Below are 144,179 nucleotides of genomic sequence, written 5' to 3' on the forward strand. Positions count from 1 at the left end.
AGACTGATAGGCCACGTTCAGCTGTTAGGTTTAATGATGGAATTTCGCCTAAAAGGAAAATTTCAAATTTATAAGCTAGTAGCAATTTATTCTTTAGTCGCCTTTTACGAAATCCATGGGATAGAGATGGAGTGGTCCTATTCCTTTTTAAATCGGTACCGGGAATCACACGGCATATTCGCATCCTGATCAACAATAAACACAAACCTGATAAACAATAAAAGAAAAGAACATAGCGCCGAATTGAAATCCTCTGTTTTCAAATTGATTAAAAAAAGAGGTAGATATTGAGATATTGAATAATTCTTTCACCGTCGGTACATTCTGTGATAGTCCAAACAATACTGTCCCTGAAGTAAACATCCAAATAGCATTAAATCTTAAATAGAAGTAAAAGTAAGTAAATAAGTATTTATTTGGCCCATAAAGTTGGAAGCAGTCTTAGAGTGCACAATTTAAAGAATGTGTAGAGGTATAACCTCAATCTTAACTAAAATTATAAATGTGAAAATATGTTCGTTTATTTGTTTTCCCTTCACGCGTCTTTTGTGTTTATTCTTCTCTTTGTGTTTATAATTCGAACTTGTTGAAATCATGCGAGTCCGGAGATGAACATAAGGTACTTTTTATCCTGGTAAAAATTACAGTAACCCATGGAATTTGCAAGACTTGCAACTACCTATTATTTTGTAGTTGGCGCTAAATTAGAACGGGCGAAGCTGCGGGGAGGGGCTAGTTCTGTATAAATGAAGGTAGAAATGTATTCTCTTTGAAAAACTCTCATTTGTCCCGTCCAGACATACGTTTTTTGATTAGATCTTTCTAGTGTTAAACACTTATATCGTATAATTATAAAAATGTAGCCTTTATAATGTAATCTTCCGATTTGAAAACTGAATGGAGAAATCAAAAATCACAAAAGTGGTCGTACTATAAATAAAATAAAGGACTTTATTCGGTTGAAATCACAAAACCAATGCTTAATGAATACCAATTACCTACAATTTAAGAGGAAATTAAGTGACATGACAATCCGACAGTGATAAAACGACACAACAAAGGTATTTCAGAAAAAAAACAGCGCAAAAATACTCATCACGTCTAAAACAATTTTCCGTCGGACACAAAACGTTTCAATGTTTTAAAAGGCTTAAAATATTGTTTTCATTCGCTAACCTTTCGAGCGTTTATAAAGTACCTAAATCATTTTTATGCCTGCATTAAATTGATTTAGGCTTCACTGAACCATCGGATCGTGTTCCTAGATATGTTTTATTTTGTTCTATTTTGATAACATAACAAACATTCATGTTTTTTTTTTAGATATTTAAAGATTGTTTTTGAATTGTTCTGTGTTTTGTATCTATCTTCAGATATAATTTTATATTTACTTGGTCACTTTCGCATTCATATTAAAGTTTGAATACAGATTTTGCTTTCACAGGAGTTAAGACGCATATCAAAAACATCTATAACACTATTATTTTATTATTGTAGAAGCAACGAGAATATACAAAATATTGTTAATTAATATCATATTTGTATCCCTCAGGTAAAATTAAAATATTTAGCATACAATAAAAAAACAATATTGCAGAGGATTTTCCCGCTTCGTGTCTTTTAGCGCCTCACACGGCGATTCCGCGCAACTTTCACTTTAAATTAAATTATTTATGAGTTCCTTTCGTGGCGCGAATAAAATAAATATTTTTCTTTTGTCTCTGGAATTTAATATTTTTCATTATGACGTGTTTTATGGGACCTTTTATTGAATTTTGTTGCTGCGTTATTTTTGATTAAGCTACGCTCTCGCCGTTTTGCCGGAATTTTTAAATGCTCCCAGGGGTTCTGTGTTGGTGGGATTTACTTTTTTTTATCAAAGCTATGAGTGGTATACCACCTTTCTTGTTTTTTTATCAGCTAATAAAAAAAAAATCTCTTCAAGAAGGTGCGCAAAAATGTAGCAGGCATGGAATTGTAAAAAAATTGATAAAATGTGTTTGTGTTGTAAATGGGGGCACAATTTAAACATTACCTAAAATATAACACATATCTATCTCATCTTCATCCCATTTGGGGTAGACAGAGCTACGTAACTGTATCTAAAGCATGAATAATAATAATTCTTAAAGGAGAAAATTTAAACTGGTTTTATCATTTATTACAACCATGAGTATACGCCCACGTATCCACCCACATAAAAAGAAAATTACTGCGTGAAATTAGAGAAATTATTTTTTAATGCATCCTTAGAACACATAAGGAACCTACTTACACGCGAAATTCGAATGTCTAACCTAAACTAACCTAATTTTGGGCGGTGGGTTGATATGTCAGTCAATCAGTTATTTTGTTTCTTTAAAATATTTCCACTAAAAAATAATGAAAGTCCAGTCTCCAATTAATAAAACGGTTTGTGATTTTTGCCGGACATCCTCTCCCCACCATGGCGGTGTAACAAGGGCGGATATTGAGGGCTGTTCCTCGATTTCGAGCGGAAATTATCGCATTCTACGACAATACCTACATTCAACATTCCTTCTCTGTCGCGTGGGTTTTAGATCAACCAATATTGCACACCATGGTTTGTATGATCATTTCATTTTATTCGACTCCGCTCGCATCAAACGAAAAATCCCGTTATCTCATGCTCCCGTGGGAATTTATAAAAAATAATTCTTAGCGTCCGTCACCAAGTTGCTCTCTATTTTCTTGCCAAATTTCATCTATGTTGGATAAGTAGTTTTCGAGATGTCATTATCAGTGAGTAAATGAATGAGTTTTTGCGCTTTTATATCTATGTATATAGAAAGATTAGCTTTTGCAGTGGGTTTAGTGGGAAATTCCAGAAAAATAAATAGCTTATGATACTCCCGAAAGCCTTATCTATATTTGTGCCGAATTTCGTGAAAACCAGTCCTGTAATTTCTGTAGAAGTGAAATATTCTAAATGAAGCTTATAAAACCTTACGACACTGTCCTATTTACCGTATAAAAAAAAAAACATGTAGGTTTTCAACCAAACATAATATTTCTCATCGTCTCCCCGAGGTGTCGTTTCTAAGTGACAAATTCCCGATGAAAATCCAGGATTATTTCTGGATGGGGGGTGGAAAGTTCGAGGGGAGGGGGGCACGATCCATCAATCTCTGGAGCTCGGTATGCCGTCGATAAATGTAGTATCTTATCTGGATCTAGATAGACTTGCGTTGTGGCAATAATTGATTGTCTAGAAATTGACCGATGTTGTAAGTTTGATTTGTGTTCTAAATTAATTGAAATATTTTTGTGATAGAAATTTGTAAATATATCATCATGACTGATGACATGGTGGGTAGGACATAGAGGCGCACGATATGTTTTCTCTTTGCTTCCAGACAACAGAAGGAAGTCTGGGGAAGAGATGGGATGATCATATGATTTTTCCATAGGTGTCGGGAACTTCATAGCACGATAAAAAATAAAACTACGATCGAATTGAAAACCTCCTCGTTTTTTGAAGACGTTTAAAAACTTAGGATTTTTGCTTTGAGGCTGTCACCAGCCAGCTACTATTTATCTTCATTCCATCATTAAACCATCCAGCCATTGCCTGTCTTCCTCGTAAAATTTATTAAAATATTTTACTTCCTGTTCATTTAAACCATTGCGAAAGAGTACTTACATATTTCCATCTTTGTACATATACATATATATGTTCATATATTTGTAATGAAATCTGAATTATCATGAATTCTGACGAGTTCTGAGATGCATCGCAATTCACTTAGCGCTCGAGTCAATAAATTAAACGCTGAAATACTTTAAGTGCACTTCGCGATCCGCTGCGCTATTTGGGAGGTACTTTTTGCTTTTAGCGTCATTAAACCTCTCATTATTTAGACGTGTTGTCATTAGTTGTATGCACAAGCAAAAACCTTAGCGACAAAGGCTGTAATTGGGAATATAAAAATTTATCTGTGTCTGAGTGTCTGTAATCATGTAAGAAGTAGGCACTATGCCTTGATTCCGTAGGGGTAGACAGAGAATATATCTTTCTTCTTGCCAAGAACCTTACGTACTTCCTTTCGCTTTATTCTCATTCATAATAAGATAAGTCCGCCATTGCAAGTGATTTGTTTCTTTTATAAATATGTACTTACTGTTTTCTTGTTACTGTGTAAATTTCTATGCAATAAAGATATTACAAACAAACATAATTCTCTTCATGCAAACTGGACGATTTAAGGTACTAATCATGTTCTGCTTCTATTTTAAACCTCTCTTCTCGCAAACAACGTGGAATTGTGTATGCGATCACATCTCAAGTCCCTTTTATAATACTCGACTCGATTCCTTATCGAGTTACCGCCGACGCCACTGAAATCGATACTCTGTCGTGTTAATAACTGTCAGTTGCTGGTAACATTGTAACGTAATAAGATAATCTATGGTGAGGAACTTCAAGCAGTACAGTCTGAGATTAAATTAGACAATTTTGTTTATATATAAATACAATTTGGGAACGTCCTTGGTGAAAGGTTAGGTAAAGAGTAGCCCTTGACCGAAGTGCCTGCTTGATTGGTATTAATATAATAAAAAAAAAAAAATAAAAATAAAAAAACGTTTATTTTCTCTTCACAAATAAATACATAAGGAAGGAAGCGCTATAGATAACTTAACTAAGTTCTGAAGTCAGAGACTTGAACGAACTTGTACACTTTGTGAAGAGACTAGTCCCTGAAATAGGTCTCCTAAGAAACCTGTCCTACAGGTGACTAGGCCCCTCCCTTGGAGTACTTGTTGTAGTCACTGGTGCTTGAATATGTATCGTTTACGGATACACTTATGAATTTGTATGAACGTATATATATACATCATATACATGTATAAATATATGTATCTATACATCCACATATACACATAACTACATACTCGTAGCATTTATTATCTATACTTTTATCTTATGTTAACTATTATTAAATAATATAAGTATTGTATGATTAGGTACTAATATGGATTTGATTAATTGAAACTATTAATTTAATTATTTGAAACCGCCGAGCTTGTATGAAGAGAGTTATGAATGTGGACGAAGCGAAAGAAGTATGCAGAGATCGTGGCAAGTGGAAAGAGGTAGTCTCTGCCTACCCCTCCGGGAAAGAGGCGTGATTTTATGTATGTATGTATGTATGTATGGATTTGATTGAGTAGGTACTAACATATTTGGGCTGTTTAATTTGTATTGTATGTGTGGTTGTGAGAAGGATGTGTTGTTTATGTGTACGAAAGTGGTTTTTTATTTGGAGGAAGATTTAGTGGTGAGGAATTGCATTGGTGGTTGTGCTAAATAATTTGTTCAAGTAGCTTTTCTGTGTCTGTATAATTTAATGTTTTTAGGTAGGTTATAATTGTTTTTTTACAGCTATATTTGTGTAGTGGGTATATATTTAAATGTTTGTTTATTTTGTTGTAAATGTACGGTCCAAGGTAAAAGAAGAAAGAAGTTGCAGTAGCTGTGTTGAGAGGGGGTATTACGCAAACTGTTCTGTTCCGTCGCCTGTCTATGAATTTATTTGGGTCATATTGGATGTAAGAGTGTTGTGTAAGGGTGATGCGTAATATATATGATTGTCTGACTGTGAGTACGTCCCAATGTTTATATAGTTCATCAGTTGGGTGACGAAAGGGGAGGCTCGCTGCTACCTTAAGAATGCATCTTTGGGCTCTTTCGACTTCTAGAAGGTGTGTTTTGGCTACTCCCCCCCATGTGGTAATACAGTAGTTGATGAGCGATTGGCATAGGGCGTTGTACACCATCAGTATCACTTTACGGTCGGATATATGTCTAATAGTTTTAAATATATAGACTAGTTTGCGCAGTCTAGTTGTTAGGGTTTCCGTATGTTGTTTAAACGATAGGGTTTGGTCTATAATGACTCCTAGGTATTTTAAGTGTTCAACTTTTTCTAATTGGGGGCATGTACAATTTTGGAACATTTGGTTACAATCGTGAGCGGTTAAGGTGAAGGTTGGTGGCGGTTGTAGATTAGTTTTGAATGAGAATGTAACGTATTTGGTTTTGCTTGTGTTAAGAGTCAGTCGGTTGCTAGTAAGCCAGTTGTTTGCTAAGTGAAGTCCATTTTGGGCTATGTCGAACGTTTCGTCCCAATTATTTCCTTTAAAGAAGAGTGCAGTGTCATCTGCAAAGGCAAAAATTCTACCACTGTCAAGTTGGATTCGGCACAAACTATCAATATAGACCAGGAAGAGGGTAGGAGAGATGCAGCTGCCCTGTGGTACACCACATGTTACTTCTGACTCTTCACTGGTCCAGTTTCCTATTCTGGTTCTTTGTTTTCTGCGGGTCAAGAAGTCCCGGAACAGTGAAAGGGTAATTCCCCTAATTCCTATTCTTTCTAGTTTGCCTAGTAAGCGTGGTATGGGGACAGTGTCGAATGCCTTCTTTAGATCGAGGAATATTACAAGACATTTCTCTTTATTATCTAGGGAGGAGATGATGGCATTGGTTAATTCCTGAACTGCGTCACTAGTTGACCTACCGGCTCGGAATCCATACTGGAATGGGGATAGTAGTTTATTGGATTCTAAAAATTGGATCAGGCGGTTATTCATTATCCGTTCCAGGATTTTTGATAAAGCTGGGAGTATTGAGATGGGTCTATAATTATCGACTCTGCTCTTTTCGCCGCTTTTGTAGATAGGTTTTATGAGAGCTGTCTTGAAGGCTGAGGGGAAAATGCCATGCGTAACTGATAGGTTGCATATGTGTGTGATTGGTTTAACCAGTAGAACAGCGTATCGCTTAATTATCCAACTTGGGATTTGGTCTAAACCAACCGCACTTTTTTCTTTTAGCCCTATGATGAGCTGTAGGACCTCTTCCTCCAAGACGGGAGCCATCATTAAGCTATGGGCTGGGGAAGGTGTGGGATGTCTGGTTTGGTGAGATATGTCTTGTTCCCGGCACACTAGAGGGCTTTGGTCTGACAGTTGTTGTCCAATTGTAGCAAAAAATGAGTTTATATTATTGATACTATCCTTGGGGCAGTTTTCATTCAGTAGATTTTGTGAGTGGTCTTGGGAACGATTAATACCATTAATGTCCTTAATAACTTGCCAGAGATGTTTTGAGTTTTTTTTGGCATTGTCTATTTGCGATTTTTCGTAGGTTCTTTTGACTTTTTTTAATATGAGCGTACAGAAGTTTCTGTAGCGCTTATAGGTTAGCGTAATCACGTCATTACCGGGGTCTTTTTTGTGTTTTTTGTGCAGGTTGTCTCTATTTTTAATGCAACGTAAAAGGCCTTTGGTTATCCAAGGTTTTTGAATTACCTTCCTTTTTGGAGTCTTAGCTTGTTTGGTGCAGTTATTAATAACGGTAAACACTGATTCTATAAAGATGTCAGTAGCTGTATTAGGGTCGTCACTGGCCAAGACGGGGTCAAATACGAGTTGTTGCATTTTTGAATCGAGATCGATGAGGTCAATTTTATGTTTATTTGTGTTGGTAATTGGGAGGGATTGTTTTAGGTTTAAGCTCAGAGCAACAGTATAATGGTCAGTTAATGTCGAGGCAACAACGAGGCATGTGGCGTCAAGTTTAGATTTCAGTTAATACATACATAAACTCACGTCTACATACCTTTCGGTGTAGAAAAAGCTAACAGTCTTGAAAAAACTAATAAGTTAGCGTCAATGTGGATAAATTCAAAGAAATATGCAGGCAGCGTGGCAAGTGGAAAGATGTCTCTGTCTATCCATACGGGAATGAGGTTTTAATTTTTTGTATGCATAGATAAAAGAAGAGGGTTCCATAGAAAAATTTAAATTGAAGAGCTTCTGCTACTTTGAAAAAAAAAATGGTTAATAACAGTTTTTATAAGACTACATAGTTGGTGATATAATTTCGCTATATTGGTCTGGTTTCCTATCATTGTCTGTTTGTCAACAGTTTAGATTGGATTCGTATAAAGCTGAAATTTGGTGTAAATAGGAAACAAAGTAGTAACCTTAAAGTAAACCTTGAGTCGCCTCTTTAATCGAAGATACACTCAGGAGGATCCTATTCTCCATCAGAAACCACACCACTAAAACAATACCTATTAAATTTAAACGTTAACTTGAACAGTACTTAAAGGCTTTAGGAATGGGTGTTATTTAAAGAACCCTAATTAAGAGGCGGCCCTCAATACACGGAGTATAAACATGTCGGGCGGGGTTAGCGTCAATGTGTTCAACTCGTGTTAAGGAGGGAGCCGTCACTTTAACTGTTGTAAGACAACCCGGTGTGTGGCCACGAGAACAGCGAATTAGCTGAGATAGTTTTTTTTTTTGTTGAAAATATTGCTTTAGGGATTCTTCTTTTAGACGATGGGGTAGCAGCCTGTCACTGCATGGATCTCAATTTTATCATGAAGCCAAACAGCTGAATTTGGCCTATAATATTACATATAGATATAGATGTGGCTATATGTATGTATGTGAAATTTAAAAAAATCCGAATCAAGTTGGTGGTCCGATGACATTATAAACTATTTGACGGCCATGGATGCCTTTTGATGTGTAATGTATGTGTAAATTTTGTGACGCATTCGATTTTTAAACCTTTGAAGTACCATGCAAAGGCAAAAATTATAAGCCTCGGCGTAATATCTGTCAGATAGAATAAGCTCATATACTCGTACACTCCACGTATCCATATCGATAAATTTTTAATGACTCTATTTGACGTCACCTAGCTAATCTACCTGATCTCGAATCGTGGTAATTCCCAGGGAAGTATGATCGTATTTTTATACTTTATTGCTTCCAATGAAAAATAAACTTTTAAATTATTACTCATTTTTGCCTGTCTGCCCGTTTATAGATTTTATTTCATGCATTTGACATCTTTGGTAAGGGTAAAAATGGTATTAATAAGAGTAGTTTACGGTTTCGTGGCCGACCCGTGGGGTAAAACATTCGAAGTTTACAAATGCGTCAGTCCTCTCTTGATTAATTTTGTCTTCCACTGTACCGTAATAGTGTCCCATTGGACAAGGCGCCCTGACAATTATTAACTTGTTCTTAATATATAGAATGAATGGGAATATTAAATGTAATGTTATGTACTACCTCAAAACATGTTATATCCTTTTTGATGTTCCTCAAGTTGTACGGAGTTTTGCAGGTGGATTTTATTAGATTTTTGTCATATTAGTATAGGAAAAAAGAGATAGACTAGTCTATCTCTAGTGTATGTCGTAAGAAGTAACTAAGCAAATAAGAACTTCCATTTGGTGTCAAAATAATTGACCAAACTATTGCTCTTTATAACACCAAACTTGTAATGTTTTGAAAACTTACATTCCGAATCTTCATACAAAAAGGTATTTTGAATGCCAATTTTGTATGGTTATGGTTCAAAATTAATTTTAAACTCTTTGAAAAGTTGTTCAGATCATAAAATAAGGTTATTTATAAAATTTGGATGATTTTTAAATAGCCATAGAGCATTCCATTCCAGTTTTATGTACGGTAAAGAAACTAGTAGAGAAATTGACTTTGTCAAAGGCCTGGTGTTTAACTTTGAGCTAAAACTGCATGCCACTTAATGTACACGCGAAAATACTAGTACTTACAGTAATTTGCAAGAGCATTAGAGAGAACGAACTTACATTGTCAGGTTATGCAAAAGGTTAAGCTCTCAATATAAAGAAAAGGTTCCAAAACAAACATATAAAAATAACTACTATTTATAACTTGTTAAGACTGAATCGGTTTAATATGGATTGACAGATAGCTTGCCCATTGCCTATGAGAAAAATCCTAATTTTATTAGAATACATATTGCGTAGAAAAAGTAGCAGCTGCATCAATGAGAAATGCCCTAATCTTTAAAACCACACGATTTATTATAGATATATATTTGTAAAACAAATGAAAACTGTGTAAAGAAACGATTCATTCCTGAGTAGCTATTACATACTGTTACAGAGAAATATCAGACCATTTTAATATCATTAGTTGTACTGTAAATTCACAACAAAAGTACGAAATTCCCTTGATCTATTCACATCCGTCAATCTATTCGGACACGGGTAGGAATAGGGTTCGGCTTAACATAACAAATCGACAACTTAGGAAGACCGAAAAACTACCGAGACGCTGCGCTGGCGTATGGAAATTTTGTATATCCGCTACTAATGGCCCGGCCGCATTGGGAATTTGTATGTAATCTGGGTGTTATAATCTTTATTAGTTTAAGAAATAAAATTTGCTTTTGTTTTAAGAATATAATAAGGTTGTTTTTTTTTTTAAATTAAGGTTTCTATGATACGTTTGGATTATGTGTGGGCATGATGAAAATTGAGTAAAGGTCGAGTATTTTGAAACAAGAATTTTGTCATTTGCCTAAATGAATATGTAAAATAGGATGGACTTTATTTATTATGTTCTACCTTTTAACGCACAGTCAGAAACACAAAACTAATTAGGCTGAAATTTGATATACTCAATTATGCCATCTTTGGAAAGCTAATTTGGATGTTGAAAAAATTCATAATGATTTTTTAAACAATCATAAGGCCGCAGTTAGGTATTTGGTATAAATTTAAATTTAATTTTAAACGCATTTAGATATAAAGAAAAATTTACACGTGTTTAAAAGGAAAAGCTCAGACTAAAACAAATAAAAACCTGACTGATATTGGTCATAGAAGCACCTCCTTAGAGGTCCCAATCAAAACTATCGCCAGTGGAATGATAATTAAAAAATATAAAGTCGCTCTACTTCAAAAGTAAGAAATTTTAAAAGAAAATGACAGTTGGTTTTTAATTTTAAATGAAGTTTAACAAATTGAATCACCAACTAACTTCCATGGCCTGTGAAAGAAAACACGAAACTTAATTAAAACCTAATTACAATACGCAGCGCAGCCTCCACACGCAACTTGCACTACAGTCTCAATTTAATTAAACAACTTGAAGAAATATGAAATAAAAATTTTAGCGCTCGAATTCACTAATGAAAGTTTTAAATGACCGACCAAAAGCAAAAAAACATCGTGACCTCGTTATTTAGAAAACAATTTCAATTTTGCCGATGAAAAAGCTGTATAAAAATTTACGCGCCTCTATAGTTATTAACATAAGATGCAAAATCGTGGCGATTAAATATTTTGGTTGAGCAGGCGGTGGGTGGTATGTAAGAACTTTTTTAAACTTTTTAAATCCGGACCAAAACAATGGTTGGCGAAATTCATAAAAGGCCCCGAAAGCGTCTACAACAAGGAACAATGGCGTGATTTGAACAATTAATCTTTGGGAGGAATCGAACTTCAGCTGAAGTTGTGACGACGGCCCGGAGCTTTCAGAGCGATACTAAAATGCCGACATTGTGATCATGTAGGACAAACGACAGGCTTTTATCATGATAAGTTGCAAATTTTTTTTTTATTTATCAAGGAATATCTGTCAAAAAGAAATACAACGTTTTATAAATAACATGAACTGAAAGTATTCATGATACATTATATAAGTAGTGAGATTTATCAGTTTTTTATACTTTACTTGTTCTTCTCATATTTAAGAACATAGTCTTTATCGGTTGAGCCGTTTTTATTTCCTGGTAATTTAAACGCATATTTATTTCTAGGATTTCCTCTTTTTTCATTGATCTTTCCTTATTTTTTGTTTGGTTTATCCTAAGAGCTTATCATTTTCCCCTTTTCTATTTTTAAAACAAAATTAATATCTCTATCTAGTGATGCAGGGAAAATGAGAAGTAGGACGGTAACATTTGAATAAAAAAGAAAATACACTTCATTCATTTATTTGTGTGTGTTCAGGTAAACCATTACATTTTTCGCAAAATCTATTACAACATCAGCCTAATACAAAACTAATATCTGAAATAATCTAGATTAGTGAATATCTGGGGCGCCAGGCGTCCATTTACTTGAGTTCCACTCTAGGTTTGGATCAGAGCAAAGAGAAGATATGATTAATTAATTGGCGGATGAATAAGTTTATAAGGGATGGTTACATAATATTTACATAATATATAAGCATAAAAAAGCGACTTTCTCACAAACTAGTAGGCCTTTGATACAATCTGTTAGGATCTTCGGAGATACACTTTCTCATTATTTTTGTAAGAGTGATGTTTTGAAGTTAGTTCACATTTTTATCAAAAAATAAAAAAAATATATATTTTTGAATAAATAATATATAAATAATTATTTTTATTTTAAGTGGTTTGAACATGAAATCTGCATCGTAGATATAATAAAAGATAGCTAATGTACTTCAAAACAGAAGAACACTTTCTCCTCCATAAATTTATTATTGGAGATAACCTCAATTTGTAAGTTGTAGAAAAGTTTCAAGGTTTATCTCTGAATATCTTCATCAAATTCTAGCTTCCTTTCCGTAGAAATTTCTAGAAACACATTTGTCATGAAATTTTTTTCAATCTCTGAACCGTATGTAATATAAACCGGTCCCAGTGATTTTTGAGTTTTGTAACAAAAAATTAGTTTAAATATAAATTTTCTCTAAAATATTAGTATAAATATTGGCTTGTTTCTATTATCTTCCCACAGTCTACTGTAATTGGAACGCAGTGGACACAAGTTGGACACATCCGCCCGAGGAATGTTTAATCTGTACGTTCGCTCCTTTATTTTTCTCTTAGTTATTTTATTACATTTGGCCTTGTATTTAATTTTGGGAGTGCAATATTTTTGGCTAAAAATTATAAAATCATCTTAGTTAATATTTAAAATGTTTAACACACTTAGGTACTATAATAATTTCTATATATTAATTTCTTTGTCTTTTCGATACTATGTATTAGTATGTATGTATGTATGTAACTGTTTGTTTCCCTAATAAAGATAAAAATAAAATAATATAAAATAAAATATAAGAGGGCACTGACTGACTGACACGCACAGCTTAAATCGTTGAAGATAGACATTTGAAATTCGACATTAAGGTTAAGTATCTACGCGGCCTAGGGGTGCACTATAAAGGTTAACCCAAAATTGTCGGGGAAACAAAAATAGCGGAATATCTCGCGGGCGGAGTCACGGTCATATACTAGTAAAGCAATACTACAGTAAAAAAACAAGAAGAAGTTAGTAAATAGAAACATCTCAATTTAGTGACGTGACATCTAGCACAGATGCGGGCATGATCACATTTGGCCAACTTTTGATGTATCCCACAAGTTTGTCAACACGGACTTTTATAAATTTGACGACGGTCGGCCCGCGGACGTGTTGCAGTCTACTCGTTAATTTCGGCCAGAATCGGAAAATTTAAGTTTCTTTTAAAATATACATTGTGTTATTCAGACTTCACGTCGCGAAAGATTATATGCGTAGCCCGGAAAAAGTGGAAAGAGAAAAGTAGGAAAGCGGACCCACGACTACGGAGCTAAAATGAGAAGACAAGACAGATGAGATGGATGAGAGAGAGAGAGAGGTGGATATTAAAGACAGCTGTGACAAAAATCAAAGTTAACGATAAGCATGAAGAGTATGTCAAGAATTTAGAAAGCAGACTTTTGGGAGTCAAATATTCCGTCCATCCCTCTAGCCCCATTGAGTTGTCGCATGATGGGATAGCTGTGGTCATTTAGTTCAGAGTCACTTGTTCCATGAGGTTACTGAGACATAAATGTCCAATTGTCTTATAACGGTATAATTGGGATTGTTTTCAGCAAAACTGTAGTTTATAACAAAATAATCATTCCGCCGTGTAGTTCCCTGCACCAATAAAAGAAACAATAGGACCACTCGCGTCTCGTTCCCATGGATGTCGTACCAGGCGAATAAGGTACATACATACATACATATGGTCACGTCTATATCCCTTGCGGGGTAGACAGAGCCAACAGTCTTGAAAAGACTGAATGGCCACGTTCAGCTATTTGGCTCAACGATAGAACCGAGATTCAAATAGTGACAGGTTAAGCGAATAAGGTATATGCTTATAAACTTGTGATTCTGTTTTTAAGCTAGCAACATGTCACAATTTGAATCTCGATTCTATCATCAAGCATCCCGCAAGGGATATAGACTATTATATGAATAAATGAATGATTTTAAATATGCTTAGCCTCATATGTCAAAATGTTAAGTAATTTAATTTCCACTAAAACTCAAAGGGCCAACTTTCTAGACTTATCGATCGCAATACGCATTTGGGAGTTTCACAAAACGACGTATTTACAAGTACTGTCTACAACTGTCATTCCTGCGGTGGAACAAATAGTAACAAAGTTTACAGACCCTTCTTCGTTTACCCTTGTAAACCAAGGTTGTATGGTATATCTAGAGGTATTGAATTACTACGTAAGTGGCATGTTTTTTTTTTCAATTTTGCTCTACCACGGATATTTTTCTCTTGTCACTAATAAATCTACTAGTTTGGGTTAGTATAGTTCTGATTTTTCAAAGAATTTTTAGTATACCAAGTTGGACCAAGCCAAACACATCCGAGAAAATTGCATTCAAATAGTTTTTGAGTTTTGCGAGTACAAACATACAGACAGAAATTCTAAAAATCTCATTTTAGCTTCTGTTGGTCTTATGTATGTAGATCCCCATATCGAAGTTTTGCCAATAATTTTCAAGTACAGACATCGGTCAGTTTATTTTAATAAATGTATGGATATCTTGATCAAATTAAGGACGTCATGTCAAAGGGTCAGTCGGGTCAATAGTACCCGAAACCGCCGAGCTTGCATGAAAAGAGTTATGAATGTGCATGAAGCGAAGGAAGTATGCAGAGATAATGACAAGTGGGAAGATGAAGTCTCTGCTTACCCCTCCGGGAAAGAGGCATGGCTTTATGTATGTATGTATGGATATGTGGATACTATCTTCTTCCTACTGGCTATAGTCCTGGTTACATCCTCACCACTCTGGGGAGTATCCTGGGGTTCATCCTTGACCATGGATACTGGTTACACATTCATTGCCCGAATGTGTAGGTTTCCTCACGATGTTGTTGTTAATACTTAATGGGCTAAATAGCTTTGGGTCCATGTAAAATATAACACGGGAACCCTAAAATTGTTTAAAGCGATAAATAAAGATTTAGCCTTTAGACATTTCTACGAAGTACTCAGCCATTGTTATTTTTCGAATTAAATGACATTAGGCTTTAAAGATTGAGATTAAAAATATTCAAAGCGTGTAATTGTTTGGATTTGTTTAATGTGATTTTTAACTTTATTATTAAATTTTTAGTTACAGTTTGTTATTGAAGGTTGATATACGATGGTTAATGGAATGAAATATAATCAGGACTTGGCGAGAAGTCGTTTCTCTCGGGTGCTATCAATATTCCAACTATCAAACTTAATTTTACTGTTCTTATTTTCCACTGAACAAAATTAAGTATGCAAAAGAAAAAAATAAATCAATTCGTACGCATATATATATGTAATCACATCTATATCCCTTGCGGGGTAGACAGAGCCAACAGTCTTAAAAATACTTATAGGCCACTTTTCCCTGTTAAATTAATTTCTTTCATATTAATAGTTTAAGGGTACTTAATAAGCGGACTGAACTGCGGGGAAAAAGCAAGAACACATTCACACTAATAATAAAGATAAAAAATATTATTTTTGTATGTTTATTGCGACGTCGTGCATGCAGTCTCCTCTGCGCCTCTTTACAGCCTGGGAGCCCTATATAAATGCGTGTGCGCACCGGGCTTTCGCCTTTGGCCTACAACAGCGCTCACCAAGTCGCGTACCTCGCTATCCCCTGGAGGCTTATTTCTGCATCTCGTGTCTGTAACTAAAACCACGCCCTTTTGAATGTTGTTAAACTAGCCCGTTAATAAAGGTTGTGGTTATTCTATGGATCATTAAATTTTCTCTCAACTCCTTGACCAGCGACGTTTTACCTAAACACCACATTGTAATGAATACTTACAAAAACTACTGAACCGATTTTAATCAAATTTGATACAAAGATAAAAAGACCTTTAAGTATTTCTAATGGATGTTATTACACAGGCTATTTTTTTCTAGAAATCCCCAGGGGAACTCAGCCCCGCGCAAAAGCAAGTTGCTTTTTTAATAATATTTGTACTAAGTGTTAGTATGCTTTTCATATGTATGAAGAAAGATGTCATGTTTCTCTGCAGGCATTATTTAAAACGTTCTCCCATTTTTCATATAAATTCAAAGTATTAATTTACCCCAAATCAGATAACGTTCATTAACGAACTATCCTTTGTATTTATAAACATTGAGGCGCGAACAATACGCGGTGACGTCGCTCCGGGCTTTAATTAAATTATTATTAAGTTTAGAAAGGTCTATTCCCTTTGGTGCTACCGTTTATGGTTGTGTGCCTTCGGGTTTCTGCCTACCCCTTCGGGAAAGGGCCGTGATTTTATGTATGTATGTATGTGTCTCTTGTGACTACTGGTTATGTCTACCTCAATGGGGATAAAGGAGTTATATGATTATGAATGTACTAGCTTTCGCTCAGAGCTACGCCTGCGTTAAGGTTTTAATTGGTACCAAGTTTCATCAAAATCGGTTGTTTAACTGCAATAATTCAGCATACAAACTTTACTTGCCATCTACAATATTAATTAATAGCATTGAGATTATGTTGCTAAAAATATTTTGACTAGCTTTTGAGTCTTGTCTTGTGACGGCCTCTGTGGCGCAGCGGTAATAAGTTTGTCTGTGACATCAGAGGTCCTGAGTTCGAGTCCCGGTCAGGGCATGATAAGAAACGAACTTTCTCTGATTGGTCTGGGTCTTGGATGTTTATATATATAAGTAATTATTAAAAAATATAGTATCTTTGAGTTAGTGCCTCGTAACACAAGTTTCAAACTTACTTCGAGGCTAACTCAATCTGTATAATTTGTCCCGTATATGTTTATATATTTATTTTACGATATGTTCTGCCTAAACCGTAAGAGATATAAAATAGATATTTGTATAGGTATAGAGCTAGAAGTTATAAGATTATTAGTGAGTATTATAATTGATATTTTACGATATACATATACTTAAAAGTATGAGTTATTGGGTGTTACGAGAACTTTATTTCAAGGGTCGTCGGGTCCAACTAGAATAAGCCTAAAGAAATCCTTTCATAATGAACGGCGCTAGCTGGTGCTTCAGATAACAGAATTACTTATATTTGTTGCGAAATCTTATAATCACTTGTTATTGCAAGCAAAAGGTATATTTCAAACATTGATTTCGCTATAACTTTGTCTTATGATATAGTGTCACTCCAGAGTGATGAGGATGCAACTGTGACTAAAGCCCGGAGTAACGTCTATTTCCCTTGCGGAGTAGACAGAACCAACAGTATCGAAAGGCCACGGGATACCTTACCCCGCAGTCGCTTTTTACGACATCTATGGTAAAGATATGGAGAGATTTTATTCTAAAGTGCTTGAAATCACACGGCATTTTATCACTCGTGTAAGATGAAAATTCTCTTATTTTTGTTTCCGCTGAAATTTGAGGAAATTATCTCTTAACACGTCTGGACCACATTATGAAACCTTCTTCATGTTATTGTGGTGCTGGAGTTACTTGTAAGTGGAGCGTCCTCCGTTCAGTTATTTTCTCTCTTCTTTCAGTCTATTCGGCTTCAGTCCCGATAGCATCCTCACCTCTCTGCAGTGGAGCCCGGGGTAAGCCTTGGACTATGGATTCTAGATTGGGTGAGTCAGCTTTTGACAAAGCGACTCCCATCTGACCTGCGCAACGTTTGCAGGTACGAGTAAACCTAACCCGTATTGGATCAATGGTTTACACATTCAGCTGCTAAATGTGCAGGTTTCCTCACGATGTTTTCCCTTCATTAAATATTTTTTTCTATTTTCTACAAAAGTTATTTAATTATTTAAATAATTGTTTTTTATGTTTTTTCCTCTTCATCGTCACTTATCATCAGTTGAGATGGAAGGCAAATATCTAGTACAATAATCAAAATAAAAGCTGAAAGGATGCAAAAAATTTAATCTCGGTTAGGGTTTGCGTTGCTTAGTAAGTCGATCATTCAGTCAGTGTACTCTTTTATATATTTAGAAGATAATTAATTCTTTAACCCCTTTGAACAAACCGATTCTTATGAGACTAAAACTAAGTCTTATTAGATATATGGTCTTACAAGTTGGATGGTTTAATAATACAATTACCATTTATACCTTAGGGTATAACAATAAAACTATAATAATTACCGATACTGGTATATACGATTGTAGGCGACATCGGGCCCCCAATAAACTTTAAATTTTGAAACATTTGGCCCTACGTGAAGTCCAGATGTTGCTTTGTGGTCCAAATAGAAGTTATTGTTATGAAACTCAATATTTGTGTGGGCTACGTTTCCGTGAGAAGTTTAAGAAAACACATATCATAAACATTAGTATAAATAAATAATTATAACTGCACTAACGAAGTACTTTCACATCGTAAGATTAAATTGAAATGGAAAAAAGTGGTCGTGAGTCGAATCATCGTTCTGGATCAAGACTACTTTTTAAATTGCAAAAGATGAAATAGTTAATAAACTACAATACTTACTACAATATTTTGCCGTGTGGTTCCCGGCACCAATATAAAAAAGAATGAAACAATTTCATCTATTTCCCATGGATGTAATAAAAGGCGACTAAGGGATAGGCTTAAACACTTTGGATTCTTCTTTTAGGCGATGAGCTAGCAATCTGTCACTATTTGAATCTCAATTCTATTGTAAGCCTAACAGCTGAACATGGCCTATCAGTTTTTCAAGACTGCCGGCTCTGTATACCCCTCAAGGACGTAATTATATGAATGAATGAATATATAGTGATACTACAATATAAAAATAGACTGCAACTGGGCATGTGACCTGTCCTTCACAGTACTTCGAACTATGCGTACTTACAAGCGAAATCTCAAGAAAATATATTTTAATATAAGCGTATAGATATACTGAATGAAGTCACTTTTAAGTTTAAATAGCTACAGAAGTTTATTAGCAAGAGTTCATCAATTATTTATGTAAAATTACAAAAAACTATGTTATAATAAGTGAAAGTAGAGAGTGCAGTGAGTATTTAGTTTGTTTCTTGTAGATAAAATCTTAGACACAATTAACATAAGTACATGACAAGATAAAGTCTTAGATAAAATATTAAGTACGCGACACAGCTAGGAGAGAATGAGCAGTAGGTAACTCTATAGGTAGTTCTATTTTTAAACTACTTGACACAATATACAATGGGCAGTGTGAACGTTATTGATATTAAAACCATGAAGGTTTTACAAACGCCGTGTAACGCCGTACAAGTGCCGTGTGTTTCCCGGCACCAAAAAGAAAAAAAATAGAACCACTCCATCACTCTCCCATGGATGTCGTAAAAGGCGACTAAGGGCTAGGCTTATAAACTTGAGATTCTTCTTTTAGGCAACGGGTTAGCAACCTGTCACTATTTGAATCTCAATTCTATCTTAAAGCCATAAAGCTGAGCGTGGTCAATCAGTCTTTTTTCAGACAGTTGGCTCTGTCTAGCCTATAAGGGATATAGACGTGACTATATGTATGTATATGTAAAACCATGTTTAATACTGTTAATTATGTATGTCTCCAACAAATGTATTGTCATAGTGAATAAAGCTTTTATCTATCTAAAGGTATAACAAACTATGTGAAATATTTTGCAGAAAATCATTCCTCTTATAACTTGTACCACACCCTAAGCGTGGCAAGTTGCGAACTAACTACGGGTTGGCAGCTGCACTCGCGTCAATATATTTGGATTTCGCCGCCGCTGCTCCCAAAACAATAATCGTATCGTATAATTTTAATAATACGTATAATTGGGACACGGGTTTCTGTTGGCACGGGGGAATGTTTTAGTGTTATACAAGCGTGGGACAATAAAGTCGTTTCTGTGTTGCAGTTTTTTAATTAATTAAAATGCCGTGTGGTTCCCGGCTCCAATAGAAAAAAAAAATAGGACCACTCCATCTCTCTCCCATGGATTTCGTAAAAGGCGACTAAGGGGTAGGCTTATAAGTTTGGGATTCTTCTTTTAGGCGATGGGCTAGCAACCTGTCACTATTTGAATCTCAATTCTATATAAAAGCCAACTAGCTTAACGTGGCCTATCAGTCTTTAAAAGACTGTTGGCTCTGTCTATCCCGCAAGGGATATAGACGTGATTATATGTATGTATGTAAAATGCTTGTTATCGTCGAAGAGTGAGGAACATCTAGCCTGTTCCCCAAGGTGGGTGTTAGTATGCAAATGAAATAGAATCTTGCGAATAGATAATTTTCATACATATGTACATACATATTATCACGTTTTTATCCCTTGCGGGGTAGACAGAGCTTACAGCCTTGAAAAGAACGTAAGGCCACGTTCAGATGAATGGCTTAATGATGGAATTTTAATTCAAATAGTGATAGATTGCAAGCCAATCGCCTACAAGAATCCCAAGTTTATTAGCCATTCCCTTAGTCGACTTTTCCGACATCCATGGGTAAGATATATAGTGGTCTATTTTAAAGTACTGGAAACTATACGCAAGATTATTTATGTTTTTGAATAACTTATATTGATCGAACAGCCGAGGGTATTAAATGGGATTTTTTATTTTATACGAGTGATAAGATGCCGTGTGGTTTTTGTTAAAGGCGACAAAGGGATAAGGTAAACTTGGGATTCCTCTTGTAGGCGATGGGCCAGCAACCTGTCACTATTTAAATCTCAATTCCATCATAAAAACATACAGCTTCAGTTTTTTCGATACTGTACCGTGTGATACTGGCTCTGTCTACTCCGCAATAGATAAAGTGGTTACTAAGATAAAGCGGAATCAATGATTGAAATATACCTTTTGCTTACAATAACAAGCGATTATAATATTTCGCAACAAACATAAGTAAATCTGTTATCTGAAGCACCAGCTAGCGCCGTTCATTATGAAAGTATTTCTTCAGGATAACACTACTTGGACCCGACGGCCCTTGAAACAAATTAAAGTTCTCTAAAAATACTTGGAGTAAAGTATATTTAGAGTATTTTTAGGTGAGTTCGACTTTACGTCACTTACATCGTCACTTACATAAAACGAAATAGGGTTATTTTGTTACGTATTTTTGAACAATTAAAAAGTCAATGTTAATTAGGAGAATATAGGTCAAAACTAAGGGTAGATTTTATTTCAAAAGTCCCACGGGAACGGGTAAGCTGAGATATTTCAGTAAGTCGCAGATCAACAGCATACTATATTAGCCAATATTACAATTTTTTGGATAACAAACCTACATATATACATCGTAAACGCCGAAAATGGGAATAAACTACATACGGCTTTGTGGACCAGATCGTACCAGTCTACCGGCTTATTTACATAGCGCTTTGTTCCAAGTCGGGAAACGGCGGAACGTGACTTTGAAAAACGACTAGACGAATATTTTGCCGGCGTTTTGGACTCCAAAGCCCGGTTTTTGGGCTTCTGTCGGCTCCTGTTCGTGTATTGTTAGTTTTTGTTGGAACATTCTGTTGTGTTTCCTGTATGTATTGAGGCTTTTTTGGTTGATGATAATGATTCCAGGTAAGCGTCAATAGAAAAAGGATATAAGAATAGTACCTGAATAGTGTTACTTCAAATCTGTTGCGAATTCTTGAAAAATGTAGGTCACACTTTTTACAACGACAATAGAACAACAACGTTAATAAATTTGGGATTCTTCTTTTAGGCGATGGGCTAGCAATCTGTCACTGTTTGAATTTCCATTTTAAAGGCATACAGCTGATTGTCGCCTTTCAGTCTTTTATATATTTTATGTATGTATGTAACTCAAAACTATAAATATGAAATACTCAACCCTAAGAATAACATTATATAGGTACGATTATGAACAGTATAATTTCTCACCTATGTTGGCGTGTTACTAGTTGCAACCTTCGTCGCTGTGTTTCGATGCCTGGGTTCCACATTTCCATATTTTTCAATCAAATTCAAATTTTATTCCTTTAAAATACATACATACATACATATGGTCACGTCTATATCTCTTGCGGGGCAGACAGAGCCAACAGTCCTGAAAAGACTGAATGGCCATGCTCAGCTATTTGGCTTAATGATAGAATCGAGATTCAAACAGTGGCAGGTTGCTAACCCATCGTCTATAAAAGAATCCCAAGTTTGTAAGCCTATCCCTTAGTCGAATTTTATGCCCTTTTTTATCCATGGGAAAGAGATGGAAATAAAAAAGAACCTTAAAAATGTTTAATTTATTCCTCTTTTACGCCCATACAGAACGCCAACATCATTCTAACGAAATTCCAACACGTACGAACTACTCTTTATTCGTACAATGATATCTATTACCTGGTATCGACTCAAGTCTCTCAAAGTATCTTCCGAGGGTATCCGCGTAACAAGATTCCTGTTTTGATGTATACCCCTAGTTCCAAATTAACTTGATATCTCCGATCTGACGGCTGCGATTTATACGAAAACGTCGGCCTAATTGCGTCCAGATATCTATATAACTTCGTTGGAGATATTAACTTTCAGGTCGGAAGTAATGAACAGTTTCGTGGGACCTTGGTCTTTATCCGGGTAATCTTATTATTTATCTATTGGAAATATCCTATCTTAATCACAAAATACAATATAAATCTTTGGTTACTGACATAGATAGATGGATAAGGTACAGTAGAGTTGAAAATTCTGGGCTGAAGCGGTATGAAGCTGATATTTTATATGTATTGACGTTTTTTGGAAATTTAAGTAATGAAGTGTCGTGTGGTTCCAGGCACCAATAAAACAAAGAATAAGACCACTCTAGCTTTTTCCTATGGATGTCGTAAAAGGCGACATAGGCAAAGGCTTATAAACTTGGGATTCTCCTTTTAGTAATCTCAATTCGATTATTAAGCCTAACAGAGAAAAAAATAATTTTCTTCAGGCCTAATGTTGTATTTGTAAAAGGGGGTTTATAGTATAATTAGTGTAATTCGGCATTACAGGGATGTTTCGTGTAACTGACGTTAGTCTCGACTTGGATTAACTCTATTACTCGCCTCTCGCTAATTCAATGAGGCCAGTTCGCATTTCTTACTGCCGTCACACACAGATTAAAAAAATAGTCAACAGATATAGACAATACTTCTATTCGTATTTATTCATACATAAATCACGTCTATATCCCTTGCAGGGTAGACTGAACCTGCAGACTGATAGGACACGTTTGGTTGTTAGGCTTAAAAATAGAATTGAGATTCAAATAGTAACAGGTTGCTAGCCCATCACCTGTAAGAAGAATCCCAAGCTTATATATAAGCAATAAGTCCGCGCTTTATGCCATCTCTGTCTTTTTGTGTTGATATGTATGTTCAAGACTGTTGGCTCTTTCTACCCCGCTAGGAATATAGACGAGATTTCGAGCAATCTCTTCCACTTAATCTATATAATTCTGTCCCACAACTTCATCCGCGTGGAAAAGTTATTTTGGGCATCATTGAAGCCCTCAAGGATTTCCCCGTTTTTTTTATATATTCCATTATTACTTTGCTCCTTAAAGTTGCAGCGTGATGTCATATAGCCTAAAGCCTTCCTTGATACATGGTATCTATATTTAACGTTAAAAACAAATTTTCAATTCGAACCAATAGTTCCTGAGATTAGCGCGTTCAACAAACAATTAAACTCTTCAGCTTTATAATATTAGTATAGATTTGAACATGTCGAAGTTACATTGTTCAATATATGCCAGTGTGATGTTGGACTTTAGTTATAACTGTGTGTCCAACTATCAGTGTTATGTCTCACAATGAGTCTATTCAATGAGCACATTCATTTTATCGTAGTCCCGAGTGAGTTGAGCAAATGATGTGTTTTTGTTTCGTGGCGTGCGCGGCCCGAAGGCAGAAAGTTAAATTTGATAGATTAACTGAATCTTACACTCGTATTACTGTTTGTTGTTTCACTATATAATCAGGTCTATATCCCTTGCGGGGTATACAGAGCCCACAGTCTTGAAAATAATGATAGGCCACGTTCAGTTGTTTAGATTAATGATAAAATTGAGATTCATGTAGTGACAGGTTGCTAGTCCATCGCCTAAAAGAAAAATCTCTTAATATTTAATCGTTATTTTATTGATTTGAATATTTTTGAAGTTAAGTAACGTGATACATCGATAACTTATAGGATGATTTATAAATGATTGAAGTTTTTGTTATAATGTTACTAATTAATGAGTTCATTTCTTCTTCTTTATTTTCCTTCGTCATTTCTTCGTTCTATTTTTATCTCCGCTGCCTTTTTAATTTGGGATATTCCTTATTAAATTTAGTCGACATTAAGAAATCTCAATTGGGATAAGTCTGCTATTGTTTATTTTTTAATTCTAGGAACTATTCATGTTTTTTGTGCACTAAAGAGTTTACAAACAAAACAGTTTTACTCTCAAAAAGAAAATTGAAAGAAAATACCTAAAAAAACTTCACTTAGACAGCAGGGCCTAACGCCCTATCGATGTAACCATACGTGGTCCGTACAACCCTTCCGAGGGTACCCCTGACCTTCGACCTGATCTCTCCGAGGGCGCTGATGGTGGAAACCTTCCTGTCTACAGGGTGCAATTTCTGGATTCTATGCTTCCTCCGGCGGTATACTTGAATCTCCACAACTAAAGCGAGCGCTGAAAGAGATTATTAACGAATGCAAAAAATTATTCTACGTATGTAGGCGAGTAAGAATAAGGCTTGTAAAATGTATTTGGGCGATGGGCTAGCAACCTGTCACTATTTGAATCTCAATTCTATCATTAAGCCAAATAGCTGAACGTGGCCATTCAGTCTTTTCAAGACTGTTGGCTCTGTCTACCCCACAAGGGATATAGACGTGACCATATGTATGTACTTTTTCGTTTTACGCGAGTGGAACCAGCGGGCGTACTCAAGTGAAGATGGTGAATATCTCGGTAATTATCGTACAGAATTATTATATTTACCTGCTACAAGATATCCGATTCCAAGCAGACAGAATGCTCCGCGTAACATCACTAAGGATACGGGTTCTAAACCCTTTGTCGATTCACTTTGAGTCTGAAAATATTTTGAATTTAGACCATTTTTAATACTTCGTTTTCTCTATGTATGATATTCAAGATAATTAGTATGTTTTAATTAATTTTGTTATGTGTGGTTTGAGGCATAAATTGAAATAATTAGTAGTAAATAAGAGTAAAAGAAGTGATGTGAAAGAAGATGTAGTAACAGGAATAGAAAAGGGTATGTTAAGATGGTTTGGTCATGTGGAGAGATGAATGAAAGCAGGTTGACTAAGCAGATATACAAGGAGAGTGTGGAGGGAAAGGTCGGAGTGGGAAGACCTAGACGAACGTATCTTGATCAAATTAAGGACGTCCTGGTAAAGGGTCAGGTCAAAAGTACCCGAAACCGCCGAGCCTGCATGAAGAGAGTTGATGAAGCGAAGAAAGTATGAAGAGATCGTGGCAAGCGGCAAGAGGTAGTCTCTGCCTACCCTTCCGGGAAAAAGGCGTGATTTTATGTATGTATGTAAATAAGAGCAGTCTTTTAAAGGGGGTTCCGTACTTAAAAGGTATAAACGAGATACTTTTACTCAGCCTCCACCGTCTGCCTGTCCGTCTGTCTGTCACGAGGCTGTATCTCATAAACAGTGATAGCTATAAAGCTGTTTTTTTTAATTACTTACGTTTTAAACACTAAAAATAAATATATATTGGTGTTCTATACATACGGTTTTTATTTAATTAACTATATTTTGGAGTTAAAATCTTACCTGGGATGCGGCTGGAGAATCTCCTGAGATCTCCCCACTTTCCCTGTCACTCTCCGTGACAGGTTCTGACCTTCTAGATTGTTCTGGAAGGTTCTTGTACTCATCTGTTGTCATCTTCGCTAGTATGCCAGCTTCAAATAGTGTCATCACGCTTAAATGTATGAAATTTACTTAGCAAAAGAGAGAATAATTATAATTCAAGTATATTAAAGGAAATTTGACGTGAAACTATGAACAGATTTTAGCTTCGTTATGATGAACTTGCAGCTACAGTATGTTAAAATGTACATACATAGGTACATACATATAATCACGTCTCACGTCAGTCAGAGCCAACAGTCTTGAAAAGACTGACAGGCCACATTCAGCTATTTGGCTTAATGATAAAATTGAGATTTAAATAGTGACAGGTCGCCAGCCCATCGCCTAAAATAATTATCGGAATCACGCACGGTAGTAATAACACTAGTTTACAGTATATCTGTTGCCAAAATAATTTTAGCTGTTGCTAACTTTATATGGTATGCATATTTCAAATATATAAATATATTTTTTTTATCAGCTCTAGTTTTTGAGTTTCAGCTATGACGTAAAAACGTAAAAACATGTATTTAATAAGAAACTATTTATTAAAAAATTAATTTAATCATTGGTTTCTACAAAACTTCGTTTCAAAGCTTTTCTCTGATGTGTAGATTTAGGAAAATGGCGTATCAGAGACCAACAATAGTCAGACATCATATTCTTATCCCAAAAACCCTGATAACGCTCTTCCATGACTCGTAAGTCTTGATGCATACGCTCTCCTTGCTCTTCGCTCATATCCCCTAAATTTTCCGGAAACCTGTCCAAGTGACTATGAAGGAAGTGGAGTTTTATGCTCATATTGCACCCCATATTTTTTAATTATAAAAGAAGGTCTTCTACAAGCTCGACATAATTTTCCGATTTTTTGTTTCCGAGAAAATTCTGCATCACAGAGACAAAAGCTGTCCAAACCCTTGGTTCTAGCTCACTCATTGAATTTTTAAATTGAACATCTTTTGAGAGTTCTCTAATTTGGGGGCCATCAAATATACTGGCTTTAATCTTCTCCATAGTGAGCTGAGGAAATTTTTGGCAAATGTATGAAAAGCAATTCCCTTTTTTATCTAATGCTTTAACAAACTGTTACATGATTCATGCGGAACCGGACGCTGAACACAAGTAGGACTTGGGTACTGCCATTTAGCTCGATTTTTAGTGTTTAAACCGTTTACATTCACACTACAAAAGTAACAGCCTTCGTGATGATTTTGTGGTTCTCGCCAAATCGTTGGTGTTCCAAATTTAAAGGCACTTCTTTTACCACTTTTCCATAATTGTAAATATTCCACACACGATTTACACACACAATTGGGAGCCCAAGACTTGTCATTTTTATCCAAGAGCTTCCCAAAGTACTCAAAATAGGTATTTTTCACCAACTCTGGTATAATTTTCTACTGTCTTTAAACACATATTGTCCGCATATATAGCAAAAATGATTTGGATTATTTAAGCAACGTCTTTTTGAACTACTCATGTTGCAAAAACTTTAGATATTATTTATAATACAATAAAAAACGTACTTTATCGGTAAACAAATAAGCACAAATGATAAAAATCATAAACAAAGTAACTCGAGCTGCACGAAAAATTCTAAGGGTAGATTTGACATAAACGAGTCATAAGTAAACACTATCAACCATCTAAATCACGGCAACTGACAAAAAGTGGAATTTTGTAAACTAGTGTAATCTATCAGTATTTTCAAGACTGCTGGCTCTGTCTATCCCGCAAGGGATATAGACGTGATCAAATGAATGAATCATGCAACCCTCACTAGAATTGTTTTCCAAAACAAATCACCGGTCATCAAGGAAAATGGAGTACTCGTACTCACACATTATTGAAGGTTTCGAGATAAGGGCACCCGATTTGTAACGCTATGGCCGAGTATCGCGTGTACAGCTTCTCGCTCAGGTGGAAATTGTGTGAACCTGAAATAGAATCATTTTACTGCGAAATTATTTATTTATTTATGTACACAAAATTATATACAGGAGCATTTAATTCGAGTACATAGGTGCTACTTATTTCGAAAGTTATTACAGTAATTCTAGTATAAAGTTGCTACTTATTTCAAAAGAAATCTCTTCCAGTAGACCCGTGAGAGGAGAGATGAATTTTGGAGCGGTATGGCGTGAGCATTAATATCGTTTAACATATTTTACTAAAGTTATATGCTTTAGTTAAATATTATTCTTACAACTCTAAAAACTATGTAAATCTATCTATAATAATATTATAAAGCTGAAGAGTTAGTTTGTTTGTGTGTTTGAACGCGCTAATCTCAGGAACTACTGGTTCGAATTGAAAAATTCTTTTTGTTATATGACATCATCATGGCTATATAACATCACGCTGCAACTATTAGGAGCGAAGAAATAATGGAAAATGTGAAAAATACGGGCTAAATTATTCATCATTGAGGGCTTCAATGATGCCCAAAATAACTATACCACGCGGACGAAGTCGCGGGCACAGCTAGTTAGTTAATAACATGGTAGAATACACGTGATGAAATAGTAAGTTTTAATATTAACGAGAGAGAGAGAGAGATAAAGAGAACGAAAGCTGCGACAAATTATATTTATCTTTTATTATTATCTTTCAGATAAGCACGTAAGGACATCATAATAACAAAAGAGAAATATTCTTTTTATATTAAGTCCGGAAGTTTAAGTATTAGGTCCAGCACGTTCTCCGCACTCGGTCGCTTGAAAAATGAGCTTTTAAGTTCAGAAAACGCTAAAGCCATCTTTCTATAACGCCCCATATTGAGCGATATTTCTGAAAAGGTCCAACAAATTAACTTGGAAAGGTCAAAGGCTAATATTAAATAACGTGAAATGGTGAAACTATATTGAGTACAAGGTGAATAAATGAAAATCATTGACGTGTAAGGTCAATTAAGTCGGGAAAGGTTAGCCCTTAGAAGGGCCTGGTCGGGGTTGTAGCTTTAATAGGGGTAAAATTAACATTAGTTAGACATGTATGGGATAATTTGTTTTTTGCAAGATGGAGTTAATGCGTCACGAATTTTGTTTTTTTTTTAACAGCAGTGTCTCTTTTTTAAGAATACGATGTGATGGAAGGATGAAAAATAGATATCACTGTTTCATTGATAGCGATTGCACTTTTTTTATATCACACAAAGGAATCGTTAATCGAATGAATAAATAATTCCTTTGATCGGATCGATTGTTGTTATGTCGTAGAGAAAAGGGATAAATAAAGTCACAGAACAGTGTAAAGGGAATTAGGAAAAGACTTTACAACTCCTTATAAGTCATCACTCAATCCTATCGAGAAATCAGCAATTTATTCAGCGAGCAATTCTTACAAAGAAATTTTTTGCTCTGCGTCCAAAGAATTTTAAATTTTAAATTGAGCCTCCTTACTGGGTAGGTAGAGCCAACAGTGAAAGGCTACGATCAGCTGTATGATTTTTAAGATTTAAATAGTGACAGATTGTTAGCCCAAAGCTTAGAAGAAGCCTTTCTTAAATCTAAAGTATAATATCTCACTTTTAATAGTATATACACACATATATATATATATATATATATATATATATACACTATACATATAAAAAAGCATTTATTCTAGTTACCAAATCTTTCAGTGTCGTAATAAAGCGTTTCCCTCCCTCCCAAAATGGCGACCCGCCGCCGAGATAGCACGAGCCGAACGCCCACTTCGACGCTGCGCACGCGTTGCACCCGCTGCCTATGCATTAGCTTGGCGAGACGGCCATATACACCCGTCCCGTTCTGATATTAAAAAAGTAAATCAATTTAACTATATTTAAGTACCCGAAACCGCCGAGCTTGTATGAAGAGAATTATGAATGTGGATGAAGCGAAGGAAGTATGCAGAGATCGTGGCAAGTGGAAAGAGGTAGTCTCTGCCTACCCCTCCGGGAAAGAGGCGTGATTTTATGTATGGATTATTCAGTAACTTGAAAATTCAGGTTTCTTCACCATGTTTTCTCTTGCCACGAGATCATCGGTTAGCAGGTATAGCAGAACTAAGCCTCCACGTTGTCTTTGTTTGACAGCCAAGCATAAAAGCAAATTTAATTACCATTATGAAGCATTTTAATTAAGTCTCATAGCTGAAGATTAACTCATACTTAACATGATCCAGCTAAAAATAGTTCACTGTAGCGCTGAGTGGAACAAGATTATCGTAATTGGTTTAATCCAAGATGTAGCGAGATCCGACGACGATATAGTCTTAAACCGCTATTTGAACACACACACTTATCAGATAAAGCTCCTCTAGTTATCCGACTTGTGTTTCCATTCATGTGAAAAGTGCTTATTTGTTGATTCTCGCTAAGGCTTAATTGTTTGTGTGTAAACTCTTTATTGCACATAAAAATAATGTTAGTTTTAATACTAAAATTCGTGTTTAAAACAGTACCGGTTGCGTAGTCACCTCTCTGGAGAGTAGTGTAAGATACGGTTATGCATAATGAAGCATAAGGTATATCAGGAATATAAGAACCTATGAAGCGACTCGCATCAGCCTTTCGCAACCTTTGTAGGGGAAAATAATTTATGCCTGTGTGTGAATGTACCCTAAGAGAGTTATATTATTATACAGTTTTATTTGTGCGCGTGTGTGTCAAACATACAAACATTCACATTTAAGTCTGCTGTGAAGTAGGTAAATTAATTTATAAATTGTGTGATTTCCGCCACTAATAGAAAAAAATTATACGACCACTTCATCACTTTCCCATGCATGACATAAAAGGCGACTAATAGATAGGCTTATAAACTTGGGGTTCTTTAAGGTGATGGGCTAGCAACCTGCCACTATTTGAATCTTCCTTTCTATCATTAAGCCATAAATCTGAATGTTGCCTTTCAGTCTTTTAGGACTGTTGGGTCTGTCTTCCCCGCGAGGAATGTAGACGTGATTCTATGTATGTATGGATACAAGAAAAAATTAGCATACCTCTAAAATAGTCAGCGAAGAACTATGTCTTTCCACGACCAGCTCGTAACCGTGGTCTCTCATGGCTTCCTCCAGGGCTTGCAAGGTCCCTATTGGTTGTTCCCTGGCCGGCCTGGCCAGTAGACTGGTCAGGTTGGCGGAGTACATGTCTCCGATGACGTAGGTGGCCCCGAGTGAAACCAGGACGGATACTAAGCGAGCTTTGTGCGTCTTTGATGGTTCTTTGCTGGATGCTAAAAAAACATATATTTTAAGCTTAAGTGATAAGTTGGCTGACTATCAGACTAGTAAAAAATCTCAAATAAATACACACATTCTTCACCAAAACACCTATAACGTTTTGGCTAACACAGTCCTGTGAGGTATCACAGGACACGGATTTCATCTGTCGTACCTGCGCAGGTTCCACATAACAGAAACGATTTGTGTCCCTGTGGCAGTGGTGAGATACAGGACATCGATCATCTGCTCAAACGCTGCCACAGGTTCACAAACCATCGCATGAATCGTGTTTTCATTTGCGACAATTTAAAAATTGACCCATACAAACTGACGGACATTATGACAAAGGAACAGTCGATGGCCTCACTAACCAAATTTGTCGAATATATTTATTCCAATGTAAAAGACCTCAATGGGGACATCGCACCACAATAATATAATATAATAATAAAATAATGATAATACATATATACACATAAAAAAAAAAAAAAAAAAAAAAAAAAAAAAAAAAAAAAAAAAAAAATAATAATTATATATATATATATAAATATACACACTCATACATATATACATATCATAAACCATTTGCGTCATCACATCACAAAAACATTGGCAACCTGGCTTGAAGATGCATCAAATGGCACACAAACCAGGAAGCTAAAGAAAAATGCATTTTACTCAAAGCAAAAACAAACCAAAAGTGAAACAAATAAAACAAATAAAAAAAAAAAAAAAAACTATTTGAAATTTGAATTTTATCTCGCCGTATATTCATTACATAATTTCGGGTAAATTCATTTTACTTTTAAATTATTACTGTTTTATCTACACAACTACCATATCTTTCCCATATTTTTATGTAAGTATGTAAAAATAATAATTTTGGCGCCAACTACTGAGAAACTGAAGAGAGTCGCTAGCGACAATAGCTTGCCAATAGTAGACCTAGACATCCTGAATTCTATTCCTTTTACTTAATATTGTGAAAAGTTTATGTTTTAAGAACATTAAAGTATACGAGATTAATCAAATATAGTGAGTTAGCCCCAAATAAGGTTCGAGACTTTTGTTAATACTAACTCAAGGTACAATATGTAAAAAGTTATACTGATAGTCACTAGCGAGTAAAGCGAAACTCATGGTAGACGCTCTGAATTCTAATCCATTAACTTAGTATTTGCGTATGTAGCAGCTCCCTCTACCGTCAGTAAGTGAGCAATTTCGTCAGTATTTTGATGCCATACTGGATTAGGTTGGAGCTAGGAAACACTAAGCTAGATGTTTTCAAAGTGTCTTCAGCTTGTGTGTTCTAGATGTTGGTAATGTTTGTTCAGTAACTACGGATTAAACTCGAATGGTAATTCTACTGGTTCGCTACTTCTTGGCGTGTGATTGCAATTATAACATCTATGGAATTAGATTGTGTTTTGTTATAATTGTTACCCAACGCAAGGCGAAAAACTATGGTGTATGAATTTACACTCATAAAACTGTAAACAATAAAAAGTTATGTACTGTGAGTTAAATAAACACAAGATTAAAACAAAGAAAATAAAATAATTGGAATGAAATGAAATTTAGTTGAAGATTTCTTTAAAACAAAATACACGTACTTCATCAAAGTCGTAGGTACTTATTGACTCAAGAAGAATAAATACAAGTACCTTCAGGCCAAACTCGATTGCTAGTGACGATTTCCTGACACGAATTACAAATAAGTCTTGAAATCGAATAATAATAAAAAATATTGCTTTCATATCGCTTCAAAAGTTTTCGATTTGGCGAGTTTTTTTTATTTAGTCGTGTTCTCCTTTGAGAGAGCGCCCATTAGAGCCAGCAAAATGTTTTAGTAAAAATCTGTTCAGTATTTTTGATAACCGCACTGATTAAATACACTGATATTTGAATTCTGTTTTAGCTCAAAGCTTATACGTTTTTATGGTATATTTAAAATAAAAAGAGAACCCTAACTTTATCTCTAGAGAAATTCGTGGCTCGGGTCGTTCTCTGTCTACCATCTGTCTGTTATTAAGAGGACTCAGGCAACATGTATTCAGGAAATAAATCACAAGAATCAGGATAAAAAAAAAACAATAAAGGCACAGGGCTACTATGAGGGGCGATTGTATGGAAGAAATCTTCCGATCAAAGCCGCGCCAATGCCAAGCGGAGAATGTCACAATCATGACCAGAACTTACATTGATTTAAAAAGAGAGTAGTTTTAAGTGGACAGAGAAGAAGCGGCGATGATAAATTTACATACATAAAATCAGAAATTCTTGCTCTTGAGGGGTAGGCAGAGACTACATCTTACCCCTTGCCACGATCCCTGCATACTTCAATCGCATTCGCAACTCTTCACGCAAGCTCTCGGAGGGTACTGTTGACAAGATCTGATTAGACCAAGGTCGAAAGTACCTTAATTAAATTGAGTTGGAGAAATGTCCAAGCTAACTCCTTCATATTTGACGAACTTACATTGCCTCAAAAAGAGGGTAGTTGTAAACCAACAGCAATTGTTCAAGAGATTTAGTTGGTCCCGACGGCGCCGCTGCCAGAGAGAAGGCGCGGCGATGACGAACCATAGAGCTGGGCCCGTGACCAGAATGGTGGCACATACTAAAGGCCATACCTGTATGAGAGCAATATTTGTAAAATTTTGTTATTATAATTCTGGCATTCGGCCTTCCGGCTGAATCCTCCATAGACCTAAAGATCCCCCTTTGACTATACGTAGGTGTACTTAAAACTAGTTCTAAACTATAACTTACTAACTATTTAATGTAGTTAGGTATTTTAAAATATTTGGTCCTATAAACTTACACACATACATACACAAATACCTCCTTCCAGGAGGGGTACGCAGAGACCACATCTTACCACTGGCCACGGTCCCTGCATACTTCTTTCGGAGATGTACTATCAAAAGGTCAGGCCAGAAGTACCAGAAACCGACGAGTTTGCCTAAAGAGAGTTATGAATATGGATGAAGCGGAAGAAGTATGCAGGGATCTTGGCAAGTGGAAAGAAGTGCAAACTTATCTCCTAAATATATTGATTAAATATCTTATTATTAAAGGAGACATTATTTTTTGACGGACTTATTTGGAAAACCTGTAATAATTGTCCGAACATACATTTACTTACTATAGGAAAGAAAGTCCGTACCTCCCACCGAAAAGGTCTGATTATGGCCAAAGTCTCGCTCAGCTTGGCGGGCGCGTGAGTAAGGAACGCGCCAGAGTCCGCCAACGTCAGGAATGAGAATTCCACCGCCTGCAGCCTCTCCCACGTCATCGTCACGTCTCCGATGAAGAAATCTGCTTTCTAAGGATATATAAAACAACATAATCCGTCAACAGGTTAATATAGTAATTGAAGTATACATCAATCGAGTACATTATTAGAGAATGCCTTGTGGCATTAAATCCACCTATTGTACATTTTACTTGCATAAAGTTTTAATAAATAAATAAATCAATTATTGATTTTGGAATAACTTGGGATTGTCCTATTTAGACGACTAATCTTGGGAAAGGATTTTGTCACTATCTGAATCTTAATTGCATTATTATGCCATCTAACTGAACATGGCTTTCGAGTCTTTAAAAACTGTTTCCTTTGTCTACCCCGTAAGGTAGACGCAGTACTTATATGCGTATTATTTTCTTATTACATATATCCGACTTTGGCGAGCATAGAGTTTAAAAGTTAATGTGATTTTGAGAACAAGGTACTTACCTAGCTTATATTGAGAAGGAAAAAAGTGTAAAAATATAATATAGGTCAAATTACACAGATTGAGTTAGCCTCGAAGTAAGTTCGAAACTTGTGTTACGAGATACTAACTCAACGATACTATATTTTATAATAATAAATACTTATACAGACAAATATCCAAGACATTTCTCATCATGCCCTAGCTGGGATTCGAATCTGGGACCTCCGGAGTCACAGCGTACCACCGCTGCGCCACAGATGCCTAATTACTTTAACCAACTTACGCGTTTCCAAATCAAGCCCAGGGTTCCCTTAAAAGTTCCATTGCCCGATATACTAGAGCCTTGACTCCTGTCCGGCGGATCGTAATATTTATATCTGTAATAAACAACGAAAACATCCCATTAGTATATCATTATCAGCAATCTAAAATGTCCTAAAATAAACGGTTTCCTTCCGGGAAGAAGTGAAATCATAACAATGAGGAAAATGTGCCTTGTAACAAGTTGAAAAACAAATAAATATAAGCTAAGGAGAATGAAAAGAAAGGTTACGAAAAAAAAAATTATAACCTTTAGATAATATTTTTTTTACATGACTGCTATAATTCTGAATGAGTATGAATTTGTTTTAAGTTATTTCGCGTTTTCCTTTATTATTGGGCAATTTTTTGATCTACCTAAGAAAACATGCTACCTACTAAAAATAAACTCTTCTTGTAGGGGATGCGCTGGCAACCTATCACTATTTGAATCTCAGTTCCATCCTGAAGCCATACAGCTGAACGTGGGCTTTAAGTCTTCAAAACTATTGTCTCTGCCTACCCCACAAGAGATGTGGACGTGATTATATGGATGTATGTAAGAAAACGTAGGATGCCTTTGTATAGGGAACTTGTGTTATGTTCTCAAGAAAAGTGTGTACGTACTTAAAGTTCAGTTTGTTCGCCAGTAGCGCCAGAAGTTTGTCGTCTCGGCCCCCCGTGACGTTTACAGTAGAATCATTGTTGTATTTCACGAAGTGCCATGGTGGTGCCTGCGTGAGTTAAGTATTTATACTCTGTAGCTACTAAATTCTGAATTCGAAATTTGCCGCTGTATTTTTTTTTTACATTATCTGTGTTCACCAGAAACACTGGTATAAGGAAAAAATACTAAAAAATATTCGATTCTTTAGGGTAAGAGAGTAGGTAATTTCTCTTTCTGATACTTTTTTTTCCGTGGGTATTCCAGGATGATTTTAATTCCATATCAAAGACTTTTAAAAGAGTATGTTAAGTTTTTGCCTCTGATATCATCCAACAGACAACTTTTTGACGGCCACTGTGGCGCAACGGTAGGTAGTACGCTTGTCTATGACACCGGAGGTCCCGGGTTCGAATCCCGGTCAGGGCAAGATGAGGAAAGAACTTTTTCTGATTGGCCTGGATCTTGGATGTTTATCTATATAAATATTAATTATAAAATAATTTATTAAAATTAACATTAAAAAGGAGAATATACATTTCCAAATTAATAATTCAATTTAAAAAAAAACACGTATAAATACTAATGCGATAAGGAAAACAAAATTAAACGTAGGAACTGCGATTGCAAACTTACGTGTAAAACAGGGACGTCGAACACCCTTCCCCTGAAGTTTTCGTACACTTTGTCGGCAGGGGGCAGCACTGGCGACTTGTACAGTCGACCCGACCACCAGTTGACCATAGACAAGTAGTTGAGCCGGTTGGGCGTTGCTTGATTGTAATAGACCCGGAATCTAAAACATTTAGAATGGAATTAAAATACGCATATCACGACTTTATCCATGAAGAGGTAGAGTGTGCCAATGGTGACAAGACCCAAAGGTCAAGTTTATCTGAATGATTTGATAGGATTGAGATACAGAAATAATGACAAGTTGCTGGCCCATCGTCATCATAATATGAACAAAATTAAAAAAAAATATAATATTCAGCAACTATTAATCTCGTTCCAAATTTATTTTATTTAAAACTGAGATAAGCGTATAAAATAAATTTAAATTTAATAAATTAACTAAAGGGAATCTAAACGAGAAATAAAAATTGTAACTTGGCAAAATAATCATAAAACTATTTTAATAATAATAAATTAAATTTAACAATAATAATAAATTTGTAAATTAGAGTATAAAAATATTTTTTCCGTTCCATGTATTCTTCTGCAACAGTACAATCGACACTAGTGCCTGTCAAAATTAACTCCAAAAAGGCCTAACCATTTCTCAGCCAATAAATTGTATATTTTCTTTGGCGTTCATAAAATATGTTTTGGCCAACTCTCAATCGGCGTTCGGGCCAATCGAATTACAAAGTACGTGATAGTCCGGACCTTTGTATTCTTCGTACGGGTTTATTGGGCTTCGTTGGAGGCGAAATGTAATTTTTAGAAATACCCCTAGGCGACCGGCTGCCCAATCAGCTGCTGTTGCTTGTACGTTTAAAAAAAAGCAGTGCCTTCAGCATGCCCGGTATTCAGTACTCAGCGTTTTGCCGCTATTTTGAAGTTTTTTTGAAATTCGAATTGATGACTTGCCATTTTTAAATGGTAGAATGGAATACCCATGAAAAAAAAAATTTGTAATCAACCCCGAATTCACTATATATATAAAGTTATAACATTGTTTAACATATAAGGTAAAAACGTGTTGTTTTGTTAATTAATCTATGTATTAAATTATACTAAATTTTATTATTGTATTAAATTTGTGTCGTTCAGTAAATGAAGTTATTCTATTTATAATTAACTAGCGACCCGGCTTCGCACGGTACTTAATATATCTCTATTAGAACTAACTAAAGGACCGCCCGCAAAGCGGCTACCTAAGTCTTGCTCCCGGCAAAAGTGTCACTTCTGCCTGCAGTCCCGGGCCGTGCAGCAGAAATCGTTATATTTTAATTTCACTACAACTTCAAAACCAAACGTCCAATTTTAATCATTCAAGACCAAATATTATCTACATAAACTGTACTTATTGATGAAATTATTTATTTTCATAAGGATTAATAGCATGAGTAAAAAAAACGCGTTTAAATGTAGACCCAAAAAAAAATTCAAGATTTTTAAATAAAAATGTGGTTGTTGTGCCTTACTCGACATAGATAGGTATAGTGTGTCGCGGACTTTTTTGTAGATATTTATAAGATCTACAATTAATTAAAACATTTTATGGTTCTATCTTTTGTAGTTTAGGCAGCGTAGGCAAAATAAGTAACTTTTTGGTTGGTTTTTTTCATTTTGTGTCCGAAAAATCCAAATATATTACGGAACCCTATTTTTTTCCAAAATAAAATATAAGCTATGTTACTCGTGAATAATGTAGATTTCGAATGGTGAAAGAATTTTTAAAATCGGTCCAGTAGTTTTTGAGCCTATTCATTACAACCAAACAAACAAACAAACAAAGTTTTCCTCTTTATAATATTAGTGTAGATTAGTGGAAAATTATTTGTGGGAATTAATTGCATTTTTCTGAAAATATTAACAATTTATATTAATTCTGAATGAATAATTATTTCTTTTAATAATAGGTTATAAAATTGTTGGTATATGATTTAAAAATTATCTAAAAAGAATTACTTTCATTATTTAATTATTTTACACTACAGATCTGTCAATTTGATTTTAATTACACCACATTAATCGAGTAGAGCCAAACAAACAAACATTAATAGAGATTGATGCCAAAAACCCATTCGGGATGTTCATTATTTTATAATTCATTAATTACTGTGATTGGCTGACAACAAATACTTGTTTATAATCTCAGACGATTGGTCATCTACAGACATTTGAAAAAAAAAATATAAGGCGAATAAGGTCTAATAAACGGAATTGTTCTCGTAGGTATTCATTTATTTTATGGAAAGATCGGCACTGCCTACTCCTCCTATTTTGTGTATGTATGTAAGTTAAGCACACATACATAGTGACGTATATATCCCTTGCGGGTAGACAGCCAACAGTCTGGAAAAGTATGAAATATCACGTCCAGCAATATACTCGTAGCTTAATGATAGAATTGAAATTAAAAATTGTCTGGTTGCTAACCTAGCGCATATAAGCAAAATTCCAAGTATTAGTCTATCCCTTAGTCGCCGGAAGTAAAACCACACTTACAAATAAATAAATGACGCAATAAAGTGTTAAAAAATATTTTATTATGCTAATTAAATTATATTACTTAGGTCGAAAAACCACGTTCTCTGCGTGGATCAACTGATATGCACAACACAACTAGTTGTGCTATTAGGATTTTTTTTAAATTAATCCCGTAGACACAAACACATACTTGTCATTAACGCTTACCGTTCCTCTTAAGTTTTTGCTATATTAATTCAGGGTTCATGTTGTATTCTTTATACTCGTATACCAGTGACTATTATAGTTTGTAGCACTTACAACTGAATAGAGCAATAAAAAAATTGAAATATACATTTTCAGATTTAATGGAACTCACACATTTTTTCTTGGGTTCGTGATGACCGCTACTCGCATGGCTTCCCTGATGGTGTTCAAAAACTTGTCGGAGACGAACCCTCGAGGCCAAAAGAAGATGTACAGGATCGTCCGATGAATCAAGTTGTTGTCTGTTAACTGAGCAGAAAGTAACCTTTTTTTACATACATACATAAAATCACGCCTCTTTCCCGGAGGGGTAGGCAGAGACTACCTCTTTCCACTTGCCACGATCTCTGCATACTTCTTTCGCTTCGTCCACATTCATAACTCTCTTCATACAAGCTCGGCGGTTTCGGGTAACCTTTTTTTCTTTAATTAAAACTCTTTTCCCTCAAGGTTTAGATTTATTTTTACAAAAAACATGTATTTTTTTTTTGGGATTTTTTCTTTACCCTATCTAACTTATACATTTATTGTTAATCCTTGTTTGTAACTTGTACAGCTCTTTCAAATATTTGGTTGAATGAGAGATAAGTTTATATCTTTGGGATGTCTACCATTGTATGTATTTAGGTCTAATAAAATATCAGTTTCCTTTACAAGAATTAGAATAAATAGACACGTACCTCTATAAGAATATTTTCACATTCTGTCGGCTCACAGAGAATGAGGCTGACTCTTTCTTCAGAATTGTCAAGGGCTTTTTTTAGAAAACTATAATACTGGAACAAATCATTTTAGTACAATTTATGTTTATTTATTATGCCAAATGGTCCTAAAATTTATGTACAAAAAGTTTAAGTTACCTTGTTTTTGTTTTCTTTCGTATGTAGATCTAAATTAATTACTTGGACCTTGTGTTCACTTAGCAGACAAAATAGTTCAAACATATCACTTGACCTGTAATAACACACAATTGAAGGATCTAATTGAAGGAACTTTCTCTTTGGTAGCTCATCTCTGCAAAACTTCAGTTTTATACACGCCGAGTCTATGATTCGCTCTCTTTAAGGCGCTTTAAGTAATATCGTAGTCCTCTTAGTTCTTTATTTAAATACTTATTCGCTAATCTAGGTTTAATTGAAAAAACTTAGTTGGAGTGGTGATCTCGGAAAAAACTGTGGATCTCCCAAATTCCCAGTTGCTTTCGTGGTGAACAAGCAAATTAAATCCAAGAAAGCCGGAAAGATAATGTAGCAAAGTGCGAACACAACGGGGTAAACGTAAATATGAGAGAGAAAGAGAGAGAGAGACATGGATATACTCGCCTGATGTTAGTAGATTCTCCTCTAACCACTGTTATCGTTTTAGCCGGCAAACCTTCGGCTATATCTTTTACAGCCAGAGTGAAGTCCTCCGGTAGTCGTGTCATAGTTTCCGATATAACATCCTCTATATCGAAAAAACAATGACTAGTATTGGAAAAACAAATTAAAACTAAAACAAATGCAATTAACATTTTGAATTAAAAGTGGCCAGTTACATAAGTTCCATAGCCAACTTTTTAATTTTACATTTGGAACACATCAGTGAAATTAATTCTGTTCATATTTATACATATATTATAAAAGAGAAGTATGTAAGAGAAACGTAAATTTTTCCACGAAATCGTTTGTGAATAAAACCCTGTCTGAATTTGTGGCAAGAAATATCCGAAAAGTATTTACGTTACTTTCGTGTGACGACCGAAATGTTCTGAAATATACTCGCGAAGATTATTGAATTATTATGGTGCATAGAATAGTTCATAACAGAAGAGCCTTCAATTGTGTTTTTGTTTATGATTTTTCTATGGAAAATTCCAAATTCCACGAGCATGATAAGATCTTATAAAATGGTTTTAATATAATAATAATAGTGAAATCCGTAGCTAGTTGTCGGATTTGAAGCAAAGAGTGACTTTGTTTTATACCAATGTTGTTGATGATTATTATGTAAATAATTTGGTGTTGATTAACTGGCATAAAGAGAGCTTGTATCGTAGGTCTAATGAACAGAATAAGCAAGCAACAAATTTTACACAAAATTAATAAAACTTCGCAAAGTTGTGATATAGCGAAAATGCAGGGAACTAGCAGTTTAATTTCATAGTAAGTATGTGATACATACAAATCACGGTGCCGTGTGGGTTCCGGGCACTTTTCAAATACGACCTCTCCCTCTCTTTCTCTCGGAATTTGTAAAAAGCGACTAACGGAGAGGCTAATAAATTTGAGTTCCTTATTAGGCAATGGGTTAACAGCCTGTCACTATTTGAATCTCCATTCCATCATTAAGCCATACAGTTTAACGTGGATTTTTAAGACTGTATGACTTTGTAAGACTGTTGGCTCTGTTTACCCCTTAAGAGATAAAGACGTGATTATATGTTTGTATGTACGTAACAAACAACAAACGGCACGGTACAAATCACGGCTATAGAGACTATATTTTTCTACTTTATTCGCTGCATACTTCTTTTGCTTGATCTACATTCATCACCCTCGTTTTGAGTTTTCTGGACTTTTCGCTGCAAGGTCCCCGATTTATAAATATATTTAGTAAAGTAAGTGGTATACGTGTAAGAAAAAATAAGTTTTCGAATTGGTCTTCTATACATTATTCTAAGTACATGTGCATCGTTCTAAATAACCCGTGAGTGGTCGGGTCGTTGGATTGGCATTTGACGAGGTAAGTGGCTACTTTTCATCGGAAGGGCCTACATGACCGATGGTTTAAAAGCTTTACCGTGTTGCCTTTGAGCCTTCGGCCTTATGGGAAAGGATACACGTAAACATATGAGGCTATTCATTTACGTGTATTATGTATGCAGGTAAGTCTTAGAATATTAGACGTCTTGACTACGATACGCAAAGTGCAAATAAATTTGTTTGACAAACTGCTTTTTTATAGAAACATACATAAAATCACATCTTTCTTCCGGAGGGTAGGTAGAGACTATATACTTTTTCGCTTCATCCACGCTTATTATTCGCATTATCGTCATATTTTTGATATAAATCTGACTTCCGAACATATGTAAAGGAGGACACTAACTATCTGATTGACTCATATCAATGGACAGACCAAACGGCTGGGTCTAGAGTTTTGAAATTTGGAAAGTAGATTCCTTATGTAGTTTAGAGGTTCACATAGAGATTCCAGGAATTCCCGTAATAATTTAGCTGGAATTTTCTCTTCACGCAGGCGGAGCCAAGGGCATACTTCAGTTACAAAATAACCTTACATTACTCGTTCATCAATAGTTTATAAGATTCATAACATCTGCACTAACCCTTAATAAGTGCTGAGTCGCTAGCTGTCAGCGGTCGACAGCGCTGAATTATGAGCTGACACAAAATGACCGCCTCAGGCGAGCATTACCTCCCCGGCTACACTCGGCCCGACCCACATCCACAAACAATGACATTATTATGTGCATTCTGACTGACTGACTGGTGATTGATGAAGGTGGATGTGTGGTATAATAGAATTGTTTTTGTATTTTTGGATTAGTGCTTTGATATTATTGTAATGATGATGCTGAAGGACAATACGTGTTGTGTTATTTCGTATTAAAATTAAATCTTTGCAATAATTGTATTAATAAAAGAGGTACATTCCTAATTCAAAGTACAGAAGAAAGTAGTTCTTTTTTATTGAATGGCGTTTTATCTCAATCTGCCTGATGAGGCAACCAGGACTAACCAAGAAGGCTAAAAGGATGAGGCAGTGTTTGTATAAAAAAGGATTTGTTCCATAGTCTTTCATTTGAAAATAGACCCGTTCATTAGGTGCTTGTAAAATAATATTACTTTCCAATAACTAAGCCGTCATAATTCAGCCATACTATTAATTATGCTTACCCCAATGAGCACTGAAGATCAATTATCGGAAAACCTTCCACGTAAATCGTAAAAAAACATTATTAACTTGCCTTGGAGCACAGATGAGATATGTATGAAAAGACAAAGCTTTTTGTTGTTCTTTGAGAAATCAATGTAATAGTGAAACGTCTGACCTTTTTTTATTTTTCGTCTTTTTATATTTAAAAGAAAATAGTGGAATTTGCTTGTCTACAAAATTGAATTAAATTTTGCACCATACTTATTTTAATCATCCATGCAACAACCAATGTTATCAATATTTATTTTTTTGGTTACTTGTCAGTGTCAATTAATTATAAAAATAATGTTCTTTCCGTAGCCTTATAAAGTCTGATGACATCATTTGCCTTTTGGTAATTTTTACCTGATTTACTTACATTGTAAAATAAAGTAATGCATCTATCCTAAATATCCTACATTCTTCTCCAAGTTTCGATAACTACCGGGTACGTAATACACTTGAAGTAAAATAACTGTCCTCAATTCTATAGAGCTTAGGCTCTGTTTTTATTTTCCTTGTTATGGTATTCGGGCAAGAATTAGTTCATCAGATTAATGATATTTTCCCAGAATATTTATGATTATCTTAAGGGTTCCGTCGATTTGAGATAATGTTTAATGGGTCATTGGGAGGGAAAATGTTTTAAAAATAGCCTTTCTTTAATAACAAGAGTAATGACTTTCTCTTTCTGACCTTAAGTTTTAATGGAAAAGTAATTACTTAATTTCGTACGTAATCAGAATAATATTAATAAGTCCTATATAACCTGTATTAAAACGTCTATAATCCCTTAGAAACCTAAAAAAATATAGTGGCTTATTATTTTCTATACAGTAAGACTTTACACCTAGCCACTTCCATTTGACCTCTGAAATTTTTGCACAGTGTGCAATAGTGGATCATGGTAATATATGCAGTTGCGTAAATATGCAAATTTCCTCACGATATTTTCCTTCAATGTGGGAGCATCGGTAAGTCTTATGTCAACTCAACTCAGAAAAGTCATTGGTAGGAAGGAGGCCGAGGTGAATTTCTTCTTGTGCGATACTCTTTTTAATCGAGAAGCTTAATTTAAATAGACCTAAATGGGTTAATTATATACCTTCATGTGCTCTCGAATAAGTCATTAAATGGAAACAAAATAACGTCCCAACCGCGAGGCGACACGTCTCGTAAACAATGGCCAAAAAACATGACACATGCACATGTTCCCGCGCTGCAATATTAATATGGTTGATAATGTATAGACACTACCAATCACGCAAAAATAAACCATAGCTCTTTCAAATTTGGGTAGAATTTTGCCTGAAACAACATTTGTCTCTGGTGTAAAGGGGAAGCGAAAGCAATTTTGACTCCGTTCCAAGTTCAAACAACAGATTGATGTCCAAGTTGTTCTGTTTTCAAATGTTTCCTCGTGTTCGAAATTAAATTTCCCTGAATTATTGTCAGAACATGAGATGCTGGTTGAATTTTAATACAATCATTTAGCGTACTTATGCCATTTTTGACTTCATATTTTTTACTATACGGCTGGCGTTAAAATTGACATTAGAAAAATTTCTAGTTAACGGTTTTCAAGTTTTACGTTTGATATAATACGACGCGGAAAATGTTGTGCAGGAATTCTTGTTGTATTAATACTTCCCTGATGAAAGAAGAAGGTGTATATACGTAAATATTTTGTTTGTAACAAAAAAAATCAAAAACCACAGACAAAAGTGTGTACGAAGCTCCGTGAAAAAGCTATAGTTTCTTATAAATTGCGCCGCGCATCGCAGCTATGAAGAGTGACGCCTCGGGGGCCTTAGATTCCCGCACTCCGCGAGGAGCCCTGATCATGTAACGGCTCATGTTGCTGTTACGTCTACCGCCATTTATTTTTAGCTTGACGCAAATACCGTGGTGGATGTCACATATTTATGTATGTTTTGCAATTTTTTATGAAGTAGAATATTATTGAAATATTAAAAATGAAAAAGGCTTTTGACTCGCAATGAGATTATGATAGCCATTTTATTAACCTAATTAGCCTTAAAATAAATAGATTATAAAATTATGAGTTTTGCGCTACTGGAAAACTCAACAAAATCAACACAACGGTTACGTGTACGCTATAAAATTTTGTCAAAATTACAAAATCATAATATATCCTAAGGTAAGTATTTGTTTTTAAAAACTTCTTTTTTTTTATTATGGCAACATGTTAAAAAACATACAATATATCCTTTCGAAATTTAAGTAAAAAATGTGTAAGTCTCAATCGTAGAGGCTCGTAGACTCTACGAGCTATGTGCTACGTATTCGTAGCACATCGTAGCGTGAATATGTTTAATCCTTTCTTCTTCCTTCTGGCATTAGTCCCGGTTGCATCCTCACTTCTCTGGAGAGGAACCCGGGGTATGCCTTTGACAATGGATCCTGGATTGGGTGAGTCAGGTTTTTACACGAAGCGATTCCCCTCTGACCCTAATATACATATTTGTACATCATAACATTAAACAATACAGTTCTCAACAAAAAAATACCTTTGTATTCAATTTGCAATTTATTAGTTATTCTTTAAATACCTAAATAGGTACATGAGTATTGTAGAAATGTATATGAGTATATAATATAATTTTTTATATGTTTTGGTAAATATTTCGGACGTTTTAATGACTTTTCTTTTATTTTCTTCGTAACGTAACGTATTTTTTAAATTATAGAGGAATTATTGCATCATTTGACGATGTTAGTTAATTTTTAGAGTACCTGAATGCACAAATCTTTTTTAACTTTCTTCTGGGAAGATAAAGAATTGAGTTCTAAGGAGAAGGAATTATACTAAGCTAATGTAAGCTTTTAAATTTAGAATACTATATTTCAGTTCCATTCAACCATTTTATTTTATTTTCTTGGCAAGGGTAGGCAGAGACTACATCTTTCCACTTGCCATGATCCCTGCATAATTCTTTCGCTTCATTAGTGTATACGCCCAATTAAAGGAAGAAAAATATTATTTGCCACACAATAACAGTTGTCCTACCTACACATTTCATATAACGTGGGTAATGCTAACAAGCATAAGGAAAGCAAAAATTAAATTGTGAAAGGTATTTCAAAGAAAACTTGAACTAACAAGCCCAATACAAGTATGATATGACTATCTATGAATCTTTATAGATATCAAATCATAAATAGATAACAGAAATCGCTAAAGATTTCATTTCAAAATAGGACCTTTTATCATTGCGGTATCTTTTTGACGTCCGGTGAAAATGCTGCAGTATAGTTGTTCCGTCGCTTATTCTACACTTGAGATTTATTCATGACAAGTTGCTTGCCCATTAAAAAAACCTATGTATGATTTGAAAATGTTTCATGTCGTGTGGTTCCAGGTACCAATATAAAAAAAAAGAATAGGACCACTCCATCTTTTTCCCAAGGATGGCGTAAAGGGCGACTAAGCGATAGGTTTACAAATTTGGGATTCTCCTGTTTGGGCGATGAGCTGGCAACCTGTCACTATTAGAATCTCAATTCTATCATTAAGCCTAAACGCTGGTCGTCTTTTCTGTCTTTCAAGACTGCTGGCTCTGTCTACCCTGCAAGGGATATAGACGTGATTATATGAATGAATGAATTAAATGATTTTTTTTAATTTTTAATCTACTTTAATTTGTTATCTTTGAAGTTAACTCGTCTTCTTAACGTTAAGGTTTCTGAGAACTTGTGCATTCGTTTCCCTAACCAGAAAAGTTCCATGGAGTATTGCTACGAGTACTCTGAGAGACTAAATTGTAATGAACTTAACAATTCTTATCATATATCTCTCATCCCTACATATTCCTAATTGCTGTCGCATTTTTCTTTTGTATCGAATTAAAAATGAATTCAGTATGAGTTTTTGTGTGCAAAGATAAAGTTCGTCGATATCTGCGGTCCCAGGTTCAAATTCCACCGTGGACAAATCTGTTGTTGTAATTGCCGTTGCCTGCGTAGGAGTCAACTTCATTCGTATTATTTCGCTTTAAAATTGTAACTTGCCTTGCTGAAACCAGAATAATAATTATATTATCTGTGGCATATATTCAATTTTTTGATTCCAATACAAATTTACATTCTTTACCTACATACTTCTTTTTACATTATAATAAGAAAAATTTTCAGCCAGTCAACCATTAGAAAACTAATCATAAAATAATTCCACATTCCATTTTCAAAGTTTAACGGTACTTTCTATTTTTCTCCAACTACAGGCCGCGTTTTGTTTTCGAACGTTTTTTTCAAACGGCGCAGTGGCTTGTGTCGGCGGAATTGAATTTTTTCCAACCGCTGAAAACCGGTTCATTGCGGATTGCACCGATCAATGCGCGGCCTTGTAAAAAGTAAATGCAACGCTTATAGTTGCTGTAATTTTGATGTTTATGTAAATTTGGGTTCCTAATCTAAAATATATTTTTATATGTATGTATATATGTTTGTAACGCGATAACTTACAAACAGCTGTGTGTTTTGATAAAACTTAAAATGTGTATAGGATCTGTCAATAGATTTTTAAGTTCGTTGGAGAACAAAATCGGTTGATTCGTTTTTGAGATCCGCTGCAGTAGCATAGTACATACATATGGTCACGTCTATATCCCAGTAACATAGTCTCTAAATAATATATATTTTGTATGATAAATACGGGTTAGCAACCTTTCACTGTTTGAATTTCAATTCTATCATTAAGCCCAACAGCTAAACGTGGCCTTTAAGTCTTTTGCAGACTGTTGGGTCTGTCTACCCCTGCAAGAGATATAGACGTGATTATATGTATGTTTATATGTATTTATTTTCGTTCGGTCTGTAGTGCACGTTTGTATCCAGATTATTTGTGTATTTTCTCTCCACATATAGTATTTAAATATAATGTACATGAGAGCTTTAACGGAAGCCAAATTAACATTCTGATATGCTTTTAATACAATATTAAATATATTCGTGAACGAGATTATTACCAGGAACACGAATTAAAAGACACAGTGTAAAATTAAATACTACATACATACATATATTCACGTCTGTATCACTTGCGAGGTAGACAGAGCCGACAGTCTTAAAAAACTCATAGGCCATGTTTAGCTGTTGGGCTTAATGATAGAATTGAGATTCAAAGAGTGACAGGTTGATAGCCTATCGCCTAAAAAATTAATCCCAAGTTTGTAAACTATTCATTAGTCGCGTTTTACGACATCCATGGGTAAGAGATGAAGTGGTTCTATTATTTTTTGTATTGGTGCCGGAAACCACACGGCATACATAAAATTAAATAAGAGCAATAATATAAAACATTGCAAATATACTATGTTATAATTAATTTGAATTGACTTGCTGATTTCGCGGCAACGGTGATTATTCGAAAATATGATGAAAATTAATATGGACTTACTTTAAATGGAATGGAAAGATTGAAGGAATGGAAAAAAACATACATAAAATCATGTCTTTATCCCTTGCGGGATAGATAGAGCCAACAGACTTGAAAAAAACTGAAAGGCCACGTTCAGCTATTTGGTTTAGTGATGTAATTGAAATTCAAATAGGGTTATTGTTGGTTGACGGGTTGCTAGCCAATCGTCTTCAAGAAGAATTTCAAGTTCAATGAAAATTACTCAGACTTTTCGAGTTTCCATATCTACCCCGTAAGGGTTAAGAACGTGGATACCATGCAGCCATGACAATGATGATGAAGGTGACGATATGTCGGGACCCAGTAGGTATTATCATGAAATCATACTGTATCTCCAAAAAAATACATACTCATCCTGAAAATTCCCAACAATAGCGTTCTCAAAATACAGAGAAATGGCTATCCATTATGCGGTTACGTGGCTTCCTTGACTGGCCGGCAGAGACGAACGTCGCGGTCGCCTGTCGCCACTACCGGCCGCGTGTTAACAAAACACCATCCTGTGAACATAGCTGCTACGACGTATGGTTTAATACTACCGATTTGTTGCCGAATTTTCAAAATACTGCCGAGTTCGAGCTTAGATGCTAATACTTACTACAATCGTCGCTAAATACTATGATTGTAAATGATTATTCTTTGCGCGTTCCTAATATTAATGTGGTACAAATAAATCGATAAAATACTGTGAAGTGATTTATTTTTTTAAATGCAGTCTTGTAGTCATAGTAGATAGATATCTAAATACTAAGTTACTGATAATAAGACAACACCGATGTAATAATTCTTTAGAAAGAAGTTGTGCTTCTACAAGTCAAAATATAAATAGAAGCTTTCAAAACTATGTTTTTTTTTTATGAAAGAAGTAGTTTGTTTAATCTTTGAGTTCCATTTTTGACAATATTAATCACTGAAAACATAGTTCAATGTAGGAAAATCTACCCGATTTCAAAGCAAGCTAGTGCCAAAACGCGACTTCCGCTGCTAGTCGCTTTATCTTTCTGTTCTAGCACCTGACTCCGGATGGGATTCACTCAGACTGCCCACAGTGAACTTCAGAGACGAAAACTTTAACTGGCTAGCTGTTTGTTTTATGCAGCATAGAACTCGTTCAGATTTCGCTTATTTTGGCAACAATTATTGGACTTCAAAGGGTCCAGAGTATTTTTCTATTAGGCAATGAGGTAGCAACCTATCATTTTCTGAATCTCAATTTTATCTTTAAGCGAACCGGCTGAACAAGGATTATTAGAAAAGCCAACATATATCACTAACTAGACTGAGCTAATAATGATAAAAAAATACACTGTATTTTATCTAATTAAAAATGTCAAGAACAGAATACAAACGTGGATGTATAAAACAAAACGAATAGCCCAAAAACAAAGGGCGTAACTCAACAAATAACTTAATCGGAAGACTTTAAAACATGTCACGACAATTAGCGGGGTCGGCCGACATGACAGTTTTAATTGCGGTCGGGCGAAATTTTCCCTAGAAATTATTCATTTTCACTGGTACTGTAAAGTGACCATTTCATTGTTGAAGCATTTAATTAAAATTTTAATTTAATTTCTTATAGAAATCTATATTATATGCGGTAGGTTATATCTTGATATTAGCACTACAATACTTTAGATGAGAACAACTTGTGTCGGGATCAACAGTCGAAACACTGAGCGATTAAACATTGAGATAAGTTGTAGAAAGGAATGTGATGTCACCTTGGCTGTTAAATCAACTAATTCATAGTTGACCGACCGATAGCCTAGAGAAAGGAGCCAAGTTCAAAACCATTTTCCTTGCTTAACTTTTAAATTAAGAGCAGTATTACGAAAAATGTGTAAGCTTTGGGTAAATAGCATGTGCGACTTTAAATTTTGATACTTTTATGAGTTTTTAAGAACACGAAACAGTAAAGATATCTTTTATATTTGGATTGCATCATATTACTATTACGATAACCAAATCGTAACAAAATCTAATTTTTTTTTATTCTACCATTTTGTTGCTTGATTGATGCTTAAATGACGTAAACTAAAGTTAAGGATGTAATGCAATTGACTAAAGCAATTATTATGTTAAGTGTTTGGAAAAATGACAACTCGTGGTCACCCTGTTACATACACATCAAAACGCGGTGCGAGTTTAAATCGAAACTTTCCACTGGGTAGCTCTAGTTTAGTTAATTTTTTATAAATGTTATTTACAATTTATCGGTTTGTTTTGGTTTATAATCATGTATTTTATGATAAGATATTATAGTTATGATCAATGTGGTGTCCTTATTATTTTATGTGTCATATTATATTGTTCCGAGTTTTTTAATTGTTAACACAGATATTGGAAGTTTAACACTCATTTTTATAAGTTTTACAGGTAACATAAGATGAAATCTTTAAGTTTGTCCAGACGTAGTGAAAACAGTTTTTTTTAGTTAAAGTAGTTTAAAAAACTATACTTAGACTTAATAATTCAAATTAAAATAAAATATTTGTTGTCAAATGCAAACTAGCCAGTAACTATGCCGTTTAAAAACTATGTTTAAACAAGTTTCGAATTCATAATTTGAAAATGAAAAATAAACAGCGCGCGCGAACGTCTTCATCGTGGAATACAAATGGCGTCGCGATTAAACTTGGTATTTAACAGTTCATTAAAACAAATCCTGTTTAACGCCGTTCGGATGGCACAATGATTCGGTTAACGCGCACTAATTTGTAGGGATAATGAGCGTTATTATTGTCTGTAGGCGGGATAATGGGTAATTCATTGTAACACTTGTTCCGTTTGATTGACAGTAAGCGGTTGCATTTCGCCGCATTGTGATGTAAGTGTTATAGGTACTGATAAGTCAATTTTGATAGCGAATACAAAAAATGTACTAATGCATAGCTTTCGTAAAAGAGGTATCGTCTCTGATCGATGAAACTTAATAATCGAAATATGAAAGTGGGAAGTGGAAATATGTAGTCTCTGTCTACCCCTTCGGGCATAAGGCGTAATTTTAAACAGGTATGTGAGTAAAGGTTTGAATTACATTGGAATATACTCAACCGACCTTTTAGGCCTTTTAGGCCTGTAATCTTCGAATTAGTCTAATATGTACAAAATTTTGCTTGTTTCTCTAATTTTAATTAAAGCTTTGTATAAACCACGAGATAAAATGTATGTAAATAAGAATAAACATTCAGTCAAAATGTATGTCAAACATCAAAACAGATTTTTGAGTAGGGTAAAATGTGTTCTTCATAAAATAAATGTAGCCTGTTAGTATTATGTTACTTACTTCTTGAAGGTCTTAACTAAATCATAGATATATTCCGTATGTGGAAAAAAAAATAGAATTTCTGATCGGGAGGGTGAAAGTTCAGTTGATCATGATCACTAGGTCCATGAACCCAGGTCCTATATTTACAAAACTCTTCACCATGTACAAATCAATTACTTGAATTTCAATGTAAGAAAGGTTTTCTTAAACTTTTCTCATGGAACCTTTCTAGAGCATTCCATAATTGTTCACATTGCACTTGACTGGCTTTCATGTTCCATTGTATTACTATCACTCCTCTAGGTCTGGGTTTATCTCGAGGATAAAGTCTAGAGTAGCTATATTGTAGAGCGCCCGATTATATCGAATTTTGCAATGTTAGGCGTGGGAGAGTAGTGAGAACCTGACTTGAGAAATTATCTTTCTCTTTAACACCCGTGAACAGTGATTGTCTACGAAGCTATGAAATTGTGTATTAAGTATATACTTTTTCAATACTTAATTGACTTCCACACAATCAAAATTCAAATAAGGAGCTAGCTTAAATTGTATGGACAAATCCCAACTAACATTATAAATGCGAAAGTAAGTTTATTTGTTTGTTTTTTGTTGTCTCTTGACGGGTTATCTTTTTAACCAATCTTTTAATGCGCATACCTATATAATTAGGTATCTGTAGAAGGACATAGAGTATTCATCCCGTAAAAATTATAGTTTTCGTAAGATTTCCGAAAAATCTGTAATAATTAATCTGTTTGTCCCGTATATATTTATTTTATTTATTTATAGCTAAATTTGCGCTAAATTGTTGCGCGGGCAATGCTGTAGTTTAAAGCTTCTAATCGATTAATGTAATGTAAATAAATAGACAATAACCTAAAAGATTATCTTATCTTTTAGGTTATTGTCTATTTATATAGTGCTTTTAAACTCACTAAAGTTTTTCGCTTTATAAAAAGATAAGCTACCATATTAACAATTTTGATTTGAAGAAAACTGCAATAAAAATATTTACTTATATTTTTGTGTCATCAAAAAAATTCAATGTGTAATTAAAGTAAATTAATGTGTATTAAAAAAACATAAATATTTAATTAGGTGACAATAAAAAACACAAGATATAAATATTTCGCAAGTGGCCATCGCTGATGTCAAAATTAATACTAAAACTTTAACTATACCCTTCATTTATCATCAAGATTCTTTCTTCAAAGTTGTCATTGATTTAAAAGATGGCACTCGTTCTATAGCAAAGGATCAAAGCTACACTCACTCCATGTCTGTGACGTAATCCGGCCTGGATTTCGGAGGTCCGATCCCACCTAAAATTACCATGATCCATTCCTTACCTTTCCGTTCGGTAATAGTTTGGGGGGATTTGAATTACTAAATTGGAAATGAATATGAATGTTGTTTATAATAACATCTGAAAGGGAAAATAACGAAACAGGTTTTGTTTATCAAATAAATTTTGTTTATTTCTGATTTTATAGTGATAGATACTTAATTATCTTTACTGTATTTAACATTAAATTATTAAAATTCGTTTAACAGCTCTTGGTAGTATGATTGCTGCAAAAAAATGCAATGCTACAAAAAATACTAGCCTTAAAACGTAATAAATTAATTTTATATAAAAATGCGAGTACTTATCTTTATGAAATCGGAGTAGTAAAGAATTACTATAGGACATTATTAAATCTAAATACCTACCTCACAAAATCTAACTTGGCGAAAGTTATAAAGATGATATATATTTATTTGTTTATTTAAAACTTTATTGACATTAGTTGAAAGAGGATTCTCTTCCAGAAAGAGAAAAAAGAAAAGAAAAGAGGAAAGAGTCAACTTTAGAATATGGCAAATTTAACGAAAATGATACCGTACAAACATACACATAGTTTCTTTTCTACAAGAAAATGTATTTATTTATTCTAAGGTCATTCAGGAAGGAATTATGTCTGTAGTGAAGTATGTCACCCTGTTTCGTAAAGTAAAAATAGTGACTCAAAAGAAAAAAACAATTGAATTACATCTCTCAGTGTGGATAGCGTCTCATTCCTCAGTATGTATTATTTCAACATTAATGGCAAATACGATAATTTGTTGAGCAAACATACAAATAATATGACATAGAAATTTACAATCACAGATTTCGAAAATCGAATACTAAATACAAGAAAATATATCTATTTATTCTTAGATCACTGAATAAAAAAACTAGGAAGCACAATGGAAGCGAAGTCAGTCGAGTGCAAGACAACGATTACAGCTAGACGCCGCTAGATTTTCCATAACAGTTCACCGACCAGAGCAAAGAAAGCCGGGAGCGTAGGGCGTGTGATTAGCTCTGTGTTTGTTTTTTTCAGTGTTTACGAACGAATGACATTTCTTTTTCGTTCGTAAATTTCTTATGATTTCTGCAATGAAATCTCTTATTTCTGTCTCTTTCTCTCTAGACGGCCTCTGTGGCGCAGCGGTAGTACGCTTGTCTGTGTCACCGCAGGTTTTAGGTTCGAATCCCGGCCAGGGCATGATGAGAAAAGAACATTTTCTGACTGGCCTGGGTCTTGGATGTTTATCTATATAAGCATATATTATAAAATATAGTATCTCGTAACACATATCTCGAACTTAGTTGTCTGTCTACATACATAGTATAATTATATCTATATCTCTTGTGAGGTAGACAGAGCCAACAGCCTTGAATAGACTGAAAGACCACGTTCAGCTGTATGGCTTTACGATGAAATTGAGATTCAAATAGTGACAGGTTGCTAGCCGTAACGCCTACACGAGGAATCTCAAGTCTATCCTTTAGTGGCCTATAATGACATCCATGAGGAAAGATATGGAGCGGTTCTTTTCTTAAAATAGAAACCATTCGGCACAGTTGCAATTAATCAAATATTTTTCAAGATGACAATTACACAGCTTGCATTTCTGAACCATCAATACAAAAAAAAAAAAAAACTAAAGAAACCATTTACCTAATGTGCCAAATGACAAATGGACCGTATGTGCGAAAATGCGCGTTCGGAAGCAGCTACATTTTCACGCCATTATGACTAGCTACATAAATTTTCCCTCGAAAAATCCTCGCAGGATATAAGTCAGGAGTGCTTTAAGTTTTAGGTGCAATAGTTAGAGTTTTAGTCCCCTCTTACGGCATCCTATTTTATTTATGTTATGTTTGAAAGGAGGGTAATCATTTAACGGCACAGAAAGCAGAATGGTAATACCGTGTCTATAAAAAAAGAAAAAAAATCATTGAAATTTATTACTAGCCTGAAAGCAAGAGTGATTTGGTGGTCAACATGTAAAAATAAGTACAATTTATTCTCAAAAAGTTTCGGGACCCACAGCGGTGCACCCCAAGGATCACTATTCAGGCTTTCTCCTAAAAAACATACTTACATCGAGAGCGGCCAATATTAGCGGGGCGGGCCCGCAAATTGAATAAACCGGTCGGACCCGCGATAAATCACGAGCTAGCCGACACCCGCGGCGACGAATCAACTTTAAACTAATTTATTAACACCGAAGACGTTATATTAACGCCATTGAGAGTCCCGACAAACAGCTACTGTGGAGGAACAGTGGCTCGGTAACGTCATTATTTAGTCCAATTTGCAGAATTAGCTTGATAAATGTGTTTAAATTACTGTTTTGGAGGCTTGCGCGCGCCGCGGCTGCTTCTCGGAGATTTCAGTAGCTCAGTGTTCCCGCGAGACCCGCTCGAGTCACCGCGTGTGGCGCGTTACCAAACCGACATTTTTACGAACATGTTTTATCCAGTGACGGATTTTAGTGCCCATGTTTTGTGCTAATGTGCTGTGCTTTGTGATACAGTGATTTTTGTTCGAGGTAAGGTAATACGCAATTTCATTTATGTGATAAATTTTACCGGCGTGATTGACAGTTGTTTGTTAGCATCGAGAATGTTTTTTAAGGAATATATTATATTCGTCGTAATGGCAGGCTTATAATAAAATTGATGGAACGAGATATGGGGAGAAAATATTCAATTGTTCGTTTTTATGATTTATGGTTACTATATATCTTGTGAGCTGTTACGGTCGGCTGTTTTCGTCTTTTTAATGTGAACAACTCTTTCTTTATTCTCGATAAAGATGAAATAGTTACACTTGTCAAATTTCGCGTAAGTTCAAATCCTTTTTTATAGATCCAATTTAAATTCGAAGATGTCCAATCACACTTTGTGTCATACTGTCAGCTGTGAAATATCGGAGCCTGTTCAAATATAAAAGAAACCTTAAACCTTTAACTTAAAGCTTAATGCATTATATAAATTATGTCGAATAAAAACTTCAATAATTAATAAAAACATATTTAATTCATTCATTAAGATACTAGAAATGGGGTCGAAGACATTGTAAGCAAAACTAACTACGAATAACAATGTTTGTTATCGCTGTTTATAACGTAATGCACGTTGGTTATTGGCATAATAAAATATAGTCCAACGTTATTGTAACTTTGTTTACTTACAATCAAAACTCGATGCATTTATAACTACACCTTGTCTTCTTCTTCTTCCTCCTGGGTGTAGTGCCGGTTGCATCCTCACTGCTCTGGGTAGCATCCTGGATTGGGTGAGTCAGATTTTTACTCGAAGATCCGACTCGGTGCCGTGTGGTTCCCGGCACCAATACAAAAAGAATGGTACCACTCCATCTCTTTCCCATGGATGTCGTTAAAGGCGACTAAGGGACAGGCTTACATACTTGGGTTCTTTTTTAGGCGATGGGCTAGCAACTTGTCACTATTTGATTCTCAATTCTATCTTAAAGCCAAATAGCTGAATGTGGTCATTCAGTCTTTACAAGATTGTTGGCTCTGTCTACCCCGCAAGGGATATAGACGTGATTATATTTATGTATGTATGAATCCGAACCTAAGCCCGTATTGGATCGCATGGTTACACATCCAGTTCCCTGAATGTGCAGGTTTCTTCACGATGTTTTTCCTCACCACATGAGTGCCAGTTAGTATCCAAACTAATGTACTTGCAAAACTTCGAAAATAGTCATTGGTGCATGGCCGAGGTGGGACTCGAACAGGTGCCTTTCACACACTCATAATTACATTATTTATCTATATATATAAAACTCTTCCGTTACTGAGTGACTGACTGACAGACAACGCACAGTCGAAACTACTGGTCGTAGACAGCTGAAATTTGGAATGTAGGTTCCTTGGGATATGTAGGGGAGCACTAAGAAAGGATTTTTGGAAATTCAACCCCCAAGGGGGGGAAAAGGGGTAAAAACGTTTCTATGAAAAATCTTATTCCTTGGGTTTATAAACTTGAAACTTGGCATGAACACGAACATAGGCAAGTAAATATGTTTGACATTATAAGTTTTTTCAAACTACCCTCCAATCGTGATTTAGGGGGTGCGATTGGGTGACTGATTTATTAACGCACAGCCGAAACCGCTCGGTATAGGAGTCTGAGATTTTGAACAGAGGTTCCTTTAGTAACATAAGTGAGCACTAAGAAGGGATTTTTGAAATGTCAACCCCCAAACGGGATAAACTGAGCCGGGGCTGCGGGAAAGTTCTAACGAGATACCGTGGCCCCGGAACGCAAAGGGCAACTGAAGGAACGAGGTGGGTTTTAGTCAGTAAAAGTCTGACACTCCCTTCCGTTCCACCCAGAGCGGGAGAGGTCATTTGATGATTTCCCATCCTTAAAAAAAAAGACTTTGTATGACAACTTTCAGTCGTCTCTTTAACATACATAATAACATACATAATTATGTACATACATGCATAACATTAATAACATCACGCCTTTAAATCCCTATTTTGTGTTAACACTACCCATACAAACAGCTAATGCAAGCAGCTAAAGAAAGCAATGAGATTTACTTTTTATTATCAGGTCAACCTAATAGCCTCACATGTACGTATAACTTCGTAAGAATTTTCTTTCAACTCCTAACCGTTGAGGAGTTGTACCTTCCATCATCAGTTCATTCACATGGGATGATGACTATCAGACGCAAATACTTAAACAGATCTATGAAATTGTCAAAAACGTAATTGCCTGTAAATTTGAGGTTTGCCCTTGATTTCCCTGGAATACCATCATCAGATCCTGACTAGGTAACAACGGGACCAACTTGAAAGTATACTCTACCGAACAAAAAAAGATTCACGTAAATCGGTCCATAAATCTCGGCGTAATCGGTATGCATAAATAAAACACCCGAATTTTATTTTCTATTAACTATCACGAGGCTACATCATCCCTGAGTAACACAGGCTATATTTAATTCCAGTTGTAACAAGATTTCAGCCTGTGGAAGAAAAAGCCCTGTCGAGATCATTAAAAAACGCTATATATAACCGAATTACACGTGGGCGAAGCCGCGGGCGGAAAGCTAGTTTTATTATATAGACGCTTTTTCCATGTAGTCCCTAACATATACAACATATACATAGACATACATATCATATCTTTACCTCTTTCAGGGTGCAAACAAACTAATAATAATTATATAATATTGCACTTATGTGACTCCACCACAAAAAAAATCTTAAACTCTTCTAGCGTTTTCAAAGGTTTCGTCTTCTAAGGAGAGGTCACTGGAGTTCACTCAAATTGATGAGAAACAATCTAGTCACTAGATCTCTCACTTCCCCACTAGATTCTAGGAGGAAAACATATCGCAATAACAAAGGCACAATATTTTCACTTGCCAAGGAAAATAGTTTAGAAATTCCTACGGGAGAGAACCTGCGGGCTAAATCTAGTTTTACACAACACTCCGGCGACATCATGATATGGTCAGCGGTCACACACAATTACCTCAAAGTGTCACCACATGTATATTAGTCGCAAATATGACAGTTGTACTTTGTAAATGACAGCCAAGTGACCATAATTCAAACGTATTGAAATGCATGAACGCCCTCTGGGATATCTAAGACCAAAATGTCTGTATGTTCAAGAGGTCAATACATCTAGATGCAAGAAAAACCATGTACATAGAAGAGTCATATAACTCATATAAGTGGAGTACATTATGGTCAACTACTGCCTACCTGCCTGCCGGTCAATGGTCAATTTATTTACCTTTTAAAAATTCTCTCTCTCTTATGTTCTTTGTTGCACCCTCCATCAGAATGATTCAGGGCCCACGTGTTGTCAGTGCCTCAAAAAATTTCATAACAAGTGCTAAGTGCCATCCATGTTGAGGAGCCTAAATTGATATAATTAGATTATTTAATTTTTTTCAGCCTGTATTTTTATCCCGTTGTTACAAAAGCCTCCCCTTTTTCCTTTCATAAAGTTCCATCTGATGCATAATTTGACATACATACATACATATGGTCACGACTATATCCCTTGCGGGGTAGACAGAGCCAACAGTCTTGAAAAGACTGAATGCCCACGTTCAGCTATTTGGCACTATGTCATATTTGGTTCATAATTTGACATTCAATAAGAATTTTAACATAAAAAATCCTTCTAAAAAAGGTTAAAATGTTTTCAATCAGAAAATCTAACGATTAATTACAGCGCGTCGATAATACCCGTGATCAACATATAGTGAACGACTCCTGTATGCTAATAATAGTGGGCTGCACTATCATATCTGCCTGTAGCAATGTTTACGCTCGCTTGTTTCATATGCTCATCATAGCGAGTTAATTAGGTGAGCCTTTTATAGCTATAGTCGTGTTTTATTACATAAAAGGTATATACAAATCACGCAGGTTGAGTCAACTCCTAAAGAAAGTTTCAGACTCATTTTAGGGAGTAACCAACTTATGATACAATCTTCTTCCGCTTGAAGGCCCAGCTTTATTCTGGCCTTTCTATAGAGGAGAAATGGGTGCGCTTTTGACCATGATGGCCTCTATGGCGCAGCGGTAGTAGGCTTGTCTTTGACATCGGGGGTCCCGGGTTCGAATCCCGGCCAGGGCATGATGAGAAACGAACTGTTTCTGATTGGCCTGGGTCTTGGATGTCCATCTATATAAGTATTTATTATAAAATACAGTATCGTTGAGTTAGTAATTTGTCCTGTATAAATTTATATTTATGTTATATTTATGATCTCAAAAAAATACAGACCAACATCCAAGACCTTCCGAAACTTTTGAAAACTCTTGTATCACTTTTTTTGGCACTGACAGGAAGTCCAAAGGCAGTTATTTTTTTCTATTTTTCTATAAACCACGTCAGTACGCAGTCGGGGCAAAAAGAAAAAAAAAAGATGTGGTGTCTCCCTACTTATACATAAAAACGTGATTATATTTTATGTTTTGCCTGTTAAGCATAGTACCTAGTAAATAATTATGTTTTCTGCGTGCGTTTCTTTCTAAATAACCACGGTTATAGGCACTCAACCGTACCTACAATATTGGGTTTACTCATAACAAGTAAAAAAGTTTGAAGAGCAGTAATAATGCAGTTGTCTACAGCATTGTAGTATATTTTTATTTTCACAAAGTATCGAATATTGCTCTTAAATTTCGTGACACTGGGCGCTAATAAAATTTTGGTTGATCTGTTTTTCACAAGACGTGATCATAACAACGTAGGTGGCATTTTTCTCTAGATCTTTTCTCAAAAACAATACTAACATAATTTTATATAAAGCCATGTGGTTCCCGGCACCAATAAAAAAAAGAATAGGACCACTCCATCTCTTTCCCATGGATGTCGTAAAAGGCGACTGAGGGATAGACTTACAAACTTGGGATTCTTTTTTGGGCGATGGGTTAGCAACCTGTCACTATTTGAATCTCAATTCCATCATAGAGCCAAACAGCTGAGCGTGGCCTATCAGTCTTTTCAAGACTGTTGGCTCTGTCTTCCCCGCAAGGGATATAGACGTGATTATATGTATGTACCGCGTGTATTTTTATTTGTAATTACTACGTTTTGAAATTTATTATATATTAATATTATTAATTTATAATATTATTATATTATAAATTTAAATAAAATCATGCCACTTGCCACGATCACTGCATTCTTCTTCCGCTTCATTATTTTTATAGAAATTCCATCAACGTTTTCCTAAAAACGTAATCCAGTACACCTTAATGAATATTTTCGTAGGCGAGTTGAACATTGTCTTGAAGTATTTCCCCGATTTCCATAATCCGGAGATAAGGTAGACGAATCTCTTTTCACTAAGATTGCCATCGAAACCAATTTATTAAACGAGTGTTTGAAAATTGTGCCAATTCTCGTTTCAAGGCGCGTCGCTTACTGTAAAATGTATATATTTATACTAGCTGTGCCCGCGACTTCGTCCGCGTGGAATAGTTAATGTTTGCAGCGTGATATAGCCTAAAGCCTTCCTCGATAAATGGTCTATTTAACACAAAAAAAATTTTTCAATTCAAAACTGTAGTTGAGATTAGCGCGTTCAAACAAACAAACTTGATAATACTAGTATAGAAATATTAAAGACCTTATTTTCTACGTAATTATTCTATAAATAATTTGGAATATTAAAAATAGCACATCTTTTTGAAAGTAAGAAAGAATGCGTGTTTATCACGAAATTGCAGTTGCATCTCTCAAAGTCAAAATTTGTACTTTGACACTTTTTTCGCCACTGACAAAAAAGGTAGGGCAGTTCTTATTTTTTTGTTGCTATAAACCACGTGTCCGGGTCCTTTTTTTCCAGTTAAAGGAAATACGAAACGTTGAAACAGGAAGGCCTAGACGAAAGTAAGTTGATAAAATATGTAATCTGGTGAAAGGTCAGATCACGAGTACCCTAAGCCAGTACGCAGTCGATGCAAGTGGAAAGAATAAGTCTCTGCCTACTTATACAAAGAAACGTGTTCATAAAACTTATAGAAAATTAATTTTAAAATCAACTACGAACATAATTAACCCTACCAATCCAATGGACCATATTTGATAAAGTCGTTCGCAAATTTTGACATGTGGGCAGAAAAATTAACATTATCATAACGCGTGGGTAAGCACAGTTTGTCCAAAGACCTGGGTTCTGCTTGCTTAGGCCAGGGCAGGTGACGTGATTAATTGTTTACTCCACGCATAAATATAGAGGGCAAGGAAGTGTCACTTCACTCAAAACTTGAGCGTACAGTAAGGCACAGAAAAAAGTACCACCTGCAATCATATATGTTTTAAAGGTAGTATAAGTGGCCTACTATACCTTAAAATGTCTTAGGTAAGTTTAAAGACAAGGCTATGATGCAATTTACACTGAGTGATAATGCTATTGGTAAAAATTTTACATACATTATGCCGAAGGCTGGCTTAATATTTCTGTAATTTCTCCCGTAATATTTATTTTTCCATCCGTACTCTCCATAATTTTGCCTTCAGGTATCAAGGGAATGAAAATATCTCATCAATCTTATTCTGATGTAAACTTTGTGTCTTGTTTTTCTTTATTAGACCTTTCGTGTGTTTGAGTAAACAAAACGCCTGGGGTGGATTTACAAATATTGATCTTAGCGAGTTATTTTTTTAATTAGGAAATATATTCATGTTTCTGAAAAGCAATGACATACTTTAAATACGTAAAAATTGCTCCTCTTTTACGGCGGGGTAGGCAGCGATTGCATATTTCCACTTGCCATGATCCCGGCATAAGTTTTGCGCTTTAACCATAGTTATAATTCCCTGCAGGCTCGTCAGTTTGGAAACCTCTAAAAGCAATTAAATCTTAAAGATCTATATACTAATTATATATGTGAAGGTGTATTTGTGTGTTGTTCTTTCACGTCATTATTACTGAAACGGTCTTCATAAAATTTTAATACACGGAGTATCGAGAAGGACATAGAGTACTTTTTACGCGGGCGTAGCCGAAGGCGAAAGCTTGTTGAAAAAGTATGTGATTTAAATAAGACAAATGAAAAGGTTTTACATACAAAATCATAATATTATTATATCCAAATAATAGATTATGGAATTCAAGTTTATAAGCCTTTCCCTTAGTTCTTACACTATTTTAAAAAACTGAAATAATTTAAGCGTAAAATCTACGAAGAGATTTTTCCTTCAGCCGTTCGTGTCTTACGTAAACCCCGATAAAGGGATATGCCCGGTTGTCGTGTAAGAAAATCATTCAAATCAGACTACCCCTGACAATGCTAACAAAATGTTGGGATATTTGCAAAGTATTGATACAAGAGATTTATTGAAATAATGCGCGGAACGGAAAAGATTGTTTCTTGTAGAGAATTAACTTAGGTACAGTTACAGTTTGTAAGAGTAATATATATAGGATAGTAATTTCCTAGGATTAAGTTAGACTTTTCTATTTTATCTGCTTTGTCAACTATTTTATAAAATTGCAATACAAATTTTGAATGTCTTACTTTCGCTCCTCCATTATTTAGGTATGCAATTTGAACTTTTGACAATGATAAATAAATATCAAAAGTAAAAATCATCCGGTTAACTAAATGAGTAGATTTTCCTGACTTTTTCTTATCACCAAAAAAATAAAAACAGGTAACTTGGAAAAGAATCGTATTGGCATTGACTATGGCAATTATTTTTTATTGACATATCAAATATCTCTTAGTAAAGAAATATATTAGGTTAATCTAGATCCGTACATCTCCTGGAAAAACCCGGACAATCCTTTTTCAAGTCATTCCAGTGTCATATAATACAAAGTGACATTCCTTTGCGTTTATCTGTTCATTTCCAACAAAAGGCAGGATGAACAGGGTTCGCAGTTCATGATAGGAAACTTTAAGTTAAATGAACTGGAAAATAAAGGCAATGTGTTTACTCTGTGGCATTTGTTCACCTTGGGGAGTAGGCAAGTTAATAAGGTGTGTGACAAAACGCAAAACATTTTTTTTTTTGCATAAATCTAAGAACAATTTTGATGTTATTTAATACAGACCGAGAATTTCAGGGGTAGATACTCTACTTGTATTTCCTAAAATCCCTACAAAAGCAAAACCAAGGGTGATAGTATAGTGGGTTGAATTGTATAACTGGTAAAAAAATTGCGCGGACGCTTTCTCTCATATTTACGTGTTCTCTGTTGCACCTTAAACTGGCATTAATCGGGGCCTGGGATCATTATTTCGACATTTCACTGTTCCTCCCTACATTTGTCCTGCTTTCAGTATCCTTAGTTTTTAAGAAGTCATCGCATATTATCTATAGCAACGACATCAATTCATTCAGATGTTTTTAAAAAGATGGTTTGAGCAAATATAATTTTTTGTACAAAAAAATTTTACAATGTGTCATAATCCTATCTTGACTTGCATTTGTATAAAATTTTATTATAAAGAAATTCAAATAAAAAAAATTAGGGTTTCCTCGAAATAAATGTGTCACAAAACCCGCGCCCTAGTCAATAAAATCTGCATAACATTCAGTGGAACAAAGGTCATGCCAGCGAGTGGTCGTTTGCTGAATCACCCCCTCGTAAAGTACACGGTACCCCGGAGGTGTACTAAACGAATTTATTTAATTACAAAATGGCGTCTTCGCTATGTAACATCAAATTTATACTTGCTTTAGTTCTTCAGTTACATTTAAAACAAAAAAGGTAAAACAATACTTACTAGTAAATAAATACTGTTTTTTGTATTAAAAGACACTGAAGTTTATATAAACGTGAATGTCGTAGGATGAGAAAAGCACAAACAATGTAATGTACTTATCTGTGATTCCCAAGATGACTATCCAATACTATGTAGTTTATTAAACGTATTATCTATCTCTTATCCATGGTTGTCGTAAAAGGGGACTAAGGGATAGGCTTATAAACTTAGAGCCAGCTGTTTTATAATGGCTTTTTGTGAATGACTGACAGATAACGTGCATTGGGAAAAGTAGAGAAGCATTAAGAGATATTAATTATAGCTCAGAATCAAGTTCATATTACGCGGGTGGAGCTGCAGACTCTGTGTTTGTATCGTTTACTTGCTTAAACTGAGGGTTCGAAAAATTTAAAGATAAAGTAGATTGTATCCATTTAGACTTGAGAGGTATCCCCTGTTTACAGACTGGTCTTATCTTTAAAACCACTTAACGGATTTGGGTGGGGGTTAACCATTAGTTAAAAGGTTTTCCGAGAAGCTGTATTGGCCATTTAGAGTCCATCGCAGAATAACTTTTATTGTTACTTGTTTGTAGCGTAAACAAAATTAAAGATAGTAATAATGGAGGTGCGAATAGTTGTTGATAGTAAACATTCTTTAAAACACATGCTGTATGAAACTCCATAGAAATTGAAAAATATATTAGAGGTACAGTCTCAGGTTTTAGGCTAACATGAGACTATGTTCAAATTCTTCACGGACCAAAGAGTACAGTGGGCTACATGGGAAAAGGTTAAACTTTACACTTTCATATCGTAGGCGTATCCAAATTGGTACACTTTTCTACATACATACATAAAATCACGCCTGTTTTCCGGAGGGGTAGGCAGAAACTACCTTTCTTTCCACTTGCCACGATCTCTGCATACTTTCTTCGCTTCATCCACATTCATAACCCCCTCATGCAAGCTCGTCGGTTTCGGGTACTTTTGACCTGACCCAATAATATAAATAACACCTCTTTCTTTTAAAGAGTAGGTAGAGAAAAATAGAGAGACTGTTATATTTCCCATTTATATTAAACTTAGTCTATTCCTACAAGCGTCGATCAGACTGTGTACTACATACGGACAATAACTCCTTATCAATTTATCAATAGTGAGCGTAACCACAAACAAGGCGCCCCTCTGGGTATTTCCATCTTGTGAATTGAGCTCGTCGTCCAGTGGTAACAAAAGCGATATTGGTTTTCATTAATTAAAGTATTTTAAAATAAAAATATTAATGCCCTGAAGATGCGGTGATAAAACATCGTGAGAAATCCTGCACAGCACATTAAGGTGACTGCATGTGAATCCATGATCCAATATGGGTTTGGTTGTGGTTGCAAAGGCAGACCAAAGTAGCTTATTGTTAAAATATTGCATATAAAAAATATTCATATTATAACGATGACGCAAAATAAAAGATTTACTCTCTGCCTGCTTTCCAGGAAATTATAATAACGATAAGCTAAATAAGGGTCAGTCCACATCGAGATATGACGTGTCTTTAAAAGCGAAAGGTCATTATCCTTATGTAATCAATATAAAAAGAGGAAACGTTTACTACGCGTCTTTCCTATGTTAGTCGTTTCGTGTAGTAGAAAAAGCCAAGATATTGAAACGTCATGCCGCCGTGGTCTCCCCTGCGCCCCTCTTCACCGTCCAGGGACCCTTCATAAGTGCGCCCGCGCGACCAAACTTCAGCGCTCACCAAGTTCTAGTCGTAATAAGGTTGTAGATATTCTATGTATTTTTAAAATTATCTCTCATCACTTTTACCTGCGACATTTTACTTACACGTCACAATATGAATCGTTCTAAAAATGTCTTGTCGTGTCTCGTATCAGTGTAATAACATAATAACATAATAATAAATTTATTTATTCAAATTCAAATTCAATTTACAGCAAGACAATATTAGACAAAAAATTTTGTATGCATAGGAATTATAATTCTCTGCTCCCTAAGCTAGGAACGAACCTGTATTTTAGGGAGTAGTGAGTCTGGTGTGATTAATTTGCATACGCGTAATTATACAAACCAAAAAGAATAACAAAGGTATTAACAGTAGGCCTAACTGATATTTATTACTTAAAATAAAAATGGTTAGGAGCTTAAATTAATGAAAAGGTGAGTGAGTGTGGTGTGTATCTGTGCGTGTGATGTGTGTGTGTGTGTGTAAGTGTGTGTGTGGAAGATGTGAGGCTGTGTGTGCGCCATATATAATGAAACTTTAGAAAGATAAATAGGAAAATGACATATGTACCTATATTTAACAACTTTTAGCTAAGTATTTAGCAGTTTTTCGCTCTTATTATAATTTTGGCTAAGGAGCCATTGTTCGACTTTATTCTTAAGCATATATTTGTTTAACGAGAAGATGTTCGTAATATTTTTGTTAACATTATTATAAATTGTGGAGCTAATAACCCAGTAATGTCTTGAGGCGAAAGATGTATTATGTATGACTGTGGGACAAATGTGTTTAGTGGATCTTTTATTCGGATTAAGTGAGGCGGGAACTTCTGGATGTTTACGTAAAACAGTGCGAAGAATGAATAATTGCCTGACAGTCAACACTTTGGTCAATTTGTATAGCTCTGCGGTGGGAAATCTGAACCGTTTAAAAAACATGACCTTTAGGACAGCGCGTTGCGCACGCTCGAGAGAGATCATGAGCGTCGAGGCTGCACCGCCCCATGCGGGGATGCAGTAGCTTAAAATGGACTGGCAGAGGGAAAGATAGACCAAACGAAGAGTTTGTGTGTCAGCTGAGTGACGCAGTAATTTAAAAACGTATATGAGACGTCTACATCTGGAAGAGAGAGCGGCAATATGTTCTTTCCAGTTTAATCCTTCATCGATAATAGTGCCCAAATACTTGACTTTGGAAACTCGATTTAGGGCTGGGCAGGAGCAGACAGAGTCTTGATTGCAGCAGCTATGGATTTTAATGCTAAGTGTTGGGGGAGGTTTAGTTGTAGATCGTATGAAGAACGGGATGTACATTGTTTTGGAAACATTTAAGGATAGGCGGTTAAATGACAACCAGTTGTGTACAATATTGATGGCCCTTTCGCCATTTGAAACAACATCGTTCCATGTCTTGCCAGATATCAATAAAACTGTGTCATCAGCATAAGTGATGATTTTGCAATTTGGTATGGAGAGTTGACAAAGCTCATTGATATAGAGGAGAAATAAGGTGGGGCCAAGAATTGAACCTTGGGGGACTCCGTATGCGATAGGAACTGATTGACTAACTTGACCGGAAATTTTTACATGTTGGGTTCGATTTGAAAGATAGCTACTGAAGATGTTATGGGTTACGCCTCGAATTCCGCATTTTTCAAGTTTAGAGAGCAGGGTCGGGACATGAACAGTGTCAAATGCTTTAGACAAATCTAGGAAAATTCCAAGACATCTAATTCTATTATCAAGATCCTTGACTACGGTTTCAACCAGTTGTGTGACCGCATCTTCCGTACTAATTTTGGAACGAAAACCAAATTGGTTTTCAGCAAGGATTTCATTTTTGTTTAAGAAGCTTACGAGTCTACTATTGAGAATTTTTTCAAGGATCTTGGATAGTACGGGGAGAACTGATATTGGTCTATAGTTACTGACACTGGTCACGTCCCCAGCCTTAAATATAGGATGCACAACAGCGACCTTAAAGCATTCCGGAAAGACGCCCCTTCTTATAGAAATATTACAGATATGCGTTATAATTGGGATAAGCACGTCTTTAGAGTTTCTGATTGTTTTGGCAGAAATTCCATCAATGCCTGAAGCGCAGTCAATTTTCAACGATAGAATTATCGCTTCGATCTCTGCACTGTCAGTCTCTAATAAAAGCATGGAGCTGCTAGTTGATTTAGGATGTAGAAAAGGTATGAAGGTGCTGTCACCATTAATAGTGATGTTTGATGCTAAGTTGTTACCAATTTCAGAGAAAAACTTGTTGACCTGATCAAGAGATGTAGAAGGATTGTCTGTGATTTTTAGTAAATCGCTTGGAGGGATAATATCTTTAGTAGTATTTGTGATTTGTTTAATAGCTTTCCACGTAGCTTTAGGATTGTTTTTAGCAAGTAGCAATTTGTTTTTTTCATAATTTGTTTTAAGTTTTCGTAAAATTTTATTGCAAAAGTTACGGTATCTAGTAAAAGTTAGGTTTATGACTGGGTCCTCCGGGAAAAGTTTTGCTCTTTTATGTAAATTGTCGCGGTGAATTGTGCATCTAATTAATCCCGGGGTGATCCAGGGTTTGATATTTCTATATTTCCTCGAGGTTTTGATGACACTTGTATGCTTGGCTACAATAGAAGATAACTGTGTGACAAGAAGGTTTGCTGCAGCATTAGGATCTTCGGATTGTAGAATTTCTGAAAAGTCTGTGGAGTCAATATCAAATTTTATAGAATCATAGTCAATGCGGGTTTTTGTACATGGAGACCTAAATGGTGTATTGCTTAGATTTAGATTAAGGAAAGATGGTAGGTGATCAGTAATATTAGTTTCTAAAACGCAAGCGCTAGCGGGTAATTTAGTTTTAAGAAGTATGTGGTCAATACAAGTGTTAAATCTAGTACAAAAGCGGTGCGTAGGAAGGAGACCATGAGAAGCTGCTAAAGTTAGGTAATCACCCGAGCGACTTGTGTCATTATTTGGTGTAATATTTATATTGATATCACCTATGACAGCAATATTAGGGATATTATTGAAAGAGCTCAATACTCTATCTAAGCTATGATTAAATTTGTCAATGCAGGATTTTTGTGAATAAAATGGTGAACGATAGATGGCCACTATAGCTATATTATTATCTACTACACAAGTGAGACAGTTTGATTTTTCAAATTCGGGCTCTTTGATAACACATGAAATGTTTGACTTGACGTAAATAATGACTCCATCATTCTGTATTGGATTTTTATCTGTCCCATAGGATGTATAACCTTCGAGTCTAGGAATTTGTGATGAATTCTTAAGCCAGCATTCTGATAAGATAATTATATCAAACTCAAATTGTATTTGTTGCAAAAAGACACAGAGTTGATCGAAATTCTTGTTTGCACTGCGAGTGTGAAGTGACCCTAACCGCTTTAGCTACAGTTATTTCCATCGCATTCCCCAACCATGTGCGCCAGCTTTATAACACATCTTGGGACACAATAGGGTGAATCAGATATGAACCCACCTATCCTATCGTACATCTTTGATTATTGAGTGCGTGTTATCTGTGACCGCTGAACGACCCAACTGAATGGAACTAAAGATCAGATCTTATGGTTATTACAGTTTCTGTTTATTACGGCTTAGTATCATATTTAGAGGACAAAATAATACATATAATGTATTAACATGTATTGTTAGTCAGAATGGCTATTGTTAGATCAAAAACTGTATATATGTAATAATATAAAATTAATCACGCCGCTTATATATCGAAGCTATACTACAACATTTTTCGATCACAAAACATTTTAATTTTTCACGAAAATCTCCATGTCCAATAAAAACATGAATGGTTACTCAGCAGTATTTTGATTGACGTTTAATAAAGCCATTAGCTTTTTGATTAATTGATCTAGTGGATAAACAAGTTTCCGTCGTGTTTCCTTTCAAAAGGCTCAAATCATTGACCTTTGCTCTTTTTTTATAATTGCCAACTCTCTCCGGCCTTTCGCAAAAATTCGTTAATTGCTAAAAATATTTCGGAATCCTTTCAGTATGATTAGGTATCGAATCACGATTTTGTGGTTTGTAAATGAATATTATAAGTTAAAAAATTTGTTACGACGATAGATGTTTTAAAATTGAAAAAGTTTGTAGACGAATGTGTTTAATATGAAACTCTTTTATGTTGAACATAAATTTTATTCACCATCAATCTAACCTTTCAACGTCTACAATTTCATAGTCTATATGTCTCTCACTCGTTGATAAATATTAAATAAATGTGTCTTTATGACTGTGTTAGTTAAGCTTTCACGGCTAAACCGTCTTTTTTCTCGTGGCTTTAGTGCCGGTTGTATCCTCACTACTCTAAGGGTCCGAGAAGGGTATCCTTTGACCATGGATCCTGGGTTGGGTGAGTTTTTATACGGAGCTACTCCCGTCTGGCCACCGCAACCTTTGTAGGGGAATTCGTTGAAATTAATAAAGTTTCTGCGAATATAGTTCCGCGGTCATTTTTCAAAAAATCCTACAATAATGGGCAAAACAGCAATTTTATTTAAAAGGTTTATCGCCTTGATGAACGTATGTTTATGAAATCAGGGACGTACTAGTGAAAAATTAATAGTACCCGAAATCTTAGAGCTTGTATGATAGTTATTATTGTGGATCAAGAGAAAGATATATGCAGGCATCATAGCAAGTGGATAGATGTAGCCTCTGCCTACCCCTCCGAAAAAGTGGCGTGATTAAAGTATATCCTACTAATATTATAAATATGAAAGTTTGTGAGTATAGATGTTTATTTTTTCACGCAAAAACTATTGAACCGATTACAATTAAATTTAGTATGTAGGTAGCTGAAGACCTTGAACAACATATAGACTACTTTTTATCCCGGAGTTCCCGCGGGAATGATAGGGTTTCCTTTCAGACGAAGTCGCGGGCGGCGTCTAGTGTGTAATATATTAAAAAACATAGATTCCTAGTTTCAGATTACGCTCGTCACGTTAGACGTGACCACTTGACCTTTTTGCAAAGTATGCACTAATTATACTTTAACAAATTCCACAATGTGGTGTCTCCTGGCTATACTTGACTCGGTTCTGGGTAACGAGCCGGGTAAGCCTACGAGGGCTCTCGTGTTAAAAATGTAGGCGAAACGACCCACGTAAACATATACAGGTTTCGGCATGGTTAGCGATCTTTTTAGAGCAGATGGTAAGTTAAAAACGAATTACATAGTAGTTATGTTAAAATAAATTCTCGATTCGTGGGTAACGGACAGTGAAGGTAACTATTTTGATCAAAACCAGATTTAACAATTCTCCAGAGGTTTGAATCAATCAACTAAATTATTAGTAAAAACTCAGGTAACTTTAAGCATTAGTGATATGTTTTGTGATGCATGATATTAATGTTTGTCATTCAGTTTCAATATCATATATATTTCTTATAATACATCATATAATCTAGTCTATATCTCTTGCGGGGTAGACAGAGCCAACAGTCTTGTAAAGACTGATAGGCCACGTTCAGCTGGCTTTAAGATAGAATTGAGATTCAAATAGTGACAGGTTGCTAGCCCATCGCCTAAAAGAAGAATCCCAAGTTTATAAGCCTACCCCTTAGTCGCCTTTTACGACATCCATGTGAAAGGGATGGAGTGGTCCTATTCTTTTTTCTATTGGTGCCGGGAACCACACGGCAATTTCTTACAATGGCGAATTTAAATAGGTTTAAAAATCAATTTAATAAACAGGGATTGTCGTTTGTGGAAAGATGTCTTCTCTTCCTACCGCTGTGGGAAAGGGGCGTGATTTTTGTAATATAGCATGGGAATCTAGTATATCATTTGCTTATTGAAGCGAAATTATGTCGTTAAAAATATTGCATTGTGACTGTAAAGGTTAAAAAAACCATGTTGAACTATGTGAGTATTTCTCCTTTATTCGTTTTGGATCGTATTCTATCATACAAAGGTTAAACATCACTAGTGGTATTCGTATCGAAAAACCAATAAACTACCTTTGAAAGTGACTGTATTGCTGACTATTGACCATTCTAGGTAAATGCAATTTGGCAAGTGAAAAATACTGTTCCGAGCCCGATGTCAGCTTGGGATTAAAAGCGTTCTGTGACATTTTGCTGGCACCATTTTGGCACTAGAATCTTCTTTAGGTATATAAGATAGACAAATAATTTAATTGTTGTTTCTGGATACGCATATGATCAGTGAAAGGAAAAAGAAGAAAGGAAGAAAAAAGGAAAAAGAAAGAAGACATAGGAAATGTACCATTTTGTATTGCGACGTATTTGTTTCAAATCGTAGGTTTCTTTTTGAGTCTTTCGGTAATCGCTGTACCTATTTAGTTTATTGTCTATTATAATTATATTATTTTGTGTAAGTATAAATTAATTGATTTAGTTTGACCCCGCCTTAAGTACTTTTTCAGACCTAATGGTTGACTGGTAGACAATGCTTCTACTCCGCGTTTTGTGGTAAATAAATATTAAATCGCGGTTACATTTTCACCTCATTGGAGAGGGAGTCCAGGCTGCGCCTTTTAAACATGATCCTAGAGTGGTTACCCACTTCAGGTCAGGCTTTTACACGAAGCGACTCCCGTCTGACCTCCGCAACCTTTTCAGGGAACCTAACACCTATTATCTTAAACAAACTGAAAGGTTCAGCCGTATGGCTTAATCATGGAATTGAGATTCAAATAGTAACAGGTTGCTAGCCCATCGCCTACCAGAGGAATCTCAAGTTTATAAGCCCACCCCTCTGTCGCCTTTTACGAATACCAAGTTTTTGGTCATATCAGGATGATATAAGTTTCAAGAACTTGGCATCTTTATCTAAAAAGTTTCACTAAATAACTTTTTGCACTGAGACTCACGAACTGGTATGAATTAGCGCTTGACCCACTAAACTTCAATATAACTTAATTATTTCTTGCTCCAAGAAACACCCATTACGCTAAGTTTGCTTTAGTAACGGTCGCGATGGTGAAACGAGAATGGGATTTATATTCTGTTTGTATAATTTGTAACTTATTAATACACTAGAGGCCGCCTGCGACTTCGTCCGCGTGGAATCAATACCGCGGGAACTCCGAGATAAAAAGAAGCCTTTATGTTATTCTGGGTCTACATATCAATTTTCATCGTAATCAGTTCAATAGTTTTTGCATGAAAGAGTAACCAACAGCCATACTGACATACTCACAAACTTTCGCATTTATAATATTAGTAGGATGTTGTTGATCAATCAGTCAATATTAGAGTGACTTACTTAAAAACTTGGGAAAAGCTCTTCTTTTAGGCGATGGGCTAGCAATCAGTTTGTCTGCGGCAACCTTTATGTTTCTATAAAGAACATACAGACAGACAGACAGAAAAAATTTTACTGATTGCATTTTTGGCATCAGTATCGATCACTAATCTTCCCCTGATAGTTATTTTGAAAATATATTCCATGTACAGAATTGACCTCTCTACAGATTTATTAAAGTAAAGATATATCACGACTTTATACCTCACCTAGAAGACAGAGACAATAGTCTTGCAAAGACGACAAGGTTTTATTCAGCTGAACGGCTTAATGATGGAATTGAGACTTATACAGTTTCCTAGTCCTTCGTCTGAAAGAAAACTCTATTATAAGATTACCTTTACATACATACATACATAGAGAAAATATATGTACGAGCATTTGCGAAGCATTATATTTTCTCTTCGTTACTAGATCAGCATGGAATTATCACATATCAACATCGCCTTCCTGGCGTAAGTCCCCGTTGTGCGAAAATTTAAATTCACTGATATGTACTATACACATTTTATAAGTAAACTGACGTTATGTGCCATCGTTCAGGGTTTATTTTGTCCGAAACTTTTTGTACGTGCTTTTGCTCGGAAGCTTTTTAGGGAGTTTCGAAATTTAAAAAATATTGTTAATACGTATGTTTGTATAAATACTAAGTAACTATACCTATCCCAGCATCCCTGTATATGTAGATAAGAAAATAATATGAAATATTGCAGTTATATTCCTTTGACTGCTGACTTAGAATATACTGGCAAATATGCAGAAGAAAATTAACCATTTATAGGAAATAAGTGGTTTAATTTTTAGAAAGGCATAATAAGTCTTATCTATTCTCTATATTTTTTTGGTTCCAATATGGTTTCGACGAAGAGTCTTCATGATACTGACCCAAATGGAAGTTCCTAAATCTTATTATTACTTAATTCCACTAATAAGCCATCCAGCTGAACGTGGCTTCCCAATCACAGTCTAATAACTATTTACCTCGTTGACTTGATGCATGAATTTTGGTGAATAATGAAATAAAAAAATACATACATACATATGTATGGTCACGTCTATATCCCTTGTGGGGTAGACAAACCCAACAGTCTTGAAAAGGCTGATAGGCCACACTCAGTTATTTTGCTTAATAATATAATTGAGATTCAAATAGTGACAGGTTGCTAGCCCATCGCCTAAAAAAATAATCCCAAGTTTGTAAGCCTATCCCTTAGTCACCTTTTACGATATCCATAGGAAAGAGATGGAGTGCTCCTATTCTTTTTTGTACTGGTGCCGGGAACCACACGGCACTGCCGGAACCACACGGCACAATAAAAAAATAAGTATTTTCATTCGTAAAAACAGAAAGCTGTTATCCATTCAGCATTAGCTATGATCGCAAAATCCGTGACGGAATTACCGCGAATTAACCCGCTTTCATTCCCAAAACTCGCAACATTTTGAACACAAACATTAACCCTACGGATGCAAACTTAGCGTATTCAAAGTTCAATTCAAGATTAGTGGAAGTTCGGGTGGTGCTTAATTCGCATCTAAGTACGAGTACTAAGCACGTTTTAAGCTTTCCATCTGTCGAGCTTTCGAAGCGAAACTGATTTGCTATACTTGTACAGGCTTATTTGTACCAATCGACCGTTGGGATTAAAAACATTGCTTCCGTTTGAGATTTATTGAGCGCGCGCTTAAGAATTTTAAAAATGGAATTGTTAGTCTTTTGTTTTCGTTTTAACCCGTGTCTTTAACCAATAATTTTGCACGATAGTTAGAAACACTCTTGTTATCGATTCTTAGCATTATAGCCTTATGAAAAAAGAGATTTTAATTGTGTCGCCTAGTACTAAAAGTTTTTTTTATGAAATCCGTTGAATCATTTTTTTTTTTTCCGTGTTAATTAAACTGATTAAAAAGCAAAACAATATCATTGCGCCCGTTGAGCAATGTTCACCAAGAAAGGTTTGCACAAACGATGCCCCTAGAATAAAGTATTTACAGAAGTAATATTAATTTTCAAACATTAGATTGACTACAGTCTTTTCAAGTCTGTTGGCTCTGTCTACCCCGCAAGGGATATAGACGTGACCATATGTATATGTATGTATGTAGATTGACTACGATTTTCATAAAGGAGAATTATGTTTTAAATTTATTTAAAACTTAATTGCACAAAAAATTTATAAAAGGCGGACTTAATCCCGTTTGGCATTCTCTAGCTGTCAACCAGCTGACAAAACAGAAACACTTTAAGTTGGTGGTGCGATAAAGTGCACATGCATACAGCAAAATACATACAAGATACATAAAATACATTATAAATACATATACATACGTACAATATCAAATTAGGATGACCCACTATTGATCTGCCGAAGAAAGAATCCATTCACAGCATGTTTGAACGCAGAGCGACTAGGAGCTCTTCTAATCATTTCAGAAGGAGCAATAAATAATTAAATCGTTGAGAGCACAATTAAAAATGTATTTATTAGCTTTATAGTTAAGTTACACATATTTTACTAACTTAGTGACAAGTTTATTTAAATTTCTACCCCTATCTGAAGAGGAAACTGTCCACCAGTGACCTGTAGTGATGATCCTGTTTGCATAAACCAAAGCGACTCGATTCTGACCTCCCCAGTCTTGGGAGGCAACCGAACAGAGTTTCGCTTCTTCTTATAAATGTAAAAGTTAGTTTGCTTGTTTGTTTGTTACCTCTTAATGGGTTATCTGTTGAATTATTCTTCTTAAAATTTTGTGCAAAAGCGTGTACCTACTTGTGATTTGTCAATTTGCGCTAAATTCGCGCAGCGAAAGCTAGTGTTGGATATGTTTTTAGAAACTGGTGACCTGGAAAATTCGATTTTCTCGATTTACGTTAAAAGGTACTACAGAAAGTTACGCTTTTTGTTTGTACGCTTTACTTTACGTTACGTTCAAGGTGGTGCTATGCGTCCTTTATTATGTAGGCTTCTTTGGCTTATTATGGCAAAAAAGAGTCATCACTGCAAGGTATATTAAACCTCATGGCAAATACATTTTTAAAAGGGGTGGTTCCGCGATTTCCTTATTTTACACTAAAACGCATTGTTTGAGAGCAGTGAGTAAGTAGTACACAGAGCAAGCCACGCTTAATGTTTTATTTGTACGCTTTGCCGTGGTCGGCGGTCATTGGTTAAGTGGTCAATTACTGGTTGGATACCTTTATTTGGTACACGCGATAGAATGCGAATCGAGCGATCTTTGATTTACTTATGTGTTCAAGTTTAGTAATGTATGGTTGGCGTAGGTAGATTTTAGTGCCAAAGTTTCTTTGATTCTTCATTCAGACATATAGTGGCGTCTATATCTCTTGCGGGGTAGACAGAGCCAACATTCTCAAAACACAGAAAGGCCACGTTTAGGTGTATGGCTAAATGATGTATTTGATATTCAAATAGTACTATGGTAGGTGGTAGTGTAGGTATGGTGCTAGGTTGCTAGCCCTATGGAGTGGTCCTATTGCAAATTGCGGGTCTTTTAAATGAAAGGGATTATTATAATGGTTTTAGTAATAAACAATTAATGTGAATTTCGTCATAATTAACATCTAAATAAATAAAAAATAATAATATAACTGGGTTATTAACAAATAAAAAATAGAGTGACCGCCAGTTATTTTAAAGGCAATTATCAAGTCAATCAAGGATATAGCTAACAAACTATGTTTTCTAAGACCAGGGCTAGAAATCCATCATCGTCACTTTGCGTTCAACGTAACGTAGCCCTTCAGTTTTGTGAGTATTGATTCTGTATACGACGCGATATATTTAAGTGTACCAAATTTCAACTTAACTTATACATACATACATACATACAAACATACGGTCACGTCTATATCCCTTGCGGGGTAGACAGAGCCAACAGTCTTGAAAAGACAGAATGGCCACGTTCAGCTATTTGGCTTAATGATAGAATTGAGATTCAAATAGTGACAGGTTGCCAGCCCATCGCTTAAAAGAAGAATCCCAAGTTTGTAAGCCTATCCTTAGTCGCCTTTTACGACATCCATGGGAAAGAGATGGAGTGGTCCATTTCTTTTTTGTATTGGTGCCGGGAACCACACGGCACTAACTTATTCATTAATTATTAATATGGGCTATTTGAAGTAATAAATAACATAAGCAACATTCTAAACACTTGATAGAGTGTTATATTATTCACTTCATAAGCCACGCCCGCAAAAACAGTGTTCACAGTGTGAGGTCTCCCAGCGTCATATTTCAGGCATTGTTCACGGGAGTCGGCCATTTTTCACGTAATTGCACTTTCCTACTTTATATCGCCTGCTGCGACCAATGCTACTTTTTACGATGTGCTGTGTGTAAGTTTTTGTCTCGTTTTTTTTTTTTATCATTCAGGATATTGCTTGTTCATTTTACAAGATAAAAATTATTATATTCTTTAATATTTTAAACCGACACGTACGTGTTTGACATGCACGCTATAAACTTACAAAAATTTATAAATATCAAAGTCTGTCTACCTGTTCCGCTTTTACAGCTAAACCGCTGGGTCTTAAGACATTGTGGTGCACTAAGATATTCCTAAATTCTTATGGGAACGGGAATTTTCGTTTTAGCGGGAGTATCCGCGGGCGCCCCCTATTTATCTATATTTCTATCCTTTTATGTCAATAATTACTAATGGTAATTGCGAATACAAAATCTTATATCTATAATTTTTTAGTTGTTGCCTTTTTTGTAAAAATAAATAAATTTGCGTAATGGGATAGACACATCGATTTTGATTTTTTGACGAAATTAAATAATTTTTCCAGTTTGTTTTGATTTTAGAAGACTCACCCCACAAATTAGATGAAAATATGATAAAAAATTGAGATTAAAATCATGTACATCTTGATTGCTAGATTTTATACGTAAGATCTACGTCGTTCAATCGATTGGTCGATTTATACTTTAATTACCAAATAAAATTAACTCTTCTACAATCAAAAAACGTATTCAAATGAGACTTAATGGAACTGTTTAAGAATCAGCCCGTCCAGTTTAAATAATGCAGCGAATTCCTTCAGATCTTAATATTTCAAACGGGCGACGAAAGTCACTGACTGCATTACTTCAAGTGTATTCTCCGCGGGCATTCGGGATTACGAGTCGGAAATATTATTTTCAAATAAAACTAAAAAGTATTTTAGTGTTTTGTGTAATGTTTAACAATACAATTAGCAAAGTGATTATTGTTGTGTAGATACTTCTTAGTGCTGTTAAGATTCTTTCTTTGTGTTTTTGTCTTGAGTTATGAAAATGTCAATCTTGTCTTGAAATAAAACTAATTATGCAATATACTAATCTTATTTATTAATATACAACAATTATTACAGTTGCATAGGTCCTTACATAAAAATAAACAATGCAAGAACATAACCATGTTGTTTAGAAAAGGATCACTCTACTCGTATCTCTTTTTCCGAAAATGCACATTTATTAAGTGCAGCTTGTGCAATATATATGTATATTAAGCCAAATAGCTGAACTGAACGTGGCCGATCAGTCTTTTCAAGACTGTTGGTTCTGTCTACCCCACAAGGGATATAGACGTGACCATATGTATGTATGTATGTATGTGCAATTTGTGTAAAGTTCCCCTGTAAAGGTTACGGCGATCAGATGGGAACAGCTTCTTGTAAAAACAGGCCTACAAAATCAAGGATAATGGTCATAAGACACATTAAGCTTCTCTCCAGAAAGGTAAGGTTGGATGTCACCGTGATAAGCGTCAGGAAGAAGAAGACTTCTGTTCACATAGTTCTGGCCATAGTCATGGGGATCACAGATACTATTTCCTATTCGGAATGTACACAAAAAATGGTATTCATTCAAGTCATCTTTCCTTCTAAAATTTGAGACCAAAAAAATAGTGTGAAAGAAAAGTTGGAAATTCAATTCAATAAATCACTTGAAGTGTAACAATAACTCGAAGGTCATCCCTCCCGCCGCTCCAACCAATAATTCAAAGTCATTCATTACAATTTATCGCCGACGATTCATTAAAATTAATTTAGATATACGAGTACCACTGAACTAGTCGAATTAATTTCGATCGTAATTTATACCTAAACAGGAGGCATTAAGATCGTGGTTTTTACTTAGATTAACGTTTTTACTAAGTTTTTATGAACTTTTCATATCTTTTATTTCATACAGTATAAGAGTTATTTTCACATCTTTATGCAGCGTGTTTTATACCTTTCGAGGCAGATAGAGTAGTGAAAATAACAAAGTAAACTTTTTATAATTATATTTTTTATTATCGTTATTTATTGGGATTGTCATTGATTGTGACAGCGATTGCTTAAAATTACATCTGGAATTATACTAAAAAGTATCTAGTACAAGTGCAATTCATAGTGGAACCCTTTCAAAGAGCACACGACAAAGCAGCGGAGGGCGCACAAAAGACATGTCTTAGTGAATTTGATACAAATGACCGGCTGAAGTTCATAGAGACGTTAATTTGTTCGTTTAGTACAAATCGACTTGTTAAGTAACATTCTTAAATAGTCGTTCAAGAGTTTTAACATCATATTAGTCATCAAATTCTCAGAAAAATAGAGCACTAGACAAAGCAGCGGACGGAGCACAAAAGACGTGGCCTTTTGCATTCGATACAATTGACCGACTGAAGTTTATAGAGATAACGTTTCATTCATGATTTGCTACTTGATACGATAACATTTTTAAAAGAGTTTAAAGATCATGTTACTCGTAACAGTTATCTCATCCAGAAATCCACTGCTGGAAATAGGCCTCCTTTTTATTGGAATTAGTCACGTAAAATCAATAAAACAATAAATAAATAACAACATATTTTGTTATACCACCGGTACCTAGTAAAATTTTTGTAAAGCTTACTGAATGAAGTGGCAAAACAAATTTATATTCTTATGAACTATTTTAATAATGGCTTCTCGAATCAAAAAGAGCGAATGCAATAACTTGTTAAAGTAACATCCGTAATTGCACTAAAAGGTATCTAAGCTTGGTATCCAGTACAAATGCAATTCGTAGTGGAACCCTTTCAAAGAGCACACGACAAAGCAGCGGACGGCGCACAAAAGACGTGTCTTTGTGCATTCGATACAAATGACCGGCCGGTCCGTAGAGAGGGCGGTTCTTTACAAATTGGCTTGTACGTATCGTTTTAAAATATCATAAAATGAAAATTTACCATTTTTTTTAAAGCCTATTATAATAGCCAGGTTATAAAAATTTTAACTATAATTTAAATTTATTTATTTTCACCAGAATACCGTTATACTTTTTTTTTATTTCTGTGATGAAATTTTTGTCGCAGAAATAAATTACTGGTTTCTTGTGAATACAAATTGTAGTTGAAATTTTTAAAAGCTGCTTTTCATAGGCTTTATACTTAAATTGCCAATTTTTTAAACAGAAATCACTTTAATTACTCTTAGGTTTATCTAACATCAAATATTTGTAAAATTTGAAAAAAATAACATAAAACATAATGATGAAATAAAACAAAGTTCTGAAAACTTTGTCAATTGTTTCTCGTATAAAAAATGTTTAAAATATCAGTAATAACAACAAATATCATTTCTTCAATAAAAGGTCTAAAACGTTTACCCAAAGCAAATCTTTCAACTATTTGTTATTATCACAACACTCAGGGAACACCACTCGAATGTAGGGAAACAATATTAAAGTCAAAAACAAACAGAATTCTGTAGCAATCTTGAGAGGTTCCATTTAGTGGAACGGAAAAAATAAGATGTACAGTCCGCAACAAGAGTGGTTGCGACACAAACATTTTACATTACAAATGCCGCGAAATTTACTTTGTGAGATTTCCTTTTGCCCGATTGCTATGAAAACGACGGTCGCTTAAACTACAGCAGTCGAAACGGTTTTGTAGAATAATGGAAATGTATATTATGATTCAAAAATGTAAGTGGAAATCATATAAAAAACTTATTGCTTACAAAAATTTTCTTTGTTTATTTTTCAGAAGGACTAGCAATTAATTGTGATCCCTTAATGGCTACGATCATAGAATTTTTGAATGCCACCATTTGGTAATATAATTTATTTGAACTAAATTTATACATACATACATACATACATAAAATCACGCCTCTTTCCCGGAGGGGTAGGCAGAGACTAACTAAATTTATATATTACTCTAATAAATAAACTTAATCGCCGAATAAGTTAACATTTGTTTACTAGGTTGCCTCTTAACTGCCTTGTTCTTTTAATATTTATAATTAAATATATTTGTAATAGCCGCTTAAATGAATGAATGTTACATACAATAATAATTTTACGTTCCCATAAAGCCCAATAATAAAATTATCTCAAATGGAATTAACTCATTTGTCCTTAAAATTAACGACGGCCCATAACACCTGGTTTTGGAGACACGAATCATGGTTATTAAGTATGAAATTACGTAATTTATCAATTCAAAGAATGTAAATGAGAGTCGTATGTCTCCTTCCTTTTGACTTCTAAAGTGACAATAAAATGGATTCAGTGAATTAATTAAAAATAAACCAGTCAGTTATATATAACATGCTTTTAAAAAAAATTACAGCGAAGATATTATGTATACCACAATATTTATCTACGACTTCTTAACCCCTAAAAGGGCGATACTAAAGGGGAGTTATTGTCAGCCTTAGTAGCACAGAGGTAATATGCTTGTTTCAGAAGTCATGAAGTTTAGAGTTCGATCACTGGTTTAGTTGTAAATATTTTTTTATATACCTTTATAAATTTCAACTGAGCTATACACATTTAAAAAAATAATGATTTATAAAGTAAAATACTGTAATCATTTTTACGTAGAGACATGGCAATAAAGGTCCTGTCAAGGGTACTCTTGATCGAGGAGCAAGTGTCAAAGAAAGTAATGAACGTGCATGAAGCGAGAGAAGTATGCAGGCATAGCATGATAATTGCCATTCCCTCCGGAAATTATTAACATGTTCTGAAGTATATCAAGAAAATAAAAGCAACAACTCAAAAGCAGACAACATTTTGGGCAAAATGCACCATATCCCAAAATGCTCGTTAGAGGTAAAAATAATTTTGACATTTCACTTTTGCAAGTGAATGTACAACAAACATTCAAAAGAGCCCGCGTTACCTCGGCAAGCCTTTTTATAACAATGAAATTAATGCCCCCTCCCCTCCACTAATTAGCGACCACTACTTTTGCATTAGCGTATTCTTGCCCTTGTTTTTATTTTAACAAGAGTTCTCTTATTCATTGGATGTTTACAATTTCGTTTGTGAAATGTTTGGATTTTTAATTCTTTTGTTTATTATTGACAGGCGGAAATGTTTCGTACAATGAAAATGTTTTTTTTTTGCTTTATCATTCGATTTTTACGAAAATTTCACATTCGTGTCGCTATTGGGGCATAGATTAGAGTTTGCAAAAGAGTTAAAATACTTCATCAATTTCATGGCATGGTTATGTTGTTAAATGAAACTTTTATTGGTACACACAAAATAATATCCAACTAAGTGACATACCACCTTTATTTAAGTAATATAAAAATATAGTATTTGCGCAGTCAAAAGTGAACAAAAATGTGTAAGTACGGCTGAACTCCGTCCGATAACAAGATGTTGTTAAGTAGAAAACTTTTAACCCAGAAGTTACCAAAAGCGAATTTCAGTTTTGCTGTTTTTCGTTATCACGTCGCTACGATGATAGGGTATTAAGCATTAGGATATATATTTTTTTAAATGGTAATGTAAAAAAATACAATAAATAGCTTTCTTTAAGGCGAAAAAAGAACAGCTTCGAGCACGCGAGACTATTGTTATATGTACTACCCCATAAGGACTAAGAAATCTTATGTGTATGAATATCAAATTATTTTTTCACTGCACACCAAATTCACTATAGACTGAATTTTTTTTTACGGTTAGGAGTAGTAGTCTTGGTAAGACTTTTAACCAGAAATTTTGTATGATGAGAAAGTGTTAATATAGAACATAGTCAAAGAGCAGTCAGTCCTTTGATGACCACTTTTTTCAAAATCTGATATTAAGATCACGTCTCTGGGAGGAGAAAAGCCACAAAGGGAATTTAATAAACTTTCCGGAAGGAGTTTTCAAAATAAAACCAGCTGAGACTTTCTTTGTTCAAGAAGCACTTAAAAATAGCGACTCAAAATAGGTTTTGCTGTTTAAAGTAATAAATGTAGTTTGAACAATGTTTGCGAAGGCATTAAAACTTACATAGTCATTAAATGTGATGAACTTTATAGGAGCTGGAATTGAATATTCCAATCAATATAGTATAATCACCGTTTTGTAAGATACAAATAAGATAAATTAAAAAAAAAGAACAACAAAAATATAATTTACCTAATCCCAGGCCGTTGACCTCTCATTATTACAAGAAAATCTCAACTAACTTCAACAAAAGCCTTATAATACGTAATACGCGAATTCATAGTCCTGCCCTGACCTAAAACTCTATCCAAAGTTATCTTCCATGTAAACGATGTAAGCCAGTGCTTCTCAATGTGGGAATGCAGCTTTGATACTCGTATATTGGGTACGTGATTAAATAGGAGCGGATACGTATTTTTTTAATTATTTTAAGTTATTTTGTTTATCATTATTTGAGAACATCCTGACCAAAATTCAGGTAAAGAGGGCCTTTATGATCTTGTATTAAAAGAGGAATGTGTACGAAGTGTGTGCAGACAAGTATGAGATTGTGACAAGTGGAAAAATTTAGGTTCCATCCCATACCATCCCTCCAAAAAGTATGTTTGTGTAAAAAAATATAATAAAAGAGCAATGAACAATCTAAGTAATATTGCTTTTCTTTTTTGATTTATGTACATATAAGTATTGTAGTATTTGTTAGTAAAGAAATCGTCATTTGAGATGTTAATTTTAAAACTCTCATTAATTACCAGTATTATTACTACGTTTTTTGAAAGCCTAATAGTGCTACGTAGTCCAATAAGTTTGAGAAACACTGACATAGTCGAAGCCATCACAGTTCGTGTACACGAAAAACTACTTTCCTCACTTTATCTAAGGTGTACATTTGCTCGATGATCTCCATAAGTAGTAGCATCATGATGGTAGTTCAATCCGAGGCGATAGTATCAGGGTAGCCTGTTTCCTTATTTCGCCAATACTTATTCAGGGACGGCAAACTAAGTAAGGTTTACTTTGAGCTTTACAAAGTCGATCTTGTTAAAGCGAACTATTTTTAGATATAGACTACTGAAAACATTTACATCCGACAAAGGAAATGTTGTGGTTCACTATTTGGTGACTAAAGCATCTTTACTTTTAAATCGCTATTGCAAAAAATAAATTACAAATATGGAGGGAAAATAAATGTTTTTAAGTCACTGAAAACTTGACGTGATACTCAATGAGAAGAACGAAGCGAAGAGAACCGACTCTCTGTAAATAACTATTTTATCTGATAATTATTTTTTATTACGTGACTATTAGTTCTATACCATAAGGGCAAATTGGTGTGGGTGGGTATATTTTATTTTCAAAGCAAAAGAACCCATCACTGGTCCCCAAACATAGTTTTAAATGTTTCGATAGCCAATCGTGTCATATTTTCATTTCAATTGCAGGCCACTGCCGGTCACTGAATGGCCCTTATATATTGCGTTGAAAACAATAGTTGGATATTTTTGGATGTGTACTGTAAAATCGTTATTTACATACATATGTACATACATATGGTCACGTTTATATCCCTTGCGGGGTAGACAGAGCCAATAGTCTTGAAAAGACTGAATGGCCACGTTCAGCTATTTGGCTTAATGATAGGATTGAGATCGTTATTTACCTAGTTTGATATCACTATTTTAATAAATGATAAGATAAATTTAAAGGGTGTTCTAACCAGTATAGTGTCAAAAATATTGATAAGAGTAACTTTGAAATTCCGACTCGTGTCAGACCGTATGTAATCGGGGAAATGCTAAAGAGAGGAAGTTATCAATCATTGAAATTATTGTAATTTTTTGAAGTATAAGTATAGTCACAATAGTTTTAGTACCATTAAAAATACTTTAGGACTTCACTGAACATAGTTATAATTACTAAATTTAATTTTGATATATTGTTATTCAATACATTTTTTAAAGTAAATTCTTCTTTGCACATATTAAAAAAAACTTACTGAATGAAAAAAGCATTGTACCCATGGGATTTTTATCAAATAAAAATATACACGGGCGAAGCTGCTCGCTTAAGCTAGTATCCCTTAGCAACAGTTAAACTTTGGCTAGCTCAATCCGTGCGACCTATCCCTATATATTTATTTATTTATGTAAATCGCTTCCCAAGAAACTCACGTATGGTCATGAATATTGAAAACACACCTTTTTGGGCATTCTGCTACAAATTTATGGCTGCAATCATAACTCAATTTGTAGTAGACGGGAACATGGGTATATCTACATCACTTTATCTAACACAGGTGTTCATGTTGGGAATAAAGCTATACTCTAGAGGGGGATCATGTGATATTACATCACTGGTTTTTTTAATTCATCTTGTAACTATAGAATAGAATAGAGTATCAATAATTGACGTCACATCACTTAAATCTAATTATAACTACTACCGCTTCCAAAGCGCATGTGTAGAAGAAAATGCTCAATTGGAATAGGCGAAATTTCAATAATATAGAAATTTGTTTCTTTACGATCATGAAATGATAAAATACTCGTACCTTCCACAAAAAGATAGGCTATATTTTTTCTGCCACTTTTACGAGTCAAATTATAAATCCATTTTTTTATGTTTGTTCATTATTTTACGAAATTTCAGCATTATTTATAATTGGCATATCTTATGTTTTCACGACATTGGTTGATGCCGAATAAATTACTTAAAACTAAGTTTACTATCTACTTATAAACTTAGGATTCCTCTTGAAGGCGATAAACTAGCAACCTGTGACTATTTTAATCTCAATTCCATTACAATGCCATACACTTTCAGTCTGTTGGCTCCGTCTACCCCGCAAGGGATAAAGACGTGATTATATGTATATATAGTATATATGATATTTAGCTAATTTCGGGAATTTCTGTTTATTCCGGTCTGGAAATAGCTAGCAACAATCCGTAATCTAGTTACTGTACCTTAATCTCAAATCAAACGAATTCATCAACTCTCTTTTTTTTTAATTACACAATAGTAACAAGATACTGTTCGTTCATATTTAAATTACCAAATTAAACCACAGCTTCATTAACCCATGACTTAAACCGGCATCGGGTACAATAAGAAAAACATCAGTACACTCGCGGCCATAATTCAAGTCGTTTTCGCTCGCAACGGCCATTTTTCATGTACGAGTTTTATCTGTGAAGTCGCGCGGCGCCGCCTTAAGTGGACTTTTGACTTCTGTCGTGCTTAAAGTGCTCCGGTTTATAATAATAACTTTAATTTGCGTTCGAGTGTACTCCTCGCTTCGCGTTTTTGGGTTAGTTGAAGTGGTTTTGCTTCAGGATTATATATTTAGTTAGCGAAATTTGAGTATAAATAATTTAAAGGTCCGAGAGATAAGTAATAAAGATTTGAATCGAGCTTGTCTATTGAAAATAGTCTGTTTTTATCATCTTTTTTCCTGTCTTATTTAGGTTAACTGAGACTTTTTCTATCGAAGTGTAAAGAAGTGATGTATTTACTCCATAAAAGAGTTAAATAACCACTTAACCATTATATAAAAAAAATACCAAGTAATATGGCTACAAAGTGGGATAAGATCAGGATAGGCCTTAGCTAAGACTAAATAAATCTGTCTTTTGTGTTCATTTTTAGCAACACATGAATTCTTTGTAACAGAGATTTAACACAACAATTTTGCTTTATATTTTATGTTCTCTATGATAGCTAGATTTTGTTACACAAGGAAATATGCTTTTAAATTTTGAAATCTCGACCTTCAATTTCATCCATCCTAGTATGTTGGGAGTGCACTGTAATATCAGATATTTTCATATCAAAGTTTTTCCTCCTCCTAGGTAAATATATTTTTCTGATTTTCAGATAAGATATTTCTGTCTGAATTAAACAATGTTATAAAAGGCGACTAAGAGAAAGGTTTATAGATTTGGGATTCTTCTTGTAGGCGTTACAACTTAGGCTTGCAACCTGTCACGAATCTTACTTCTTATGCCATATAGATGAACGTTATCTATGACCATGAATCAGGAGAGGAAAGAAAAGGTAACCATTGTTAAGCATTTGTCGTTTCAAATTCGTAAGACAATGAGTAGGTGGTCCATAGTAACAGGCTCTAGATATTCTTTCAGGCCAGGAAATTTCTGATTATAGAACCTTAGACCTGCTAAAGTGAAGACGTTCTGGAAGACTTTCCAGTTCATTAAGACATTAGGGGGTCTTACACACCATCAATCACAATTGTCAAGCAAATACTGACAATGGAAATAATGAATAAACAAATGACCTTATAAATGAAAGAACAAAAAAGGAAAAGAAATCAATTAAAAGCTGAAATCTCAGCGAAATGTAGTAGTTCGTAACAATATACAAGACGGGGCTAAGAGCCAGTTAATTGTCGCAGGCGCTGCCTAATTAGGAATTATTACCGTTCCTTAACTAACAAACAGCGGCGGAACTAAATTTATCGGCGAATTTCGAAAATTGCTTCTTTGCACTTAACTGAACTTAGTGATTTCGTATTTCCTTTGAAGATTTATCGCTATGGCACGAGTTAAGTAATTTTCATTAAGTGTTTCATTATGTTACCTGCGATAATAAATTAGCGCGGGTGAAGGAAGGAGAGAGAAGGGTTGTCTCTTTCTAAAAGAAAAAAATTGCAGCTGAGATGATGATGAGAATTTTCTTCTCTTCTTTTCTATAAATAATCAATTAATCACATATTATATATTTTTTTAAATTTATTGCAGCTTATTTTAGACTTTTGTATTCTTATGCCTTTTTTAGTCTCAGGTATGTTTAAACAAAAAAAAAAATTCTCGTCACTCAATGACCTTATTTAGCTTGTAATTAAATAATGGTTTTGTGCCGTGTGGTTCCCGGCACCCATGAAAAAAAGAATAGGACCACTCCTTTTCTTTCCCATGAATATCGTAAAAGGCGACTAAGGGATAGGATTTAAAACTTGAGATTCTTCTTTAAGACGAAGTACTAGCAGCCTGTCACTATTAGAATCTCAATTCTATCATCAAGCCAAAAAGCTGAACGTGGCCTATTAGTCTTTTCAAGTCTGTTGGCTCTGTCTACACCGCAAGGGATATGGACGTGATTATATGTATGTATGTAACCATATATGTGCACCATTTAGTAGTACACATATATTTAACTTACTGTAGAGCAATTGTTGTTTGACTTTCGTATGAATGTCCATGGTAAATTGAAAAGAGTATTTAAACACGACGTAAATCGCTGGATTAACCTTTCAGTGCACAACTGTTATACGCCACGCATTTCTACGTCACAAAAAAAAAAGTACTGGGGCAATATTGCACGGAATAATCTGCAGAACGGAGGTTGAAAAATACGGCTGTTGATTGGACGAACATTTCAGTCCATTAACTTTTTTATTTGAGTACAGTTAAGCTGATTAACAGCCATCAGCGATGAACATCATTGGTACAGTTTGCGTATAATGGATTTATAATTTCCTTCGTTCTTTATTTAAATTTCAATTCATGAATGCAGTTTAGTTTTATTTAAAAATAAACTTATGAATTCAAGAAACTCGTTAGCGCGAGATGAAATGAAATTTATAATACTGATTGAGATTGGGAAAAGTTATGGTAATTGATGATTAAAGCCTTATTTAGTTATAAAATCAACATTTCACGCTTTCCAATAGTTCATATGGTGCTTTTACTGGTCAAGTTACATACATACATAAATCACGCCTCTTTCCCGGAGGGGTAGGCAGAGACCACATTTTTCCACTTGCCACGATCCCTGCACACTTCTTTCGCTTCATCCACATTCATAACTCTCCTCAAGCAGCTCATCGGTTTCGGGTACTCTTAACCAGACCTTTTGCTAGAACGTCTCCGATTTGATCATGGTACGTTCGTTTAGACCTTCCCACTCCAACGGCGATTCACACTTTCTTTGTATATTTCTTTGTCAACCTATTTTCATAAGTTACGTAACTTTAAGTAGCGTCAGTACCGGTTGCCAGGGCGACAGAGGTAAACATATTGAGGGTGTCGAAGACTATGTCGTTGCCTAAATTATCCTATCTTTTTTTATCGTCTTAGCTCAAAAATTCTCTGCAGTGAATAGTTGCATGAAAGCTGGGTGCGTTATAACAGCTTGTGGCGTGGCTTCGCATATTTACTAAAATATGCGAAGCCATATGACTACTAAGTCATGATCATAAAATACATATTAATTGCATATCTACTTTTATTGATAGTTGATTAGTGGTCGCCCACTGTGTCGTCACAGAACATAGAGTGTATATAACAGAACCTTTAAATACATATAGACAAGTCTCAGAAGCTTAATTATTCAAAAATCTTTTTCTTTTTTACTTCCTTCAAAAGTCACTTTTTTAAACGTTTCTCCGACGATACACTTGACGGATATTCCTAACAAATAACATGTCAGCCACAAGATAACCTGTTTGGTTGGAGATCGCATCTCAAATTGTCGGGGTGATTTATAGACCAAGCTGTTTTAGGATTGTTCGAATTTGTTTCCTCATAAATTCGCAAATTGGCCTGTCTTGTGGGAATGCGTTGGGAATATCGATAGTACTATAAATATATCTATTATAAATGCGAAACTAAGTATGTTACCTCTTCGCAGCAACACTGAATTGATTTAGATTAAAACTTTGTATAAATACTGATTTGATCTTGGTAAAGGACATATGCCTCAGTTTTTGGCTTAGATAATAAGTACTTATATCGTATATAAATACTATAAATGTGAAATTGTATTTGTTTGTTCACATCACAACTATTGAACCGATCTCCATAAAATTTTGCATTCATCATATGTAGAGTACGGAAACGGTCTTAAAGAGTATTTTTTACTATTTATTAAATATTAAAAAAAAAAAATTTGGAAAATACATCACCATTTTTCTTGCTGGATCTTTTAAAGATGTACTACGTAAGTCAAAAAGAGCGTTTATCCTCAACTTTTAATGAAATACTTCAACTAATTGTGATTGACTAATTCTCGGTGACACTTGCTAGAGCTTACCTCGAGATAAGCTCCTAAAATAACTTGTGTTACTTAATAAGTTAGCCGTTGTTTAAGCCCTTGAGTCCTCTTAGCCAGTTGAAGTTCTGAGCTGGTCGGATGTCGTTTTTCATTTTTTAAACCGTCGTTAGACTTTGAATACGCTTAATTTATTCACGAGAGAAAGTTGGTTTGTTTGTTTGTTTCTGTCTTTATGTTTTATTTATTTCATCAATCTGTACTATTGAGAATGATATAGGGTGTATCTATTATCTCAGAAAATGCTATTGTACCTGTTGGCTTCCTATAATACTATTCTTTTTTTTTACTATATGTAATCCAACGCAAAAAAACGTTGAAAATACTAACGCAAGAAAATATTGTATGGTATCTCTAAAATGCAAATATTTTTTCACAAGTAAAACATTACTGTTACACAAAACATAACAAAAATAGAGTGATTACACAGACATTTTTAGTAGGAAAAGCTTCTCGAAATAAATTAAAACATGAAACTCCTATACTGAATATCAAGAATTTGCTTAAAATAACGGTGCAGTTTCATTTTAGATTTTGGTATAAATTTTAAAGTTTCCGACAAAAATGAGAATAAATGAGCTCACCTCACTTTATTAGAACACGATATGTGTAAAAGCAGCAAAACTCAGTTATAATTTAGTCAAACCCGTGTTTATTCCAAATGCAAAACTGGATTAAGCGTATAGCGGCACAGATTAAACATTTATTTGCATTATTTTGAAAAACGAACACGCCGTTGCGTTGATAACGTCAGTGCAATCGCCCGCGCCGAGGTACAGGTGTGAGCAAAATTACATGCACACAGCAGACATTTGGGGCGCATTTCTGGGTATTTCGTGAAATTTTGGCGTCCGAGGGAATTCGGGAGATAACGGGCCCGATTGTACCGGTCGCCCCGGGACTGAGAGATGCTAGCGTTCCATTTTGTCCATTGTTGTGTTTTAGTGTTTCCATTTTGGTATAATTTTGTACTGTGCCGTGTAGATTGGGCATACAAAGTATGAAGTTTAAATTCAAGCACTGTTTATTATGTTGATATAAATTTTGGATACGTATTGCAATTTTACCTTGCATTTGATTTTAACTTTGGTTCGGGCCGGGTTCCAGGGTGTAATCTGCTTAACAAATCTGAACATGGATGATATAAAATATAAATTGCTAAAATTCCTCAGTAAAAGCTTGTGTGATCAGAACTGCACGTCAAATTTCCACGAAAACTTAACCCTTCATCTAGTTTTCTACCTATATTATAAATGTGAAAGTAACTGTGTGTCTGTCTGTTGTTACGCTTTCACGCCAAACCACTGAACCGATTTAATGAATTTAGCACAGAGATAGAGTTGTCTATGAGGAAGAAACCACGCGGACGAGGTCGCGGGAAAATGCTAGTCGGGTACATAAACCGCACAATTCAAAAATCGAACTTCAAATTAAAACTGCAAGTTAGTCCAATCCATTAATACGCCCCGGAGCAAGATATGAAGTGATTCAGCCGATTCCCTTTTGAAATATGAGTCTGATAATGTTTTTTATCCGCCATCTTGAACTTTATTGGAGAGATTAAAAGTCGAGATATGATCGTCGGCGGCTGACCCAAGTTGCCAAACGGATTGGGATCGGGGATTTGTTTTGAGATCAGATGATTAACTTGATCTCTCTTAATCACTTTAGTTTGATTTATAATTTTTGATAAATGACTTTAATTGTTAAATCCGCATAATTATTGAGTTTTACCATTGAATTTTTGATACAAACGTTATTCTTTATACATTGTGTTGATGCAATTTTTTTTATAACACTTCATCACTCTTATTATTATAAAGTAAAATACCCCTATATTCTCTGCTCGTATGTATGCGCTAATCTAGGAAAGTTGGGGACGGATTTTGTTCCTGTTTGAAATGTTGGAAAGAGGATTTTTTGAGGAACGTTAATATCTATAAATGCTACCCGTAAAAAAACCGGAGCGGTTCCTTAAGACATACATAGAATTAGGCCTCTTTAGCAGGCACATACTGCATTATTTCTCCTTGCCACCATTCCTACACACTTCTTTCGCTTCATCGCTTTAATTACTCCCATTATGCAAGCTCTTAGCTGAGGTTTAGTTAGGGTAATCTCAACACGGCCAGAGCATTTCCGATTTGCTTAACGTCATCTTGTTAAATTTATATATTAATATACAAAAGGATAGCTACCCATATGGAAATAAAACATAAATATATATGGGACAAATTACACAAATTGAGTAAGCGCTGAAGTTCGGAACTTATGCTACGAGATACTAACTCAACTCAATAAACTCTATCACTATTTGAATCTCGATTCCATCATTTAGCCATACAGCTGAACGTGGCCTTTCAGTCTTTACAAGACTGTTGGCTCTGTCTACCCCGCAGGGGATATAGACGTGATTATATGTAAGTATTAAACATTCAAGCTCCAGACCAATCAGGAAAATACTTAATTAGTTATAGAGCTATATATAGCTCCCTATAATTATTTTTATAAAAAAAATAGTTACTGTACATTATATACGCTATAGCGCCGTAGAAAGAAACTATTTTATTCAAAGGAATTTTGTCGAACAAATTAATTCTGGTCCTTCCTGTCCCGCCCCGGACGTCACACAAAGCATCCGCTGGCGATTGAAAAATGTCACGACTAAAAGGGGTTACCTCTTTAATTAACTCCGGGAAAGGTTGCTTTTGATTCGTGTTGTTGAAAGATAGTTATACTAAAAGGGCCAAAAATAGAATGAATAATATTAATCATCGTCATTAAATTGATACAAATTCAGTTTTTGTAATTCCTAATGTAATTTTTTGATGGCATGTTTGACGAAGTGGTAATATTTTTGCTTCTTAACTACCTATCGGTTCGAACGCCGGTCACTACTCTTTGATTTTATTTTTTTAAAGTTTGTTTGACGTAAAGGTATTATTCCTATCTCTTAACTATAGGTTTGAACCCCGGTCAGATCATACATACTTACATATAATCACGTCCTTAATTATGACCGGATAAACAGAGATCTGATCAAAATTAACAGAATAAATAATAATCGTTCAGGCACTCCAAACACAAGCTTTGAACTTCCTTCGGGGCTAGCTCAATATGTATGATAATAAGCACCTAATAATACATTATTCTCATGACCTGACCAGGGATTAAACTCAGGACTTGTAAGCATAAACCACTGCACCAAACAAGGCACCAAAACTAAAAGTAGGCCCTACGGAATTGTAAAAAACAACCTATTCAATGAACTCTGTACTTCGCAAAACATAAATTTGGTCTTAACCATTCTGTCGAGGCGAACAATCGTCTGATACCGATTGAAAAATGTCGCGACACGAAAAAGGGGGTTCTTTAATTAACTCCCCGAGCATTATAACCGATTCATGCCTCTTTTATGTCATTCGGACATTGTGCCGGCCCTAAATTGCTGGGGTAACGATAGACTGAGTTTAGGAGTCTTTGTCGAGTAGAAGAATTGATGGTCGAATTTGAAGTCAGTTTTATTTTATGGTTTATGAAGAAATAGTTAAATTTAATGATGTCGTATTTATTGTTAAATCCGTTATGATAGATTTTTTTTATGTAAGTTCAGTTAAATAGTTCTTAAACTTTTATTTTGTAGTAAAATATTGATTGTCTTCACATGTTCTTTTTAAACGTAGACTTTTTAATTAAATATTGCGTCAATCAAATCAAAAATTCAAGCTAAATGCATACATCTATTACAGATCATTTTAAGTAGGTAATTACTTAAACAAGTTGTGACTATGTTGTGTTGGCTGTATAATAAAATAAATAAAATAAAACACAAATGATCCAACTTAATATAATCAAGAAGAATCGTTATATTTAATTCTTGTACCGGAAATCTTTAAAAAACAACCATGTTCTTTTAACACACCTCTTTTAGTCTAAAGGGTAAAAATCAATTTGACGACTACAAAATGCCTTTTTTTACTGGTCGGCTATTGTCGCGGTTCAATATCGCCGGATTATTGTCATCTCGAATCGTCGACTCTGTAAAGTTCCGATTCCGATAAAATACGGGCAAATACTCAAGTAGGTATTTACGACGATAGGCCGGTTGTAAATTTGAAATTTGAACTTTATTCCAAAAAAAAAAAAATACAGTAAGGAAATGGATTTAAAATTGGAATTTTTGATATTTATTTGTAAATTTTAAAGATTTGGATCAAAAATATAAATCAGAATTATATAAAGTTTTCTAGCTTTATGTATTATTCAATAAGCCATTAAAACATGAAACACGAATTAACATAAAATTCATTAATCGAATTAAGATGAAAATCTAAATTGTAATTCTAGTAATAATTAGCAAATGGAAAAAATAATAAATAGAAAATAGAACATTAAGAAAAGCTGACATGTTAAGAATTTTTTTTTAATGACTTTCAGTTTTTTTAATTTGGCGACGGTTGGCTTATGAGACAAAGAAGTGACATATGTTTTTAAAAAAACTGTAAAAATAAATTCATGTTCAAATTAACATTAGAATTAACTCGATCCAATTGCAGCAACATTAAAATAAATAATAAAAGTTATATTTAATCCGAAATCACTAGAACTATTTTAATAAAAGTTCACTAAGTTATTATCAAAGTGACAGAGAGAACATAAAAATCAAAAGTTTAGTACTTAAAGAGTACCTAATAGACAAAGTCTTTTCAAATAAAAATTGATGACATTTCAAATTTCGGAATGAACATTTAAATTTTATGGAAGTAATTAATTTTAGACGACAATTAACTAGATATTAAAAATTAAGAATTCATCTCTCTCATCTTTGCGTGTTCCCAGTTGCACCCTCTACGTTTCGGAACCCGGGGGCCGCTTGAAAATTAAGTATTTATATTGGACAAAAAATGCCTAACTTTTTCATTGTTTTTTCTGTTTCGGCTTTAGAGCCATGTCCAGACTGTTGGCTCTGTCTACCCAGTAAGAAATAAAGACGTGATATATATGTATGTATTTTTATTTTTCGTAGACAAAATACCTGTTTGTTGAAAAGAGTCACAAGATATTAACCCTTAAAATGGTCGTAAATTTGTAATAATCTGAGACACTTTCAAAGTAATAAAATTGTTATTACAAATGATTAAGTTCATCGGGTAACTTATTTTACGGTATTTAATTTTCATTAAGTAGTTTGGAATAAGCTTTTTTGGATTATACTACATACAATCACGTCTTTATCCCTAGCGAGTTAGACATAGCCAACAGTCTTGAAAAGACTGATAGGCCACGTCCAGCTGTTTGGCATATTCAAATAGTACTGATCTATATCAGACTGGACTTTTTCGGAGTAATCTGGATATTATATTTTCTTTTTATTAAATATTCGATCTGTTAAGATTTCTCGGCTTAACCGCTGGATCAAAAGTGATGAAATTTTATATGAACACATGAGTAGTTATTATTCGAGGTCAAAACATACTGCCTACTGCTACGACTAAACAGGCTACTTATTAACCGACTTAAAAAAGAGAAAGTCTTAATTCTCGTATTAAAAAAAATCTTCTCACTCAATTCTATCTTAAAGCCAAATAGCTGAACGTAGCCTATCAGTCTTTACAAGACCGTTGGCTCTGTCTACGCTGCAAGGGATATAGACGTGATTATATGTATATATGTAAGAAAAAACCGTAGGAGCGAAGCCCCGAGCGAATGGTAGTAACTTTTGTTAAATAAACGTTTTTAATATTTGCATTCTTTTTTTTTACAGGTGCCATAACAAGTTAGTGAAGTGACAAGTTACGATGTTGGTGATGTGGTGAAGTGATGAATGGATGAACAGTGAACCGCTGACAATGGAGCGCGTTGTGGCACTTATCGGAGTCAGTTTGCTTGGCTGGATCACTGGTAAGATTAGTTTTACAATAATTATCCAAAGAGATCCTCCTCTTTAGTCGTTCACTCTTGACAGAGTGGTCGTGGTTTTATGACGATGCGTCTTCTTTGGATAATGCAGTCCCAGCGATGCGCCTCCATTTGTTGCGGTCATCAGCGTTACGGGAACATTGGACTATAGTTTCAAAAAAATCCAAAAAGATCACGTTAACATGATTCCAAATGATTTATCATCCTCTCTGGCAATGATAGTGTGTTTGTCAGTGACAAACGTGACGAATCCCGGCCAGGGCATTATGAACTTTTTCCATTGGCTAGGTCTTGGAAGTTTATCTATGTAGGTAAGTATTTATAACAAAATATAGTATCGTTGAGTTAGTATCTCGTTACTCACAAGACTGGAACTTACTTCGAGGCTTAAACTATCTGTGAAATTTGTCCCGAAAAAACTTTGAAATAAACATTGCACACAAACAATTCTACTATTGGAAATAACTTATTTGCATCCGTATGGTGTATGGCATAAGTATCAAAATAGACTTCACTGCTAATACATTTTCATTTCATTCGTAGTGTGAAACTTCATTAACTTTTGAAACTAACGTTTATGCCGAACCTATCATTAATTCTTTATAATAAAAAGACACTTGTTATCCAGATATTACGTTAAATTTCATTAAATTATCGTAAGTGCATCATTCAAACTTCAATTAATACCATTTTGTTTCATCATATAATTTTGTAGTCTGATGACTACTGATAATAAATATATTATTTTGATGTTATTTCCGCTTGTCAAATATTTTTCTTCGTTTCGTTTACAGCATATTCCTAATATCATTCTCTCATCTGTTGAAGACAGACTGATGCTGTCAAAATATTTTTTTTGCCATCAGATTATTAAGGAATCCGTCAATCAATCATTTCATTTATTTGCAAAAATAAACGGATATCTGCTTCCTTATACATTTCAGCTCTTGGAGAAGAAATATAAAATTTCAATATATATACATATATACCTAAACATGTCATAATAAGAATGAGAACCATTTACCTACTGCTGGTTTACGATTGTTTAAAACCATATAACGGCTATAATAATTGTTTTAATTACATATCGATTTATATGAGTTTAGTATACAAAACGCACCTACTCAACCGTTATTATAAATGTACGCGCTCGCCATTCATATTTAAATTACAAATGTACGTAGTAGCCGATTAATCATTCCATTGTTCTCATTGTTTAAAAATAAAATCTCAAATTTTATTCACAGCCTATTCTGACATGATAGCCGTCGCGAAATCTTTTAAACTCACAAAGGGGCGAGATTTTTTACTTTTTCCTACGCTAATTACAACGTAAAATATTAAAAAGTTATCTAGGTCGCGGAGAATTAGTCTCGACGAGCCTAATTAAGATACAAAATAATAAAAAAGGAGTCAATTCCTTATAAATTAACTCGTTTCTTTAATTCCGGCTAAAAAGGCTTTTAGTTGATTAACTTTTCAGCGCACTGGAGGGTATCCAAGCTGTAAGTCAAGTTATAACACAATTAAGCTAAATGGATGGCGCAAACTGGGCGACTAATGAGTGGCGCGGCAACTTGAAGGCAACTGTCAAATTGAAGAAGTTAATCATTCTGAATTGTTTCACGTTATTGCAATAAACTTAATGATCATTACTTTATTGAGTTTAATTCAGCTCATTATAGCTCAATTACTTAGCTTAGAAACTCATTGTTGATCACAGAAACGTAGTAGAAATTTGGTGTTAAAATTGGCTTTTCCGAGCCGCGCCAGTTTTAAGTCGCACGTGGTTCGTAGTTTATGACTCAGTCATGAGAGTGTAAATAAATTTTATATGTAACCAGGTGCAAAAACATACATAATATATATTCTGAGTTTTAAGAGTTATATTATATATATTAATATAATTATATGGCTCTTATAAGCCACACCGGAACAACATCGGAAGAACAATCGTGAGTAAACCTGCACATTCAGGTAACTGTATTTGATCCTGCAAACAGCAAAGTATGAGAAAGATGGAAGACGTTTTCTGTAAAAACTTGACTTACTTAGTCCCTAGAATCATGGTTAAAGGTGCACCTTGGCCTTGCCTCCAAAATATAACCTGAACTGACGCCAGGAGGGAAAAGAAGACACATTGGTATATACTCGTATATATTTTCTTAAAGGCCATTGTTCTTAGTCCCACCTATAAATAAATAAACTAGAGATTAAATATTAAATAACCTTCTAGAAATGTGTGAAGAGCCAGAATACAAAATGGTAAATTCATCTGATTCCAAGAAACGTATATTAAAATAATTTCGAGTACAGGAATGTTTGGATTTGGCCTGGAATTCAATTACGTTTCAATGTAGATATACGAGAATATTGTTCCAAAAATATGAAATAAAAATGTTTCCTGAAAAATCTTTCAAAAAACAAAATAAATATTAATTTATAAAGCGATAACCTCCAAAACAAATGAATGAATTTTAAAGAAACTTTTTGTGGTATTGCTGTTATGCCTGGGAAATACAAAAAAATAACATATAAATTCCCTCTGGTTACTAGAGTAACTGATTTAAAACTACGAAATCTAAGTACGACCCATTCATGTGTACGAGGTCGCGGGCGACAGCTTGTTCCACAATATTATATCGTTACACATTCAGCATGTTATAGAACCTTATTGTTTTCTGTTCCTCTTATGATACAAGGCTCTACTGCCAATTATGGGCACTCTATCTTGAGTTGATACTCGTACGAGTACTATACGGAAATTGTTTCTTAATATGAATCGAAAGATCTTACGTAGACTTAGAATATAGTTTTTACATTGAACAAGTTATTACTACGAGTACGTATTGATTGAAACTAGTATAGGAAATAGTTACAAGTCTCAAATAGAATAGCTGGATTGCTCAGCTTGATGATTCAGAATTGTGATTCAACAAAAGTGACAAGTTGCCAATCGGCTTTATTCAGCATGGTAGATTAAAATATCTTGATTTAATTTATGACCATGATATTAATTTTGATTTATTTTTATATAAAACACCATTAATAAGCTGGCAATCTGAAATAGTACTAAACATTTAAAAGATAATACATTTAACTCAGAAGAATTATGTTCAAGTTAACTCGCCATACCACTCGACTAGTTTAACAATTACTCATGGATGTGTTCACATAATTGTGTCTCAAGAAGTCACGATACATTTGTACGGCCTCCGAAATTACTTCTCGGTAAATGGAAATAAAGTCCTTTCTTTATATTGGTTTATTCTGTTACAGATAATAAAAATGAGTCAGAATAAATAGAATGAATATTTTTCAAAGATTTTTCCTTGTTACAACGAAAAACGTTGTTTGAAAATTGAAACATTCGGGCCAGTTTCCGGAATTCTCTTATTTTCCTTATGATTGGGTTAAACCTAAACCGAAACCCGAGATTATTAGCAAACCAAAGTTATGTCAAAGAAAAACAATACTTATTGGTTTCCCTTTGAAGAATGCTCCTCAATTATGTAATTTATTTATTTATTGTGCTATTACGACTCAGCTTAAATTTGTCAAGAGTTTTTGCCTTAATAACGTAACATCACCACTGTAAAGCAAATTATGGATTTAGTGAGACATTGTAGCTGTGCCGATGAGGTGTGCCGTATGGTTTCCGGCATTTTAGAATAGAACCACTCCATGTCATCCCCATGGATGTCATAAAAGGCGATTAAAGGTGAGCAAATTGTTAATATTTGAATCTCAATTCCATCACTAAGCCATGCAGCTGAACGTGGCCTTTTAGACTTTTCAAAACTGTTGGCTCTGTTTATGCCACAAGGGAAATAGACGTGATTGTTTGTAATATGTATGTAGTTAGACATTTTTATATGACTAGTTTGACAATAAATATCATGTTTCAGTTTTCATCGGTTATAGCTGAAAAATTGGTATAAGCGCTTCTTTTAAACCAATTCCTGTAATCAAGCCTACTTCCTTTAGTCAGGTTACAACCATTACAAAAAGTTCAGACGAGTAATTAGTATAAATTGCAACACAGCGTTGGCTATAGATACCGTGAAATTTAACTTTACCAATTTTGCTTAACCGGAAATTTGACAACTTATTATAGTTTAGTAACTGTTATTGAAGTAAGGTGCAACCCATAGTTAGTTTATTCTCAGTTGGGTTGCTGTGTACTTCAGAGCCCGAGGTTTAACTATACTGAGAAATACACACATACATATTGTCGGAGACGTAGGCAAAAACAAAAGTCCTTGCATACTTTTTTCGCTTTATCCACATTAATAACAATCGGTACAATTTCAGACAAAAGTAGAATAATATTGTTAAGGATTTGTGAACGCAACATTTTGTTGTAAAGATTGTCATCTGTCAAACTGACATATTTCATTCTCTCTTAGTATGCCGCGCTTTTGAATACAACGTTTTTCACTTCACAAATTTACTTTTATATTATTAATAAGTCACAGTACTTCTACAAAAATTACTAAGAACCCAATGTATAAGCACTTACATTTTAAAACATGTAAAGCATTCCTCTAACGTATTCAAACATCAAAAACTAATCCGCGAAATACCAATATCCATTCACAAATAAACCGATTTATTTCAAAGATATCCCGTTCACTATCAATGCAGGTGCAATATCTCAATCTGTTAGAGCTTTGCATAAAATCTCACGATGCACATTGAGCTTTATTTTGTAAGCTGTTGGGTCGAAAATAGATGTTGCTCCGCGTACGGTATTAGAATGAACCACTTTGTTAGAGTGAATGCCCGCATTTTGCAAATACGTTGCAATATTTTGACGATACACCAAATATACTGGTTATGTTTATGAATTGGTAAATTGTTAAAGTGATGATAGATGTGGCATTATCATAGGTTAAAAAAATCTGCGTTTTTGACAGAGTAGATAAGATTGACATTGTGCAGAACACCTTCGACTTAAACTCACAACATTAGCCAAAGAAGAACTGGTGGATTATTTATCAGCCTCCAACGAACCACTGTTATGCATAAACCTTCTTCTGTCTCATCAACTTTTTCTAACATGCGCGATTGCAATCCAGTATTGAATTTGGAATAATGAATTTATAAGTTACTTTCTTTTTTTATTTATGGCTTAAAATTCTATGTAGATATAAATTAGGTATTTGTTAGACCATTCATCGGTAATAAATTTTTGTATAAGCTAAAAAGTTAGAAAAGTTTTACAAATATAGAAACAATTTATATAGAAAAAATATTACACAACAAGGGTCGCGACATTTCCTCGTACCAAAAAGCAAAGTTCCGGACATATATTAAGAAAAATCTATTAAAATAAATTCCGGGGGCAAAGAAAAACGTCCGACATCAATCACGGGTATGGGACAGATAATAAACAGGATGACAATTTTCCAAGAACCCGCTATAAATCTCCTCATTCCTGATACGTTATCGACAGGCTGGTCGATACCAATCTCATATTTGAGTAAGGAATTTCATATTATCGTTGTTCTTTTATTTTAATGGAACGTAATTTAAATCCGTTTTCGGAATACCAAAATTGGAGCATTAACTTTTTACCATAGAGTGTATGGAAATGATGTATTGCGATGAATGTGAGCAGGTTGACTGAGTATATTATGTACAAGGAGTGTGTGAAATCGAAAGTTGGAAGGTAAGGCCAAAACGAACGCACCTTGACCAAATTGGGGAAGTCAGGTCAAGAATACGCTAAACTTGAGAGCTGTAAAGAAATTTATGAATTGAGATAGTGCAGGCAAGTGGCAAGCTGAGTCTGTTCTTAAGCTATAGTATTGATTACAAAGTTGCTGACATATTTTTTGGAGTTCAAATGCAAATATACAGTTATAGTTCAACATTTAAATTACATAAATAATAGAATCAATTTATCAACCCCACTATTCGATAACATAATTCTCGTGTAGGTTTAGGCGAGTCTATTATCAAAATTACCATATTTATCGTCCGGCGACGTTTGTTACAGAAACCATTTATAAGATACTATCACGTTTCTTTAATAAAGGACCCGGTATAACCAAGGAAAATTTAGGAGGTTCATAGATTATAATAAAGTGATTCTTTGTCAATTGCATGTTAAATAGTACGTGTGAACACTGTTTTCCTCGCGTCGGCCATTGTTCTATCATCACCTCTCTAGAGACAAGCCTGGAGTCATCTGATGATTACCCTGGATTGGTGAGACAGCTTTTACAATAAGGCATGCTTGTCTAACCTCCTAACCTAATCCATAATGGATCATGTTTCCTTAAAAACAACTGTTAGAAATCAAAATAATGTACATAAATACAGCTTAAGGTTTCGAGGCTTGGGATCATAACAAAAATACATTTAAATCTTCATTGAAATTCTAACTGATACTATCTGTTATATCAAAGATACGTCTGATAGTCAACAATAACAACAAACGAATGGCCCATTTTGATTCCCACGATAAAAAGAGGATCGCCCTTTGTTCGTTACTGAATGACGAGTTTGAATTTTTGAATGACGATTGGCGATCGTGTCAATCGACGTTTGAATTTCAATGTGGAATATTAAAGTTTTTACATTTGAATTTCAAAAGTGGAACGGTGCAAAGATATTGGACTTTCTTTGTGACCATAGACAATCTATGCTGCCAGTGATGAACTTAAAATAGATTTTTTCTTTGGTAATCTAAAAATAAATCGAAGAAACACAGAATTTTTTACAATAAACTATTTGGTTTTCTGTGTTACCATAATGTATTGGATCCCTAGGACGTCTACGTGTTAATTAAAAAATATAACCTAGCTTAGATAGTGGTAGTTGCCATTTGCGACATTATTATAAAAACAACGAACCCTGGAACCACAGAAATCTTATATTAAGTATTCCAATGTTATACGCACGATATTGTAATTACTAAGAGTACAAAAAAAAAGCCAAATCCATTTTTATAAATATTCAAATAAAACTTCTTTTAATAAAAACATTAACCAATAGAAAATCAATTCAACTTTATAACTCTCAAAGCACGTAAAGCGGTAATAATAAGCCCGAAAGAAGATAAAAAAGGGCATCGCGAGAGCATCTACATAACAAAAACTTCTGTTATCACTAACCTTTTATCTGTGGCCCTTTGAAGTAAAAATTTATTCCCAGTCCGCCGCTCAAAGGGCGCTTGGGAAATAATACCGATTTTGTGGCAAAAGGTTGTTAGGTATATTGGTAATCAGCTATATTAATTTATTTACTTTCAATTATTTGAAATTTAATAGGGGCAAAATATGTTTATTTATTATTTGTACTCACCACAAGTGTTTTTATTTATTTATTTAAACTTTATTGTACAAAATAAATAATGTACAATAGGCGGGCTTAATGCCTAAAGGCATTCTTATTAATTACTAGCGACCGCCCCGGCTTCGCACGGGTGCAAAATTATAAATGTTATTATACACTAGCTTTCCCCCGCGACTCCGTCCGCGCGGATGTCGGTCTTCGCGTAGATGGTTTATTTCTCCATTTTATTTTCAGTCCGGTCAATTTAGACCAAAAAATAGAAATGAAGCTACATTAATTCCCATCAAGCTGAAAATGAGTATAATTGTTTAAAACACAATCAAAAGCATTATTTCAAAATTCCCCATGATTCCGGTTTAAGGAAAAAAATTACCCAAGGTCAAAGTTAAGAAAATGGGATTTTCACGATTTTCTTCAAAACGGTAAGTTTTATAGGAAAATTACCTCAGACATAGATTGTAGATTATAAAGATATCTATAAAAAGGAATCAATATTTTTTTTCAATAAAGCTACCGTTTCTGAGATATTACGATGCAAAAAGTTGCAAGCGTCATAATATGCATAAGCACGTCTCGTATATACTCTATGTAGCAGTAATATAAGTAAAAATATTGTTCTGTCGGTAATTTTAACTTGAATTCAAAATATAAAATATACATAAGTATAATGAAACCCAGTCCCTTCATTTATACTGTAGTGAAACCTTGAGACAACATCTGTCTCTCAGTTTAATTGTGTACGTGGCTAGGGTCGTATAGCTGCTTTATCTCAGAATGCTCAACACATGAAATTCCGTTAGTCTTTAATAATAGTTGTCCTTGCGGGGATACCGTTGTCGGCTATGAACACCACGGCCTCTCATGCCCTAGGAGTGCCGGCCGTTTAGGGCGCCCTGGGGATGATGCCAAGAGACCGGATGGTATGACTTTGGTACCCTGGAGATTGGGGCGGTCTTTGGTGTGGGATGCTACTTGTGTCGACACACTTGCGCCGTCTCATCTTCAGGTTACTAAATCTAAGGCCGTTCTGCTTCAAATGAGGCAAAAAACCTCAAAAGGCGCAAATATGTGGTTATCGGTAATATCTATACTTTTGAACCTTTTGGGGTAGAAACTCTGGGACCGGGGGGCCTATCTGCCCATCAGCTTTTCCGACTATTGTCGAAAAAGCTAATTGAGGTATCTCTTGACCGGAGGGCTGGAAATTATCTGGCTCAGAGAATCAGCATTGCCATTCGAATTGGCAATGCTGCCAGCCTTCTGGGCACATTCCCGCATGTTGATGCTATGCAAGGACTGTACAATTTATAAATTAAATTTTAGTTTGTAGTCATCTTTTTTCTTTCTTTTTATAAGTAGTTTTAGTTTTAATTTGATTATTGCATTGAATTTGATAATTGTAATCTCTATTATTGTCCTAAGATGATTTTTTTCACTTAGGGTTATTCTATTTTTTTTAAAATAATAAATGCGAAAGTTAGTCTTGAGTGCCACTGCGTAGTGAAAACACGTGTTTATTCTAACCTATTTCAGACTTTTTCAAGTTTAATAAAAAAATGTTAAAAAAAACGCGCTTATAGTACACTACCTCAGAGGTGGCAAGGAAACGGATGCATTTATGACGCTTGCAACTTTTTGCATCGTTATATCACAGAAACGGTAGCTTTGTTGAAAAATAATATTGATACCTTTTTTATAGATAACTTTATGATCTACAATTTATGTCTGAGGTAATTTTCCGATTTGAAAAACTTACCGTTTTAAAGAAAATTGCGATACACCCATTTTTTACCTTTGACCGTGAGTAAATTTTTTTCCTTAAACCGGAATCATGGAGAATTTTGAAATAATGCTTTTGATTGTGTTTTAAATAATTATACTCATTTTCAGCTTGATGGGAATTAATGTAGCTATGAAGTATTTTTTTCATAGTAATTAGTAGCGTCCCGCTTGTGCAGCAAACGGTTCAAGCCAAAGCCGACTTTAGGCGCTACAGGTTACGGCGCTAAATTCACTGCGGGTAACGCAACGTGTGTTCGCGGTTCTACAGAACAACGTCTATGGATAAACTGAAAAATTAAGATTTTTTTTTCTTCGTATTTTTTCGGGATAAAAAGTATCCTATTTTACGCCCAGGATAATAAGGTATAATTATACCAAGTTTCATCAAAATCGAACCGTTAGTTTTCACGTGATGCCTGAACATACAGACAGACAGACAAAAAATTTTTTTATCACATTTTTGTGTTTGGTATCGATCCAGTAACACCCCCTGCTATTTATTTTTTCAATATTTTCAATGTACAGAATTGACCTTTCTACAGATTTATTATATGTATAGACAATATTTTCAATGTACAGAATTGACCTTTCTACAGATTTATTATATGTATAGATAAAAACCTTCCTCTTAAATCACTCTACCTGTTATAAAAAACCGCATCAAAATCCGTTGCGTAATTTTAAAGATTTAAGCATACAGACAAACAGACTAAAATAGCGACTTTGTTTTATACTATGTAGTGATGTTCCCTTTGTTATTTCGTTTTTTTTTGTAATCACAAGCAGTACAGAAAGGTAAAAATATTCCATATTTCATACCTTTATTGAGGTTTGAACTATATTCATAAATTAGATTCAATTTAACTTTAATCTTAACCCATTAATTAATATTAACCCATTAATTCTCGAGATCTGCATTAATTAAGACGTAGTCACGTGTACTTTAGTCGTATTCTACCTCAAACAACAATGTAACCACGTTGACAATAATCTATTGAAATTACGAATATAGCTTTCGAATACCGAAAATTGCCACATAATTGAATGACTAAACGGAACTATGCCGTATCAATATTTACCGACCTGAATAATTATAATTTAAATTCAGTTTCACAGTAGGTCGCGCAGTTAATGTTGTTTTAGGGCGCGTTCACACAGAGCCTTTTATTAGTATCTGAAGCGCTGCTTATTAAGCAAATAGTATGTACTTTGTATCTTTTTTACGCATGAAATGTAAGTATATCTTAATTTATATAGATTTAGAGAATTCGACAAGCACTATGAATATAATATACAATTCGAGAAGCACAATGAATACGCCTACCCCTCCGGGAAAGAGGCGTGATTTTATGTATGTATGTATGTACTATGAATGTTAAATTGTTAGTATTTGTTTAAAGATATATCGAAACAAGTTTCATAACTATGTGCATCAGATACTACTGAAAGGGTCTGAGTGAGAACCTGGCTTGACTTCGTTAAATATACATATATAATCTTTAACGAAGTCAAGTCAGTTTGTCACACAGACCGTGGGTGCCATACTGTAAAAAATCGCAACCTTATTATCGCAGAAATGAGTTCAAATCCATATTTCGGTTTATAGATATTTATTGACTCATAAAGAATACAATAATTCACTTATAATGAGTCTAAAACTAATTTATAAATAATTTGTAAAAATATTGACGCAAATAAACAGTGTGGTTTTCGAAAAGTTAAGTAATTTACAAAATTTTGGTGTAGATATAATTTTTAAGTCTTCCTTTAAACAAAGTCAAAGATTTTATGTTTTTTAAGTCTTTGGGTAAGTCATTAAGTTTGAGCTTATAAAATAAAAGCAATTAGCAAAATCAAAGTACCGTCTTTAAATCAGGTCAATAGTACCTACCCGAAACAGACGAGCTTGCATGAAGAGAGTTATGATTGTGGATAAAGCGAAAGATGTATGCAGGGATCGAGGCCAATGGAAATATGTCCCTGTTTATCCCTCCGGGAAAGGGGCGTGATTTATGTGTGTGTATGTCTGTATGTTAAAATAAAATCCATCAATATCTTATTCTCTAGCAGCTGCAGCGGTAAATAGATTGCCTATAGTCATGAGGTCTAGATATCGATGCTTAGCCCGGTCAAGGCGGCATATTCTTGAGGGTCGACTCTATCTCTGTACCATATTTCATCAAAATCGGTCCAGTGGTTTAGACGTGAAAGCGTAACAGACAGCCAGACAGAGTTATTTCCGATTTTATAATATAAGTAGGCCAGAAGGGAAGTAGTTTCATGTTATCCAGTTTTGGCTACTGGAAATATATACAAGCCCTCATGGACATCAATGATTGGTTTAATTAAATGACGTCGTTCAACCAACGGCCATATAATAGAGTGGCTTATTGAATTAGATCACTGTTTTAAAGTGATAGTTTTAGCTGTCGATTTAATATTATTTATGTCCAATTTTACAGAGTATAATTTACATACATACATAATTATCACGTCTATATCCTCTGCGGGGTAGACAGAGCTGACAGACTTGAAAAGATCGAAAGGCCACGTTCAGCTGTACGGCTTTAGAATGGAATTGAGATTCAAATAGTGACAGATTGTTAGCCCATTGCCTATAATAAGTATCCCAAGTTTAGTAGCCTATCCCTTGGTCGCATTTAACGACATCAGTGTGAAAGAAATGGAGTATTCTTATTAGTTATTGACACCAGTATCAGCGGCACTGGCGGCAGAGTATAATTTGCTTTATTGAATAAGCTAACTTAATCTGTGTAATAGTAACTTAGTCTGTGTAGTAGTCCCAAAAAAAGAAAAAAAAAATTCATATGGAATAAAATTAATTCCAACAAAATCAGAAAGTTTGAATAAAATTCGAGTACTCGGATAAAAAATGTATATTTTGGTGCATATAAGTATTAGGCCATATAAAAAGGATGTAAACTGACTGTCATTTATTGCCTTGCTATAGCCTAAAATGTAAACGTTAATATAATTCAATAAATTCTTAATTGCAAAAATGGTTAATATTATAAATTATACCAACAAATCCTGAACAAACAAATGTGCGTTCAAAAAACTCAAAAGAAAGCCAAAAAATAAAATCAAATCCTTAAATTTTTATAACACACAAACTTAGCAAAACTATGTTAATTTCACTAACTAAACTAAGTTCAACTAAAGGAGCATATTTTGAAGGTGATAAAATAAATTTAGATGAATAACAAACAGTTTGTGTATTATTGATCTTTTCCTGCTACTTTCTTGACAGAGTAGTAAAACAGACTATGGAATTCTACGAAGTCTACGAGCGTCTACGAGCGTCTACGAGCGTCTACGAACGTCTACAAAGGCTACGAGCTTCTACGAACGCTACGAGCTTTTAAGCTACATGCGCTGAAGCACATTTTGTAATTATTTTTTAACTAACTTTTGCCCGCAGCTCCACCCTCGTCAAAACAAAGTTTTCTGTGTTTTCCGGATTTTTATTTTGGAAATTTACACAATTTTTTTTATCAACTGTAAACGTAAATAACGTAACAAACAGATATTCGCCATATTTACGAGTAAATATTAGCTTGGATACGGAATAAATTTTACACCATTTTTATATGAGTACATAAACTCACGTCTTTATCCCTTTACGGCGTAGTCACGAACTCGAATCTGCGCGGGCATATTATAGAAATTTATTATTTTAAAAGTAGTTCTATTATTACCTAGTCGTTCATCATCATTAACGTAGACCACGCGTTGATTATCAATGACACTCAGAGATTTAGAAAAAATCATTTTATGTCATGTAATATTTTCATAATATCTTGAAATCCAAGGCACCGGAATTTTCTTTTTTGTTTTTAAGCTTCAGCTCATTACTTGTTTCTTAAAATTTGATTCAACTCTCCGGAGAAGATCTTACGCAACGCTTAATATAGTTAACAACTACGCCGACCTTTTCAATTTAATTATTCGACTTTTCCTCTTAATAGAAATCTCAGGGCAGTGACCCTTATATATTTATAATTGTAAACAAACCAGAATAATTAAGAATCACTTACTTCTTTTTACTTTAATTAGCTTTGAAGTGATAATTTATTTAAAATTTGTTGTGCACTTTAGGTGATGGGTAAAAAAATATTAAACTCACGGTTGGACATGGGATCTGATCTGACGAAAATGCAATTCGTTGTCAGCATAGAAAAAAATATATGTCCAGGGGTGTCAGTGTCAGAATATTACTTGTTGTTTTTTTACACTCACACATCACGTTTATTCTTTACAGAGTAGAAAACAAAAATAAATGTGTAATTGTGTAACCAAGATATAATATGGATTAGGTTCCCCTGAAAAGCTTGCGGAGGTCGACTAGATGTCGCTTCGCGTGGAAACCTGACTTACACAACCCAGGATTTTGATTCTAGGACTAAAACTATAAACAAGGTTATGGTTTAATTTCATCGTATGGTGGGTTTACGTTTTAATAGCTATATATTTTACTCTTATTAAGGTACACGAAATCTCATTGAAATAACACAAAATAAACATACATATATATCATGACGTCTATATCCCTTGCGAGATAGACAAAGCCAACAGTCTTGAAAAGACTGAATGGCCACGTTCAGCTTACGTTCAGTTTCAGTGGGAAAGAGATGGAGTAGTCCTATTCTTTTTTATATTAGTGCCGGGAACCACATGGCACTCACTCACTCATAATAAACATTCCGCGAAACATTTAATTTGACAAAAAATCATTTGAGGAATCATTGATTCAAATGAATATCAATTTAAAAAACCATTCAAACAAACATTGACCCGCTTCTATTGTGATACCACACAACAAGAGGTCAGAATTACAATCAACAACAGAGATTGAGTTGATATACGTCAACAGGATAATAAGCACGTACTGCATTACATGGAAACTGTAATCTGGATGCGACATATAATAACAAAAATTTTATTAGTAATATTAAATGTCGAAATAACATGGTAATTGGTAATGGTAATTGACGGCCTCTGTGGCACAGCGGTAGTACGCTTGTCTGTGACACCGGAGGTCCCGGCTTCGAATCCCGGCCTGTTCCCGGATGTTTATCTATATAAGTATTTATTATAAAATATAGTATCGTTGAGTTAGTATCTCGTAACACAAGTCTCGAACTTACTTCGAGGCTAACTCAATCTGTGTAATTTGTCCCGTATATATTTATTTATTTACTTAATTGACTGATATTTGTATTTAGAATAGAAATTTATTTTCAATATTGGATACAAGGTATCACTTATTGACGTCACATCACTTAAATCTAATTATAACTACTACCGCTTCCAAATTGCATGTGTAGAAGAAGCAGCGGAACAAACTACACTGCAGCCTTTATCACCTGTATCTATCTCTTGGTTACATTTGAAAGATATAACTAAGAGATCGATAAAGGTCCTACATTTTTAAGATCAAAAAAGCCAAAAATATATAACGTTTAGAATTTCTGTCTGTGTGTATGTAGTCGCATCACGCGAATGCTGTTGCTTCTATTTGAATGCCGTTTCTGTTGTGTGTAAAATGTATAGACTTAGTACAAGACATCTAGTAAATCTAACTCATTGTTAACGGGCAGTGAGCGGAAACAATCGCATCATTTGACGACATCGCCATACGGACGGACGAATTGTTCAGCGAGTATATATATTTACATGTTTACTGTGACATTGTCTATTGTTTTCCTGTTCTTATTTAAGAACTGTTTATTTATTTTTGAAACAAATATTTAAGAACTAAATGTTAATTTTACAGATAGATCTGTTTCTAAGATAAGGCTAGCAACCTGTCATCATTCGTATTTCAATTCTCTCATTAAGCCAGAAAGCTGAACGTGGCTTATCAGTCTTTTCAAGGCTTTTGGCACTATCTACCCCGCAAGGGATATAGACGTACCTCATGCCCATCGCCTACAAGAGGAATCTCAAGTTTTTAAACGTAACCCTTGGTCGCCTTTTACGACATCCAATATGAAGTGGTTATATTCTAAAGTGCCAGAAACCACACGGCACGGGAAAAGCAATAGTGGTTCTTTTCGGTCTTTCGGTTAATTTGAAAGAAAAACTGATACTGTTAATACTTTATTCCTAGAACAGAATGGAAGCATATAAATAGCGTTACATTTTTCCGAATTCATTCAATAGCGAAGCAATCACAAAAGCATATTTCCAACATTTTTTCGCTTGTTTTAACAATAAACAATTTTATAGCATTTAAAAAAAGGCAAGTCAAATTTATCCGTTCTAGTTTACCGAAATTCCAAAAATCGCTAACAAATTTTAATCATTCAGGAATTCTATTCAGTGCCGATATAAATAAATCACTGGAATCCACTGGACCATTGGCATCGCTATAAAATTTTACTTTCAAAAAGAATAATAGCTGTAGCATTTTAACAAAATGACCCCGACGAGTGCACAATGCTTGCCACGGAACATAAAATGTATAGAGTATTGTTATATAAAAATTGTTATAGTTCGTGCTTACACATCAAAACAATAAATAGAGGCTTCAATTATTTATTATTTCATCCTTTCTCTAGTTATTATCATGAGGGTGCACAAGACCTATTTAAGTGCCGTGTGGTTCCCGGCACCAATACAAAAAAGAATAGGACCACTCCATCTCTTTCCCATGGATGTCGTAAAAGGCAACTAAGGGATAGGCTTACATACTTGGGATTCTTTTTTAGGCGATGGGCTAGCAACCTGTCACTATTTGAATCTTAATTCTATTATTAAGCCAAATAGCTGAACGTGGCCATTCAGTCTTTTCAAGACTGTTGGCTCTGTCTACCCCGCAAGGGATATAGACGTGACTATATGTATGTATTATCATGAGTCAAACTAGGTTATATTATTTTCAAATCGGTATAACTAGTTATAATGCGGAGTAGAGATATGATTGGTAATAGGAAAATGTGTTTTTTATTAATTGTGTTATTCCAAAGCCTGAGTAGTATTACTGCAAACTTTCGCGAAAATCTTTATCTTAAGATGTATCAACATTGTTAACCTTAATTGTTAGTTTGAATACTAACCGATGCCCTTACGGTGAGGCCAAACATCGTGAGGAAACATGATCGATTCAAAGTCGAATGCAAAGATAGGAGTCGTTTCGTGTAAAAAAACTGACCCGCCCAAAATTCAAAAAAATTCAAAATTCAAAATTTTTTATTCATTATTGTAGGATATTATTATATCGCTTAATAATTGTCGTATGGTTTAACAACTTGGTTGACGTCAAATAAATTACTTAAAAACTAAGTTTACTGCCGCTTCCAAGGCGTCAGTGCAGAAGAAGCGGTAACAAACTGCACTGCAGCATTTTCTTTAACAACGTCAACTTCACAATATTAAATTATACTTAGAATAGAATGTGGATCCCAATCCAGGGTACATGGTCAAAGGCATACCCCGGGCTCCTTTCCAGAGCGACGACGATGCAATCGGGACTAAAGCCAAAAGAGAAAGAAGATATATATATATATATCTGTATATCTGTACAATTTTTGATTTGTCGCGGCCGGCTATAGGAAACAATTGCTCAGTAATTTATGCGGCCACAGCGGGTTATATGGGGCAGGCTCGGGCCTATTTGCATGTATCATTTCTCGCGACGTCAGCCCGAAGACTGTATTATGTAGTGCCCATTATGTCGGGGTCTCGGGATTGTAAACATTTTTTTATGGTTGCGTATATATAGGCTCGGTTTTTGCTGTGTAGTTGCATTTGTTTCTTTAGATTTGGTTATGTAGTATTAACTGCTGAAGTCGGCTTATAAGTCTTTTTAAGACTGTTGGCTCTGTCTACTTCGCAAGGGATTAGTTAAGATAAGCATATAATAGATTTACAATTGAATTTTTACGAAAGACTCGATTTTCTTCGACAAACTTTCGGAAACTGTTTATATATATAACAAACCAAATTCCAACAAGTGCTACAATAAGTTTAGACTTTAGTACCCTGAACATTGACATCATCTCAATCAATCACTCTTGACAATAGCCGTGTGTAGTCGATTCGCAATATTTTTAGCCATGAAACATTATACTTTTCAAGCATTAAGTAGAACAAACAACTTGATCGGTTTTTTCAAATGTTTGCATTGATAGCTTGAGTTTGTTTGAGCATGCAAGGGGTTGAGGGTTTGCAGAAAATAGAACTCGTAGAAAAGTTATTTACTATCGATTACATTTTAATTTCATACCTCACTTTATCTTCTCTTGGATGTCGTAAAAGACGACTGACAGAAGGCTAGTAAACTTGGGATTCTTCTCGTAGGCGATGGGCTAGCAACCTGTTACTATTTGAATCTCAATTCTATAAATAAGCCTGACAGTTGAACGTGGCCTGTCAGTCTTTCAATTCTGTTGGCTTTGTCTACCCCACAAGGCATATAGACGTGATTTTATGAATGATGAATGAATGTATGTATAATACGCTACAATCAGTTTATGACCGTATCTTATTACTAGTGGGATTAAGACTTGTTAATGTGTGTGTGCTAATAAATACAAAACCCATCCTTTTTTTAAGTGGGTGAATGAAAAACAGGTAACGAACACCTTCCCAATCAATTCCTTAGCTCTTTTTTTGCCAACGCTATGTAATCTGGCAGTATTTCAACGACACTGGACTCGGAAGCAATTCCCCCTGGATTTATTGCGGCGTACGCCGGGAGATGGCGTGTTTGTGTAGAGATCGATCTTAGACGCAATCGTGTCTATTACATAGACATTCCGGATTTTTTATTAACTTGTTTATTACTGTTCTTTGGTGGTTAGTTAGCGTGTGTGAAGCTGTGTACACAACTGGCTAAAGAAGGAGAACAACGTACACGTGTCTTGGCTGTTGAAGCCTTTGGAGTTAGATAAACTGTCCATATAGGATTAATATAATGATTGCGAGACCCTTTCGTTGGTTAGTGTGTACGTAGCCTAAGAAATGTGATTCCAAATTTAAATTTTAAAATATATAAATACAGATGATACTAGGTGATCCAAATAATAATTTAAGTGTTATTTAAATAATTTATTTTCATTGTGAAAATATTCTACAAATCGAATTATTGTTACGTACATACACATATATTATAATTATTTATTTATCTTTTGCGGGGAGACATGTGGACTATTGATGTTTTTTGACAGCGCATAAACGGCTTTATATTAGAACGAAAAAGATATATTCTTCCCTTGGGTGTTTAAGGGAATAATTCAACTTCTACAGAACTTCTAGACTTACTTTAACCTAGTGCAGTTACCACGATCTAAACGAGGTCAGGTTCCCTCTGTCATGACAGTTGCTTTATATAACCATACTACTACCACTCCTTGACTGTATAAACATACATAACATGCGGGGTAAACAGAGCTAACAGTCTTTAAAAGATTGGAAGGCCACGTTCAGCTGTTTCGCTTAATGATAGAATTGAGATTCAAACAGTGACAGGTTGCTAGCCCATCGCCTTAACAAAGAATCGCAAGTTAATAAGCTTATCCCTTAGTCGCCTTTTACGATATATGCAGGAAGATATGCAATGGTCCTATGCTGTATATACTGTATACAAAGCGAAACAAGAGACAGAAAGATAATGACTTTGGTCATATTCACATGTCAAATAAACTATGAGAGTAACCAAGTTTCCACTTCAAAACTTAAATTAGACTTACCTTGATTGCTCCCGCCCAAATCTTCCAACTCCATATTCTATTAAAGGAGCGATAGTTCGCGAAACAATTTGTGAGTGACGTACTGATCTTAAGTTTGTTACGTTCTGACGTAACGTAATATTCCATATAAACTTTGTAGTAACTCTCATTAGAGCTTTCCATTCAATTTTGAACTTTACACTTGGGGAGTTAGAGATGTTATGGCTTGGCCTATTTGAGCGATGTTCAACTATTTTAAATTTCGAATTGATTTAGTTTATGTAATAAATGTCATCAGTTGTTTAACGGCCTTTTGTTTAAAGTTAATAACAGTATCTTTGTATGTGGAAAATTCTAAATTTCTTTGTTCTACGTTGTTCGTATGTTCTTTGTGCTACCTTTACAACAAAAATACTTCCTGAAGGAATTCTTTTCGTTTTTTTTTTACCATAAGTGCATCGGTTAACAACCAAACTAATGTACTTAACTCAGAAAATAGTCATTAGTAATGACTGCGATAGCATTTGAACCTGGTATCTGAACAGTGACAACCGACGCTTACGGTCTATTAATGAATTTCATGTTGTTACATACATACATACATAAAATCACGCCTCTTTCCCGGAAGGGTAGGCAGAGACTACCTCTTTCCACTTGCCACGATCTCTGCATACTTCCTTCGCTTCATCCACATTCATAACTCACTTCATGCAAGCTCGGCGGTTTCGGGTACTCTTGACCTGACCCTTTACCAGATGTTGTTATAGAAGAAAAAGTTAGGTTGGAAAACATAGTCAACCAGTAAATTCCTCCTTTTAATTTGTTTAATTAAAAATACTATTACTTTGAAAAAACTACGAAATTAGTTTCACAGCTTTCTTTAGAACGCCAGAGAGTAGATGAAAACTTAGTTTTTCAACATTAATCTCGCTAAGAGGTTTAAAAACTGGAACTATTAGCTAAAAGATTATCTTATCAAACAGAAGGCGGATCTTCACATCTTTAATTAAGCAACATTAACATTGGAAATGCTGGACGAACAAACATTCAACCCCGCAAGGGATATAGACGTGATTATATGTATATATGTTTTAGGAGATATATAAGTCCAAAAAGATCCATTAGTTGATTTAAGTGGATGTAGAGGAATATTTGAAATATTGATCAAAGTTTATGAGATGCTTATACGCTAAAACACAAATAAACAACGTGACTCCGAATCAAATAACTATCTGGTTTAGGTTTCAATTGACTTAATTAAAACTAACAATTAAACTGATTATTATAGTAATAACGCTGAATATAAGGTACCTATAGACGCGTCTCACACGTTTTGAAACTAAAATAAGGGTAATGTTGTCTCATTAATATGTATATACGTAAACTAATTGTATGGTTGTGATTACAGGAGCGTGGTGAATACCAAATCTCGCTTTTGGTAGATTTTACTCTGTAACCTTCAAAATATTAAGAGGGAATGTTTGAAGGACAAATCTGTGGCTGCTAGATAGATGTTCTAAAAATCACATTATTTAGCATATGTTGATTTCATTATCCGTATCGATTTTTTCGGCAATATGTTTCTAGTGAAGACAGCGGTCAGTGACAATTTCATCATTGGTATGGATATGGATGTCTCAATATTGATTAATTTTTATTTATCAATTAATCAATAATTCTTTTGCGTTGAGCGACTAATCGACAATAAATGGAAAGTCTTACTTAAAAGAAAAAGTTAAACTTTATGCGCGAAAAATGTACAACAGGTGGACTTAATGCCACAAGGCATTCTCTGCCAGTCGAACCTTTGGACCAAACTTACTATTAACCTTTGGACTATTATGTATTATTTCACTTACAGTTTATGTATAAATATATATATTTAAATATATATACTAAATATATATACTTAAATGCAATTTGTACAAAATATAACACATTTAAATTTTACTACTTTTTCCTCTCGCGGTTGGTTATATTGGAATATTTTTCACAAGAAATAAAACATCACATCTGTAAAATATTATCTTATATTAAACTAATATGAAATGTGGTCGTATCATACATCGCCGGAGACACAAGCGAAATGACAACGCGAAAACTTGTTTAGAGCTACAGCGGAACATACTCTCAGATGTGAAGAAACTTAACAAATGTGTGAAATATATATAAATGTACTTCAGGAATGAAATATGTGAGAGGAACTAATAAAGTTCCTCCCACATATTAATAATTAACTTTAATAAAAAGTTGTTGAATTTTTTGTAAGTCTTAATCATGATGATGTGGGCTTCTCATAATCTTTAAAATTTCGTCAGGAATCAAAATATTATTTCGATCCTGGCGAAATTACAAAAAGTAAAAATATAATATCTTTATATAAATCACGTCATACATGACGATATATTATATCTATATGTCAACGGAAAATTACAAGAATCGAAATTCATGTCTCGTTTAGATACCTACGATTTTTTTTAAATTTCTTAGGAAGTTTATAAACTTCCGCTTCTTGTTATTTTCCGGTGATATATGTTTTATTTATATATGTCACCGGAGTATATAATAAATGTATATTTCAAAAATAAATTTATAATTTTCATTTCTATAAAATTTTCCGTTTCTTAGTGACTGACGGACAACGCAATGCCCAAACCGCTGGATCTAGAGTCTAGGAGTGCACTAAGATTTCCCTAAATTCCTACGGGAAATTAACAGGATTTTTCGTCGTAATAATCATTATAAAAACTTTAAACTCTAATAATTTCTGTACATTTACCATTACAGACTAAATATTTTCCGTTAGTGAATCAATAAATTAAACCTATATTGTTTATGTTTATAATTTATCAATATAGGAGATACCCCGAAATTATTAAGTTTATTTTAACCTGACATTAATCAGGACGTCCCTGATTTGAAAAGCTACGTTTTTCCAACCTTTATACTATAATTAAAATAAACAAAGTTATCTACAGTCAAATAAGCGCAAAATAAACTTACAATTTTTTTAATTAAAAAAAATTATATTCCATACAAAATAATATGCAACACTAAAAAAAATCCGTGGAGCAATTTTTCAATGAAGCGACGCGAGAACGACGTAATCCATTTCTCCAGTAATTCATCAGACTACGGACCTAGATAAAGTGGCCTGACTAAATTACACCCTAGCTGTTGTACAAGCTACCGTTTTAATTTGTTAAAGCCAGATTCCCTCAGCAATTATTCCCTTTTGATAAATTATTACGATGTGAGAGAATTACCTTTAGTAGCATTTTTGTGCAAGTATAAGAATCTATTTTAAATGATCTTTGATCTACTTAATATTTTTAAAAAAGACCTTTGATTTAAATACAATTCTTTTGTAGAAAAACAAAGACAGCTAATCTAAACTAAGCCAATTATGAAATTAAAGATTTCTTACCAATTTCTTTAAAATGATCCAGACCATTGTACTATAAATACGTAGGTACTAAAAGTACCTTAAATGCAATTTGTACAAAATAATAACCGTATTTCTTGTTAAAAGCGTTTATACATTTCGCTCACGGACAGTTAATTCGCTCTGTCATCCCAAAGCAATATTATTTTATGTAGAACTGTTATCCCTTAGTTTAACGCTGAAGAATGAGCAACCGCAGACATCGGAGGTGGGGGTTCGTGTATTAATATTCCAGATGCGATGTGATCGACCGACATGGCTACTACCTCTTTTTTGGTAAGATCAAGACATAGGAGATTATAAGGAGAGGAACACGCCATTGATATGTTACCACGGAGCTAAGAGACGAGAGGAGGTTTTGAAAATCCTTACTTATACAGTACTTACTTATGTAGTTCAGTGACATCTCATATCATTTCCCGTGTTTCTTTCTTTTCTCATCGGGCTTCTCTCCACTACATCTCTCAATGTATCTCTCAAAGCCCGATGAGCGCCAGTTAGACCACGATTTCAGATAAGGCAGTTTTACACGAAACGACTCTCGTCTGACCTCCGAAACAAGAACCTTCTTTACTCATATTGATACATGGTTGCCCATCTGTGCCTTCATATGCAAGAAGCTTGTTTTTGTTCAAGTACCTTTACCGATTTAAACCTGACGCTCTTCTTCATATCGAAATATATAAAAGAGGGCATCGCTTGACTGTCATATCAACGTACACCCCAAACTGATGGGTCTAAGTTTATATTTTAAATTTGGCATGTAGTTTTTTTTAATGGTCTATGGGTGCACAAAAAAAATGGATGCGAAACGGAAAATAACAACGTTTTTCATTTCGCGTTGAAGTAAACGTAGCTCTACTCTGTGCTATAATGTAGTTTGTTCCGACGCTTCTTCTACACGTGCGCTTTGGAAGCGGTACTAGTTATAATTAGATTTAAGTGATGTGAAGTCAATAAATGATACTTTTTATCCAATTTTAAAAATAAATCTATTCTATTCTATTTTAATAATTTTAATGTATTAGTATGGACAGTATGGTATTTTCATCTTCTTCTCCTCGCTAAATCTTTACACACAGACCACCAAAGATCCCGTCTCGATGTGTAAGCGTAATGTGACGGTGATTCATCACTAGATTCCAGCGATCAATGGGCCAAAACCCTTTATGTACCGCGAGAATTTCGGAGCGCGACCTATATAAAACGTTTGGTTTTCGGGGCATTACCGATAGCATGTTTGCAAGGTGCCGTGTGGTTCCCACTACTTTAGAATAGGACCACTCTATACCCATGGATGTCACGAAAGAAGGCTAAGTAACTGGAGCACATTCATCTAGTGAAAATTTCCATAGTCTGGTAGCTAAGAAAAAAAAAGATAGCACACATGCTTAAAAAAATATGGATGGAGAAGTGGAAGTTATTAAAATTAAGAAGTGGGAAAGATAACAGACTATTAAATAAAAACCAAAAAAAGAAAAAAGAACTATTAATTGTTCTATAACTTCTCTTCTAGCGCTTATAATATTTTTTCATTGTGTCACGAACAGTACATATTCGCTTTCAATCAAAGCGATGGAATGCTACTAATAACAGATATTCAAAAAGGAAATAATGGAAAAATGTGCAAGTAATATTTTTCAATTGGAATTTTGTTGCAAAATAAAATAATGACAAAGTCGCTAGTACATTTTTACAATTAATCGTTCGTTATGCCTATAACTGAACATGAAATACCTACTATTACAAATACAATATCAATCTTTTCAAATTGTAACAACTAAAGATTTGAATAAACCATTTGTTTATTTTTTACAATCCGTCGCATGCTTAAATTACTGACCTTTACTTTCGCCTGCAGATTCTTTGGTTTAAGAATCATCAGTGCGGTGTGGTTCCCGGCACCAATACAAAAAAAGAATAGGACCACTCCATTTCTTTCCCATGGATGTCGTAAAAGGCGACTAAGGGATAGCCTTACAAACTTGGGATTCTTTTTTAGGCGATGGGCTAGCAACCTGTCACTATTTGGTTCTCAATTCCATCATAAAGACAGCTGAATGTGGCTTTAAAGTCTTTTCAAGACTGTTGGCTCTGTCTTACCCCGCAAAGGATATAGATATGACTATATGTTTGTATGTAACGTAAGTTTGAAATGAACACAACAAGGTTAAAAAAGTATACAAACTTAATAACTACCTATACAAACTTTCGTGTCATAAAATGTGATAAAAGATGATAAAAAGCGTGTTGATATTCCGCGACAGCGTGTCACTCCCGCCGACTCCATTGCTGGGGCGGAGACTGAATACCAAACAGACACACAACAAGGATATTTTGTTCACATTCTAGATGTAACATATAGTTATCAACTTCACTGCCTTTCTAGGGTTATAAATCGTGGATATTGTGATTAAAAGTCGTGTCAAGAGTACTCTTAATTGATGACATAGGTTTAGGTTTATAGACTTTTATTCTCATAAAGACATTCACACATTCTACATCACTTACATGAGAACAAAAAATACAAAAATAATAAATAAGTTCGTTATCACACTAATAAACGAAATATACCAGCAAAAGTTCAGTAAATTGAGATTATGTGTTTGGCCAATTGTCTCTTGAATACATCGAACGAGGTAATATTTGATATCAGACATACATATATATATATATATATATATATATATATATATATATATATATATATATATATATATATATATATGCATACGTATATATACATATTATCACGTCTATGTCCCTTGCGGGGTAGACAGATGCGTCCCATATGCTACAAAGGCTGGGCTTATCATTCTTGGAAATCACCCTAATTACATTAGGTATATATTGATCACGTGCTATTTTTACACGTTCCACAGGTGAAGGTATTTTCTTCATCCACATTCATTCTTTTATCCAACCGTTCACCAGATCCCCGATTTAATCAAGTCACCTTTTTTATTGTATTCAAATGAAATATCACGTTATTCCTGACAACAAAATGTCATGGGCCTGTTTATTTAAAAAAGTCTTTCACATTTCTTTTGTTCTCCGGTGTGACAAAAACCGTTTAACGGACATTTCGTTCTTTCGGGATGCATGCACGCGTTATTAATTAAATTTGCTCCTATTGTCGCTTCCTACCAATGTTACTCTCCGAAGTCTTTTTTCTCCTATTATTTTCATTAGCAGACTTGCGCGTGACCGAAATAAACTTTGCTTTGACGAATTCGCGACATGGATGTTTAAAAAATCAATGGTTTCAGTCAAGTTGCAAAGTTGGCTCATAGCATGGGTTCTAATATACCTGCAGCCATATATCGGCACGAAAGATTTCGTTTTCTTTTAATTATTTAAAGTTATGCAAAATTTCAAGAAGATTGGTTCAGTTCAGTAATTTTAAATATTAAATGTGTGCAAGCGGCAAAAAATCTGTGTGTCAAAGCAAGTACACAATAAAAAATTTAATTAAATATATAGCAATGAGTGTTATCAGATTTTTTTTAATTACTCACACATATCACGTCTTCATACCTTGTGGGGTAGACAGAACCAATAGTCTTGAAAACATTGACAGGCCACGCTCAGCTGTATGGTTTAATGATAAAATGGAGATTCAAATAGCGACAGGTTGCTAGCCCATCGCCTTTAATAAGAATCCCAAGTTTTTAAGCTGGAATTGATATTATGATTAGAAGTTACCTCATGACAATGTAACTCTGCGTTTCATTTTCTTGGCAAAATGGACGATAATGTTAAAGTTCCGTTCAACCGGTCTTGGATAAAGTTTAATTGAGTGTTTACTACCTTTTACTACTTCTTTGAGTGGAGCCCGCTGGAACGCAGGTCTCTCGATTCGTTTGAGTTCATTTATTTCTTCATCAACTTTGCCTTTTAACTTAAGCTTGGAAATTCTTTTAATGAGTGTGGAATATAACTTTTTGTAGTCCACTAATTTATGATGATTTATATATATATATATATATATATATATATATATATATATATATATATATATATATATATATATATATATATATATATATGTACGAGTAATATGTATGATCAACTTCACTGAAGTTGATCATACATATTACTCGTACATATTTAGATATATATTTCCTGCGGAATAGATAAAGTCAAGAATCTTGAATAGACTGAAAGGCCACGTTTGGCTTTATGGTGGAATTGAATTTCGAAACGTGACAGATTCCTGGTCCATCGCCTACAAGAAGAATCCGAAGTTTATTACCCTTCCTTCAGTCGCCATTAATGACAAATATGGGAAAGATGGAGTGATTCTTTCCTAAAGTTTTGGGAACTTAACGGCATAGCAGTTACGACTGAAACCATCGATACAAAGATTATAATAGCCAGTGTCTTCGTGAACCACATGGCTCTAAGTTCAATCCCACTATGATTTATCTTCACTAGAAGAAACAGATCTCTTCCCTTGCAGATAGTAAAAGTCAATCAAGACAAAGGCTTATAAAATTCGGACTTGACTTACTTAGACGATGGGTTAGCAACATGTCACTATTTAAACCTTAATTCCATCATTAAGTTATACTTATAGCTGAATGTGGCCTTTCAGACTTATCAAGACTATTGGGACAAATACTTAAATTTTTGTAAGTAGAAGCAGCCTTGTTAAAAAACCACATTTGAATAGTTGCTCCCTTTGAAAAACCATGCTCTAGTATATTCAATGTTGCATTTTGAAATAACGACCCCGCTAGGGTTGGAGTAAACAGTTTTGAATGGCTTGCCTACCTCATTTATGTGAGTGACGTCATGCAAAATATTACGTCATTTCTGTTTTAATGAGCTCCTTGAAGTCACTGAGCACTTAGTAGAGCCTCGTCTAGTTTAAAGTGTTTTTTTTTGCTTATTGGTTTTATATCTCCGATTGTTGGGTAAGGCTTCCTCTATACACCTGCTGCATGGTCGTGGTGATTCAAATATATTTCTTTTTGCTACGGATTTTATTGCTTGTTCAGATCATTTCACTATGTTCTTTTAGCCTGTTTATGCTTGTGAGCGTTGGTGGTCGAATCAGTCAGGCTTAAAATGCGCGATGCGCAGAAAGGCAAAGGTTCAAGTCCCACCTCGGCCATTTACCAATGTATTTTATCAAATTTATGAACATTGGTTTGAATACTGACACACTATCTACAAATTGGTGAGGGATATGTCGTGAGGGAATCTGCACAAGCAACAGGATGTGTAACCATAATTAATCTAATACGGATTAGTTTCCCCTGTAAAGGATACGGCGGTAAGATGGGAGTCGCTTTGTGAGAAAAATTTACCTCACTCAATATAGGATCCATAGTTTAGGGCATACCTCGGCTCTTCTCCAGAGAAATCAAAATATCATTTTTGTATAAAAATATGATATAATTTCATACACACACGATACGCGCGATAAATATGATGCTTCTAAGTAGTCGGATACACATTATTTTGACTATATTTTCATCACAAAGGCAAACTTTCTGCGGGAGTTCAAAACAGGGCTTTGCACGTAAGATATAGTGAACGAAAGGAATAGTCTGCCAAAGCAAGTAAAATAATAAAATATTTCATCCAAATACTTGCCCAACATTGAGCGGTAGCGCGCGCAATTCAATTTATCGCGATTAACATTTCTTTGTAGCGAATCGAGACGATAACTCCGAGAATTCTCGGTTATAGGAGAAACCCTAAAAATTGTAGAAATTGCGACTCAGCCAAAGTTGCTATGTTCAGATAACTTCCTCAGTTAGTTGGACACGTGACTGAAATAAACAGGAACGGGGCTCTAGATGTGATACCGGTGGATCCAATAACGTTGGAAGATATGTGAAGTATTGTATGTGTTTCTGTTTATCCAAGTATTTTAGTACCTTTAAGATAATTCTTTTTAGTTCTTCTTTTCTTGACGTCAATTTCCGTAACATTCTTATGGTGGAAAAGTTAAAAATATATCAGTCAAAATTCATTTATGATATTGGTCAAAAAATCTGTAAGAAGAATTAATTGAATTCGACAACTTTTAAAGTAGTTTGCTGACCAAAAGAAGATTGAATCAAGATTTTGTCTATTGTTTTTTTCGCAAAGACTTGTTTTGACGACATGAATCTTTGACACATTTTTTTTTAATATGCAATAATTTGTGTGATTTATAAAAAGCTAAGGAACTGATCAGAACGAATTTGAAAAAGTTACCATACCTATTTTAAATCTAAATTTTCACAATACTTCTATTGGATTCCATACAAACTCAATAAACCCGAAAAGAGCCACCGTGTCAATATCAGAGGTAACACAAAATATATGTAGATAATACAAATAATAAGCTCTATTCGAGTGCAGTTCATCAGGCTTATTTTACAGTCTTTTTATCACGTGAGTTCAAATCACATTAATAATTTCCTCAGATATTGCTTCTTCACTTATCATTGTAGCAGGATTTTTTTTAACAATTAGATTATAATTTTACGATAGATGTTTTTATTAATTACATACATACATAAAATCACGCCTCTCACACTTTCGATGTTTTGTAGAGGGGTCCCGCCGCAGTAACACTTGCCTATCTCTCAATCTTATCACAATACAACGTTTACCATATAAATTGCTTGTTTTTGTAATAAACTGAATACCGTTCACTGGGGAAAGACCTTTCAGATGAATGTGAAGGTAGGCCCGAGGTCAGCATTCCTTTGTGAGGTTTTGTGGTGATAGGAAACATAGTTGAAGAATTTGAAAAAATATTTTCTATTTTTTTTTGATTTGATATCGTTATAACTATAACATACATTATAATCACGTCTATATTCCTTGCAGGGAAGACAGAGCCAGCAGCTTCGTGGACTGATAGACCACGTTCAGTCGTTTGGCTTGATGATAGAATTGAGGTTCAAATAGTGACAGGTTGCTAGCCCATCACCTAAAAGAAGAATTCCAAGTTTGTAAACCTATCCTTTCGCCTTTTATGATACACATCGACATGTAGTTGTCCTATTCTTTTTTTTTGTCGGGATATATATGTCTGCCTTATACTGTTCAAATATTTAGAAACCAATATTTACAAAACTCAAAAGGAGAGGAGAAATATACAGAGATCGTGGCAAGTGGGAAGAGACGTAATCCTATGTATTTGCTTGTATTAAAAAACATTGGCACAGTTATAAATATATTTCGTTATCATTTTTTTTTTGAAAAATATGTAATGCACTATTTTGAGAAAAGGTCTTTAAACAAATTACCTACATAAAATGTTTCTTGTGAATTCGAGTGCGTTTAGCCTCAATTACCATCCAAGTTTCAAATTTATATGCACGCATAGTCGCTGAATTTATCGGCTGTGACATAGGACTACGTCTTTGAATGAACATTACATGAAGGCAGTTTTTGAAAAGAAAATATGATTCATTCGCTTTAATTATAGAGGATTAATTTGGAAAAGTTTATTGTGTTTCTAGATTTCCTCTTAGGCCAATCGCGTAAAAATGACAAAACTTCAGTAGGTACTGTCATTAAGAAAACGCCTACCGCTTATTGCTACCATTACTGGCATAAAACTATCGTTAATCCCGACAGCGGCCGAAACAAAACCAATTATGCTTTCAATAAATCAACGGACGTGTCTAGTGGTCAACTCACGTAGTTAAGAAACTTGTGTCTTGCAAGAAAAAGCGGTTCGTATGATAGTAGGTTTGACGAATTAAACATCCTGGAATTAAACATATAATTATGTAGAATAAAATTTTGTCATTCATTCCTTCATAGAATAACGTCTGATGCGGTGTAGACAAAGTCTTGAATAAAAGTTTGTCATGAAGTTTAATAGTTTTTATACCTTACGGGATAGTATTAAAGTCAAGTCCAGGTTCAGCTGAATATTTTACTCATGGAATTCTTTTCTTTTCTTGAATAGAATGAAAATAGAATATGACCACTCCATCGAGTGGTCATATTCTATTTTGTATTAGTGCTGGGAACCACATTAGTATTTGTATTAGTGCTTAGTCGCCTTTTACTACATCCACGGGAAAGATATGTCTTTCCCGTGGATGTAGTAAAAGGCGACTAAGGGATACAATTATAAACTTGGGATTCTTTTTTTAGGCGATGGGCTAGCAACCTGTCACTATTTGAATATAAATTTATGATTAAGCTAAACAGCTTAAGGTGGCCTAACAGTCTTTTCAAAACTGTTTGTTGGCTCTGTCTACCCCGTAAGGGATATAGACGTAAGTATATGTATGTATGTAATTGAGATGCACAAAGTGACCGGTTGTAAGGCCATTGATTAAAAAAAATCAAATTTATTAGCCTTTGACTTTTGGTACACACTTAGTTATTATTCTAGCGAATGGAACTAATATGTACTTCTCGAATGTGCCTTTTTCCTTAGCAGACTTTTACGACATCCATGGCATTCACCAAATACAATAAACATGTAGACGGATTCCTACCCGATTATTATGTTAAGATGAACAGAGCTTTGGTAAACTTTATATGGAACATATATCACAGAGCAAATTCGCCAGATCCATCGGACAGTTCTGTGCTCTGTAGCTAATATGTATCTCCGCCGAATGTGGATACAGGCTGACCCGCGTTCAGGTCTTATTGAGTTTGTTTGGGACCATGTTTGGGCAAATTATTAAATAGTGTGCCAACATTGAAGATACTTCGGGAATTCCTTAAGTGATGATGTATCTATGTTTTAGATAGATACGTTCGTTTCCGTTTTTCTATTCATTTCACACTGAATAATCAAGAAAATGTTAATAATAAATGTGACTTGCCGCTTTTTTACTTAATTATCTAAGTTCCTTTAATGTTTGCCGGTGGGATTAAGACAGAAATTTTAATAATTAAGATTTTTGTTTGCATTAAAGATATTACGAACAAAAATGTTATTTCGGGTTACTAGAGTGGTTACTGTCCAGCATGATTATTTTGAAACCCATAAATTGTTTTAACACACTTTTTAATTTAGTAAGTAATATTTATTTAAAATGTGGATAATGTTATGAAAATGCAGGCAAATTTATTTACGTAATTTTCAAAATAATGCTCTCTGAGACTAGAATGAACTAAAAGTTGGTAAGTACAATAACTATGCGATTTTTTTAATAGGAGAACATTACCCATCTTGTATTTGTTGTATTAGTCAACTAACGTCCTTTTCGAAAATATGGGAAACCGTTCTTTATTGATATACGAAACTCACATACATACATATGGTCACGATTTTATCCCTTGTGGGGTAGACAGAGCCAACAGTCTTGAAAAGACTGATCGGCCACGTTCAGCTGTTTGGCTCATGATAAAATTGAGATTCAAAGCCCATCGCCTAAAAAAAGAATCTCAAGTTTGTAGGCCTATCCCTTAGTCGCCTTTTATGACATCCATGGGAAAAAGATGGAGTGGCCCTATTCTTTTTGGTATTGCTAACGGGAACAAATAAAATTTCAGCTCCAATAGTCAGTCAATAAAATTCTATTACTGTATAACATTTACAAACCCTTAACCCTAAAATGTTATTCCAAGAAGTTCCTTTTAACCCAACCGACGTAACTGTCCCCCGATCAAGGTTTCCGCAGAATTATTAACACTATTAATATAAAAAAGTCCCTTAATCCTTATCGCGGGCTAGCAGCCGGGGAAGGGTCACCCCAAATAAATATGGATTAGCAACGGAAAATATGAGACCATACGAGTAAACCCTTGTTAAGGCTCGTCGGAATACAATATGCCAAGGAGGCTCTTGAAATGCAGTCTTTATTCGGACATTGTTTCCAACTAAAACGTGTTTGAGGAAAATTAGCACGGTATTTGTTTCCTGATTTAGAATCTGGGTCTTGTACTTATGGTTAAGGATAAAGCCGTCTGTTGTGAACTTAATTTTTAAGTAGGTAATAGTGCCGTGTGGTTCCCGGTACCAATAGTAAAAAGAATAGGATCAAAACCTCTTTTCCATGGATGTTGTAAAAGGCGACTAAGGGACATGCTAATAAACTTGTGATTCTTCTTTTAGGCGACGACGGGCTAGCAGCCTGTCAATATATCTGAATCTCAATTCTATCATTAATGTATGTGGGACATAGAATTTTATTTACTAATGTAGCAGGAATAATATTAATTATTTATTTATTGTAATTTTATTTTTTATTTATAAATATAAAAAAAGTTGTTATAATATTAATAAACAGAAAATAAAAACGTTATGAAAAGCATTATTTATTTATGTTGGTACATGTCAAATGTGCACGGGCCCATGGGGCCGTCGTCGTTCCATCGCCGACGTCATTTGAGAGGCGTTCATGGAGCCGAAGCCAAAATGAAGAGGCCCTTCAGTACCTTTTGTTATAAAGTGAGATTGTTGCACCTATGGAGATCTGTCCTTAATGTGCCATTGGGATACACCAACGAACAAATCTTCACAGCAGCCAAACTATTGCCAGGAAGGGAATTTACGAAGTTTCGGTCATCGGATGGAATTTTGATTTCTCCTCTCTCTCTTACTCTATGAATAGCCTCAGAGATATAGGAAGACAAAATTTCGAGAAAAGCCCTGCCGGTTTTAGAGTCGAAACGATTACCATAGTGCTGTGCATTCTCTCTGTTCTATGGTATGGTAGCCAACATACTCGTATGGATGGCCATCATGACCGTCATACTAAAAATACACTCTACTTATCTGCCTTAAAATTCGTAAGAAAACCTACCTAAAACATCTGGTTGGGGCCTATTATACTGCTTTGTTACACAGAAGACATTGTCTTAATAGATGCATAGCCCATCGAAGCCTAGTGGCGACCAATCAACGCGTATTAATCTCAACCTCCTTCACTATAACCGTTTGTCGCCCGAGTTAATCTAACGACAACATGGCGTCCGCTCTGACCAATCGCTGTATTTGGACGCAGTGTATTGTCGGGACACACGGGCAGGTAAAATGACGAACATCGATGAGAATGTTACACGTTTGGATTTTACTGAGAAGTAGCGAATTCATAATGGTCTTTCTACTTGTCACGATCCCTGCATACTATTCTTTCCATACAATCTCGGTGAACAAGAATAATCTGTGTGGCTAACAAGATATAATTAATCTCGTTTTTGTGTATCTGGAAAGCGTCGACTGGCATAATAATCATTTGTTATATATTTATTTCATAAATTATATATTTTCGCAAGAAGTTATGAATATGCCAAAAAGTAGGCTTATAACATTATGCTAGAATTGACCCTTTTCATTAATCATTCACCATAACGGCGATTTAACTACAAATCGACATAGACTTCAAACTATACCAGTAAAATTGGGCAAAATGCAGACTCCTGAAGAGTTATATCGACAAATATATTGAGATTTTTTTATTATAAATGTAATAACAATTCTTCAATTGCTTATCATATTACTCAGCAGTGTGTCCCGAAACTTCAATTTATTGGATATTTGCTGTCACAGCCTTTGATGTTTCAGTTACCAGTCAAACCATGACATAGTATGGGGACGATTGTTTCGTTTCATTATAATTGAAAAGCTATTGTTCCATTCGCTTTTGAGAACCCATCATGTGAAGTAAGTAATTGAACGTTAGGTGATTGGGATTGTTATGTTTAGGCCCTTACGTGGTCAATATTATGAATCAAGGCACCTCTCTATTCATACATACATATATATAGTCGCGTCTTTAAGGGTAAGGTAAGGCTTATAAACTTGGGATACTTCTTGTAGGCGGTTTTAAACCTGTCACTATTTAAATCCTAATTCCACCATTAAGTCATACAGCTGAACGTTACTCGTTAAACATACACTCTGAATGTTGCCAACGTTGGCTCTGTCTACCCCGCAAGGGATAAAGACGTGATCGTGTGTATGTAAGTAAACTAACAGACCTACACATCACATAAAAGAGGGCTGGATAGCAGATTTATTGAACCCATCATGGCTTCAACCAGTATCGGCCGGAGACCCATTTTGGTAATGTTTACAGACTATTATTACGCCATTCGACCGTCCTACTGCAATTTGTTGAGGAATAGGGACGTATGACCCCAGTGGAGTGATTTTTTAATAATGTTTATTTGGGGACGTTTTTTTGGGAGCGAAGGGTAGAGGGAATAAATGTTGAAGGCATTGGATGTGAGAAGACTTAGTAGTAATGTCGAGAAGAATCGTTTAAATAGCTGAATTTCAATAGAATATATAAAAGAAGCGTAGCAAATTCAAATTCAATTTTTTTTTTAAATTATTATGTGACTTTTCAACATCACTTAATAATTGTCATATCTTTTGGATGACGTCAAATAAATTACTTCAAACTATGTTTACTGCCGTTTTCAAAGCGACAATGCAGAAGAAGCTGTAACAAACTGCACTGCAGCATTTTCTTCGACTTCGAAGTATGCTGACTATTAGCTTCTCTGTCTTCTGCTTCACCGTCAGGAAAGAAGACGTATATGTTATATGATAAAGGTGTTAAAATAAAATCAACGATATCATCCACCTTTTATAATCTTTGAATTCGAGAAGAATTGAATTGAAAAGAACTTGTCTAACATTAAACCATTCAGTTAATTGTGGTCTTTGAGGCTTTATTTAGCCTTAAGGCAAAGAAAGAGTGTAGTGTTCAGGAAATCTTTCAGTAAAGGTCAAAGGTGATCGGGGTTTTCAATTTCAAAACTTAAATAAAAGTAAATCGATTTTTACACTGCCAATATTACTTTGTGACCTTGTTGCGATGAGGTGTCATGCTTTGAATAAGACGATTTACGATTAAGTCTAAATCTAGGTAGCTGTCTTTATCCCTTACCGGGCAGACAGGGCCTTTGTAAGAATGAATTTTGAAATTCTTGATAAATTAGTAATTTCTATTCCTCTTTCTTTTCCGTATTTCCGCAGTTGAAAAGAAAATGAACAAAAGACATTATATAGCTTAAATACTCGGGGAAAAAACGACTCTTCGTTTGAATTCGCGCCGCCCGCTTTGATACCCACACTCCTTGTTTTTGGATAATTAAATTGGTAAAAAAGTAATTCTCTAGGTATATTTATCAAATTATTTGGAACGAAAATCGGATACTGAGCCCTTTCAATATGTTATTTATCAGACACTCTGTATTGTATGTACATAGTTTATAATTAATTGCAATTAAAAATACATACAGTGTCATGTGGTTCACGGCACCAATAAAAAAACAAGAATAGGACCATTCTATCTCGTTCCCATGGATGTCGAAAAAGGTGACTAGGGTATAGGCTTATAAATTTTTAATTTTTCTTTTAGACCATGGGCTGGCAACCTGTCACTATTTCAATCTCAATTCTATCACTAAGCCAAACAGCTGAATGTGGCCTATCAGTCTTTTCAAGACTGTCGGTTCTGTCTACCGTGCGAGGGATATAGACGTGATTATACTATATATATACTACTGTATATATGATTGAAGCCAGATATACATGTTAAATACATATAATTAGTTCTTTCTTTGTAGTGGCTAAGTATTATTTTGTCATCGCCACTGTTACCCACATGTATGCTCAACGTATACAATCCTGATGTTGTATTAAGTGAACACCCGGCTCAATTAAGGAGGATGTTATAGCTGTTATAGAAGGTCGAATATAGTATTCCATCGCCTTCAGCGGATATTAATAACGGGCACAGTGATTGTTTTCTGTTGTTTTTGTTAGCGGAACCAATATTTGTACAGTAACATGTTTAATATCACGCCTGATAATTTATTTGACTCTAATAAAACCTTTGTTACAACTTAGCTTTTCTTCTTGTGATACAATATTGTTTATTTGCTTATTGGGAGCCGATCTTGGCAAGACCACAGTATTTTGATTTCTTATCATCGTCTGAGTTTATTTTCTTGCTGCATTTTTAGATAATGATAACTTCGTATTTTAGGATAGGAGAAAACGGTTGATAAACATGGGATTCTTCTTGTAGGCCCTAGTAATCTGTCACTATTTGAATCTCAATTCCATCTTAATACGAACAGCTGAACTTGGCGTTTCAGTCTTTTCAAGACTGTAAGCTCTGTCTACCACGCAAGGGATATAGACGTGATTATACGTATGTATGCTACATACGTATAAACGTCTTAGCGTTTTTAGCGGTGTAGCTTAAGAGTCTGGAGTCCACTTCGTAATGAAACAATTTTACGAAGATACGTTCAACGAAGTTTAAGTTTAGTGAGAGGAGCCGAACTGGGAATGCTTAGATGGTTTTATCATGTTGAGAGTATGATTAAAAGCAGGTTAACTAAACATTAATTTTTATATATAATATTATAAAAAAATGAAATACTTATATAAATAATAGTTCCCAATGTTGGAGTGAAAAGACATAGTATGAACGTATCGTGATTAAATCGGGGACATTCCGGTAAAAGGTCAGGTCAAGAGTACCCGAAACCGACGAGCTCGCATGAAGAGAGTTATAAATGTGGATGAAGCGATGAAGCATGCACTGATTGTAGCCAGATATAGTGTAAAAATAGACCCTGCAAGATTGTTTCAGAATGTTCCATATTGGTACAGATTTCTTAAATACAAATTGTATTTCGCTTTGTTCCACTTTAACAAGTGGATATAAAGTTTATCAGAAAAAGTGTAAAACGTTCATTCCCGCGATACCAATGCAGCGGCGAGATCTCATTCCACTGAAGACTTTAGTTTCAAAGCATACCAGCAAACTGGTATCAGATGTTCAATGTAATTTCAACTTGTGAAAGCAGATCAATGTTTAGTATTGTTTGATATTTGTAATACATAGTTAATTTAAAATACTTTGACATTTTCATAGATGTTGGGAAAGGCGACTAAGGTTATTGTTTCCACGGTGGTCTAGTTGGAAAGAAAATATATGAGTAAAGGTTAGAATATGCTTATATTTCCACTCATCTTGTAAATGTGAGTCAAGGGGAAGTTCCAGCAACTGAGGATTCTTATTTTAGATGATAGGATCTGAATTATTAATTCACCATTTAGTTACCCAGCAAAATGTGGGCTCCTATTGTGTGGGACTTGTAGGCGTAAGACTTATTTTATTTTACAAAAATAAATGACTTTTTTTTCTATTGTTCCAGATACAATAGCTCTCCGGGATGTCCAGCTCATAGCCCCGTCAGCTGTGAGGCTCGGAGACACGGTGCTATTGGGCTGCAAGTGGACCCTCGAAGGCAACGAGACATTATACAGTGTGAAGTGGTACCGAGGGAGGCAGGAATTCTTCAGTTATCTGCCTAAAGAGTTTCCATTCACGAGGATTTTTGCACAGCCTGGAATCGATGTTGATGTAAGTATTTCCAAAGGGGCGTCTTTATATCGCAAAAAATATTTTTACCTATTGTTCTTTGGCATAACGGTTTTGGCATATTAGGTCTTAGGCGTAATTAATTCTTGGTATATGAGTGAATATAGCATTTTTTTTCTATTTTCTTCAGCCAGTTTGATGTCAGGCGCAGGTATTTTTTTTTTAAGTTCAACAGCCAATAGAGTTGAAAACCTTTCATCACATAGTTATGTTTTCTCTTCTCTCTCTCTCTCTATCTCTCTCTCTTCGATTTGTTTACTATAACGACAGGGACTTTCAAGGCAAAAGTTAATATGCATTTTTTGAGTTAATACGTGCGCGTGCAACCTATTTTCTTGACCTAATCTTGATAAAAAGTAAAATTTATACTTATTAAGGTTATTTATTAGTTATACTTATTAGGCCATGTGGTTCCCGGCACCAATACATAAAAAGTAGAACCACTCCATCTCTTTCCCATGGATGTCGTAAAAGGCGACTAAGGGATAGGTTTACAAACTTGGGATTCTTTTTTAGGCGATGGGCTAGAAACCTGTCACTTTTTGAATCTCAATTCTATCATTAAGCCAAAAAGCTGAACGTGGCCATTCAGTCTTTTCATGATTGTTGGCTTTGTCTACCCCGCAAGGGATATAGACGTGACCATATGTATGTATGTATTCAGAGCGAATCCCTTAATATCGAAAGCTGATTGTTATCGCGAATACACTGTGATGAGGTAGAATACTATTCTAATTGTACTTTATGCAAGTTTGACTCATGTTTTATTCAAACAAAAATGAAAAATTTGATCGTCTTCAAAGGGAATAAGCAATGAAACTCTTTAAAATATTCCCCAGGCCTTTTGTTTTTGATTTGGTTTTTTTTCTTCATCTCGAGAATTGTTTATATAACGCCAAGAATAAATAAGGAAGTAATAATGTCAAAATTGCTTCAAAAGTAATCAAGTTTGGAAATGGCGATTCACGTGATGGAATAAATTATAAGCTTTCTTCCAATTATTATAAAATTTGTATATTGGAATCATTTTTAACAGTTTATTCAACGTTAGTGTATTTATTTGTCAGTATTTCACGTTAAAAACTTATGAACCGATACACATAAAATTTTGCATACGTTATAGTGTAGCGTAGTAATTTCGTTTGTCTCCAGAAGTTTAAAAAACTTAAAGAGTACCGAAGGAGCTGTGTAGTTTTACTTGAAATACTTTTAAGAAGAATAAGAACTGCGAAGTTAGTTTGATGTTTGCGATTATAAAGAAAGTACGGGTCGACGTTCTTAAACGGAGTTTTTAAAGAAAATCTTCTTACTTGAAATAAATATTTTTGTGTGGAATAGTTATAAAAAATCAATGAATCATTGATACATACATACATAAAATCACGCCTCTTTCCCGGAGGGGTAGGCTACCTCTTTCCACTTGCCACGATCTCTGCATACTTCCTTCGCTTCATCCACATTCATAACTAATTGATCATTATCATCATTGATAATATAATTGTTCATTGAACGAAAGTAAAACATGGCCTTTCATTCACTTTCATAACTCTCTTCGTGCAATCACGATTTCGGGTACTCTTGACCTGACCTCCTTTGATCAAGAAGTTTTGTATAAAAATTGATGATATACAGATCCAAAGAAGATTCCACAAAAATCGGACACCGAAACATCGGATTCCACCGATTTTGTTTAACGGCATCCAGTAAACATGACTTTATAGGTCGTTAACGCACTTTTCATGTTTTATTGTCGTGCATTGTAGAAGATCCTCTTTACGATCGCCACTAAACCTTCGCGTTACATATAAATAAGTAACTGAAAGCATTATATTTTATGTCTGTTTTAGAGGTTATGCCTGGCCGGGATTTTGCCTAGTCGCATTTTATAGCGGGTATAATGATTGACTTATGATTATTAATATCGTGGCGCTTATACCCATCGGCAAATAAAAAAGATAACAGGAAAGAAAAATGAATAAAGGAATTTCATCAACAAAAGTTAGGTCTTAAATAATTAGGAAAGTGTTTGTCCTGAAAAGTATTTAAATGGTTTTCTTTTATTGCTAAAAAATATGAGCCGTGTGGTTCCCGGCACCAATAATAAAGGATCACTCCAACTCGTTCCCATAAATGTCATTAAAGGCGACTAAGGGATATGAATGGATTAGCAACCTGTCACTATTTGAATCTCAATTTTATCATTAAGCCAAACAGCTGAACGAGTCTGTTTATCCCGCAAGAGATATAGACGTGATGTATGTATGTCTCTATGTTTTTCTTGATGTAATGTAAAAGACTGAAAGTTCAATCTTTTCTAACTTATAAGCTTGATCTACCCCTCAGTGATAATGACGTGATTGTATGTAGTATTCTATTAAAAATTTAAAAAATAAAACACTTTCATATTGTCCCACCTTTCATAAAGGACATGACAATATCGCATTACTAAAATCGCCACCAACGAACGATTCCGTATAATCTTAACAGCGACGCAAGCCATCATATTTTACGATAATATTTTTATCTCAAGCTTTTTTCTACGTGAGAATTATATTTTCGAGGAGAGCGCGCAATATTGTTTAGAGAGTTGGTTTTTTAGGGATATGTTATAAAAAATGAAAAACCTGATTTGTAAAAAGAACCTATGAATTATTATTACATATAATGTGAACTATGAAAGTTCCTTGTAAAACAACTTCGTGCGGGCCCGTTGTCAAACTTGGTTGCTTATGACGTGTTTTTGGAGTGCTCGGTCTTCAAAAACCAGTCCCGTTATCGATTCCCGTTCAGGTCAAGATTTTGGGCCACTTTTTTCCGCATAAATTATTTTGTCTTAATGTTCTTAGTCATAACGATTTTGGCGTACAATTTTTTTGGCATAATAGCTCTAAGGCATAATTGATTTTTGGCATACGGGTAAATGTGGCATAACTTCACTATTAGACGACTTCCCCGCAAGGGATATTGACGTAGCTATATGTATGTTTGAGTTTATTATTATCTGCAAACTTTACTATTTTAGTAACTTCATGAAAAAAGCGTTAACGACCTATAAAGTCATGTTAACATAACGTTACAGTTTATTCACAATACAAATAGAAATAAATTGTACGGAACTGTCGGCTAAAACCCCTCTCCATGGTTTTTGTGTTAAACAATATTCTCCTCAGTATCTAAGGGGCTTAAGTCCTGTATATTTATGGGGACTTTAACTTTGTAAAGGCGAAAAGGCATGTAGTGTCTTTTATTGCCCGCTATTATATTTTATTCTGCCATTTTATTACTTTAAATGAACTCAAAAACACGTTTGATGTGAAATGTAATAATGATGATTATTATGAGCTTTGAACTGCGACTTCGTTTGCGCAGAATCGCATTTTCATTTTCTTAGGTTGTGAATTTAATTTGTGCCGTGTGGTACTCGACATTTTAGAATACATGAAAGGCCACGTTAAGCTCTATGGCTTAATAATAGAATTTAAATTCAAATAGGGACAGGTTGCTAGATCATCGTCTAAACGAAATATCGTAAGTATATTAAACCTATCCCTTACTCGCTTTTTACGACGTAGAAAAGAGATAGAGTGTTACTTTATAATGATAAAGTGTTACGAACCACACGGCACCGGTTGGCGTGGTTGTCTGTAACCAAAATAACTAGTTTGACATGTCACAACGACACGTGTAAGATCACAAAGGATATATGATTTCCCCGTTTATTTATTGAACCATGCTGCCGAACCAAAGGTATGTTTTGAGAAGTTTTCGGCTCAATAAGTTTCGTTTTATCTGGATTGGCATCTTGGTTGTGATGGCATTTTATATATTATCATTTTTGACGATACGGGAGGGCAAAGGGATACAAATTGGTATGAAACAACATTTGGACAAATAACATTTTTGTTAAAGGATTCATCCGAATCATTGATGATTTTCGAAATTAAGAAGGGTGTGATCTGTCAATTCGACCACAAGATACCATAGTGTACTCATAGATTAAGCATGTACGGGGTAGCAATCTAAATGTATAAAAGAAGAAAGTGACTGAATGATATATCAATGTACAGCCCAAATTGCTAGGTCTAGAAACTTGAAATTTGGCGGGTAGATTCATTATGTGGTCTAGGGGTGCATTAAGAGAGAATTTCCCGAAATTCCTGCGAGGACGGGAATTCTGGTGATTTTTTGTTTTACGCTGTCGGACCTTCGGGCGTCCGCTAATTCAAATTTAAAGCAAGTATATGTACTCGTATATATTAGAAAGTCTATTTCCTCCTGACGTAAGTCCCGGTTACATCCTTACCTCTCTGGAGAGGAGCCCAGGGTGCGCCTTTTGGACCATGATCTAGGATTGGGTGAGACAAATTGTTACATGAAGTGACTCCAGTCTTCAGACTTCTTCGCAACTATTCCAGGGGAACCTACCCCGTCTATTGGATCATGTTTACACGTTCAGTTGCCTGGATGTGCAGGTTTCCTCACGATGTTTTCCTCACCTTATGGATAAATATATTTGTAAGTATAAAATCTCAATTATTAAAGTCCTGCGTAGAACTAATCTTAAATACACATATTAATATATTGCCGTGTGGTTCCCGGCACCAATAGAAAAAGAATAGGACTACTCCATCTCGCTCCCATGGATGTCGTAAAAGGCGACTGAGGGGTAGGCTTATAAACTTGGGATTCTTCTTTCAGGCGATGGGCTAGCAACCTGTCACTATTTGAATCTCAATTCTATCTTAAAGCCAAATAGCTGAACGTAGCCTATCAGTCTTTTCGAGACTGTTGGCTCTGTCTACCTCGCAAGGGATATAGACGTGATTATATGTATGTATGTATGTATGTATTAATATATTTCGTTATTAAATGGCAGGTCTATATGTAGATGGCATGTCCAAATTTGCAGTTCATGATTTCCATTTCATGCGAATAATCCATTTGCTGGTGTCAATTTATTTGATAGGCTAGCAATTAGATTATTATGGCCTACTATTAGCCTAATATGTCGACTCGATGTGAGCAGTCCGTCACAGAGGTATATTGGCCAGAGATAAAATTATATGATTGCAAATTGTATTTGTTAATAAACTTGCTGATGTGAGCATTTAAAAAAATGTGTAGTGCCTGCTAACCTTTCCATTTATATTTAATTTGTTTTCAAGTCAAGTAGAACTAGATATAATACTATATGTAGTCAATACTAGTATTACAAAAGTCTAGACTTTTCCCTGGGTCTTTCTTTTACGTGTACTTTTTGACAAAAGGGCCTTTTTTAATGCTTGTTAGTATGATTTAAATCTTTTCCATCTATGTTTTCGTTTTGATTTTATTTCAAACATATAATAATCAATACCTTACAGATTTTATTATTAAGATCAAGGCGATGGGGTAGCAACTTACCACTTTTTAAATCTAAATTCTATCTGAATGTGTAATTTCATTTTTTAAAACTGTAGTCTTCTTTGTAAGGTCATTATATGTATTAATATAAATTTAGTTATGAAAGTCACATAGCCCCTTGGCCTACATACATGAACTATAGAATAATAACGTATCAAAATAAGCCGTATACACTCGACAAGGGTCCAAGTTATTATACTATAACGGTGCATAGTTAATCTATGCTTAATAACTACACTATGAGTGTGAGCAGGTGTTTAGACCCTCGGAACAATTAGGTTCGTATATGGCTTTATTCTGGAGCCCTTTGAGAAGGGACGGGAAGATAGCCTATTAGGATCTAAAGGAGAAGAATAAAGGATATTGTTATGATATAATACCGGGAGAATATATGGTACATTTTATCTTCTTCTGAAATCGTTATTTCAGATCTTACATACATACGTCATAATATCCCTTTCAGGGTAAACAGAGCCAACAATCACACAGAGAATTAAAGGCCAAGTTCAGCTGTGAGCTTAAAAATGGAATTGAGATTCAAATAGTGACAGGTTTCTAGCCCATCGCATTGAAGACGAATCCCAAGTTTATTAGCCTATCCCTAAGTCGCCTTTTACGACAGATCTTACATACGTATCGAATAATTTTATTGCAACTTTAAATATTATTAGGAACTGTTTAAATTTTACCTTCCAAATGATATCGTCTATAAATTTAAGACATATTTTAGAAAGCAATATAAAGAACAAAGGGAATTTCTATCTTTTTTAAAACAATTTTTTCGTGACCTATTTTCAAATGGATCTTGATATTATTGTTCTAATTTGGAGTCTTACTCTTGAGATTATTAGTTTTTTTTTTTCAAACCAAAGTACGAGATGAAGACTTAAAAAAAACACATGATCATGAACTCTACTGAAGATGTGGGCTTTTTCGTTGTGGGAAAGTTTTTTGTAAATCATAAATTATACTCCGTGTGCCGTGTGGCTCCCGGCACCAATAAAAAAGAATAGGACCACTCTATCCCATGGATGTCGTAAAAGGCGACTAAGGGATAGGTTTATAAACTTTGGATCCTTGTTTTAGGCGATGGGCAAGCAACCTGTCACTATATGAATCTCAATTCTATCGTTAGGCCAAATAGCTGAACGTGGTATATCAGTCTTTTCAAGACTGTTGGGTCTGTCTTCCCCGCAAGAGATATAGACGTGATTATATGTATGTATGTATAATATAATATAATATAAGTTTATTGCTCACCATAATCAATTACAGTTAAGTTAAATAGTATATTACAAAGTTTGAATATAGTATAATTATATTCAAACTTTGTAATGGCATCTACTCGATATCCCTGAAGTTTTACATGTACAATATAATGACTGGGGATAAACTTTTATAATTACCTCTCTCCTACCTCAATAATACAACGATCAGTATTATCTATACCTACCAACCCTATTCGATTCTAAATCGATTTCGCCAGATTCAAACGATTATTGTAACACGTCCATTGCTATTATACAGGGTGTTTATAAGATCCGGGTTAACGTAAAAGGTTGTAACTTGTAATAGGTAGGTTTTAATGTGAAACCCTACGTGTTACTGTGTTAAGGGCCGTTATTTTTAACTGTATATACGTTTGTGTAACAACTTATTTGGAGGAAAATGTTGGGGCGCGTTGCTTTATTTTCTTAAATGAGTTTTATTCGTACTAGCTTTTTATTGGTTTGTTTGCGGTGTTAGAAGAAGTACGAGAGGATTAAGCTAAGGAAATATATTTGACATTTATAGTAGAACATACAAACGAGTTACGCAAATGACTGACTTTTGTGTAAAGATATATGTTGCGGTCAACGATTGAGTCGAAGGTAATAGTTGTAATTTAAAACAAAAACAATGATGTAATTAATATCTATGGATGCAATACACAGATTTAGAGATATTATGTCCAATGGTTTATTTTTTTTTTATAAGGAAACATTTTTTATTTATTTTTTTTTAAATTCTCTGTCATATCTTAGTTAGCAAGATGCAAAAAAAAATGACATAGACAAACAAATTTAACAATCATGACAATTTACAATACCCCACTTTTAAATCGAGGGATAATAATAGGCTCACGAAAACAAAAAGAACAACTCTATTTGTCCGGATCATCAGTTACTCTAGTTCGAAAACTTTTGACACAAAACAAAATGGCGGCATTAAGTTAACTATGGACAAAGATATATTCGGTGAAAAAATCGTAGTTTTTCCTCAAAACGAGAGAACTATTGAGAAAAAAACATCGTGGAATTGGAAAGTTTTATCACTACTCCGCTCCTCAAAGCGTGGTTCCGTAATTAACCACTTTTTATGTCCATGTCGAGCAATATCCTCGCCATTTCTTATTGATCCGACATCGGGGATATCTGCTTGTTTACCCGCTCGCCGTTTTAATGCCTTATTATTTTCTTAGATTTTCTTTTTGCCTTTGCCAACCATCACTTTCTGCATTGTCTCCATATTTAATATTTTGTGTATAAGTCTATCTTATGCTTAATATTTTGCGTGAAAGTCTTACTGTATCATTTTCACGGTTAAACTGGATATATTTTAATTAAATTTTGTATAAATATATATATTATGTCTTTAACCTTTACCGGGGTGACAGAGCCAAAATTCTCTAAGATTTGAAAGCCATGGTCAGCTGCATGGCCTCAAATAATTTTGTAACTTTGAATGGGGAATTTCTACGGGAGCAAGGTCCTGGGAAATTCCATGGAGTAGTGGGATTTTCGCGAGAGTAGTATAATCATATTGCCTTTTGCTGTTGACTTCATAATAAAGAATCGAATAAAAAAAATACTCTTTTAAAATAATAACGGGTGTGTATGAGAGGAAAACATTATTTTTTATCCTAAATTTGTATTCTGGCAATATAAAAGTTAGTTTTATTACTACATCAAAGCATTGATATCCTCATTTGATTTGCCGTTGAAAATATCTTGTTTTTATCGGCCCCTTCTGTGACCGAATCTATTTATCTAGAAACATATTTCTTATTTTTCGTTAAAATAGATACATGTTGTATCTTTGATGTACCCTGCGTCTCTCTTAAAACCTCTGGAATAATGTCAAGAAATTGCACATATTTAAATATTGTTTAATTCCAGAAACTGTATTTTATCAAGTTTTTTTGTACAATAAAAAGTTTAAAAACAAACAAGGTATATTATACCGAAATCATCAAAGAAAATATTTTTACCAGTGAGGAACTTTAAATAAACCTAAAAATATTTTTTTCTTAATAATACACGTAAAAGTCGACTAAGGGTTCTTCTTTTAGGCGATGGGCTAGCAACCTGTCACTATTTGAATCTCAATTCTATCATTAAGCCAAACAACTGAACGTGGTTGAGGCGGGGTGACAGAGCCAAAAGTTTTTAAAATCATTATTTTCAAAACTGTTGACTGTGTAACCCCGCAAGGGCATATAGGCATGACTTATGTAAACAGAAACCGAGTCGGACGTGTCATAAAATTCATATCCTCATAATCCTTAGTAAAACATTCTTTTACATAGTCTTTTTTAATAACTCATGATGGAAATGAGCAATTTTCCTATTGTATATTAATCCCTCATTTGGCTTTCCCTCTTCGGCTTTATATTGCGTTCGATCCCTTGTATGTGGGATCAAGTACATCTTGGGCGGTAAAAGGATTTTGCCTTTTCTCGATTCAATGTAATGCGTTCCCCGGGTTAAGTAACGGTGAATATTTCCTCGTAATTTAGAATAACGTAATATTGGGTAATATTAGTGTTAGGAAAAGAAAAGTACTATATTTGGAAAAGTGAAAGAAAAAGAAATAATAAAAAGTATTCGCGTGATTTGAGAATAAACAAACATATAGACAGACATAAATAAAATTTGCGACATCTGTTGGTGTTGAAGTATTATATGAAACTTGGATCTGTGTAATGAACTCTAATGATCTTTAATAATCGATCTCACACATCATTTGTTCAACTGCCTACATAATTTGACACACAAAAATCAACATATTTTCCAAATCTATTGTCATTATGCTTTTTTAATATTTTATGCTTTTTTAATATTGTATCAATGAGGTCACACTGAATAGCTGATCTTAAATCAATCTCCATATCGATAACTTCCAACAGAGCCAGGTGGAAATTGGTGAAAGCCTAAGTTCAGCAGTGGTCGTCCTACAGCTGGTACATGATGATGATCATTGTACAAAAAAATAAATAAACATATGTATGACTGTGTACCGGGTTCCAACAGATAATTCATGTTGTACATTTTACGTGCATAAAGTATAAATAAATAATTCCATTCAAATAAATACTGAATTTGTTTCTTACGAAACTTTGCGATATACGATAAAATATAAAAAAAAACCCCACAACAATGTATTAAGCATGAAAATGTCAACATTCTCAAAATTAATAAGCAAACTAAAAAGAATCCGCCAAAGGCGCAAAAAAGGGCACAAAAATCAGCGCCATTTTTTTTATTCGCCACAAATAAAATAAACTGAATGCAATAGTCTACTGATGGGAGGTG

General features: G+C 34.6%; 2 protein-coding genes across 2 annotated transcripts in view; one reads left to right on the forward strand and one right to left on the reverse strand.

Moving 5' to 3' along the window:
• Window positions 1–24,506: 24,506 nt before the first annotated feature.
• On the reverse strand, window positions 24,507–53,153 carry LOC106130171 (ionotropic receptor 40a). Its single transcript, XM_060945137.1, has 17 exons — window positions 53,092–53,153; window positions 40,512–40,655; window positions 40,050–40,143; window positions 39,870–39,965; window positions 39,302–39,438; window positions 36,421–36,580; window positions 35,748–35,854; window positions 35,104–35,197; window positions 34,268–34,426; window positions 33,578–33,731; window positions 30,877–31,109; window positions 29,522–29,681; window positions 27,749–27,845; window positions 25,825–25,975; window positions 25,663–25,674; window positions 25,013–25,106; window positions 24,507–24,700 (listed from the first exon to the last, which is right to left on the reverse strand). The coding sequence occupies exons 1-17, from the start codon at window positions 53,151–53,153 to the stop codon at window positions 24,507–24,509; spliced, it is 2,148 nt and encodes a 715-aa protein (XP_060801120.1).
• A 43,401-nt stretch (window positions 53,154–96,554) lies between these two features.
• Window positions 96,555–144,179, forward strand: part of LOC106130169 (uncharacterized) — a 147,950-nt gene continuing 100,325 nt past the window's right edge. Inside the window, exons 1-2 of the mRNA XM_013328944.2 lie at window positions 96,555–96,619; window positions 133,976–134,184. Of these exons, the coding sequence (XP_013184398.2) occupies window positions 96,568–96,619; window positions 133,976–134,184 (261 nt within the window). The 5' untranslated portion in view covers window positions 96,555–96,567. The remainder of the gene's footprint in view (window positions 96,620–133,975; window positions 134,185–144,179) is intronic.

The sequence above is a fragment of the Amyelois transitella genome, chromosome 7 (assembly GCF_032362555.1).
Source record: "Amyelois transitella isolate CPQ chromosome 7, ilAmyTran1.1, whole genome shotgun sequence".
Classification (NCBI taxonomy): domain Eukaryota; kingdom Metazoa; phylum Arthropoda; class Insecta; order Lepidoptera; family Pyralidae; genus Amyelois; species Amyelois transitella.

Excerpts from the sequence above, each read along its gene's own strand:
- LOC106130171 (XM_060945137.1), bottom strand. The coding sequence starts at position 53,153 with ATGGTAATTTTAGGTGGGATCGGACCTCCGAAATCCAGGCCGGATTAC. Across the intron at positions 39,966-40,049 it reads CGAAAGAAAACAAAAACAAG|TATTATAGTTTTCTAAAAAA; the intron begins GTAACTTAAACT and ends GATTTGTTCCAG. Across the intron at positions 39,439-39,869 it reads GTGAAAATATTCTTATAGAG|TTAACAGACAACAACTTGAT; the intron begins GTACGTGTCTAT and ends CTTTCTGCTCAG.